The sequence below is a fragment of the Chiloscyllium plagiosum genome, unplaced genomic scaffold (assembly GCF_037043375.1).
Source record: "Chiloscyllium plagiosum isolate Xiang-an unplaced genomic scaffold, Cpla_swu_hap1 HiC_scaffold_7, whole genome shotgun sequence".
In the NCBI taxonomy this organism is placed as follows: Eukaryota; Metazoa; Chordata; class Chondrichthyes; order Orectolobiformes; family Hemiscylliidae; genus Chiloscyllium; species Chiloscyllium plagiosum.
The window spans coordinates 48494795-48638973 of NW_028270145.1; the positions used below are offsets into that span (position 1 = coordinate 48494795).

General features: G+C 41.3%; 2 protein-coding genes across 3 annotated transcripts; one reads left to right on the plus strand and one right to left on the minus strand.

Annotated features, from left to right (window-relative positions):
- Nucleotides 1-1341: 1341 nt before the first annotated feature.
- rbm45 (RNA binding motif protein 45) lies at nt 1342-110942 on the minus strand. 2 transcript variants are annotated; one of them, XR_015757662.1, is made up of 11 exons: nt 110592-110942; nt 95079-95201; nt 88290-88416; nt 85029-85166; nt 84249-84464; nt 79405-79540; nt 79194-79290; nt 67043-67206; nt 65254-65472; nt 8452-8571; nt 1342-7375 (listed from the first exon to the last, which is right to left on the minus strand). XR_015757662.1 is itself a non-coding variant. In XM_043693528.2 (10 exons), exons 1-9 carry the CDS (start codon nt 110865-110867, stop codon nt 65280-65282), a joined length of 1470 nt encoding a protein of 489 aa, XP_043549463.1. In that variant the 5' UTR covers nt 110868-110938; the 3' UTR covers nt 62764-63072; nt 65254-65279. The 2 variants fall into 2 exon arrangements, 1 of the variants encoding a protein (XP_043549463.1); XM_043693528.2 differs by lacking the exons at nt 1342-7375; nt 8452-8571 and adding an exon at nt 62764-63072 and having other exon boundaries at nt 110592-110938.
- Nucleotides 110943-137024: 26082 nt separating this feature from the next.
- On the plus strand, nt 137025-137592 carry LOC122552009 (cytochrome c iso-1/iso-2). The gene is made up of 2 exons (XM_043694568.2): nt 137025-137193; nt 137285-137592. The coding sequence occupies exons 1-2, from the start codon at nt 137025-137027 to the stop codon at nt 137425-137427; spliced, it is 312 nt and encodes a 103-aa protein (XP_043550503.1). The 3' UTR covers nt 137428-137592.
- Nucleotides 137593-144179: the final 6587 nt, after the last annotated feature.

Below are 144179 nucleotides of genomic sequence, written 5' to 3' on the forward strand. Positions count from 1 at the left end.
TTTAAGTACAGTGGCCTTTTTAATATAGTTGCTTCATTAATGTTTACTCTCTCAAGTATCTCAACTACCTCCTCTTTCTCACCATGGATTTGGCAGCATCACTTTCTTGGTGAGAACAGATGCAAAGCATTCATTTTGTAGCTCACCCATGCACCCTGTCTCCATACAAATCCCTTTTTCATTCCCTAATTCCATTTTATTAACCTCTTGCTATTTATATGCTGATGGAAAATTTTGCATTCCCTTTCAAGTTAGCTGCCAGTTCCTTCTTCAACTCTCTTCACTTTAGTTTCCTTTATCACTTCACTTTGAAGTTTCTGTGTTTAGCCTAGTTTTCAGTTATAAGACTGTCATAGATGTCATTTTCTTGTTCCATCATACTCTCAATCCTTCTTGTAATCCAGATGATTTTGGTTTTGACTACCTTCCCCTTCCCCTTGATGGGAATGTACCTCAATGGAACCTGAAGCTCTTTAAAGATAGGTCAGTGCTCCGTTATAATTTTTCCCACCAACTTTTGATTCTAATTCACGTTTTCACTTTAAAATTATTTTTCCTCCAATTAAGTATTGTACATTATACTTTGCCTTTCTCTTTTCTAAAGCTAGTCTAAACTTTATGATAAAATGACCACTGTGTCCTATGCGTAATCCAACAGACATCTGATCAAATTGACTCACCTCCTACTCCAAAACCAGATAAAATATTGTATCCTTCTCTATTAGGGTAGGACCACTGTGATCGAGAAAATTCAGCTGAACAGAAATTCTTCCTCCTCTCCAATCTTTGTACTACTACTATTACCAAAATCTATGTTAATAATTTATGTTCCTTATTATTACTATTACTACTTTTTTATTTTTGCACCTCTCTGTAATGTTTCTGCAAATTTGCTCTTCTATATCTTTCTCAGTATACCAAGTGATAGAGTATAGCCCATAATAGAATATACCCAGTGGGGTGATAGCACCTCTCACAGATTTATCTCTTCATTCCTCCAGAACATCCTCTTCGCTCATTACAACCCTGACCCTTTCTAAAACTTGCTCAGGAGTACTTACTAACAATCCTGCTTTTCGAGTGTGATTTCCATTATCACACATTATACCTCAAGTAGCTGTTTGTGCCTGCAGTTCACCAACTTTATCTACCACATTAATTTACATTTATGCATGACAATCTTAATTTAGATGTTCTTACATTACTTAGTCTGACGTAAGTGTAAGCTTTGCGGGCCTTACAGAATTTGAACTGAAATCCCAATATTAGTTTGATTATTTGAGAATTTAATAAATAAGGCAACAGGAGAGAGTCTACTGCCGTATATCAGGAAACATTACTCAGGTTACAGATAATACCCATTAAAGCAAGGTAGGAATTTTATGGGCATACTATGCATCAACTTTTATTATTGTCACTTCACTAAGGTAACAGGATAGTTTGAAATGCTCTTTATCTCTTTATTAAAGAAAAAGGAAGGCATTTGCAGTCAGCTTGCAAAGACTGATACCTTTGAACTCTTGTCTCAATCTTTGTTTATGTTGGGGAAGTTCCCATTAATTCAGATTTGGAGTTACCTGTCTTCTGACTGGCTTTGCATGGAATGCTTGGAAAGAGTATATGTTACACTTTTATACTTTAAAAGCAAAACTAAAACAGAAGATCAGAAGGTAAATATTAATCACAACAAATTGTTGTACAGAATATGTTAAAATATAAATGATTATACAATTACAAATGTAAACACATTGTTACAAAGATAACTCTAATACAAAAGCAATGTTTAGTAAATTGGTTTACTTCTAACACACCAATACAAGAACAATGCAGTGGTTATGATTTCTTGGTAAGGGCTAACAAGCTGTGAGTATACAATCTCTGTCTTTTTCAAGGTTGATGTGGAGGTACCGGTGTTGGACTGGGGTGGACAAAGTTAAAAATCTCACAATACAGTACCAGGTTATACCAGGTTTATTTGGAAGCACTAGTTTTTGGAGCGCTGCTCCTTCGTCAGGTTGCTAGTGGTGTAGAATCATAAGACACAGAATGTATAGCACAAGACCACAGTGTCATGCAACTGAGACAATATCTTGAACAAATTTAGATTGCTGTTCAGTCTTTCATCTTTTAGAATGGGTTGCAGGTTTCAATTCATTAATATGTAAATCCCAGAAATCTGCAGGCAGTCAATCCTTGTGACATTTTATAAACTCCTACTTTGGAAAGAGAACAAGTCTGACGCAAGGTTAGAATACAGACAAACTCTAATGCATTGTCTGAGCTGAGATATCATTTTTTAAATATAAGTTTTTAACCTTAAGTTATCGAGGGAATGTGACTTATAAGGAATTCTGGAATTTACATATAAATGAACCAAAACCTGCAACTCATTCGAAGGTGAAAGACTTAACAACAATCTAGGTTTGTTCAACATATCATTTCAGTTGCATGACACTAATCTTTTGCTATAAATTCTATGTCTAATTATCTTATAGTCCACAACCAGCTGATGAAGGAGCGTCGCTCTGAAAGCTAGTGCTCCAAACAAACCTGTTGGACTATAACCTGGTGTTGTTGGATTTTTAACTTTATTCAGCCTTGGAATTCTGGATGCACAAGCTAGATATAAACAAAACAGAACACTCTCAGTCTTACAGGTATAAGTTTAAAACATTAGGTCATTGACTTTACTGTGTTCACAATCACATGCTGCATGTTTTTGCCAATTAATGTCACATGATGCTATAGTATCAAGATCTGCATTCTCTATATTTAAGCAGAATAATACATTAATCAACAAATATATTTTTGCTGTATGTTTACAACTAAATTAAGTCAATCATGAAATATTAATTTTCCTCCAATTGCTACACACTTAATACTTTTCTTTTTCTCACGTGTTTTTTCTCTCAATCCATTGAGCACCTCATTCATCCTTCCTATGGTTGTACATTCTTTGGGTGCCTATCCTTCAGCAAAGATAGCTTAAACTCTCTTCCAGTTCCAACAATATTTTATGTTTTATGGTACAACATAGACTGGGACTGCCATAGTATTAAGGGTTTAGGTGGAGAGGAATTTGTTAAGTGCGTACAAGACAATTTTCTGATTCAGTATGTGGATGTACCTATTAGAGAAAGTGCAAACTTCACCTACTCCTGGGAAATAAGGCAGGGCAGGTGACTGAGGTGTCAGTTGGGGGAGCACTTTGGGGCCAGCTACCACAATTCTATTAGTTTTAAATAGTGATGGAAAAGGATAGACCAGATCTAAATTGGAGGAAGGCTAAATTTGACGGTATTAGGCAAGAATTTTCAAAACTAATTAGAGGCAGATGTTCACACTTAAAGGGACAGCTGGAAATGCGAAACCTTCAGAACTGAGATAACGAGAGTGCAGAGACAGTATATTCCGGTAAGGATGAAAGGAAAGGCTGGTAGATGTAAGGAATGCTGGGTGACTAAAGAAATTGAGGGTTTGGTTAAGGAAAAGAAGGAAGCATAAGTCAGGTATAGACAAGATAGATCGAATGAATCTTTAGAATATAAAGGCAGTAGGAGTATACTGAAGAGGGAAATCAGGAGGGTAAAAAGGGGACCTGAGAAAGCTTTGTCAAGTAGAGTTAAGGAGAATCCAAAGGGTTTTTACAAATACATTAAGGACAAAAGGTTAATTAGGGAGAGAATAGGGCCCCTCAAAGATCAGCAAGGTGGCCTTTGTGTGGAGCTGCAGGAAATAGGGGACTAAATGATTATTTTGCATCAGTGTTTACTGTAGAAAAGGACGTGGAAGATATAGAATGTAAGGAAATAGATAGTGACATTTTGAAAAATGTCCATATTACAGAGGAGGAAGTGCTGGATGTCTTGAAACACATAAAAGTGAATAAATCCCCAGGATCTGATCCAGTGGACTCTAGAACTCTGTGGGAAGCGATTGCTGGGCCCCTTGCTGAGATATTTGTATCATCAATACTCACAGGTGAGGTGCCAGAAGACTGGAGGTTGGCTAATGTGGTGCCACTGCTTAAGAAGGGTGCTAAGGACAAGCCAGGGAACTACAGACCAGTGAGCCTAACATCGGTGGTGGGCAAGTTGTTGGTGGGAATGTTGAGGAACAGGATATACATGTATTTGGAAAGGCAAGGACTGATTAGGGATAGTCAACATGGCTTTGTGTGTGGGAAATCATGTCTCACAAATTTGATTGAGTTTTTTGAAGAAGTAACAAAGAGGATTAATGAGGGCAGAGCAGTGGACATTATCTATATGGACTTCAGTAAGGCGTTCGACAAGGTTCTCCATGGGAGACTGGTGAGCAAGGTTAGATCTCATGGAATACAGAGAAAACTAGCCATTTGGATACAGAACTGGCTCAAAAGGTAGAAAACAGAGGGTGGTGGTGGAGGGTTGTTTTTCAGACTGGAGGCCTGTGATCAGTGGAGTACTTCAAGGATTGGTGCTGGGTCCACTCCTTTTCATCACTTATATAAATGATTTGGATGCGAGCACAAGAGGTATAGTTAGTAAGTTTGCAGATGATACCAAAATTGGAGGTGTAGTGGACAGCGAAGAAGGTTACCTCAGATTACAACGGGATCTTGACCAGATGGGCCAATGGGCTGAGAAGTGGCAGATGGAGTTTAAGTTAGATAAATGCGAGGTGCTGCATTTTGGGAAAGCAAATCTTAGCAGAACTTAAACACTTAATGGCAAGGTCCTAGGGAGTGTTGCTGAACAAAGAGACCTTGGAGTGCATGTTCATAGCTCCTTGAAAGTGTAGTCGCAGGTAGATAGGATAGTGAAGGCGGCATTTGGTATGCTTTTCTTTATTGGTCAGAGTATTTAGTACAGGAGTTGGGAGGTCATGTTGCAGCTGTACAGGAAACGATTAGGCCAGTTTTAGAATATTGCATGCAAATCTGGTTTCTTTCCTATTGGAAGGATGTTGTGAAATTTGAAAAGGTTCAGAAAAGATTTAGAAGGATGTTGCCAGGGTTGGAGGATTTGAGCAATTGGGAGAGGTTGAATAGGCTGGGTTGTTTTCCCTGGAACGTTGGAGGCTGAAGGGTGACCTTAGACAAAGTCTCTTGCTTGGGGGGCGGGGAGTCCAGAACTGGAGGGCATAGGTTTAAGATGAGAGGGGAAAGATATAAGAGACCTAAGGGGCAATGTTTTCACGCAGAGGGTGGTACGTGTATGGAATGAGCTGCCAGAGGAAGTGGTGGAGGCTGGTACAATGGCAACATTTAGAAGGCCTTTGGATGGGAATATGAATAGGAAAAGTTTGGAGGGATATGGGCTGGGTGCTGGCAAGTGGGACTAGATTGGGTTAGGATATCTGGTTGGCATGGACGAGTTGGACTGTTTCCGTGCTGTACATCTCTATGAATCTATGACTAATATCTCTCTCTCTCAACCACAAATAATAAAAACATTATACTACCTCGGCTGTTAAAAAGTTGCTGGAAAAGATCAGCAGGTCTGACAATATCTGTCAAGAGAAATCAGAGCTGACGTTTTGGCTCTGGCTCCGCAGTTCTTTTTGCAGCATAATTAAAGTTTGTTAATTAAAAATAAGCTTTGCTTCCAAAGCACCTATCTTCTGAGTATGAACATACCGTCATACGTAACAGTTGAAACGTCAAATCATGGTTTGACAGAGTCGTGCTAAGGTTCAGAAAAGAAATGTTTTACTTCAGGATTTTGGATATCCAGTTGTTGTACTTAATGTTTAATTTCAGAGCAAATTTAGATCATTTTTTTTAATTTTTGTTGTCTCCTCCAGAAATCTCATCTGCTGCAGGTGTCGAACACCTCATAATCCTCATTTTTTTTAAAAAAGGAACAGAATCAGATCTTGATGAAGTTAGATGAAGTAATGGGGGAGGAAGTTCATGTGAAGCATAATCATAAGAATCGAGCATGTGGCCTACCTTTGTGCTGTAAATAGTTTTTAATACAATGCAAGATCTTTCGATTTTGACATTACTGACATATCTGCAAAAGTGTGCTTCATTTCCAAAAATTTGGCTATTCTTTGAAACAGCAATAATGCAGATGTTGACAAAAGGAAAATGGAAGCAATAACTTGATAACTGAGGATAATAAAATGAAACATCTTCCTAAAGGATTTGATATCTTGAAAATCACCACTGTTATTTCCTGGTCTTCAATCACTCCCAATGATCTATGAAGTTGAACAAATTAAGAATCATACTTGCAAACACATTGTGTCAATAAATGAGTGGCAAATGTCAAAGTGGTGGGAAACTCCAAACACTCTAAAATGAGAATTAACAAGCTACTTATGCAAAATATCTATGAGCATGAACACTTAAATAATAGCATAAGCTGGTGTATTTGTATACAACAGGTTAAAAGACAGTTTGATGATAAAATGCTTTAATAAAGTTCACAATTTAAAACTAAACCAAAACAATGTTGTCAATCATCGATACTGAGGAATATTTAAATTTGTTTCAACTCATTTTCATCTCATTATTAATAGGCACTTGTTAGCCTACAAAGGATTTGTATCAATTCAGGGCAATAATCATCCATTTTACCCATGAAAGTTATGATTATCTTTTGCGGTTCTCTCTGATAATACACAAGACAGCAAGGTTCTCCAGTTTACATGGTTCCAGATGGGAATCCTTAAGCTTCTGGCAGAAGAGAGATGAACTGGGTCCCCTTCTGGCTATTCCCTCCATTAGTTGCAACAAGGTTACAATAAAATGATTCCTTCCCTTGTGATTGCCTTTCTCCCATGAACATGAACTTATGTTTTATAAGGAGCTAATCTAATCACGCGTTCTTGAATTTACAAAAAAGAACGATTTTATTAATTACTACATGCATAAAGAACTAGAAATGCAATACATGCATACATACATATTGGAAATAAGAGGAGAGTCTATAAAGATAAGTGTAAAAAAGAAAAATGTGGATTAGTTTCTGAACTGTTTGAGAAGTGCAGATAGTTGAATATTGCAGCAGTAGTAATTGAGATCATCAGTAACATTGACATTAGTCATTGAAAAGTCAGTCTCACAATCCCTAGGTTTGGAGATTTGTTGAGATTCTGTAGTTCTGAGATTCTGTTATTGGTTTTCAGGATGACAGAGAGTCCATCTCTTGTCCTGTTTTCCTTTAGTCTGGCTTCGAGCTAGCTATCTTCCAGAACTCATGAGTGAGAGTTCTTCACTTACTACACATGAATAACGAGCGCACATTTCTTCAACTGTAGCCTTCACAGCACCCTACTCAAATCCAACTGGCACACATGAGAACATTCGGTCGCACCAGTACAGTCTAGCACAGTTGAAACTGGAACAGAAATTGTTGGAAAAACTCAGTAGGTCTGGCAGCATCTGTGGAGAAAAAACAGAGTTAATGTTTTGGGTCCAGTGACCCTTCCTCAGAACTGATGGTAGTTAGGAGAAGGTCCATATGTATGCTGAAAATGGATTGGGGTATGTAGAAGAGGAAACAATACGTGGAGCCCAGAGACAGAAAAACAGTTGAACAGGCAAAGGCACAGCTAAACTGTAACCTGGGGAAATCCATAGCTGTTCATGGGGACCACTAGTGGCTGATAATGGACTGTTTGTGGTAGCAACCCATGTGATGACAGGGTCTGGTGTGCACGTGTTGGGGTAAGATCATGGAAGAAGATGCTCAGGTCCTAAAATTATTGAACTCAATACTGAGTCCTGAAAGCTGCAGGATCCCACAATGGAAAATGAGGTACTGTTCTTCCAGCATGTACTGAGATTCACTGCAGCAAGCATGAGATAAATTGCTGGTCAGGGAACACAGCAGACAACAGGAAATTTCACTGTCATTTGTAGTTGCTCGGCAAAGGGGTCACCCAGTTGTATTTAGTCTCGCAATGTAGAAAAGACCACATTGTGAGCAGTGAATACAGTTGACTAGATTGACTGAAGTGCAGGTAAATCACTGCTGGTCATGGAAGGTATGTCTGGAGCCTTAAATAGTAAAGAGGGAGGAAGTAAATGGGTCAGGTGTTGCACCTTCTGCGATTGAATGGGAAGGTGCCATGGAAGAGAGATATTGGGAGTGGAGGAAGAGTGGACCAGGGTGTCTTGGAGGAACATGACAGGAGGTAGCATCCCTCTGGATGTGACGAAAACGTCGGCTAATGATTCTTTGGATGCGGGTACTGGTGGAATGGTGGGGACAAAAGGGACCTTGTCAGTATTGTGGGTGGGAAGAGAGGCAGTGAGGGCCGAAGTGTGGGAAAGGGGTCAGACACGGTTGAAGGCTCTGTCAACCACAGGTGTGGGGAATTCTCAGGTGGAGGAAGAAGGTTGAGGATACCCCATCACCATGATTGACAGGGCAACCTGCTATTGAGTATTGTGATTTTAGTCCCTCATTATCTTTGTAGTTGCATGAAATCACAGTCCAGTTTGTTTTGACTTGCCTCTTTAAACCTTTGAAGGGCTGTTGTTTGAAGTTTCCTCTGGAGTGGAATTCCATGGATCTCTCTTCCTCTCCAGTCATTTATTTTACATTTGTAGTTATTCTGGCTGTGGTCAGCTACCTTTAAAACATGATATATTTTGGAATTAAAAGTTAAAAATATCCATAGTACTTTAGGGTTCTGACCCATGTTCATGACAGGTTTATACATACATAACATACAGCCTAGACTCAGTAGCACAGCATATTTAGTTAACAAAGTATAGAGAAAGATTATGTACATTATCAATTCTTGCTCATTTACCATCACCCAGTCACTGAGTTGGCTTCCAAAGGTTTGCTACTACCCAGCTCTACCCCACCACCATTGCATTCCTGAACCACTCCACTGCTGATGCTCCAATCCATCCAAATCTGGAAATCAACAGTAAGTGAAAAGGTTTCAGGTTACACAATGAGCAGGGCCAATAGACTGACATTTAACCTTACAAAAATGGAAGACAAGCAGCACCAACTCAATAATTCTATCTTCCAAAACAGATAAACCGTATTGGCAAGTGGAATCAATAATGCCTGTTGTAAAGATCAACATACGAAATAGAAGGCAGGGATTGATTTACCACTCAGTCTAATCACGATCATCAGTAAATGATGGAAGGTGTCATCAACAGGGATATCAAGTAGTACCTGCTCAGTGATCCTCAATTTGGGTTCCACCAGGGTCACTCAGCGCCTGACTTCATTAGAGCTTCGGTTCAAACATGGACAAAACAGCTGAATTCCAGAGAGTGACAACTCTTAACATAAAGGCTGCATTTGGGTGACTGTGGCAGTAAGGAACCATAGCAAAACTGTAATCAATAGGTATCACGGGCAAAACTCTCTGGTCGTTGCAGTCATACCTGACACATCAGAAGATGGACGTGGTTGTTGGAGGTCAGTTTTCTCAGCTCCAGGACATCTCTGCAGGAGTTTTTCAGGGCAACTATCCTCGGCCCAACTATCTTCAGCTACTTCATCAATGGCTTTCTCTCCATCAGAAGGTCAGAAGTGGGGATATTTGCCAACGATTGCACAATGTTTAATGTTCAGTGACTCCTCAGATACTAAAGCAGTCCATGTTCAAATGCAACAAGATCTGGACAATATCCAGGATTGGGCTGACAAGTGACAACTAACATTCATGCCACACAAATGCCAGCCTATGACCAATAAGAGACAATCTCACCACCGTTCCTTCATAATCAAATGGTGATAACATCACCAAATCCCCCACAATGGCCTGGGGTTATCATTGATCAGAAACTCAACTGGACTAATTACATAAACAACCGACCGACTCCCACAGCTACCTAGACTACACCTCTTCCCACCCTGCCCCCTGTAAAAACGCCATCCCATATTCCCAATTCCTTCATCTCCGCCGCATCTGCTCCCAGGAGGACCAGTTCCAAAACCGTACAACCTCCTTCTTCAAGGACCGCAATTTCCCGTCAGACGTAGTCGACAATGCTCTCCACCGCATCTCTTCCACTTCCCGCTCCTCCGCCCTTGAGCCCCGCCCCTCCAACCGCCACCAGGACAGAACCCCACTGGTCCTCACCTACCACCCCACCAACCTCCATGTACAACATATCATCCGCCGCCATTTCCGCCACCTCCAAACGGACCCCACCACCAGTGATATATTTCCCTCCCCTCCCCTATCAGCGTTCCGAAAGGACCACTCCCTCTCGTGACTCCCTCGTCAGGTCCACACCCCCCACCAACCCAACCTCCACTCCCGGCACCTTCCTCTGCAACCGCAAGAAATGCAAAACTTGCGCCCACACTTCCCCCCTTACTTCCCTCCAAGGCTCCAAGGGACACTTCCATATCTGCCACAAATTCACTTGCACCTCCACACACATCATCTATTGCATCCGCTGCACCCGATGTGGCCTCCTCTATATTGGGGAGACAGGCTGCCTACTTGCGGAACGTTTCAGAGAACACCTCTGGGACACCCGGACCAACCAACCCAACCACCCCGTAGCCCAACACTTTAACTCCCCCTCCCAGTCCACCAAGGACATGCAGGTCCTTGGACTCCTCCATCGCCAGACCATGGCAACACGACGGTTGGAGGAAGAGCGCCTCATCTTCTGCCTGGGAACCCTCCAACCACAAGGGATGAACTCGGATTTCTCCAGTTTCCTCATTTCCCCTCCCCCACCTTGTCTCAGTCAAATCCCTCGACCTCAGCACCGCCTTCCTAACCTGCAATCATCTTCCTGACCTCTCCGCCCCCACCCCACTCCGGCCTATCACCCTTACCTTGACCTCCCTCCACCTATCGCATTTCCAAAGCCCCTCCCCCAAGTCCCTCCTCCCTACCTTTTATCTTAGCCTGCTGGACACACTTTCCTCATTCCTGAAGAAGGGCTTATGCCCGAAATGTCGATTCTCCTGTTCCTTGGATGCTGCCTGACCTGATGCGTTTTTCCCGCAACACATTTTCAGCTAATTAATAAACACAGTGGCTACAAGAGCAGGTCAGAGACTAGGAATACTGCAACAAGTAACTTACCTCCTGACACCCCAAAGATTGTCCATCATCTTCAAGGCACAAGTCAGGAGTGTGATGGAATAATTCGCACTAGCCTGATTGAGTGCAACCCCAACAACACTCAAGAAGCTTGACACCATCCAGGACAAAGCCGCCCACTTGATTGGCACTACATCCAGGTGAAAGTGAGGACTACAGATGCTGGAGAGGAGAGTCAAGAGTGTGGTGCTAGAAAAGCACAGCAGGTCAGGCAGCATCCGAGGAACAGGAGAATCAACATTTCAGACAAAAGCCCTTCATCAGGAATGAGGCTGTGAGCCGAGGGGGTGGGATAGGTCATGAGGGCGGTGCCAAGTTGGAAGGTCGGAACTGGGATAAAGTGGGGGGAGGGGAAATGAGGAAACTGGTTAAATCCACATTGATGTTATGTGGTTGGACAGTCCCAAGATGGAAGATGAGGCGTTCTTCCTCCAAGCATCAGTGGTTAGGGCTTGGTGATGGAGGAGGCCCAGGAACTGCATGTCCTTGGCAGAATGGGAGGGGGAGTTAAAGTGTTCAGCCACGGGGGGGGGGGCAGGTTGCTGCAGGTGTCCTTGAGATGCTCTCTGAAGCCCATTGCGATTAGACATTTTGTCTCCCCAATGTAGAGGAAACCGCATTGGTAGCAACGGATACAGTAAATGACATGTGTGGAACTGCAGGTAAAACTTTGAGAGAGGCCCTCCTTTGGGGCCTTGGATGGAGGTGAGGGAAGACATGCTGATGCAGGTTTTGCAATTCCTGCTGTGGCAGGGGAAGGTGAGGGAGGATCGGTTGGTGGGGGGGTGTGGATGTGACAAGGGAGTCGCAGAGAGAATGGTCTTTATGGAAAGCGGATAGGGGTGGGAGGGAAATGTATCTTTGGTGGTGGGGATCATTTGTAGGTGGTGGAAATGGCGGAGGATGATACAATGTATACGGAGGTTGGTGGGTGGAAGATGAGGTCTGGGGGATTCTGACCTTGTGGTTAGAGAGATGAGGTTCGAGGGCAGGGGTGTGGGATCTGGATGAGATACGCTGGAGGGCATCATCAACCACGTGGAGGGGAAATTGTGGTCTTTAAAGAAGGACACTATCTGGTGTGTTCTGTTGTGGAACTGGTCCTCTTGGAAGACATGGCACTACATCCACCATGGACACTCAGTATAGATGTGTAGATGCACTGCAGAAATTCAAAGAGACTCAGAAGGCACCTTCCAAACCCACGACCATTTCCATCTAAAAGGACAAGGGCAGTAGATATATGAGAACACCACCACTTTCAAGTTCCCCTCCAAGCCACTCACCATCCTGATTTGGAAATATATCGCCGTTCTTTCACAGTCGCTGGATCAAATCCTGGAATTCGTTCTCTAATGGCTTGGTGGGTCACCCCACAGCAGGTGGACTGCAGCAGTTCAAGAAGGCAGCTCAACACCAGCTTCTCAATAGTAACCAGAAACGGGCAATAAATGCTAGCCAGCCAGTGACACTCACATCCCACAAATGAATACATTTTTTAAAAATGACAAAACTTCTTGCTCCATTCCATTCACACTACAACAAAGGCAGGAAGAGGAATTACTCAACTAAATTGCAGAGAACTAGCAGAAACTTGAAGGACTGAATTGGTTCTTTCTGTACTGTTGACATCTTATAATTTTATTTGATACAAATGTAGAGTAGTAAGCACAGGCAGTTGGGGAGGGCAGTCCCATTTGACCACTGCATCAATTAAACTGTAGCCATGTGAAAATCCACATGAATTAGAGGATTTTTCCAATTCAGTTCCAGCAAGGTGAGTCAGGATAGATAAGTTTGAAAAAAAAAGTAAACACAGAAGAATATGCATTCTTAAAACAATGGGACCATGGACTTCAGTCAACCTATTGATAATTGGTGATGAATCTTGCTAAGGACAGAGAGTTAGATTTAGTTATTGAGATATAAGAGGCATAGTCTGATTAGCCTGCACCTCTAAAGTTCAAAATCCTTAACTTGTCCAATAAAAGACAATTTCAAAATCATAGGTTAAAACCCTACTTAAGGTCATAACTTTAAATTTGTCATTTTTAATTGCATAACTAACTTAACAGCAAGGGACAGATACATACAAATTAGTATTGACATATAGGTCTCAGAAGAGTGCCCTCACAGTTGGTATCACAGTGAAGCAGTATGGGAAATGTGTCCTCATGGTTTATAGTTTCTAAGAGCTGTACACTGTAGTAACAACAAACAGGAAACAAGTGATCTTATTTGATACCAAGCAACTTCCAAAAGGCTTATTTTGAAGGGGTAATTCAAGCAGGATAGCTGAAAACTGTAGCGTGCTTCTCCTGCTCTATGTGAGAATCCGGGTATATTTCCAGTACTCAGGACCAGCACGTCTGCAGGAAATGTCTCTAGCTGCACCTCCTGGAAGCTCAGTTTTTGGAGCTCAAGTGGCAGCTGGAGACACTGTGGAGCATCTGTGAAGCTGAGGTAATTGTGGACAACACATACAGAGAAGTGGTCAGACCACAGGGTAAGATTCCACAGGCAGAAAGGAAATGGGTGACCACCAGGCATGTTAAGAAATCTAAGCAGACAATGCAGAAATCCCCTGTGGCCATTCTCTTGAAAAACAGATATATTGTTTTGGGTGCCATTGAGGGGAACAGAGTTTCAAGGGAAAACAGCAACAGCCAAATTCATTGCACCACAGTTGGCTCTGTTGCACAGGGGAGAAGCAAAAAAGAAAGACGGTGAAGTTGCATTACTGGTTAAAGAAGATATAAACACAATCTTGACAGAAGATATTTCTATAGCTCAATATAGAATCTGTGTGGGTAGAACTCAGATGATAAATACAGCTGTTGTGGATAAAATGATCAAGGGATATGGGGAAAGGGTAGGATTAGGGTACTGAACTTGATAATCACTCATCACATTGAATAAGGAAGCAAGCTCAAATATAGTCATAGAGCTGTAAAGCATGGAAACACACCCTTTGGTCCAACTCATCCATGCCAACCAGCTAGATATCCTAAATTAATCTAGTCCCATTTACCAGCATTTGGCCCATTCCTGATGAAGGGCTCTGGCCTGAAACGTCGATTCTCCTGCTCCGAGGATGCTGCCTGACCTGCTGTGCTTTTCCAGCAACACACTCTCGACTTTGGCCCATATCTCCCAATCCCTTCCTATTCATGTCCCCATCCAGATGTCTTTTAAGTGTTGTAATTATACCAGCCTCCACCATTTCCTCTTGCATCATATGCCATACACACATCAATCTCTGTGTGAAAAAGTTGCCCCTTAGGTCCCTTTTCAACCTTTCCCCTCTGACCTCTAGTTTTGGACTCCCCTACCCAGGGGAAAAGACCTTGGCAATTTAACCCTATTCATGCCCCTTGTGATTTATAAACTTCTAAGATCACCCCTCAGCTTTGGATGCTGCAGGGAAAATGGCCCCAGCCTATTCAGCCTCCCTATAAGTCAAACCCTCCAATCCTAGCAACATCCTTGTACATCTTTTCTGAACCCTTTCAAGTTTCACAACATCATTCCTATAGCAGGGAGATCAGAACTGAATGCAGTATTCTAAAATACAACATGACCTCCCAACTCCTAAACTCAAATACACTGACCACTAAAGGCAAGCATACCAAGCACCTTCTTCACTACCCTGTCTGAAAAGAACTGCAGAGGCACTGGTCTGTCACTAATTCACCCCTTATTTAGTTGTGCATAGTATACAGGCTGTCGTCAGCCAGCTCAGAGTCAGCCACCTGAACTGAGGAGATGCTAAATCCTCTGTCAATATTGGTCAGTCAGGGCTTCCTGATTGGGCTATTAACCTGGGCCAATCAAAAATCTCATAGTCAATGAGGTCCACCTGGTTTCAAACACGACAGTGCCTACGTCGAGGAACTATGAACTTGCATTCTAAGGTCTCTCCTACTCATATCTTCCATGTTTCTATAGATAATAACTGCTGAAATCCCCAACAGAAATTTGTATTTCTAATAAGAAGGCTCATTGCACCTGATCAAACACATTCTCAACATCCAAGGGATATTGGCACTTAGAAAACTATTGATTTTCTTTAAAGAAAATAATCTCACTAAAATAGTCTTTAGTAAAAACTTTGCATTTTCATACAAAAAAACCCTCTAGTGCCTTCAAATACATAAGATCCATTTCATCTCCGTTTAATGCTGTGTGGACAGAAGTACATAGCTCAAGGTATAAACAATTTATGCATTATTTCAAGTATTCATAAGTGTAGTGTTTAATGATACAGTTTTTGAGCTAATCACCAGTGATTCAATGATATATTTAGTGTGACAAACATTAATAATGCATCATTGGTGCAGAAGGAATACTAAAGTTAGCTTTGAGAACCAAAGTTAGCTATGAATACTATAGAAAGTCAAATCCACTGGATTATCAGTGCTTCACAATCATTTATGTTTTACACTGTGTTGCATTTTCATTTTTTGTAACATTTCAGCCAGGTCTTGATTCTTGCACTTAGTTAAATCATTTACTGAGATATTTCCACACAGATCATTCCCTCCGCAACTCCCTTGTTAGGTCTATGGTCCCCACCAACCCACCCTCCACGTTCCCATGCCACCACAAGAAATGCAAAACCTGCGCACACACCTCTCCCCTCACTTCCATCCAAGACCCCAAAGGATCCATCTACATCCCACAGAGATTTACCTGTACTTCCACACGTCATCTACTGTGTCCACTGCTCTCAATGTGGTCTCCTCTACACTGGGGTGGCAGGTTGCCAACTTACGGAACATTTCAGAGAACATCTCTGGGACACGCACTAAACAACCTCACTGTCCTGTGGCCGAACACTTCAACTCCCCCTCCACCAAGGGCATGCAAGTCCTGGGCTTCCTCCACTGCCAAACTCTAGCCACCTGACGCCTGGAGAAAGAACGCCTCATCTTCCACTTTGGGACCCTCCAACCACACAGGACCAATGTAGATTTCAACAGTCTCTTCATTTCTCCTCCCCTCCACCTTATCCCAGATCCAACTTTCCAACTCGCCAGTTTTCTTGAATTGTCCTACCTGTCCATCTTCCTTCCCACCTAACTGCTCCACCCTCCTATCACCATCACCTATCGCATGTTATGCTACCTTACCCACAGCCTCACCACCTTCCCATTTATCTCTCAGCCTCCTTGGGCCACCCATCATTCCTGATGAAGAGCTTATGCTCGAAATGTCGACTCTCCTGCTCCTTGCTTGCTGCACCACACTTTTCTACTTTGATCTCCAGCATTTGCAATCCTCACTTTCACCTGGATATTTCTCCAGTAACCAATTAGTTCTATGATTTGTTCATTTATTTTCACTACTTATTTCAGTGTTACAGTTTGCCTTCTTCTCTGCTCAAATCTCAGCCCTTTTGAAAGTTTCCCATAGTCATAGCTTAGTTCAGTAGCTACCTGTAATTTCTTCACTCCCACAAATTCCGAAAGCAAGGTACGTGTCTTGGCCAACTTCAGTAAGACATAGCATAACACTTTTAATAATTTAAATGCAATTAGATCAAACAATGAAATGGTATTCAAGTCGATATTTTTTAATTCTAGCATTTTCTTTAAGTGAGGACTTGTAAAGAGTCATGTTCAATGATACAACTACAACTTAAGTGAAACAACTTTAGCACATCACATTTTCCCAATGAAGCCAAAGTAAAGGTTGTAGTTAGGTTCTGTAGGATCCTCCTCATTTGAAAAAAAACCTGTACTATTTACGGTACCAAATTTCTATATTGATCAATGGAATAACTTAAAATATATTTTAAAATATGAAAGAAATAGATAACTTTCCACTTTCCTCCAGCTTTCTGTTAAGGTTAATTCCTGAACCCCATGCTTATACAAGCCCATACCCAAGCCCATTCAATACATTAATGGCTGATCTGACTGTAACCTTAAATCTGCATTCTCAACGACCCCAAAAAGTTTATCCCTTTTCTTAACAAGAATCTCTCAAAAATATTGAAAGACTTGGCTCCTCCTACTTTTTGAGGAAGAGAATTCGTAAGACTCTCAATCCTCAAAGAAAATGTCTGACTCATTTGTTCTAAATGCGTGAAGCCTGATTTTTAAACACTGACCCCTAGTTCTATCTTCTTCCATAAAGTGAAGCATCCTCTCCACATCTAGAGTGTCAAAATCCCTAAGGATCTTAACATGTTTCAACCAAGTCATCTCCTACTCTTCTCAATTCCAGCAGATTCAGCCTAATCTGTTTGATTTGTCTTCCTGACACAGGTCAACCATTCCAGGTATTAATCTAGTAAGGCTTCTCTGGACTGCTTCAAAATTATTAAACATGGCCATCAGTACTGGCACACTACTCCAGATGTGTTCAGTATAGCCTTACTATTCTTGTATTCAATTCCACTCACAAGTTCTTTAACTTTCCTAATTACTTGCTCTACTTGCACACTAGGCTTTTGAGATTCATGCACAAGGACATCAAGATCCCTCTGCATCTTAAAGCTCTACAATCTCTCAACATTTAGATATTACGCTTCCTTTTTATTTTTCTTTCCTAATGAACATTTTCACATTTTCCCACATTAAACTCCATATACCAATATTTTTGTCCATTCACAATCTGTCTATAACTTTAATTCCCTTGTGTCCCCTTCACAACTTGCTCCCCTATTCATTTTTATGTCACCATCAAATGCAACAACTATACCTTCAGACTTTCATCCAAAGTCATTTGTATAAATTGGAAACAATTGAGGATCCAGCACTGAACCCTGTGGCACACCATGTTTACATCTTGCCAACCTGAAAAAGAACCATTTATGCCAGTTCTGATTCCTGTTATCCAGCCAATCTTCTACTCATTTCAATATGCTACCACAACACCACCATCTTGTGCAACAACCTTTGATGTAGCACCTTATTGAATATATTCTGGAAATCGTGTGCAGTACAGAGACATGTGACACCTTCTCAAAGAATTCAACCAGTATGCTTGGTCAAATAGGTCTTCCCTTCCACAAAGCCATGTTGACTCTGCTGGATTACTTCGAACTTATCCAAATTGTCCTACAACGTCTTTAATAATGGCTTCAAACATCCCTAGATGATAAGCTAACTGGCCTACAGCTTCCTGCTTTGTTTCCCTCTCTTTTTGAACATTTGCTATCTTCCAAATATAATGGGACCATTCCCATATCAAAGGGGTTTTGGAAGCTTTAAACCAATGCAACAACTATTTTACTGGCCACTTCTTTTAAGAACCTAGAATGAAGTCCAACAGGACCCAAGCATTTGTCAGCCTTCAGCTCAAATAACTTATTCGTTAGCACTTCTTTGATTGCAATTTTTAGGCGTTCTTCCTCCCTCCTTTCTATTTCCTGATTTATCACTGCTTCTGGGATATTACTTGTATTCACTGTAGTCAAATGAAGTGCAAAATTCCTGTTCCATTTTCATCATTTTCCATTCTCATTTTCTAGAGGACCAATACTCACTTTGTTAACTCTTCTTTAAATATTTATAGAAATCCTTACTATCTGTTCTTAGATTTCTGGCTAGGTTTATCCTGTACTCTAACTTTTCCCTCCTCATTAATTCTTCTGTTTATTCTTTTCCTTTTTTTACATTCTCCAACCATTTAATCAGTCACATCTTTTCATTATTATATTCCTTCTTTTAGTTTGATACAATCTTTAATATTTCTAGTTAACCACAGATGTCACATCCATCCCTTCAAATTCTTCATATTCTTCTGAAGGTATCTATTGTTTGTATTCTGAAACATTCATGGACTTGTCTAGGCTGACTTAGAAGATCTGACTTTTCCAGATGATGTCTGGATTTGCTTTTATTGATTCTTCTCAGGTCTATTAACATTGCCATTTTTGAGAAATTTATGGAGGAGGTAAAGGCCTTGTGGTATTATCACTAGACTATTAATCCAGAGATGCAGGTAGTGTTCTGGGGAACCATATTGAAACTATGGTAGATAGTGGAATTTGAATTCAATATTTTTAAAAATCTATAAGTAATGGGCTAACGATGACCATGATACCATTGTGGATTGTTATAAAAACTCATAAGTTTACTGATGTCTTTAGGGAAGGAAACTGCCATCCTTACCTGGTCTGGTCTACATGTGAATCCAGACCACAGCAACGTGGGTGAATCGTAACTAGCCTCTGGGAAATTAAGGATGGACAGTAAATGGTGTCCTATCCAGGGATGTCCACATTCCATGACTGAATTTTTTAGGAATCTCCTGTTCTTCTCCCAGTAAATCCATTTACTGGAAATGGGTTCAGAGGGATTACCGTGCCCTTTTTCCAACAGGCATTTCATCACAACGGCCATGACCTTCAATGTGCAAAGGTAAATAAGGACTACATGTAGTTGATCTTCCCATTTCAGAAGAGCAGTACAGGTTTGTTTCATTTTCAATGGATTTAAGGAGTAATGCTGCATTTTGAATCCTACTTAATATCTTTCAACAAAAAATCTACACAGAATATCAGAAAACAAACTAATTTACAGAGGCTGTAAACACATTTATTTTTACTGCTGCTTTTATTGACCCTATAAACAAACAAATAATATCAACATTCACTTCTGCTGTTGCTCAGCAACAATCACATGCAAACTGACTCTCATTTACACATTTCATTGTAGTGTCAGAGAGGCTTTAGAATGAACACAATTTCTTTAGGCAAGTAGATTAAGAAAATTAAAATTAAAATGATCAAACATAATCACCTTATTTTAAGTTGGCCTAATTTTCAATTAAGCTGTGTAAATAGTCAAGGAAAGGGAATCAGGAACATCACATCAATATTTAATATGCAGTGACACCAGTGAGTAAAGGCAGAATGCTAGTGTCATTCTACACTATTTTGTTTTGTTAGATATCCCCTTTTCTGAAAATAACCACGACAATCAAACTGTTCAGGAATGCAAGATCATGAATGCATGTACTTCTATGGTAATACAACTATTAACTATTGTGTCCAAGTCACAAATCACATTTGTGTGATCGTGACAAAGTAAACTTTCCTTACTCATCCTCTTTCAACATTTGTCCACTGCCATCCAGCCGATGGGATTGCTTTCAATGTAGTGGCTTTTCTAGCTTCTCCTGCAGCATCATCTCTCTTGAACCCCAAGGATCTATCATTTGCCTCTTCCGCTTTCCATTCCACACATTGGTGACATCATGCAAAGTCACAGAGTTGGTTTCACAAGTATACCTGGTGCTCTACAGCCTCTCTGAATTCCTCCATCGATGCTAAATTATCAGACTGCTTATCCAACAAGTGGTATTAGATAAACAGAAATTTCCTTCAACTCAATGTTCAAAAGACTGAAGCTATTGTTTTCTCCCCACTCCAAATTTCATTCCCTTTGTATCAATTATATTCCACTTCCTGGCAAGTCTGAGATTAACCCAGTTGGTTTGCAACCTTGGTGTCACATTGATCCCAAGATGAGATTCCATCTTCATATTTGTGCCATCATTAAGACCACATATTTTCAGCCCCATTACATTGCTGGACTTCACCCCTGTCTCAACTCAAAGACCAAAACCTCCTGCATGCTTTTGTTATTTTAAGCTCCAATGATTCCAATGTTCTCTTGGCTGGTCTCCCACATTTAATCCATTATAAATTTGAGGTCATTCAAAACTCAGCCACACATCTGTTAACTCTTAGCAAATCTCATTTCTCTATCAACAGACTGATAGAAGTACCCAGTTGAACAGCATCTTGATCTTTTCATTCTTGTTTACAAATCCTTCCGTGGCCTTACCACTTTTTATCTCTATAATCTGATCCAATGTGGATCCATTTCTTATGTGACTTGCTGCCTTACTTTTATAATTTTCCCATTAAGCAGCTTAATATATTTTATTGCATTAAAGATGCACTAAGAAAATTGAATTCACATACTTTTGCAACTTCAGAAATGTACATCTTACTGACTTGAGACTTGGTCCAAAATTTTGACTTTTCACAAAGGATGGATTTTCAGTGCATCTTGCAAGCTGCAATGGAGAATGTTTGTTGTGTGGGCACAGAGCTGGGGCAATTAGAAAAACGCCCTTCGTACCCAACACAACTGGTCAGTTCCAATATTGCTTAAAAGGCCCTAAAAGCAGAACCCTCACCTCATAAGACACTGCTGTATCAATTCATGTTGCCATGCCACCGCCACTCCCTTTATCCCCTAATCACCCTAATCCTTTCAAATTGCTCACACAACCCATTGTCACTTCATACTACATCCACTGTTCAATCCCCATAAAACTCCCATGAACACCTGCCCCCAGTAAACTGTAATGTCCATGGCCACTCGGTATGCATCAGGTGCAGTTTTTTGCTAAATTACAGCAATGGGAATTATTTTAAAATTGTTGGGACAAAAATCAAACTGCAAACAACATGATAAAGGAGATACATTCTGTTTACAAAACCCACACCAGCACACAAAAAGTGTCTGGCAGGAAGTACAATGTTCCTGTTGACCTCAATGGTGTTTCCAACCAGAGAAGTGCATATGCATTTTGTTGTACCCAAGGCTCTCCTGACCCATCAAAAGGCTACATGAAAATGGCCTGGATAAGGAAGGCAGAGGGAAATTGCTTTCCTAGCAAAGAAAAATTTAAGTTTAGAGTTTTGCAACCCAAATCATACCTACATTAGGTGGTGAAAACCTGTCACAGGACTTGGGTGCAATGCAGCAAAAGACATCAATAAGCATCAATTTTAAAAAGTCAAAAATGTTACTGAGTACATCACAAATACATTACCTCCCTTGTGGCTTCTGCTGTCAAAGATCACAGATCCTTCCTTTTCCTCTAAATTAATGATTGTAATGCAATCCCAAAGCTCTAAAGGATCAGGCTGACAAGAGAACAGGGAGGTGCTCATTATTGTTCATTCTTGTCTTTTTGATATTTATCATAGTCAGCAGACTAACTTCTGGAGAATGCCAGGCAGAAACAAGTAGATAGCTAATGAATTTTTAATCACACTTTGCATTTCCTTTCCTATGGCATCACTTTAATCAATGTTTTGCTCCATGTTGATTAACATAAGAATTTTGATATGTAACTTTAACTTTTGTGATCCATACTTCAGAACTTTTTAAAATTTTTACAGCTTCAAAACAGTTAGAATAATATTTTTCTTAATTTAACTCAATTTTACTTTGTCGCACCAATATAATTTGAAATTTAAATACTTTGCAGTAGGTTAGACAGCGACATTTGCAATTTGCATTCCAGTTTTAAACTCTATGCAAATTAATGAACTAATCATCACTTTTCTGGTTTGCCCATGAGGGATCTATGTGGAACTAGTTCTGAGAGTTTCAACTCAGCTTGCAGTATGAGCACAGCATAATATTGCTCCTAATTTGGTAACTAATGATCATCTTCAACAGATCAGTGGACAAAGTATGTAAGAGTGAGCACTTTGTTGGGTGGCAGAGGTGAAGAAGCCTGATTCTGTATCTCATGTCCAGACAATTTCCACAGTTACATTGTTTAAGTAATAAGGATGACAAGTGTACTGCAGTTCTTCATAGGTAGCATTCATGACTGGAACATGTTCCCTTCCTGAACCTTTACGTTCAAATTCAATGTTCAGCTAGTTCATGCAACACATAGATGTGAGGGAGGTAAGATGAGGAAAGAATCCCTGCATAGAATCCCTACAGTGTGGGAACAGGCCGTTTAGCCCAACAAGTCCACAACGACCCTCCAAAGAGTATCCCACCCAGACCATTCCCCTATCCTATTACTCAACATTTCACCTGACTAATGCACTTAATCTACACATCCCTGAATACTATGGACAATTTAGCTTGGCCAATTCACCTAACCTGCACACCTTTATGACTGTGGGAGGAAACTGGAGCACCCGGAGGAAACCTATGCAGACACTGGGAGAATGTACAATCTCCACACAGACAATTTGCCAGAGGCTGGAATCGAACTTGGGTCCCTGGTGCTGTGAGGCAGTGCTAACCACTGAGCTGCACCCAACTACAACAAAAGATGATCACATGTGGAAAAGAATGAGCCAAATTTAACAATGTGAAGAGAATCCCAATGAAAGGTTATCAACTTTACGTGTTAATCCCCATTCGACTCCACACGTTATCTGTCCTGCTTAGTATTTCCAGCATTCTTCTTAATGCAGACATGGGAAATTTAAAATATTTTGCTTTTGTATTATGGTGAGAAGAGTGTTTGCACCTTCCAATTTAGATAATTTAGCACACTTTCTTTAAAATTCCAAATTTCAGAAAGGTGAAAGGTTTGATAAAAAGAAGTGCACAGATAAGCAGATGTTTATAATGTTACACCATTGCATAATGATCTGAATACTTCAAAATTAATTAAGGTCCAACATTCTACTAATGAATCTCCCTTGATTGCACTTAGTCAGAGGAAATAATTGCTGTTACAAATCTAAGCATCAATTCCAATGATTAGAAACGTGATGTCTGGCATCCTTCCATCCTGTGAAAGAGGATGGGAATGCATCCTTAAAGTTCTACCAAATCAAGGGTTTTATATACCAGTACATACTTGTGGTAATGTTTATGATTAGTTCAGTATTTACTAGCTTATATCAATAATTCAAGTTTTGCCACAAGGAATAGTATCAGGGCTGCTAAGCTTATGGTGAATGGACTTGTAATTTCATGTACACAAAATGCCATTTCAGAATCATTTTTTGGTGTTTTAGGAATAGAATTCTATAAAAGTTCTTCCATTATTCTTTACAGGTGACTTCTATTTTTATATGTTTAACCTGCGCATTTACTAAATACTTGCCAGTTTTAAAGCTTACAGACAGTATGTAAAGTCTATGACTTGCTGCTACCCATCTTGTACTTAGCGGCAATGGGAAAGAGAACAGGGATTTCACCACACTTGAAGCATCAACTCAGATGAGCAGCACTTGTCAGAGGACAAGCTATAAATAGCAAAAGTATATAATAACTAAGACACAGCTGGAATTTAAGGCCACAGGTGCTAGGTTTCTGAAGGATGAGTTTGCACATTTGCTGCAGAGGACTTGGATGCTGAACATGAGGAGTGCGACCACTGTGAGAAGCTGGTGGGTAGAAATCAAGAAACGCTAAGGGCATTGAGCTGCCAGTGCTTTTATGTAATTGCATAGTTCGAGGCAAGCCCACTTCGAACTTGTGTCAGGACTTACTGCAGTGGAATACTTTGATTTCTGTTTTTCCTTTCAAAGTGAATAAGCTCACATTTTGCCACATTGTATTCCATGCAACAAATTTTTACCACTGTTTAGAGGCTCCAAAAATGGCAATATATTTTCAAGTCAGGATGGTGTGTGCCTTGGAGGAGAATTTGCAAATGGGGTTCTACCTATTATCCTTTTTTATCTAGGAGTTAGAGGCCTCAGGTTTGAAAGGTGCCCATAGCAACCTGGTGATAAATTCAATGCATCTTTTACTGGTACATACAACTATCATTGTGAATTGGTGGTGACGGGACTGACAAAGCGCTGTACAGGAGGCTGCTAGATAAGAGCTAAATAAAAACCCATGGTATTAGGTGTAAGGTACTTGCATGGATAGAGGGTCAGGTAAATTGGGAAGGGCTGAGAGTAGAAATAAAGGGGTCTTTTTCGGATGGCAGCTGGCAATTAGCGGAGCTCCACAGAGGTCCATATTAGGACCACAACTATTCACATTAAACAGAGTTAGAAAACCTTGCCCACCCCAGACCAACACCGGCTCCTCCACATCACTTTAAATATGGACAATCGAGATGAAGAACTGAGGACATTGTTGCTAGGTTTGCATATGACAAAGATAAATGGAGGGATAGGTGATGTTGAGGAAGGGGGAGGCTGGAGAATGATATGGACAGGTTAGGAAAGTGGGCAAAGATGTGGCAGATGAATTCAATGTGGGAAACTGAGATGACGCACTATGTTGGAAGAGTAGAGGCATAGACTATTTTTCATGTCGGGAAAGGTTGCAGAAATGAAAGCATAAAGAGAATTAGGACTCCGAGTTCAGGATTCTCTTAGGGTTAAGATGCAAGTTCGGGGATCTAAGATGGCGGCGATCTGAGAAGATCACACTGCAGAGCTTCGCATCGCAGCAGGAGCAGGACGGTCCTTTAGCCCACGCAACCCAGGTCATCAGGATTTCTTGGGGTATTGGAAAGATTGTGGAGCCCCAAGAAACATTTAAAAATTGACTTACCTGTATTTTCAGCTGTCCAGAAATGCCTAAAAAGGGAGGAGGAGCATCTGAGGCCAGGCCTGCAGCTCAGCCTGCAGCAGCCTCAGAGCCAATTACTCTCCAGGACCTGGTGAACCAGCTCTCAAAATCTCGCAAGATATTGGGGAAACAGATCGAAGAGAAGCTGGCTCCAGTCTCTCTCATGCTGCAGAAACATGAGCAGCAGCTGGGAGACCTGGAGAAGAGGATGGATGAGGTGGAGCACAGGTCAGTGGTGGAAGCTGATGCCTGTTCATTCAAGGATGAGATCCAAGCCCTGAAGACTCAGGTTCGTAATTTGCGTGACCAAGTGGATGATCTTGAAAACAGGGGCAGGAGAAACAACATTCGGAACATCGGTCTGCCCGAGGGTAAGGAAGGTGAGCGGCCTGCGGAATTTGTTGAAGATTGGCTTCCGAAATTCCTTGACTTGGAGACTGGCATGAGAGGATTGAAGAGAGACGGCTCACCGGGTCGCAACACGGAGGTTGGATCTGGATCAACACCCTCGTCCTTTCCTGGTGTGGTTCCATCATTACCGGGATAAGGAGAGAGTCATGGAGGCTTCCAGACTCCAGGGGAAGGATCCAAAGGCCCTAATTTACGAGGGATCTAAGATCATGTTTTTTCAGGACTTTTCAGTGGCGGTGATCCAGAAACGAAAATCGTATGATGGTGTCAAAAGAAGATTGAAGGAGCTTGGGATTCAGTACTCCCTGAGATATCCAGCAGTGCTTTGGATAACCTTAGATGGATCCATGCATCTCTTTGACTCATCGGAGAAGGCAGAGACTTTATGGACAAACTAACCTAATTTAAACAATTGTAGTATGTATAAATATTGTTGCTTGGGTATGCATTTATCATTCTGTAAAAGAAATGGAGGAAATCCGGTTGGAGCTTTGTTTTTCCCCTTTTTTTTCCTCTATTGATAATAATTTGGTTCAAACTATGTCTGGCGGTGGTTAAGATGTACATTTTAAATTTCTAAGTTAGGACATACCAAAGGACGGGTGGGGTATTTATTCTCCTTTTTTTAATAAAATAATTTTTTTTATTCATATTGATATTCTTTGGGGTGTTTATTCTTTTTAGCTTGTGCTTGCGATGCGGCTCTAACTGGGAGAAGTGAAGGTGGTTGAGATGGTTAGATGCCTATTTATGGGCAGTTCAGGACGGGTAGTTGCCCCCTCCGGGCAGGGGGTGAGTTCCCCTACTCAGCGCCATTGGCGCTTTATATGTTGGTTTGGTTTCTGGTTCTTGTTGTTTTTTATTTTTAATAATTTTGTATGTTTGTTAAATGTAGTGGTTTTAGTTTATGTAGTTAAGAATCACACAACACCAGGTTATAGTCCAACAGGTTTAATTGGAAGCACATTGGAAGCAACGCTCCGAAAGCTAGTGTGCTTCCAATTAAACCTGTTGGACTATAACCTGGTGTTGTGTGATTTTTAACTTTGTACACCTCAGTCCAACACCAGCATCTCCAAATCATTAGTTTATGTAGTTTTTATATTTGGTGGACCATGCGACACTAAGGCTCAGCAATTTGTGGTTCGGGTTCCTCCTCTCTGGAATTTAAATGTAATTGCAAAAGATTATGGCTAATGATTTGATTAAATGGTGTACCTGGAATATCAAGGGAAGTCACTCACCAACTAAGTGGAAGAAGGTACTCTTGAGTCTTAGAAAGGAGAAGGTGGATATTGCTTTGTTACAGGAGACACATTTGGATGACAAGGAGCATCTGAAATTACTGCAGAATGGCTTTGACCGAGTTTATTTTTCATCATTTAATATCAGAAGTGGGGAGTGGCTATATTGGTTAGGAAAAATCTCTCATTTAAATTGTTGGAATGTGTTAAAGACACATTTGGGAGGTTTGTAATTCTTAAAGCCTTGATAAATGGGGAAGAATATGGCATTTTAAATGTTTATTGTCCCCCAGCTCATCCTCTTAAATTCTTGGTAGATGCTTTTTCTAAACTGATAAGTCTCAAGTCTTGGCACATCATTATAGGGGGAGATTTTAACTGCCTCATGGACCCCACAGTAGACAGGTTGCCTAAAGGTCCCTCGATACCCTCTGCACAAACTAAACAGTTATTGGGTTTGTGTGGAGAATTAGGATTGGTGGACGTCTGGAGGTGTCTCCACTCTCCAGGTAGGGATTTCATAATTTTCTCCAAACCGCACAGATGTCACACAAGGATTGATTTTTTTCTGACCCCTGCAGTAACCCTGGATCTGGTGGCATCCTGTATGATTGGTAATATTGCCAAGTCTGATCATGCTCCAGTGTACCTCATGGTTAAAATTAAGGATGTTACAGTGGAATCAAGGTACTGGCGAATGGACCCCTTTATTCTCATGGACAGCATGTTTGTGGAGTATTTCTCTAGGGAATTTCGGGCATTCCTAGACATCAACATAGGCTCGGTTGATAGCTCATCTGTTCTCTGGGAAACTGCCAAAGCTTATGCCAGGGGGTTAGTTATTTCACATTCCACAAGTAGGTAGCGGCAGAAGGGTGAGCAGCAACGTCTCCTTGAAGCACGGTTGAAGGAAGCCGAGAAGGCCTATTTTGACAGACCCTCGTTGGTCAAACTACAGAGGATTACGGCACTGCGGTCTGCACTAAATTCCGTGCTCACGCAGACGGCAAGGAAGGAGCTGGCTTTTGCAAAGCAAAGGTTATACGAGCATGGTGACAAGCAAGGCAAATATTTAGCATACCTTGCCAGAAAGAGAAGTGCCCCACAAACCATTACAGCGATTAGGGAAGGGTCTGGGAACCTAACATGTGATTCTAAAAATATTAATGTGGCGTTCCAGAGATTCTAATCTAAGTTATATCAGTCTGAGAATTGTGAGGACGGGCAGGCCAAAATGGAATCCTTTTTCGACTCCCGAACAACAGTCCTTTCTCAATGCCCCATTATCAGAGCAAGAAGTGCAGGAAGTTGTGAGACAGCTTCAGAGTGGAAAGGCGCCCGGTCCTGATGGACTTCCCAGTGAATTCTATAAGGAATTTATAAGTATGCTGTCAGGCCCAATGCTGAATATGTTTAATGATTCATACAGTCATGTTTGTCTCCCACCATCTCAGAGAGGCCAATATTTCACTTATCCTTAAAAAAGGGAAGGATCTGGAAGACTGTGCTTCATACAGGCCCATCTCGCTCTTAAATGTGGACTTTAAGATCCTCTCTAAGGCTCTTGCGTTAAGGCTGGAGACTGTATTACCCTCTATTATTAAAGAGGATCAGATGGGCTTCATAAAGGGTCGCAGATCCTCCAATAACGTTTGGAGGCTGCTTAACGTAATTCAAGCATGCCAACAGCAGTCAATACAGGGATTGGGGATTTCTTTAGATGCAGAGAAGCATTTGACTGAGTTGAGTGGCCGTACCTTTTCTATACTCTAGACTGGTTTGGTCTGGGCGAAGTTTTCATAAGATGGGTAAAGGTCCTCTACAGTGTACCTCTCACTGTGGTCATTACCAACGGGGTACGATCAAGCAATTTTTAATATTTCTAGGGGCAGCCGGCAGGGCTGTCCCCTTTCACCTTTACTTTTTACATTAGTGATTGAACCGTTGGCAGAGGCCATTCATGGGGATCTCAATATATCAGCTCCAGAAGTGGGGTCAAAATTACATAAGATCTCACTGTATGCAGATAATGTTCTAATTTTCTTGACAAATCCAGCAGTCTCAGTGCCTCGCCTGATACAATGCATTCACGAGTTTGCCGCTTTTTCAGGGTATATGATTAATTTTGCTAAATCAGAGGCTATGCCTATGGGTAGTCTTACGAAAGAGTTGGCTCTTGAGAGTGATTATAGATTCCCGTTTAGGTGGTCACAGGGGGGTTTTGTGTATTTGGAAATATTCATTACTCCAGTTCTGGATTGGCTGTTCAAAGCCAATTTTACTCAATTATTTGAAAAAATTAAACAAGATCTCCAAAGATGGGAGCCACTTCCAGTCTCATGGTTGGGTTGGATAGCGCTTATTAAGATAAATATTCTCCCTCGTTTGCTATACCCTATACGGATGCTCCCCTGATTTTCAATAAACAAACACTCAGGAGACTGAACAGTTGGTTCAGCTCCTTTATCTGGCACCGTAAACGGCCCCTCATTAAATTAGCCAAACTGCAGTTGCCTCACAGATTGGGGGGAGTAGACCTTCCAAACATTAAAAATTACCAATTAAGCTTGCTTTTGACCTACGTAAGTGATTAGGTTTGTGGGGACCCTCTTTCAATATGGCTAGATATCGAAGTCTCCCAGGCAAGGTGCCCCCTTACCAGTTTGCTGTTTTTGGACAAAGTGAGGATAGTTAGGGAATACTGCCATAACCCAATAGTCATCAATACTGTTAAAGCATGGAAGGCAATTCAGCAGAGGGAAGGTAATATTGGCAAAACATCTTTGTTTATACCTTTAGTGGGTATGCCGAGTTTTCAACCAGGTATGATAGATTCAGGATTTAAACGTTGGGCAGCTAGGGGTATATCTTGCATGGGTGATCTATTTGAGGGAGATGTAATGATGTCCTTCGATCAGTTAGTACGGAAGTATGAGTTACCTGATAGAGACCTCTTTCGTTTTTTTCAAGTTAGGGATTTTATTCAAAAAAGGACCACACTTTTGACTGATCCCTACAAATCTGACAGAAAAAGAGGGGTACTAAGGGCTAAGAGTACATTCTCTGTCAGTACTCTATATAACCAATTGGCGGGTGCCACCTCAGATGAGTCTGATTGACTCTGCAAGATGTGGGAAAGAGAGCTGGGTGTTGAAGTTTCTTCAGAGGCATGGGAGGATATTTGGGAGAATGCAAGGAAGATATCAATTTGCAATAGGACCCATGCTTTACAGTTGAAGATTCTCCACAGGGTCCACTTAGCCCCAGACCGTTTGTCAAACTTTAAACCAGGGGTATCTTCAGCATGCCCCAAGTCTGTATGGGTACTCTTAGCCATTGTCTTTGGTCTTGTGACAGGCTTCAAACATATTGGAGTGCTGTGGTGGGTGCAATGGAGAGGAGTTTAGGTATAGGGGTGGAGAAGGACCTTATTTTGCTCCTTTTGGGCCTACCCATTTTATTTCCTGAAACTTAGGGCTGGATAGAGGGCTGAGGACTGGATAGAGCCCTATACTGAGGGCTGGATAGAGTGGACGTGGAGAAGATGTTTCCAATAGTAGCAGAGGCTAGAACTGGAGGGCACAGCCTCACTGTGAAGGGATGACCCCTTGGAACAGAGATGAGGAGGATTTTTTTCACCCAGACCATGGTGAATCTGTGGAACTCAGGGCTGAAGAAGACTGTGGAGCCAAGTCATTGAATGTATTTAAGACAGTGATAGATAAGTTCTTGATTCGTAAATGGATCAAGAGTTATTGGGAGAAGGCAACAGAAAGGAGTTTCCATCATGATTGAATGGTGGATCAGACTCAATGAGCCAAATGGCCTAATTCTGCTCTTATGTCTTCTGGTCTTAAAGATGTTGAAAGTGATAGATGGGCTGTCAATCAACAGGCAACTTCATCCTGAATGATGTCAGGCTTTGACAGTGTTGTTGGATCTGCATTCATCCAGGCAAGGGAGGAGTATTCTATCACATTCCAGACTTGTGCCTAGGAGAGGGTAAATAAGTGAGGCCCTGGCAGTGATGTAGTTGCAATGTCATTAGATGTCACCATAAGTGGCAAATTATGTTCATGCCAAACATGTCAAGCAATGACCATTTTCAATAAGACAGAATCAAATCATTGCACCTTGACTTTTAATGGCACCATCATCACTGAATCTTGCACTGTGAACACTCTGAGGTTACCACAAACCAGAAGCAGAACTGGACTAACTATATCAATATAGGGGCTGCAAGAGCAGGTCAGGGTAATCCAGAATCCCAGACTAATATTCTGAGGATATGGGTGAAAAATGTTTAAAATGTAAAAAATCTAGTCTAACAATGACAGTGTCAAAACATTTGGTTCATTAATATCCTTCAGGGAAGCAAATCAGCCATCTTACCAGCTATGGCCTACATGCGAGTCCAGACCGATAACAATATAGTTGATTCTTCTGGGCAATAAACACAGCCTAACCAATGATGCCCACAGCCCATTAGTAAATTAATAAAATAATACACAAAGAGACTCACTTCAGGATTTCAAACCTCTGACTTGTTGTTGCAGCTCCTGTATTAATATGACTAGTCCAGTTCAGCATCTGGTCAATGGTAATCACCAGGATGTTCATAGTACGGGATTCAGTGATGGTAATTGTAGTGATTATAATAAGGTCAGTCAGATGCACCTGAGAATATGAGTTCCCTAAATGGAGCTGTTAATCTGATCCAATAAGGGAGCCAGGGCTGACATATAACAACAAGGGTCTCTGAGGAGAAATAAGCACTACAGTTGTGTACCTGTAATGTGGGGATAACAAAAATATATATATATCAACAGGGGATTTAGAATCTCCTCTGTTCGGGGGGGGTGACACTGAGCTGGCCGATTGTGCTGTGTGCACAAGTGAATAAAGGGTGACTTGGTGACAGGATATAGTCTTCTGTGCAGTTAAAAGAAAAAAAAGTGTTAGATATCCTATTCACACAAAGCTGGCTTGAGGGAGCTGGGTCAATGTCAAGGACTGTCCACAAGTAAAAAACGGGTGACTTGGTGACGTGATACCAACCTCTGAGGAATTATTTCAGTGGCGACGAGAGAAAAACATGCTCCTGAAGAAAGTCACTCGCAAACAGATATCTTTTAATTGGGGTCAACATTTCTGGAATCATGCTGCTATTTGGAAAGCTTGACTCATTCAATCCTACCATCGAAGCCCAGCATGTGGAAATAATGCTTTTTTTTTTCCTGGGTAAATGACATTGGGGTAGATGAAAAGTTTAATTTTCCCTGAGGCATCAGATACTAAAACCTTTCAAGAGTTGATGGATTTAGTTAAGGAATATTACGACCCCAAGTCTTCTCTAAATCTGAGATCCTATTGGTTTTACTTAGGAATTTGAGAACAAGGGAGTCCAATTCAGGATTTTTGACTAGGTTAAGACAACTGGCAGAGGCATGTGACTTTAGTTCAACTCTTAATGAGACGTTGAGACACAGTTTGGTATGTGGGATTAGTGATGTAACCATGCAAAAGTGCCTACCAGTTGAAGCCTAACTGGACTTTAAACATGCACTACAATTGGCTTTATCATGGAAAATGCAGCAAATGGAGCATATGATTTGCAAGGTATTCCAATGGAAGTGGACACCTTTGCCAGTCTGATTAAGGTTGGGGAACACCACTTGAACGAAGGCAATTGCATAGTCTCACTCAGGACATATCCGGAACAGAGGGACTCTTGGTCAGCCCACAGCAAAACACCAAAACAAAGCCAAGTCTCTGCCAAACAGTTAACATTTTCTTCAGGATCCAGGCAGGCAAGCCATTGCAGTTGCTGCCAGTATTTGGACTCAAGACAGTGAAGAGTCCCATGAGACATAAATTAAGCAAGAGAATTCATGGCCAGAATCAAGAGAGTGCACACCCTAGAAAACCTATCTATATCTGGTTTGGAAGTTAAATTGCTTAGCAACATCCAAGTCAGAACCAATCAAAATAAATGTCTAGTTAAATGGTCACCCGGTTATTGAGGTCAATACCGGTATGTCTGATTCAGTGATCTCAGAACCAGAGAAATTTGCTTCAACAAAATTTGCTCTGGACTCCAAGCCTTAAATTTGTGTAAGACCTTGGCTAGACTGAGTACTCATACCAGGGAATCTTTACAGACTAAAGGTACAACTTTGGTTCTGGTCTCTTATGAGACGCAGCTGATTCAGTTACCACCAATCACAGTAAAAGGTTCGGGCCCAAACTTGATGGGGTGAAATTGGTCGAGAAAGATTCACCTAGGTTGGCTTGACATTTATTGATTAGAAAATGCCTGCATGAGTGAAGTCATAATTAAATACCCAGGTGTTTTTCAGGTCTAGGGACTATCAAAGATTGCTGCCAGATACTGGCTGAACTCTACCAGTGTCATCCAGGGTTTCCAAAATAAAGATATTGATGAGAAGTTATGTCTGGTGGCCAGGACTGCTCGCAGACATAGCCGCATTGGTGGAGCAGTGCCCAGAGTGTCAACAAAGACAAAAGTTACTGCCAGCAGCTCCCCCACATTCATGGGAACTGTCCTCTCACCATAACCCTTAATTCCTTTACTGGTCAAAAAATAATCTATCTTAGCTTGAAAAACATTTCTTGAGGAAGCCTCAACTGCTTTACTGGGCAGGAAATTCCAAAGATTCACAACCCTCTGGGTGAAGAAGTTCCTTCTCAATTCAGTCCTAAATCTGCTCCTCCTAATTTTGAAGCTATGTTCTTTGTCCTAGTTTCATCCACAAGTACAAACATTCTTTCTACATCTATCTTATCTATTCCCTTCATAATTTATATGTTTCTATAAACTCCCCCCCCCCCATTCTACTAAATTCCAATGAATAGAATCCCAGTCTAATCAGTCTCTCCTCATAAACCAACTCCCTCAACTTCAGAATCAATCTAATCTAGTGACCCTCCTCTGTACCACTTCTAGTGCCAGTTCATCCTTTCTCAAGTATGGAGACCAAAACTGCACACTGTACTCCAAGTGTGGCCTCACCAGACCCTATACAGCTGCAATATAACCTCCCTGCTTTTAAACTCAATCCATTTAGCAATGAAGGGCAAAATCCTATTTGCCTTCTTAATTACCTGTTGCATCCACAGACCAACCATATGTGATTCATGCACAAGGACACCCATGTCTCTCTGCACAGCAGCGTGTTGCAATTTTTTTTAACCATTCAAGTAACAGTCCTTTTTATTGTTATTCCTACCAAAATGGATCACTCCACATTTATTAACATTGTATCCCATCTGCCAGATCTTTTCCCACTCACTTAAACTATCTATGTGTCTTTGCAAAGTTTCACAGTCCTCTGCACACTTTGCTCTACTACTCATCTTAATGTCATCCGCAAATACATAGTCCCCAATTCAAAATCATGTATATAAATTATGCATAATTGCAGTCCCAATAATGATCACTGAGGCACACCACTAGTCACTGATTGCCAACCAGAAAATCACTCATTTATTCCCACTCTTTACTTCCTGTCAGTTAACCAATCCTCTATCTATGCCAGTACATTGCCTTTAACACCTTGCATCTTATGTAGCAGCCTTTTGTGTGGCACATTGTCAAAAACCTTTTGGAAATCTAGATATACCACACCTACTGGGTCCCCGTTGTCCACCATGTTCATAATGTCTTCATAGGATTCCAGTAGATTAGTTAAGCATGACTTGCTCTTCATGAACCCTGTGCTGCGCCTGCCCAACGGGACAATTTCTATCTAAATGCCTTGCTATTTCTTTCTCAATAATAGACTCCAGCATTTTCCCCATTACAGAGGTTAAGCTAACTAGCTTATAATTTGAAATGTTTTGTCTACCCCTTTTTTAAAAACTGTGGTGTCACATATGTTGGTTTCCAATCTGCTGGGATTGCCCCCAGGGTCCAGCAATTTTTGGAAAATTACCACAAATGCATTTGCTATTGCTCCCACCATCTCTTTTGGTACCATGGGATGCATTCCATCAGGGCCAGGAGACTTGTCTGCCCTTAGCTCCATTAGCTTGCCCAACACCAAGTCTTTTGTGATGATAGTTTCCAGGTCCTACATAATCTCTTTGTCAATTACTGGCACGTTATTCACGTCTTCCACTGTGAAGACCAATACAAAATACCTGTTCAATGCCTCAGCCATTTCCTCATATCCCATTATTAAATCCCCCTTCTCATCCTTTAAAGGACCATTGTTTACTTTAGCCACTCTTTCGTTTTATATATTTATTTACACAAATTTTTGCTGTCTTTATATTCTGAGCTAGTTTATTCTCATAATTTATCTTACTTTTCTTTATAGCTTTTAAGCATCCTTTGCTGCCACTCATGATATACAGAATGCATACATCCACAACTTCTTGCACTTTCCACTGTGTCAATTGATTTCAGTTTGAAAGAACATTTTTTGTGGCTCTCACTACACATCGCTATTCTTGTATACGTTCAATGTCAAAATAGTGACATCTGGATAAGAAAGATCAGTAAATTGTGTTTCTTTACCAATACATTGTGTTACAGACATAATCATTGAGCCTTTTTTAAAGTCACTACTTTATCAAAATACTTTAAAGGTTTTCTTTATGCTATTGAGCTACCTAGCTCCACCAACAGAAAATAAAAGTGTTCTAATTGGCTGAAACCAGCAATAACACCGACTAAATGTGTAAATAAGCATAAAATGAGGCTTGAATCATCTAAATTGATTACTGTGATAATTTTGTCACCATAACTGATTAGAAAATGACACATGCTAGAGTTGGATATGGTCAATGAGGGGTGGGGTGAGGGGAAAATCAAAGAAAGTGCTGTCATTTCTGGCATATGGATGAATTCATACAACTGGAGACAAAGAGCTCCTGACAGAAGAGAAGACGGTGAGTAACACCACAGCACTGTAATTCCAGAGGAGGCGTATCAATCTTATGCAATTCCAGCAGAACCCCAAAGTGATATATTGTGTCACAAGTTGCTTCTTTTGAATATCTCCCATGAAAGTTACAGCAGAACATTGGTAGATACCTGTAGAATTTCCAGCTTTATATGTTTAATTGTCCCAGATTACGTTGAATCTTCTACTGAGATGGTTCAAATCAGTTTATGACCAATTAGATAGGATCATCTGCATTCTCGAAACCTTTCATTGTATGCACCCACCAAAATGTGCATTCTTACATGGGCATGATTTTCTTTTCTTTCGCAATGCAATATAGAAAGATAGAAAATCTTCAAAAATGTGCAGACAGCATTAAGGCTAAATAAGTAAACATTAAGATTAAATAAGAAAAGTATAAATGTAACAAGTAGGAAGATGGAAGCATTGCAGTCACTGCTAAACGTTTTCTATCCTTCTGAAAATGAGGTACTCAAAGCTGAAAATAAAAGTTCCAATTAGCTGATCTGTTTCTAGCTACTGAATATCCCAATATTTACCTTATCTCAATTCAAGTGCTTATTTGTTCTCAGGTTCCCAGTTCCAATCTGTTAAATACTCAGATGCCACAGTTTGGGAGTGGGAAATGCCAATCTAATCAACTCTGATACCAAATACATTCTGGCTTCCCAATATTTACAAGAACCAAAGTCTGTTGTACAAATTGTTCCATGTAATAAGATTTCCTAACTTGTCTATGAGCTCACAGCCAGCCCATATACTAATACACCAACCTGGCTATCAAATTTGCTAATCCCCATTAAGTCAGTTGATATCTGACCAAGTGGAAAATGAATACAGTTTTTCAGTGACTAAAATTAATATACTTACAAGAGGTATTTCTGTAATGGCTTCAAAATTTTATAGGTGCTTAACATTTTTTGTTTAGTTTCAATGTAATACAAATGGAATATACAGAAATTGTCCTTCTGATTTCTAGTCTATGCCATTACTTAATGCGCCAAATGCACCTTGATTCATCATTTTCATTTAACTCTATCAGCATATTCCGGTGTGGAATACCTGCAGCCAAAGCTTTGAGTGTTCTGTTGTTCATGACTGTTTTAGCTCAATCCGTTGTGGCTTTATTTCTTCTTTTAAAACGGAAACAGAATGAGAAACATATTGTGACATCCATATTGTTGCACAAGGAAAGGAAACATTAGAAATTGGCAGATATGAAGCCATGCTAAACTGCAATGGGGGAGAAAAAAAAAAATCACACAGGAAATAACTCAGTGCTTTTATCAAGAAGAATGAATACACTCTGTTGAAGGTCCAGCAGGAAATCAGTATCTGAATACCATTCAATATTACAGTAAGGCAGCATCCAAGAAGCAAGAGAATCGACGTTTCGGGTATAAGCCCTTCTTCAGGAATGATTCTTCAGGCTAGATTCCCGAAGAAGGGCTTATACCCGAAACGTCGATTCTCCTGCTGCTTGGATGCTGCCTGACCTGCTGCGCTTTTCCAGCAACACATTTTTCAGCTCTGATCTCCAGCATCTGCAGTCCTCACTTTCTCCTAATATTACAGTAAGGGATGATTTCATCTCAACTTCTCATTTTTATCCCTCAAATACTGCTGTCAAATTTGTGTGAGGTTAATCATGCTCAGTTTCTCATATGCAAACGCCACAGCAATTTGTACAAGAGCAGAGTTGCAATCTCATGTGGAAATCCAAAAAGCTATTATCCAAGATTTCCAATTTTACCACAAAATAACATTTCACTATACAGCTCTCTTTAAAATGATTTGGGGATGCCGGTGTAGGACTGGGGTGTACAAAGCTACAAATCTCACAACACCAGGTTATAGTCCAACAGGTTTAATTGGAAACACTAGCTTTCGGAGCGCCGCTCCTTCATCAGGTGGTTGTGGAGTGCACAATTGTAAGACACAGAATTTATAGCAAAAGTTTACAGTGTAATGTAACTGAAATTATACTTTGAAAAATACCTTGATTATTTGTTAAGTCTCTCATCTGTTAGAATGACAATGATAGTTTCACTTCTTTCATATGTAAATCAAAAACTTTTTTTAAAAGTTACATTCTCAGGTTAACTGTAACAATTAGTGTCAGCACAGATAAGATGTTAAGGTGTTGAAGGTGTTAGCCCCCTCTGTTTCCTTTCTGTGCCATAATGTTTAGACTGATTCTAATTTAAAAAGTGAGTTAACAGATTCATGCAGTTTTTGAGAAAAGTACAATGTAACTCTGCAAGTACAAATTCACCCCACAAACGTATGTGTGCACGTGGGGTTTTTTTTTGTGTGTGTGTGTCTGAGGTGGAGGTTTGTGGGTGTCTGTGAGAGAGAGTGTATGTGTGTGTGTGAGTGTAAAGTGTCTAAGTCAGAGCAGAAGGGAATATCTTTGGATGTAATTTTTAAGATGACTAAATAATTGGAACATGACATATTCTACAGAAAGATCCAATTAAAAACAATAGATTATCACTGCGTTACATGCATGAGCGTCAGGAATCATGTTCAAATTGGTGATATTTTTTCTGATCTTTCTATTGGAAAGTCAATGTGAAAAGAGGAAAAGTTGTTTAACCTTACTGTAAGTCACTAGGAAGTAAACAAAAGACTATTTCTGACATTACTAATAGGTCTGAGCACTACTGGGTGTTCATCGAGTCATACAGTCCTACAGCACAGAGACAGGCCCTTTGACCCAAACTGGTCCATGCCAACCAAAATGTCCAACAATGTTAACCCCAGTATCCTGCACTGGAACCACATCCTTCTAAGTAAAAACAATGACTGCAGATGCTGGAAACCAGATTCTGGATTAGTGGTGCTGGAAGAGCACAGCAGTTCAGGCAGCATCCGAGGAGCAGTAAAATCGATGTTTCGGGCAAAAGCCCGAATAAAGGCAGAGAGCCTGAAGCGTGGAGAGGTAAGCTAGAGGAGGGTGGGGGTGGGGAGAAAGTAGCATAGAGTACAATAGGTGAGTGGGGGAGGGGATGAAGGTGATAGGTCAGGGAGGAGAGGGTGGAGTGGATAGGTGGAAAAGAAGATAGGCAGGTAGGACAAGTCATGGGGACAGTGCTGAGCTGGAAGTTTGGAACTAAGGTGAGGTGGGGGAAGGGGAAATGAGGAAACTGTTGAAGTCCACATTGATGCCCTGGGGTTGAAGTGTTCCGAGGCGGAAGATGAGGCGTTCTTCCTCCAGGCGTCTGGTGGTGAGGGAGCGGCGGTGAAGGAGGCCCAGGACCTCCATGTCTTCAGCAGAGTGGGAGGGGGAGTTGAAATGTTGGGCCACAGGGCGGTGTGGTTGATTGGTGTGGGTGTCCCAGAGATGTTCTCTAAAATGCTCTGCTAGGAGGCGTCCAGACCAAAGGGGTAGCCATGGGCACACGTATGGGGCCCAGCTATGCCTGTCTCTTTGTTGGCTACGTAGAACAGTCGATCTTCCGTAATTACACCGGCATCACTCCCCACCTCTTCCTCCGCTACATTGATGACTGCATTGGCGCCACCTTGTGCTCCTGCGAGGAGGTTGAGCAATTCATCAACTTCACCAACACATTCCACCCTGACCTTAAATTTACCTGGACCATCTCCAACACCTCCCTCCCCTTCCTGGACCTCTCCATCTCCATTAATGATGACCGACTTGACAGTGACATTTTTTACAAACCTGACTCCCACAGCTACCTGGATTACACCTCTTCCCACCCTACCTCTTGCAAAAATGCCATCCCATATTCCCAATTCCTCCGCCTCCGCCGTATCTGCTCCCAGGAGGACCAGTTCCACCACAGAACACACCAGATGGCCTCCTTCTTTAGAGACCGCAATTTCCCTTCCCACGTGGTTAAAGATACCGTCCAACACATCTCGCCCACATCCCGCACCTCCACCCTCAGACCCCACTACTCCAACCGTAACAAGAACAGAACGCCCCTGGTGCTCACCTTCCACCCTACCAACCTTCGCATAAACCAAATCATCCGCCGACATTTCCGCCACCTCCAAACAGACCCCACCACCAGGGATATATTTCCCTCCCCACCCCTTTCCGCCTTCCGCAAAGACCATTCCCTCCGTGACTACCTGGTCAGGTCCACGCCACACTACAACCCACCCTCCCATCCTGGCACCTTCCCCTGCCACCGCAGGAACTGCAAAACCTGCACCCACACCTCCTCCCTCACCTCTATCCAAGGCCCTAAAGGAGCCTTCCACATCCATCAAAGTTTTACTTGCACATCCACTAATATCATTTACCGTATCCGTTGCTCCCGATGCAGTCTTCTGTACATTGGGGAGACTGGACGCCTCCTAGCAGAGCGCTTTAGGGAACATCTCCGGGACACCCGCACCAATCAACCACACCGCCCTGTGGCCCAACATTTCAACTCCCCCTCCCACTCTGCAGAGGACATGGAGGTCCTGGGCCTCCTTAACCGCCACTCCCTCACCACCAGACGCCTGGAGGAAGAACACCTCACCTTCCGCCTCAGAACACTTTAACCGCAGGGCATCAATGTGGACTTCAACAGTTTCCTCATTTCCCCTTCCCCCACCTCACCCTAGTTCCAAAACTTCCAACTCAGCACTGTCCCCATGACTTGTCCTACCTGCCTATCTTCTTTTCCACCTATCCACTCCACCCTCCTCCCTGACCTATCACCTTCATCCCCTCCCCCACTCACCTATTGTACTCTATGCTACTTTCTCCCCACCCCCACCCTCCTCTAGCTTACCTCTCCACCCTTCAGGCTCTCTGCCTTTATTCCTGATGAAGGGCTTTTGCCCGAAACGTCGATTTTACTGCTCGGATGCTGCCTGAACTGCTGTGTCTTCCAGCACCACTAATCCACATCCTTCTAATCATTTCCTCTCCATGTATTTGTCCAAATGTCTTTTAAATGTTGTTAATGTATCCACTTCAGTCACTTCCACTGGCAGCTCATTCCATATGCGTACCACCATCAGTGTGAAACAAGTTGTCCCTCAGGTTCCATACAACAGTAGAGCACATTACAGGCCCTTGTGTGGATGCAAAGATCATCACCAAAGGCACAGCAATTTCTTCCCTCACTTCCTGTTATCATATTCAATTCTTGCTAAATAGCCACATAATTATGTCAGAACAGAAAGAGCTGATTAGAATAGGTGGGGAGAAAAAAAACTCATCAACCAAACAAACCTGATTCATACAAAGTTTACTTAAATGTTTTTCAGCATAATTCTACCGATTTAATCTTTGGATGTCTAATTTTCTTCAGATCCACGTGTCTGCGTTATACAACACGCAACTTCAAATCTCAGTCCCGATTATTCTTTTCGAAACACTTTTAACCATTCTTATGCTGAGCAAAGATTAGAAAGTTCTGAAACGTGCTTCTGAAGAAAGGCGTGAGTCAGTCTGAGAGAACACAAGAACAATGAAGTTCTCAGGCCGGTGAAAGAGCAAAGATCATTTTGGCATATCATCAGGAAAAAAAAAGGTTGCCTTAGCCATACTCCAAGACATAAGAACAAGAAATATTAGAAGGATATAAAGCAAAAGTGTAGAAGCAAATAAATGTTAGATAAATTGAAATTGAAAACTGGAGAATATTAACATATCCTTCTACAACATAGAACACTGATCTAGTACAGCACAGTCCCGGGCTTTTGGCTCTCGATGTGCTGATCTTTTATCCTATTCGAACATCAAATTAGCCTACATACTCTACATTTTACTATCATCCATGTGCCTATCCAAGAGTCGTTTAAACATCCCTAATGTATCTCACTCTACTATCACTGCTGGCAGCAAATTCCACACTGTGTAAAGAACGGACCTCTGACGTCTCCCCTAAAACATCCTCCAATCACCTTAAAATTATGCCCCCTCGTGATAGACATTTTCAACCTGGGGAAAGGTCTCTGGCTATCCATACTGTCTCTCATCATCTTGTACACTCTATCAAGTCACCTCTCATCCTTTTTCTCTCCAATGAGAAAAGCCCTAGCTCCCTCAAACTTTCGTAAGACATGCCATCCAGCCCAGGCAGCATCCTAGTAAACATCGTCTGCATCCACTCTAAAGCTTCCACATCCTTCCTATAATGAGGTGACCAGATCTGAACACAATATTCCAAGTGTAGTCTAACCAGGGCTTCTTACATCTGCAGCATAACCTTGCGGCTCTTAAACTCATTCCCCCTGCTAATGAAAGCCAACACACCATATACCTTCTTAACAACCCTATCAACTTGGGTGGCAATTTTCAGGGATCTATGAACGCAGACCCCAAGATCCATCTGTTCCTCCACACTGCCAAGAACCCTACCTTCAACCCTATATTCTGCATTCAAATTTGACATTCCAAAGTGAATCACTTCACACTTTCCCAGGTCAAACACCATCTGTCACTTCTCAGCCCAGCTCTGCATCCTGTCCATGTTCTGTTGCAACCTACAAGAGCCCTCCACACTATCCACAACGCCACCAATCTCTGTGTCATTAGCAAACCTACTAACCCACCCTTCTACTTTCTCATCCAAGTCATTTATAAAAATCACAAACAGCAGAAGTCCCAGAACAGATGCCCATGGAATACCACTGGTCAACAAGCTCCAGGCTAATACTTTCCATCTACAACCACCTTCTGTCTCCTACAGGCCAGTCAATTCTGTATCCAGACAGCCAAATTTCCCTGTATCACATGCCTCCTCACTTTCTGATTGAGCCTACCATGGGGAATCTTATCAAACGGCTTGCTAAAATTCATATACACCACATCCATTACTTTCAATGGGTTTTGTCACAATCTCAGAATTCAACAAGGCTTGAGAGGCATGACCCATCTCTAATCAAACATTGCTTTTCCAAATAATCATAAATCTTGTCTCTTAGAATCTTAGTCTCCAATAATATGCCCACCACCAACATAGGTCTGACGGGTCTGTAATTCCCAGGGTTATCCCTATTCCTTCTCTTGAACAAGGGAATAACGTTTGCCACCCTTCAATCATCTGGTTCTACTCCAGTGGACAATGAGGACATAAAGATCATTGCCAAAGGCACAGCAATCTTTTCCCTCTCTTCTTGGGTATATCCCTTCTGACCCAGGGAACCTATCTACACTAATGTTTTTCAAACTTTCCAGCACATCCTCCTTCTGAACATCAACCTGTTGGAGCATATCAGCCTGATTCACGCGGTCCTCACAAACGACAAGTCCTCCTCACTAGTGAATATTGACTCACCCTCTAACAGGTCCATCTTTGTGAATACCGATGTAAAGCATATGTTAAGGAGTTCAGCCACTTCCTGCACACAAATTTCCTCCTTTGTCCTTGAGTGGGCTCACTCCTTCCTTAGCTACCCTCTTGTTTCTTATATGCATATAAAATGCCTTGGGATTCTCCGTAATCTTATTTGTGAAGGTCATTTCATGGCCCATTTTAGTTCTCCTAACTCATTAATCAAGTTCTTTCCTGCTTTCTTTATATTCTTCTGACTGTCTTCAGTTTCTTAAGCCTTACATATGCCACCTTCTTCTTTCTGACTAAGCTCACAATTTCTCTTGTCATACAGGATTCTCAATTCTTGCCATTCCTTCATTTAAACAGGAAAGTTTTGGTCCTGAACTCTTGTCGACTGGCCTTTGAAAGATTCCCATAGCCAGATGTGGATTTACCCTCAAAGACCACCCCTTAATCCACATTTCTCAGTTTCTGTCTATAATAGTTAGCCTTCCAATTTATATTGGCTTAAGTTATCCTTATCTGTAACTAACTTATGGAATTATAGTCACTGTTTCCAAAATCACTGAAATATCGATCACCTGGATAGCCTCATTCTCCTGTACTAGGTCTAAAATGGCCCCTTCCCTCATTGGACTATTTACATATAGCTTCACGAAACCCCTCTGGACGTACATCAGAAATCCCCCCAGGTCCCTGGTACCAAGGAAGCCCCGGTCAACATAAGGGAAGTTAAAACTTCCCACAACAACCCTGTCGTTGCTACATTTTTCCATAATTTGTCCCTCTATTTCCTCTTAGCTGTTGGGAGGCCTGTAAACAACTCTAAAGTGATTGTCTTTCCTGTTGCTGAGCTCTACCCATAATGCCCTGTTGTATGAGTCTTCCCAGGTGTCCTACCTCAGTACAGCTGTGATGTTCTCCCTAATCAATAATACAAACTACCCAACATCTTTTACATTCCTCTCTAACTCTAAACATCTAAAATATGTTTAAAAACACATAAATCCTGGAACATTAAGTTGCCAGTCTTGCCCCTGCCTCAACTAAGTCTCTGTAATAACTACATTGTAGTTATGTACACTAATCCAAGTTCTAAATTCATCTGCCTTACTTGTATTACTCCTCGCATTAAAATAAATACACTTCAGACCACCAGTCCTGCTATGTTGAATAACTTCTCTGTTCTTCCTCTTAGCCTTACTGGCTTTAATTTTTAACTCCTCCTCAGGAATTTCACTTGCTGACCTACTGCTCTGGTTACAACCCCCGCCACACTAATTTAAACCCTCCCTGCAAAGATATTGGTGTCCCTCAGTTTAGGTGCAACCCGTCCTTCTGAGCAGGTTCCACCTGCTCTGGAAGACATCCCAATAATCCACAAATCTAAGCCTTCCCTCCTACACCAGCTCTTTAGCCACATTTTCAACTGTACTATCTTCTTGCTAGTCTCAGTGGCAAGTGAGAAAGGGAGTAATGCTGAGATAGCAAACCTAGAGGTCCTGCTTTTCAACATACTATTTCACTACCTAAACTCCCTTTACAGGACCTCGCCACGTAATGAATGGTGGTGCTGGCTCAAAGAGCCGAATGGCCTATTCCTGCACCTATTGTTTATTGTCTCTCTTCCTGCCTAGATCATATGTACCAACACATACCATGACTTCCGGCATTCGCCCTCCCTTTTGAGAATCTCCTATACTCACTTAGAGATATCCTTGAGGCAACACACCATCCCTTTTGCTGCCATGGAAATGCCTCTGTGCCCCTGACTATAGAATCCCCTGTGACTACTACTATTCTGCAACTTGGCTCTCCCTGCTGTACACCAGAGCCAGCAGTCATGTCACTGCTCTGGCTGCAACTGTCACCATCTTCTGACAGGCAATCTTCCCAACAACATCCAAAATGGTATACTTGTCAGAGAGGAGGATAGCCACTGGGGATTCGAGCACTGTCTGCCTGCCTGTCCCTTCTAGTGGTCACCCACTTATCTGCCTGAACCTTGAGCATGGCCACATCTCTAAAACTCCTCACTACGACACTTTTCTCCTTCTGCATGCTCCGAAGTGTGTCCAACTACCACTCCAACCAATCCATGAGGTCTAACAGGAAATGTACTTGGACGCTTCCTGCAGCTGTAAATCGTTCGGGATACTTGAACTGTCCGATTTTCAACTTATCACGTGAGAAGCCTACTATCCCACTGACTGTAATTTTTACCCTCTAGCAGGTACTTAATTAAAAATAAATTTCTATTAAATTAATTTACTAGCTAACTAGAATGCCTCTAATGTTAGGTTCTCACTAAAAAATACTAAATACACTATTCAGTAAACAAGAGTCTAGGTACTACTCTAATTCCCAGTTCTGTACTACTCTACCATTAGCCTAAATCCCACTACACTAAAACCTTATGAGTATGAAAATGTTAATGGAAATTGAAGGCAAAAAAATAAAGGGATCACCTGACCAGTACTTACCAATCAGGACCCCTTTTGTCCAAAATGTCACTTTTGAAGTTGTGGTGTTCCAAAGTGCAGCTCCCATAATATTCCTGTCATTAAGGTAAATGTTGCTACCCAATGTCTGATAAGTCCTGATTTTAAGATTTTAACCTGCTCTCGTTGCTATCTCCTCCCTCTGGCATATCTGGTCTGGTGCTCAGCTGCTGATCAAGGTCCGGCTGCTACTTGAAACAAGTAGACTGCATGGACTCCTCCTTGGTTTTTTCTCACTAATGCCCTCTGCAGGATGCTCTTCCTTCTGTTCAGCACCTGTAGGGAATCTAACCTTAAAAAAACTTCCACAATCCCCTTCTCAGTTGTGGTGACTAGGTTGACTTCTTGTAGCATCCTCATCAGTCACTTCTCACTGGCATCTCTGTGGAGTGGTCAGATCAGCCATAATTTTATTAAATGGTGGAACAGGCTTGATGAAGCATAGCTTCCTACTCCTGTTCCTAATTCAAACATTCATATGTATCCACATTAGTGGGATTGTCCTTTCCTGGTTTCATCCTTATCTATTCAGTCATATAACAAAAAAAATCACCTGCAATGACTCTTCATAGTTAACTCTGGAAGTCCACTCGGATCTCTCCTTTATGCCTTCCCATTTTTCCAACTACATGTAAATATATACAAAGACAAGTTAAATCCCATAGGTACCCTGGTGAAAGCTAGTTTGCCTCACCATCATTTCTCATGACTTCTCCCCAAACTCTTTTCGTGAGAATGTATGCAGGAGCAGTGGGAAACTGAATCTTGGCAGCCATCTTCCCTTGCAACACAACATCCCAAACTCTGTTCCCTAAACCAATAGGTGCATCCAGCACAATGGTATCTGAGGCAAAATCAAATGTTCATAAGCTCACTGTCCTGTTTAGCTCAGAGACAGGGATTCTAATCCCACACTTTCTGCATGACAAACATCTACTTTGATTTTCATAGTGTAACTTATCACCATTCCTCCCCATCTGCTGACAAAACTCTCATCCATGTTCATCAACCCTATGTTCTAATATACTAAAGCTATTCCTCATTAGCCTTCCATCTTTAAAACTGTATAAATTTTAACCCATCCAAAATTGTCCCTCATCCTACGTCACAAAATTCTATTTATCCATTATCCTTAAGCTCAATGATTTATATTGGCTCCAAGTCCAACGCCTCAATGTTAAGATTACTACCCTTGTATTCTTGATCTCAAATTTCCCCATCTCTGAAAACTTACTTGACACTGCACATCTGTGGAATTTACATTTCTTCTATTCTGGTTTGGAAGCTTTGCTCCACCACAGGCTTCTCTGCCTACCTACCTGGGATCCACTGGAAGTTAACCACTTTGACAATAAGAATAGAGAAGTAGAATATTAATTAAATTGAGAGAGACTGCGGCGTGCTGCAGTAGAGGAGTCTGGGTGTTCTTGAACATGAATTATAAGTCTGCATGTAAGTATAGTAAGTACCAGGTGAATAGGGTACTCAGTATAGTGCATGTTACCACCACACTGTTAACTCAATGCTTGCACAATTATACATTTCTTCACTGAGGCTTTTACCTGCCTTCCTGCTGTTCTGTAAAAAAAAAGGTCATTTTCAGTTTGTTTTAAAAAAAAAAGAATCCACTTCATTGAGGAGACTTCAGGCTGATCAACAGCAATCTGCTCTGAACGTTTTGCTCAATTTTGGCAACTGTGATAAATTCCAAGAGTAGCTAAGATGTTTACTGCATTCTAAAACAATTAACAGTTTTCCAGATACATTCCACAACATTCTATGAAGAACAGAAACATGTTCAAGACAGCAAAGCTATCTATCAAGCAAATATACCCTTTCTGAGCAGAAGGTTAATATGTTTCATTAAATAATTCTGTTATATAATAAATAACCACTCATTAGCTTTCACAGCAACATAATCACATCCCACTTCAAGTGCTATTTCACATGCTCAAGCATAAACAAATTGCTTTTCCCTTCATTAAAATAGTTTCTCAGTTTTTTAAAATGAGATATACACCAACTTCCATTGATATGTCAAAATGCCATCAAAAATCATAACCAGGGACTATAATTTATAAGGTTTGAGCTTTGGCGCAGCATTCTCTATTTAGCAGAAAGAGTCATTGAGTCATTGAGATGTACAACATGGAAACAGACACTTCGGTCCAACCCGTCCACGCCGACCAGATATCCCAACCCGATCTAGTCCCACCTGCCAGCACCCGGCCCATATCCCTCTAAACCCTTCCTATTCATATACCCATCCTCTTAAATGTTGCAATTGTACCAGACTCCAACACTCCCTCTGACAGCTCATTCCATACGCGTACCACCCTCTGTGTGGAAACATTGCCCCTTAGGTCTCTTCTTTGACTTTCCCCTCTCACTTTAAACCTATGCCCTCTCGTTCTGGACTCCCCAACCTCAGGGAAAATACTGTGTCTACTTATCCTATCCATGCCCCTCAATTTTGTAAACCTCTACAAGGTCACCCCTCAGCCTCCGACGCTCCAGGGAAAACAGCCCCAGCCTGCTCAGCCTCTCCCTATAGCTCAAATCCTCCAACCCTGGCAACATCCTTGTAAATCTTTTCTGAACCCTTTCAAGTTTCACATCTTTCAGATAGGAAGGAGACCACAATTGCACACAATATTCCAACAGTGGCCTAACCAAGGTCCTGTACAGCCGCAACATGACCTCCCAACTCCTGTACTCAATACTCTGACCAATAAATGAAAGCATACCAAATGCCGCCTTCACTATCCTATCGACCTGCTACTTCACTTTCAAGTAGCTATGAACTTGCACTCCAAGGATTCCCTCCAACAACTTGCCCACCACCAACTTCAGGCTCACTGGTCTATAGTTCCCTGGCTTGTCCTTACTACCCTTCTTAAACAGTGGCACCATATTAGCTAACCTCCAGTCTTCTGGCACCTCACCTGTGACAATCGATGATACAAATATCTCAGCAAAGGGCCCAGCAATTACTTCTCTAGTTTTCCACAGAGTTCTAGGGTACACCTGATCAGGTCCTGGGGATTTATCCACCTTTATGCGTTTCAAGACATCCAGCACTTCCTCCTCTGAAATATGAACATTTTGCAAGATGTCACCATCTATTTCCCTACAGTCTATATCTTCCATATCCTTTTCCACAGTAAATACTGATGCAAAATACTCATTTAGTATCTCCCCCATTTTCTGCGGCTCCACACAAAGGCCGCCTTGCTGATCTTTGAGGGGCCCTATTCTCTCCCTAGTTACTCTTTTGTCCTTAATGTATTTGTAAAAACCCTTTGGATTCTCCTTAATTCTATTTGCCAAAGCTATCTCATGTCCCCTTTTTGCCCTCCTGATTTCCCTCTTAAGTATACCCCTACTTCTTTTATACTCTAAGGATTCACTCCATCTATCCTGTCTATACCTTACATATGCTTCCTTCTTTTTCTCATCCAGCATTCCTGATATCTTCCAGCCTTTCCTTTCATCCTAACAGGAATATACTTTCTCTGGATTCTCGTTATCTCATTTCTGAAGGCTTCCCATTTTCCAGTCGTCCCTTTACCTGCGAACATCTGCCTCCAATCAGCTTTCAAAAGTTCTTGCCTAATACCGTCAAAATTGCCTTTCTCCAATATAGATCTGGTCTATCCTTTTCCATCACTATTTTAAATCTAATGGAATTATAGTCGTTGGCCCCAAAGTGCTCCCCCACTGACACCTTAGTCACCTGCCCTGCCTTATTTCCCAAGAGTAGGTCAAGTTTTGCACCTCCTCGAGTAGAGACATCCACATACTGAATCAGAAAACTGCCTTGTACTCACTTAACAAATTCCTCTCCATCCAAACCCTGAACACTATGACAGACCCAGTCTATGTTTGGAAAGTTAAAATCCCCTACCATAACCACCTTATTATTCTTATAGATAGCTGAGATCTCCTTACAAGTTTGTTTCTCAATTTCCCTCGGACTGTTAGGGGGTCTATAATACAATCCCAATAAGGTGATCATCCCTTTCTTATTTCTCAGTTCCACCCAATTAACTTCCCCTGGATATATTTCCAGGAATATCCTCCCTCAGCACAGCTGTAATGCTATCCCTTACCAAAGAGGTCACTCTCCCTCCTCTCTTACCCCCCTTTCTGTCCTTCCTGTAGCATTTGTATCCTGGAACATTAAGCTGCCAGTCCTGCCCATCCCTGAGCCATGTTTCTGCAATTGCTATGAAATCCCAGTCCCATGTTCCTAACCATGCCCTGAGTTCATCCTACCTTGTCCCTGCCTGCCCTGACTGTTTGACTCGCTTCTGTTCTCAACTGTACCAGTCTCAGATTGAGCTCACTATCTCCCTAGGTCTCACCCCCCCCCCAACCTTTAGTTTAAAACCTCCTGAGGAGCTCTAGCAAATTTCCCTGCCAGTATATTAGTCCCCTTCCAATTTAGGTGCAATCCATCTTCTTGTACAGGTCACTTCTACCCCAGAAAAGATTCCAATGATCTAAAAATATGAATCCTTCTCTCACACACCAGCTCCTCAGCCATGCATTCATCTTCTCGATCCTCCTATTCTGGCCCTCATTAGCTTGTAGCACTGGGAGTAATCCAGATATCACTACTCTCGAGGACCTCCTTTTTAAATTACTGCCTAACTCTTGGTGATCTCTCTTCAGAATCTCAAACTTTTCCCTTCCTATGTCGTTGGTTCCAATGTGGACAATGACCGCTTGCTGGCCCCTATCCCCCGTGAGAACACTCTGCCCCCTCTCTGAGATATCCTTGATCCTGGCACCAGGGAAGCAACACACCATTCTGCTTTTTCTCTGCTGGCCACAGAAACGTCTGTCTGTACCTTGGACTAGAGAATCCCCTAACACAATTGATCTCTTGGAACCCGACGTACCCCTTGTTGCATTAGAGCCAGTCTCAGTACCAGAAACGTAGCTGTTCATGCTACGTTCCCCTGAGAATCCATCAACCCCTACATTTTCCAAAAGAACATACCTGTTTGAAATGGGTATATCCATAAAAGACTCCTGCACGAGCTACCTACCTTTCTTGAAGTTAACCCATCTATGTGGCTGTATCTGAGACTTCCCCCACCCCTTCCTATACTGTTGCTGTTGCAAATTCCTCATTGCTTCTGTCTCTCCAACTGATCCATTCGATCTGATAAGATTCGAAACCAACAGCATTTATGGCAGATATAATCGGCAATAACCCTTAAACTCTCTTTAAACTCCCCCATCTGACAAGAAGTACATATCACTCTACTAAAGGCCATTTTTGCTCCTTCACAATCTACAGACCCAGAAAAATAACACCATCTTATTCCTCTACAAATACTGCCCCAGGTTAAATTAATAGTTCAAAGTTTGTGAGAAGATTTGTAGCTCGGGTGCTCGTTGCTGTGGTTCTGTTCGCCGAGCTGGAAGTTTTTGTTGCAAACGTTTCGTCCCCTGTCTAAGTGACATCCTCAGTGCTTGGGAGCCTCCTGTGAAGCGCTTCTGTGGTATTTCCTCCGGCATTTATAGTGGCCTGTCCCTGCCGCTTCCGGTTGATAGTTATAGCTTATATTTTTAGCTTAATCAAGAGACATATCTCCAAAAACATATAATCAAGGAAAAACCCACTCTACTCACTACTGCAGACTTTCTGTATGCCAAACTTAAAACAACAATTAACTTATCTGATTCTGTGCAGCGAACTGCGCCCAACAGTTCCTCCAAGATCACTTGTGAATTTCACTGTTTGTTAATTTTCCCAGATACACTCCGATGTCCAGCGATACATGAATTCAAACAGCAAAGGTAGTGTCTGTTTCTTTCTCTCTCTCTCCTGCACTGGCCTCACCATGTGCTTTTTTTGTCTGTTCTTCTCCCTTTAAAACTGCTGTTGTTTTGTCTTTTTTTCCAAAGTTCCAAAACAATGCAACAGCATATAAAACAGTAATTGCTGCTCCTGGAATTCGAGGAAATCACCTCCAGCACCTAAAATACCTCAAAAAAAGGAGCAGCTGTTACAGCTAGGTAGTTTTCCCATCCTCCATCTTGGATTACCCAGAATCCTCTTCCATATTTTCTCAGTTCCAGCTTCTACCCAACATATGTATTAGTTGGAGCCAATAATTCATTTGAAGTGTAATTTGATACATACAAGGTTTCCAATCTGAAATTTATGCTTTGTTACTTTTTTCCACAGGATGTGGATGTTGCAGGCTAGGCCAGTGTTTATTGTCCATCATTAATTGCCCTGGAGGTGGTGGCTGAAGCTGCTTTAACTGCTGCAGTCCATGGAGTTTAGGGACATTCACAATACCATTAAGGAGTTCCAGGATTATGACCCAGTGATAGTGAAGGCATAGCCATGTAATTCCAAGTCAGCATGGTGCAACACTTGGAAGGAAATTTGCAGATGGTGTACCCATGCATCTGCTGCCCTTGTCCTTCTAGGTGGTTGATATCACAGCTTTAGAAGATGGAATTAAAGGAGTCTTGGTGAGTTGCTACAAATGCATATTGTAGACAGTACACACTGCTGCTACTGCACATCAGTAGAAAAAGGAGTGAATGTGAAAGTGGTGGGTGGGCTGCCAATTAAGCATGATTCTTCGTCCTGTCTGGTGTGTATTTTGAATGTTGTTGGAGATATACTCTCTATTTGGGTAGATGAGTGAGTCATAGTATTCCTAATTTGTGCCTTCTTGTTACTGGACAGACACTTGGGAGACAGAAGGAGAGACAGTTGCCAAAAAACCCATAGCCTTCAATCTGCTCTTGTAATCACAGTATTTATAGAACTAGTCCAGTTCAGCCTCTGGTCAATGATAACCCACAAGATGTTGTTAGTAAAGGTTTCAGCAATGGTAAGGCCATTAAATACCAAAGGGTAATAGGTATGTTCTCTCGGTGAAAATAACCATTGCTTGTCACTTTTGCCTCGTCAGGTCAATCTTGACTGTTGTCCAGTTCTTGCTGCATATGGACATGGACTGCTTTAGTACCTGTGGGAGCCACAAAGGGTGTCGAGCACTGTGCAGTCATCAGTGAACATCTCCAAACTGTCCTTATGGATGTAGGAAGATAACTGAGGAAGTGGTTGAAGATGATTGTGCCGAGAACACTATCTTAAGAATTCTTGAACTGATGTCCTTGGACTGAGATGATCTCCAATGATCACAGCCGTCTTTCCCTTAGATATACAGTAACTGGTGGAAATATTATCCTCGGTCTCATTGACTCCAGTCTTGCTAGGGCTCCTTGATGCCATACTTGGTCAAATGTCATCTTGGTATCATGAATCTCTCTCTCACCTCACCTCCAGAGCTCAGGTCTTTTTTCCAATTTTGGAACAAGGCAGTCACGAGGTCAGCAGCTGAGTGCCCATGGCAGAACCCAAGCAGAGTGTCAGTGTGCAGGTTATTATTTCATGCTGCTTTGTCAGCAATCCCTACCATCACACTGCTGATAATCAAGAGTAGTCTGATAGGATGGTAATTGGCAGAGTTGGATTTGTCCTACATTTTGTGGATATTTTCCACCGTGTTGCAGCTGTCTCAGAACAGCTTGGCAAAGGACAGGTAGTTTTAAAGCATAAATTTACAGTACTATTTCTGAAATTTTGTCAGGGCCTTCGCAGTATTTCGTGTCTTCAGTCTTTTCTTATTATCGTGTGAAGTAAACCGAATTGTCTTAACATTGGCATCTGAAACTGAGGGCCTCAGGAGTAAGTGGTGATTCGTCACTCACTTGGCACTTCAGGCTAAAGACGAATGCAAATACTTTAGCCTTGTCTTTTGATGGGAATTGACACTGCCATTGTGGAGGATGGGGATATTAATGGAGCTGCTCCGTCCTGACATGCACCAAGCTTTAAAGGGATGTACCACTGCTATAATTGCTATTTAACAGATAAAAAAAAACTTTCATGACATGAGTACAGGAGAAAAGAGTAAAAGCTGCAATTACTTTGATGGACAGATGACCATCTAAGTTATGAGGAAACTTGCAAAATTCTATTTAAAAATTAGCTCAAGTAAATTCACTTGTTTGTCATGATTTTTAAGTGATTCTGTTCACCTAGAACAATGTAATATTAAATTTTGTCAAAAGTGAAAACATCACTTTTCTGTTGGTGACAACATTATAACTCTTCTACATGTTTATTTAATGCTTTTTAAAATTCATTCATAAAGTTCAGCATCATTTATTGCCTTTGCCTCTTCATTAGGCATCAATCCACTCAAACATTCTTTGAACGCACTTCATATGGAAAATAGGCACTGCAAAATAAATAAGGCTTTAAAAATATTAGAATCCTTCTTGAGGCACAATGGTATCGTACCTACTCCTGGAACATGAGGCCTGGGTTCAAGTCCCACCTGCTCCAGAGATGTGCAGATTGATTACAAAAAAAAAGTAGTGAGCAGTTTACAACATTCTTAATAACTAATTCCAATTTTGCCCGACAGTGAACAAAAGACATAGCTGACCAGTCAACTTTAGGGGAGATCTATTACCCATTAGATTATCCTACCAATCATTGGGTTGAGTCAAAAGTTCACTTGCATTCACAGCAAGTTATAAATTTTCTGGTCCCAACATTTACCATAATCTAAGCTATTGTAGAAACCTTCTGCAAATGTTCATGTATCAACATACTGTTCAAAAATGAATAGAAAATATGAACTCGGGAACAGAATCTATTTCAGAAATTTGGTCTACTAACTTCTGCGCTAAATTCATTGCTGGCTTAACCTCTTGACTTTAAAAAAACTGTTTCACATTCTAATAATTTAAAAGTTGTTTTATGGGTCAAATAAATTGTAATAAACTTCAAAGGTTATGTACTGCCTCGCTAATAGTGAGTACATGCTACAATAAAATTCATGTACAGATGAATAAGTTAATGTTTTCACCAATTGGCAGCAGTCGCAAATGAGAAAGAAACTTGAACGGCACCTATCTTTCAGACAAGTAACCTTATATCATGGTTAAAACCATTTAAGTAGAAGAAAATAAGCTACAAAACTGGAGGGAAGAAAACAGAAGAAATGTGAAAATAACAAATCCATCAATTATTCTCTACTTCATCAAAAGCTTCAATACTTTAGCTTATATTTTTCTCCATTGCACATCCGCTAGCTCAATGAACAATCTACTTAGTCCTTCATTATTGTTTACATATTTATTTTCCGTTCACATCACATTAAAAATATACAATAATTAATAATCAGGTGTTTCTAGTAGGGCTAGTAACTGCTGTCCAACCATTACTTTCCTAACAGTAGATGGACACAATGTAAATTGTGCAATAGGGATCACTCTACTTCTGTCCTGCTATCACCGCAAAATCCACCTGATGAAATACTTATTCAGGCCTACAAATTAAGGATCAACATCCCAATCTGCTTCATTGGAGAAACCTTTTACATATTTGAACTGAAGTCCCAAGGCGGCTGTAGTATATAATAGGTATGGTAATTTTCAGGTGTACTACAATACACAGAAATTACTGTGTAATCCAATGACGAAATGAGGTGTATTCCTACCAGTCAATGGAAAGCTTTACTACTACATTATGTTTAATTACCTACAATATAGCCTTTCTTGCCCCACCATTCAACGTAGTGTGGGAACCAGACAATCCTCTAACCAGTGATAGTTCATTAGATACCATTAAGCAAGTACCTGTGGTTGCATTCTAAATATGCCATAAATCTTTCTAAAGATTTAGCTGAAGAGCATGACTTCATTTTAGTTATTTTTTTTGCAAAATACATTTTGACTAAAATCCCTTCAAAATTGCTCAATGTTGTTCTGCTTCTTTTTCGGTCACATGGCTGTGATCATTACACTTTCTCATGCATAGCAATCACTGAACCAAAGCAGCACCATTTCTTGGTTAATCTATCCACTTAAAAGGAAGAGCTAGAGGATGCGGCCAGTGATCATAGCCTGTCAGGGCAAGTGTTTAAAATATTGTAGCTGGTGACTTATACTGTGCTTGAGGATAATGACATGCCTCTGGAGTCATTCATGAGATAGCAGATATTGGAAGTTCAATGTAATACATGTGAAGATCTGGTGAAGCTTCCAGACACCATTACATTCCATGGGCACTGTGGTCTTCCTCTTGTCTATTCCCTTGGTCTCCTCTAGCAAGAGACTGCCCTTTGATGACCAGGGCTGCATTGCATGCTATACTGAATGGACAAACAGGTGTCTTACCTTTGCAACCTGGTGTGGGCATACCTCTGAATTCAATTCATGATGGGAATTAGGATCAAGTCATATGTAGCAGACTGCATGGGGAGTGCTGGAAATGTTTGAAAACCTACAAAGGACTGTATTCTCCTTGACCTTAACACAGCATTGGTCACATTAATGCAGCCATATCAGTTGATTGGGAAATTGCTGCACACATCTCCAGAAGAAGCCCAGCAGACATAGGAGCAAAAATAGACCAATTAGCCCTTGGAGTCTGCTCCTTCAATGAGATCATGGCTAGTCAGATAATCCTCAACTCCACTTTCCTACTTTTCCCCATAATGCTCAATTCTCTTACTGATTAATTATATTCAAGGCTGACATCAGTTAATGACCCCAGGCCTCTGCAGTGAAGAATTCCACTGATTCATTACCCTCAGAATAGATTCCTCATCTATGTCTTCAATATGTGATCCCCCTTAATTTGAAATTATGCCCTCTGGTTCCGGACTCTGCCACAAGAGGAAACATCTACCCTGTAAAAGCCTCAAAAGATCTTTTTGAATCAATATGATCACATTTCATTCTTTTAAAACTTGAGTACAGGTCCAATCAACTCTACCTTTCCTCATACGATAGTCCATCCATACCTGGTATCAACCCAGTGCATGGTCTTAACAGCCTCCAATATCCACATATCTTTCCTTAGATAAACGAGACCAAAACAGTTCACAATTTTTCAGCTCTGGCTTGACTAATGATATGGATAGTTTTAACAAAACCTCCCTACTTTTATACTCCCATTCCCTTCTATTTGCCTCTCCTATTGCCTGCTAAACATTGATACCTACTCTGAGATTCATGGACAAGGACTTCCAAATCCCTCTATTCTGTAGTTTTCTGCAGCATTTTACCATTTAAAGAATAGTTAGCTGCTCCATTTTTTCTGCTATAATCCATGACCTCACATTCTCCAACATTTTATTCCATCTATCAACTTCTTGCCCATGCACTTAACCTATCTATATTCCCCTGCAGGTTCTGTGTGTCAACCTCACTACTGCATTATCATCTATTTTTGTATGTCATTCACAAATTTAGCTACAGTACATTCGCTCTCTTCTGTTGAAATTCAGGGCCACAGTGAACTTGAGCGCTACTGCCGTAGGATATCCAATTGAGCCCATTTCCAATGCTTTTTGGGGGATTACATTAGGCATGATGTCTCAAGACAGTTACAATCTGCAGTAAAATATTGTTCTGACATCTGAAGGGATCCTGATCCATTATCTATAAAAACTAGTCAACCTCATCTCAGTTCCCAGTTACATAATCTTCCTTTGTGAATTCCCCAACACATGATCACTCCTGCAAATAGCCAGGTCGGCCATGTTCATTTTTGTTTGGTCATTTTCTCATGTCTCAAGTTCTCCTCTCACTGAAAGCACATTCCCATCCATTCCTACCCTTTCTTAGGTCCTTCTCCAACCAGACACCTGGCACGAGAGCTTACATCAATAGGGGCCTCATGTCAAAATGAGAGTCCCTTTCTCCTTAAGTCAAAAGCATCAGCCAATGACAGCAGAATTAGCAACCACTACCCTTTAACTTGGAGGTTGCCATTGATGATGTTACCTAGCCAGGTAATGAAACGTCTGGATATCAAACCTACAGCTCAGCGAGCAAACCTACACCCTAACCTTTTAAATGCGGAGAAGGCTCCAAACTACCATTCTTCTGAGTGATGCTCATGAAATGGACATTTTAAAAAAACACTACTTCAATTATGTTAGTCTAAAATTTCTCATTTCTAAATGGCAAATAATATCATCACTTGTCACTCATCCTGGTAAAACAGTGTTCAAGCATTATGACAGCATCAGATTTGGCTGGTGGAATCTCCTGCAATTATATGTCCACTCCAGCTATTACCATTTGTTGTAAAGAGGTAGAATCCTGGTTTATCACTGCAAGCTGATGCTGTTGCAGAATAGTACAAATAGCTAAGTTGCAGAATAGTAGTAGATAGGTGTAAGTGATGAAACACACGAGTCATGTTTGTTCTATCCCCATTTCCTTATCTTCTCCCACATCATTTAAAAAAATACTTTTCCAGTTTCCTACAACGAATCGCAAAAGATTCCACAGACTAATAACCCTCTGAAAAAGTGTCTTAATTTCCTCCTTCATTCTTCTCATAATCTGGAGTCAATGTGCATGTGGTGATTGTCATGAAGTCAGCCATGTGGACCTCACGGAAGGAGTTCCCTAATTGGAACTTCCCAATGGGGGAGCCCTGGCTGACAGACACCAACACTCCTGTTTAAGGCTCTGTTCACTCAGAGCTGGCTCTGGAAGAAGCTGGACCAGTGTCAAGCAATATGCATAAGTAAATACAGGGTGACTTAGTGACAGGATACCAGCTTCTGGATTTATTTCAGTGCTGACAAGAGGGAAAAAAATGCACTCCTGAAGAAATTCACTTGCAACAGTGGTCTTTGAATTGGGTAAGCATTTCTGGCATCATGCCATTATCTGGTATGCTTGACTTGTATAAATCTGCCACTGAAGAGTTGATGCAGAGCACTTGACATTATGGAATATTACAACCCAAAGCCTCTTCTAATTTTGAGACGTTAATCAGTTTTACTTGGCAATTCAAGAAGCAGGAGAATCCTTACCAGGATTGTTGACTAGGTTATATCTACTGGCAGAGACCTGTGATTTTGGGTTAACCCCGAATGAGATGCTGAGATCATTTGGTACGTGGGATTAATGGTTTAGTCATGCAAACATGCCTACTAGCTTTGTCATTAGGAAATGTGGCAAAAGGAACACAAGTTTCAGGGTGTGGTGAAACAGGACACCCCTGCCAGGCTGCCTGAGCTTCAGCATAACCACTTGAGTAAAGGTAATTGCATATCCTCACTCAGGACATATCCTGAGCAGAGGGACTGTTGGTCAGTTCACAGCCAAACCCCCCCCCCCAAAAAAAAAGCCTTGGCCAAACCGTTAACATTTCTTTAGGATCTGGGCTGGCAAGCCATTGCAGTTGCTACCATTATGTGGTCTCAAGACAGCAAGAGCCCAACTAGACCAGAATTGAACAAGAGAATTCATAGGCTGGTATCCCAGAGTAAGCATACCCTGGAAAGCCCAGTAGATCTGGCCTGGGACAGTTAAATTGCTTAGCAACATCCAAATCAGAACAATCAAATGTTTGACTAAACTGTCAACTGGTTTTAATGGAGGTTGATATCAGCACAGCTGTATCGATGATTGCAGAACCAGTCTTTAATAAAAATTACCACCAGCAGTTCCCCATGGGAATGGCTGGATAAACCCTGGTCTCAGTTACACTGAATCTATGCAGGTCCTTCATACGCTCAATGTTCAATGTGGACGCCTGTGCAAAATGGGTGCATAGAGTTCATTTGCCAAACATGGGAATGATAGAAAAGCTGTAAGCATCTCACGCAAAACAAGAGCTCCTGGAAGTATTGGTCACAGACAACAGCCATCATTTACCAGCAGAGATTAGAGTATTTCCCAAAGTCAAACAGCATTTGACATAAGGACAACTTCAAATCATCCATTGTCCAATGGTCTGGCAAAACGAGCAGTGCAAACTTTGAAGGCAGGCTTAAAGTAACAAGTTGACAGCTTTACTTGGTACAAAACTGTCTGGTTCCAATTTGATTATCAAACCACCCCTCATTGCAACTACAGGGATAATGGAAAGTAGCCACAGGGGTGAAGGTTCTGCACCCGGTTAAATCTGATCTTCCCAGACTTGGTGGGCTTGAGGGGGGATCTTTTAAGTAACATCAGGAATGCCAGTGATAGACATAAGCCCCCTCTAAGCAAGAGACAGTTTACTTCAGTGGACAAAGTTTGATGCTAAAACCATGGAAATGGTCCTGCATGGTTAGGAGGTATGGTCAATGCAACATACAAAGCTCATCTAGTTGAGGTGCTCCATAACAATCATGAGACAACAGGAAAGCAGTAAACTTACAAATGGGGCAGGAGCAAAACATACCCGGTCCCTCAGAACTGGCTGAAAGGCTATAAGAACTAGAGGGTTCTCCCCCTACATCTAGCATTAAAGAATTCTTGGAGTCTGAAATGGACACAACAGATGTCATAGGCTCAACATCTTTACTGCTTAAAAAGAGGATGAATTTGTTGAGATGCTCTTCTGAGGCATGAGAGGCAGTCTATGGTCTGTATCCAAGACAGAGTCGGAGGAACCAGACCCAGTGCGAAAATGCCCCAGGAGAGGCTACAAGAAAAAGAATAGGTCTACTTCCCCAGAGCTACAGGAGTAGGGATGTAGTTATTATACTGAAGTCAATCATGCACTTCTCATAATATGAGTTCTGAGCTTTTGATGGCTGTTAAGTTGGTCCAATCAGGAAAATAAAGAAGTGTCAGAGATTCTGTTCATGCCAAGAGCTGGCTCGGAGGAAGCTGGATCAGTGTCAAACTATGCATGAGTAAATAAAGGGTGACATGGTGACAGGATACCAGCTTCTGCCGAGATATTTCAATCCACCTTTAGACAAGACTAAAAGAAACTATGTGCTAGGAATGTAAATAAAAGAACAGAAAAAAAAGCTCATTTGGTTTAGGCTGGGCAAAAAGAGAACGAAGACAAACGAATTGCTGGAAAAGCTCAGCAGATCTGGCAGCATCTATGGAGAGAAATCAGAGTTAACGCTTCAAGTTGAGTGACCCTTGCTCAGGACTTGTATAGTGAGTCAAAATAATGGCCAATTTAATCTAACAAATATGAAAGGAAAATCTCTCTGCATAATTACTCCAAAGACTGCCTCTTCAATGGTGAAATGATATGTCAATTGCACTACATAATGTTGTAGTTATTTGGACAGTGTTTAATTGTCTTTTAATTGTACTTACTGCTGTACTGCCAGATGTATTTGAAGCTTGGAAACAGTCATTTTATTTTAAAATACTTCACCATTTAAAAGAATGAAACTTCCTTTGCTATATAGTTAAAGTACACCAAATTTGCTCAGAGAACTATTCAGCAATTTTAAAAGATTAAGTACATTCAAATACTGCAAGTGCATTGGTAATTTAAAGTATTTATTTGCCAAGTCAAACCATAACTTGGGTCCAGTACTTGCCAACTTTAAATAAAAGCTTTCTTAATATGAAAGTTATAATGTAAAAATCTGAGACTTTCGTGTTGAGTTTTATTATGGTAAAACTTGGGATAGAAATAGCTTTTATTCTCCCTACTAGAGTACAAAATTGGCACAATGGCCAATTCTAGGAATCACCAGCCTGCCCCTCGAACATTTAAAAAAACATCGATTTCAATATAGGATTACGTAATTTATATTGGGACAAAGTACAATTGAGGAGTCCATAGTCTGATTTACACCACCTTAGAAAAATTGGATCACAATTAGTGGAGTAGAACAGGATTTGTTTTGTTCAGGATCCTTTCAAAATCTATTGCTGTTGTTCCAGGAGAAGGAATGCTGCCTTGATCTCTCTCTAGTCCAAATAATGTTAGTGAAATCAAAGTCCAATTTTGAAATAACCTTGATCCTCCTGGTTCATTCTATGCACACATCTGAAAATGGGCCATAACCAATAATATCCTGTTTGTTAAGAAATAAACCAAATTGAAACATTACATCAGTAACTTATAAAACCTAGTTGGTCAGACAGCTATCAAAAACAATAAGTAATGGAAGTGTTGAATTTGATTTAAAATTAAGGGTGCTCTGCAAATTTAATTCTACTCAATCTACATGACACAAATTATTTCAGTACATGATCAATGCAAATAATTCAACTTCTTGAGCAAATAGTTTTAATCTGGGCACTAATGGTTGACATCAAGATTTTGTCAACATTTCCACACATTCAAGATATATAGAGGAACACACCCATAGTTATCAAAAGCTTCACCAATAGACAGCAAAAAGTGATAATGTTAAGTATCTTCAAAATTGTATGCATTTCTCATTAATCTGAGATGTACCGTAATAGATGAGAAGATGAGAATCCCTACAGTATGGAAACAGGCCCTTTGGCCCAAATCCATGCCGACCCTCCAAAGAGTAACTCACCCAGACCCATTCCCCTACCCTAGGTTAACCCCTGACTAATGAACCTGACATTATGGGCAATTTAGCATGGCCCATTCACCTGACCTGCTCATCTTTGGGAGGAAACCCACACAGACACAGGGAGAATGTGCAAACTTCATATATCCCAGGTGCTGTGAGGCAGCAATGCCAACCACTGAACCACTGTGCCGCCCAAGTGAACCAATTTCAACATGAGTTTTAAAATACATTAACCTAACTCATTCTGCACTGCCCTGTACTTAAGCAAAACCAAAATTTGCATGATGAATGTGATGCTGTATGACCAAAATTGAATTTACTTCCATGTGAACTTTACATTAGTAAAACATTTAAAGAATGTACTGGATTACTATAAATTTAATAATGGAAAATCTACATCTGCATTACAAAACTATTTCATTGTTTCATTTTTATTTGAATGCTGCAGTTCATAAACATTCACTGGTGTGAATATAACATTTCGCAATCTAAACAGTTTCCATCTACAATGCTAATTTGGTATATTCAAGAATTTGAAGGTGCTCTTGCCAAGGACAGAAGCCAAATAAAAATGATGTTTACTAAAATTAATTTTATTGATTCTCTACAAAAGAATGTGTTCCCACAATGTGTATATATATCTTAATGTGGATACTGACAACTGTTTGTTTCATCCAGTGCGCTAACAGGTACTACTCAATCACAATTTACATATATATAGTGGGTTTTACTTACTGTGTAATTCAATCTTGATACTGTGAAATTGAGCCATTCAAAAAGTAATCAAACCAAAAGGTTTCATAATTAAGCTTTATTATGTTTGGTACAAGTTATTGACGATAACAAAGCTAACAGATACAATTCAAACTCTAAAGGCCGGGAAAGCAGAGGTTACATGGATTAAAGTAAGTTTCTTCAATCTATTACTAAAATTCCCATCTTAAACACTTCAATCAATATCTGTCAAAGTCTTCTCTTGCTGCCTATTCCCAGAAAATAAAAAAAACTGTTCAGTTACTAGCAAAGGTCACGAGTGGAAGTCACTGTGTACTGTCAAGTAGCCAGTCAGTCAGCTGATGTGTCAGGTCAATTGTCCCCACTCTGCAGAAACAAAAACATTTTATAAAAAGTGCTGTGAAAATGTTAAAGCATCTGTTAACAAGGAATAAAAGTCTGCAGGTATAGTATAAACTATATTCCACAAAATTCCCTGATAAGAACTGCAACTAGAGAACTTATTGTTTAATCTATAGATCTGAAACATTTTAAATGTGATTGATACTATATTGGGGTTCCGGATAAGGCTTTGGGCTGTTCATTTCACCAGTCCTTTGCCCCAGGAAACAACTGTTGAAAGCAAATAATATTTTCCCTAATTTAACTTTGGGTATATTCATGTACAGAAAAAGTTGGATTGCCATTTTTATATTTGTATTCAAAATAAGAGTTAAAAAGACACTAAAGAAAAGGACAGTGTTCTTAAATGTGGTAAAACTTTATTGTAGGTTATACCATGTGTTTTCAAATAAAAATTTTATAAAGCAATTAAAAATATAAAATTAATCCTACAAACATAGATGTTGGAAGAAAACCTAAGCATTCTTTCAACCCATAAACTTTAAATAGAAAGTTGAGATATAATTCAGCTTTCAAATTAACCTACTAGGCAATAAGGATACTTATTGTGCTTATACAAAATACCATGAGATTACAGATGGAAAATAAAGGATAAATCTCCCCCTTGCCTTGGAGTAACTGGGAAATGAATTAGTATAAACTCAATTGATGCTTTTTGGAAGAACTCTGGTACAGAGACTGAGCTAATTGACTAGAGTACAACCTTAAATACTGAAGAATTCATTATTATTTTTAATACAGTATTTAAGACTTTAGTAGAATCACCATAATGCCAAAATTATGGTAAACTTTGCAGCAGTGTGAATTTAAAAAAGATCCAGTTTAAAATGCTACCCAAAAGACAAAAACATCACTAAGTTGTTACCAGGTTGCCAAAAATAACTACCACTGAATGACGAACAAATACTGTTACAGAAAATTTTCTATAAACTAAACATTCATATTTCCACGTAATCTGAAGTTTATCCTTAATTGCAAATTAATAATTTTGCTGACAGGACATTAATTTGATTTTCACTCTGCCAAAATTAATGAAATAGTTTGAATAAGATACACATTTAATAATTTCTTTAAAATTCAAATTGACCTCAGTGATATAATGGTAGATACTGGAAAAAAAAACCACGAACTATTTTCGGATTCAACTGCAGCAAATAAGAACTTCCAAAGGATCAAATGTGCAAAGCAGAAATTTTGTTGCATTACTCCAAAAAATGCCAAAACCAGTACACCTCTACAATAAACCAGCATTAAGTCCTTCTGTCATACACTCAATCTTAATCATAAAGCAAATCTAGTGCCTTTCACCACCAAACTGGAGAGTTGCTTTAAGCTGTTTACAAAAGTCTGTCAGACATATTGGCTCAATGCTATTTTCTTTAATCCAGTTTGTCTGGGCTAAATGTCAACTAGATTAACAGGCATGAACAAAATAAGTATTATTTGGTTAAATAATGGAGAAGCAGATAACGCCAACTATTAATGCCCAAAGCTACAACTTGCAACATGAGAGCAGACATGTGGTTAAATACAAAAATCCAAATGTTGCTGGCCAAGCTGCACACTTCACCCTTAGCTTTGTGGAAATGGCATCTCACTGACTGACTAATCATTGTGTGACGCAGATTGTGGTATTTGAGATTCAAACAAAACTTGCCACAAAAGTCCATTTCAATCTAAGAATTTTTAAAACATCATTCATTATTTACCTGTCTCCCTCTCTAGCACTGAAAATTAATTACAAAAATGGAATCTCAGACCTTCAGGTTTTAATTATTTAAGATTTTGCAAATTTAATTCTCAAATTTTGCTTTTCCATTTTTTTGTTTTCTCTTAATCAATCTTTGTTTCCCTTGCTTAACTTAACAGATAATCAAAGCATCCAGTCTAACTTGCACTTCCTTCTCACTCCTTGTGATGTTCTGTTCACAATCCTTCAGACTCATTAGTTGAGATAGCTTCTGACTCAGTCCGTTTGTGTGCCCAATGCCCAATTTTGATCAACAGTGTTATTAGCTAATTTGTTCAGTAAATTGCTATATAAAGCTGATTTAACTGAACACACACAGGCAAATCTGACCAACAGCAGCAAGTTATGGTCCACTGTATCATGCAGTCCCATAATCAAGGTGAAAAGAAGCTTACCTTAGCACAATCTTTTGTGCAACATCTTAGTGTGTTCGTTGCCGCTTATGTGACTCTTCTCTTGGAGGATCAGCTAGCATTACCTTGAGCTTGATACCATTAACAACCTTTCCATGTAAAGTATCCAAGGCGTTAGTAGCACTGTGTCTTTCAGCATATTTAACATAGCCAATGTTACGTCCTGGTACCAAATATACTTCAATCAGGTTTCCAAAACGACTAGGAGAAAACATTGATATGTTAAAGAAAACAAACCTAAAAATTTGAGAACATCAAATCATGACTAAATATGCAGATGACTTTCTTTTGCACACACAAATCAGTTTATTACTAGACTAAGATTGTTCATTTATTATTTAACAAAGTTTGCAACATTCAAATGAAATGTCTGCAGCAAAAGGAACTTCACCATAAATGAAAACTAGAAAATCCCAGAATGCAAACAGAATGAACAGGCTAAGAAATTAATTCATGCATCATAGATATGACAAGTAACAAAGAAAACACTCACATCATTCATTTGGTGAAATGATTAATTAATGTTTAAAATCATTACTGGCAATTTTAACCATATATAGTTTTCTCAGAAGGTTGCAGGAGAAGAAAGATGTAATTTTCCTCATCAAACCTCCACAACTCGATCCCAATTTTTGCTCCCTAAATTTTATTATTGTTGCTAGTTCGTCTTAAAATACTTTACACATTTGACCTTCTCGAGCACTGTTCCACAATTTCAACTTTTCGTGAACAAATTCACCCTGAATTCATTTTCAAACTGATGAGTCCTCTTGTTCTCAATTTCTCCTGAGGGAAAGAACCATGCCTTGCTTACCCCTTCATCATAGTAACTCAATACCATTCAGAACATCACCCGGACAACTTTTTCCAAGTCCAGAATAATATTCCAGAAATTAAGTGTTTGATACAATATTCTGAATTATGTTTATCAATAAACAAACTGAGGTACTTTTAAATATGTATCTAAAATCTCAATTTTGTTCATCTGCTCCAAAGTATTTCCCAACTACACTATATTTGATCATTTTACCCTCTCATTGTTTTATTAAGCCACACCTCCCATCGTTCCATCCGTCAACTAGTATAGCTTTTCTTCAATGTTCTGCTCTTCTTCACAATTCACTACACTTTCTAATTTAATACCATTTGATGGCACAGTGGCACTGCTGCCTTACAGCGCCAGAGCACCTCGAGCAACTGTCTGTGTGGACTTTGCATATTCTCCCAGTATCTGCGTGGGTTTCATCCGGGTGCTCCGGTTTCCTCCCACAGTCCAAAGGTATGCAGGTTAGGTGAACTGGCCATGCTAAATTGCCCGCAGTGTTAGGTGAAGGGGTAAATGTAGGGGTCTGGGTGGGTTGCTCTTCGGAGGGTCGGTGTGGACTTGTTGGGCCGAAGGACCTGTTACCACACTGTAAGAAATCTAATCTAATCTTAAAAAAAAACACTTGTAAAGGGAAAGGAATAAGAAATCTGAACATTGATTCTTTTAGGCTAACAGAGCCAGAATAGCAAAAACAAGAGCAGAAATGAGACAATACACAGAAAATGCTGAAAAACTTCAGCAAGTCAGGCAGCGTCTTCTTCAGAAGGGTAATACGCAACTCAAAATATTAATTCTTTCTCTATCCATATTCACTGCCAGACCAGCTGAGTTTCTTGAACTTTGCTGTGCTCCTTTCAGATTTCCAGAACCTGCAGTATTTCGCTTTTATTCAAGCACGCTCAAACAATGTTAATGCATTTCAAAAGTCAAACAATAGTTCCTTACCAAAACAGATCCTCCAGTATATCAAGGGGTAGGACAGTTGGGTTGAAGACCACAAATAATCTCTCTCTGACAGTACTATCAGAAGGAGCAAAGTTTTGAGGTGCAGGTAAAGAAAAGCCAACCTGCAACCGCGACATCTGTGAACTACTGCTACCTCCATGTCCCTGCAACAAATGTAAGTCACGTTATAGTTTTGTCTTTTAAAATTCTATTAATGAGTATGGTAAATCATATTAATTGTGCAATTAAGTAAATATATAATTAACCTGCAGTATATACACTACTTGCAACATTGAAAGGTTTGGATGCAGAAATTTCTGCATCACAAAAATTTTAAGGGAATAAATTCCTCCTGTCAATCTAGGCCCCACTACTTAAATGATCCATATTTTAAAACATTAGTTGTTTACATCAGACAAAAAAATGACACCTATTGTCCATCCATATTAATTGCAAATCATAAAGCAGTCAATTACAATGTCTTAAGTGCTCAGTTTGTCAGGAAGAAACAGCTGTTCAGATTCTATTCAGACACGCAAAATTAATATAATGCTAAAATCACCCAAGAATGTGCTTGTCAATTAGTTATGTTGTTTATGTTAAGGGTTTAACAGTAACTCTGAAGTCAAAGTCAAAAGCGCAGCCAACATCTAGTTAGGATACTTCAGATGTATGGGAAAGCTAAAAGTTATGCTTGTATCCGTTTGTACTTTATGTACAAAAATCAGACGTAGTTCGTGCCAATAAATAATGGGATTGCTAATTTACCATTTTGATCTGGAGTTTTATATAAATCACATTAAAAAGGAGAGTTGTGTTCAACCAACTTTACTAAGTTGATGGAGTCCTCTGATCAGGTAGTTCTGTTGATGTAGATCGAACTTTCAAAAGTTGTTAGATAAAGTACCACATGTTACTAAACTTGTTACTAAACATGAAACTCATGGAACTTATAGGACAAGATCGAAGGAATATAAAATTGACTCAGGATCCAAATGGTGAAGAGTGTTGTCCATCAAACTGGAGGCAATTGTGAAGAAGTGGCCCCCTAGAGGGAACAGTGGAACCACAGCTCTTTCTGATGTACCATAACAATCGGGATTTGGTGCACAATTTTAAAACTACAGTCACATGAAACATGGCGAAGAGTCAAGGGAATATAACAGATTTTAGAAGATAGTAGACAGAATGGTTAAATAGGAAGCCAACTGGCAAATGGAAGTTGCAGAGAAGTGTGAAGTAATCCATTAAGAATGAGAATAAACAATTTGACTAAATTGTACAATCGAGGTATTCACACATCTATGAAGGTGGTAGGACAAGTTGAGAAGATGCCAAATAGGTTATATGGAAATCTTAGCTTTATAAATAAAGAAGCAGAGTAGAAAACCAAGCCTCGGCCATCTGTCTGTGTGGAGTTTGCACATTCTCCCAGTGTCTGCGTGGGTTTCCTCCGGGTGCTTCAGTTTCCTCCCACAGTCCAAAGATGTGCAGGTCAGGTGAATTGGCTATGCTAAATTGCCCACAGTGTTAGGTGCATTAGTCAGATGGAAATGAGACTGGGTGGGTTACTCTTCGGAGGGTCAGCATGGACTTGTTGGACCGAAAGGCCTGTTTCAACACTGTAGGGAATCTAATCTAATTGCTCTCAAGCCTTTTAAATTGATGAGGGGGGAGGGGTCAGGGTACACAGGCATGCGTGGCAAAATAATACAGTAGCGTTGTAGAGCATCTAAATTGATACTGGATAGAATTAGGCATGGTATATAAGCCTATAAAAACAGCAAGTGGGGTCAAAAGAAGAATAAAAAAAAAAGGAGCCAACATTAATGGTACAAATAGTTTTAGTGGGAATGATTGTATAGCCAATAGGGATACACGATTACAAGGAGATCAATGGGAACTAGATATTCAGAGGTATGTGACATTTCAAAAGGGCAGACATGAGGGTAAGGCTGGTAGGATCACTTTGTTAGTAGGAGATGAAACAAGTACAATAGTAAAAAATGAACTAGAATCGGATGCATATAGTCCATATGGTTGGGAATACGAAATAACAAGGGAAAGACAACATGGGTAGAAGTAGCCTGTTGACCCCCTAACAGTAGCTGTTCTGTAGGACAGACAATAAATCAGGACATAATTAGGGCATGTAAAGAAGCAGACTAATCATGGGTGATTTTGATCATGTACATTAAAGAAAATCAAACTTGCACAGGTATACATGAAGAATTCAGAGTGCATTCAAGACAGTTTCCTGGAACAATAGGTTATGGATCCAACCAGGGGTGAGGCTATTTGGATCTAATATGTAACAAGGCAGGTTTATTCAATGCTTTCAGTAAAAGATCCCGTCACGACTGTACATGGCAGAATTTAGCATTCAGATTGAGAATGAGAAACTTGGATCAGAACTGTGCTAAAACTTAAATCATGGTCATTATACAGAGAGGAGGACAGAATTAGCGAAATTGAACGGAGATAAGTCTATCAGAACAGACAATTGAGGAACATTAGTGCACACCTTTAAAAAAAAAGTCCTGACTCACAACAAAGATACATTCCACTGAGGAATAAGACTAAGGGAAGAAACAGATTATGGTTAACCAATTTGATACCAAATCCAAAGAAACACACATCTTCTGTCAAAAGATAGTGGTAAACTAGTGCTTTGGTGGGCGGTGGGGGGGGGGGGGGGGGGGGAAGCAAAAAGAAAACACTTAGTATTTTTCCTCAATTCATTAAACTATGAAAAGTAATAGGCCTAAAAGCTTATGGCCCCAGGATCTGGTGCATTTTATTCTATGATTTTAAAATAAGTGGCAACAGAGGTTGTGCACTGGCAGTAAACTTCCAAGAATCCTTAGACTCTGGAAAAGACCCAGACAATTAGAAAACTGCCAATATAACATCCTTATTCAAAAGAGGTAGACAAAAAACAAAAGCTAACTATAGGCCAGTTAGCTTAATGTTGGTCATTGAGAAAATGTTACAAAGGATGTACTAGCAGAACATTTAGAAATGCATAATCAAAATCAAGGTGTGTTAATATGGCTTCATGAAGGGGAAATCATGCCTGATAAATTAGTGTTCTTTGAGGTAACAAGCAGGCTAGATGAAGGGAACCAGTAGTTTTAATATATTTGGATTTCCAAAGGCCATAACATATAGCATTACTATTCAAGATAAGAACCCATGGCATTGTTGGTAGTACAGGTACGTATCCCTTTATTTGAAATGCTCGGGACCAGCTGCTTTGAGGAAATCAGAATTTTGCAGTTTTCAGAATTAATGTAGCGGCCCCTGTAGGGTGCAGGGTAGCAACCCGTAAATCAGACATAAATAATGTACTGCAGCAAAAACGTATGAATACGCACACTAACTGGAATAAATAAAGACTAGAAATACTACCACACTTTATTTATAAAGTAGTGGACTGATAAATGAAATACATCGACCATAAATATTCAACATTTTATTTTCATAAAAATATTACAAGAAAAACATTTGGGAAAACTTAAACGCACAAAGCTTATAGAGTTATATATACAAATTCATGAAATACATCAACTATAAATATTCAACATTTTATTTCCATAAATAACATTCCAATAAAAAACATTCAGTAAAACTTAAGCGTACACAGCTTCAGCACTATAGCAGGTGGCGGTTTTAAAGATTTCTTCAAGTGTCATCTGTCTCATTAACATAGGTTTCTGTCTTAGCAATCTCTCGTTAATTGAGTAAATTGCCATAATCTCTTGCTCACTGATAAATGAACATTGTTCAAGGCCAGCAATTAACTGATCACACATTTTCACCATATCGTCAATGGGGACTTTTTTAACTGTGTTCACTAACTCATCATCGTCATCATCACTACTATCCTCACACTTATCTGTATAGAAACGTGTATTTAAAACAATTTCTGCAATATTCCCATCACTCAAGGAATGCACGACAGGCCCATCATTGTCAACGTTCAGCATTTCTTCAATGTCAGCTTCATGTAATTTATTTACACTTTCTTCCAAAAGATTTTGTGCACAAATAACAAGGCTTACTATCATCTTTTTCTCTTCAGTGAGATGAAATCCTTCAAACCCTTCATCTACAGGTTCACTTACAAGAAACATTGTTGTAGACCAGAATCTGTGCCAAGCATTTGTTAATGTTGCTTTATCAACATCATTCCAAGCATTAGCAACTGCGCAAATGGCATCCTTAGGACTAAACTCTTTCAGGAAGTCTTGAATTACTACCTCTCTAACTGCAGCAAGCATACTGTTTAAAAAGTAGGTCTTTATACTTGCTCTTCATGGAGTGTAAAATTCCTTGGTCACAAGGCTGTAATACCGATGTCACATTAGGGGGCAAGTAAATGCCAAAAACATCACTTTTCACAAGCTGTTCGGAAAAGGGGATGTGCGGAGCAGTTGTCAAGGAACAATAAAATTTTACACTTTCTTCTAGTCCAGCTTGACTGCAATGAGCTCGTGCCGCTGGTACAAAGTATTTACTGAGCCAATCAGAAAAAATTTATCTGGTTACCCATGCTTTCTTGTTTGCATAATAATGCACAAGCAAATTGTGCATAACTTTAAGACATCTCGGATGCTTGCTTTTCCCAATCACTGCCAATTTCACCTTGTGTGCCTGCAGCATTGACACACCCAAGAATAGTTAATCTGTCTTTAGTTTCCTTAAAACCTGTTGAGGCTCTCTCATTAGCCGTTGCTAATGTTTTTCTCAGGACATAGTGCCAGTAGAGAGTTGTTTCATCAGCATTGTAAATTTGTTTCAGGTATTTCACACAATTACACTTCTTGAACTTCTGCAGCCAACCTTCTGAATATTGACATGTGCCTTTAATGTTCAGTTCTTTATGATACTTTCTAACTTGTTTCATGACCATCAAACCAGTCAGTGGCATACGTTCACTTCTTCATTATCTAATCCACTCCATCAACATACGATTAAGATCTTCATTTTTTGCCCTATGCAGTGTTTTTCTATTTTCCATTAATTCATGGTCTTCACTGTCACCGTAAAACTTCAGTAACTGGTCTTTCGGTTTCTTCAAATCATAGACAGTGGTAGTTCTGACACCATATTCTTCAGTGAGACGCCGCACAGCCACACCATGATCAAGCTTCTGCATTATTGATAATGACAGATGCTTCCTTTTCTTTATATCATTGTAAGCCATAGATGTACCTGCACCTCTTTTTGACATTTTCACTCTAAAATTAAACAATTTAGCACAGTAAAAACAACGCATCACTGACGCCTCAGAGTGCTGGGCCATGCCGCCATGTGGGTCGTTATGGTGTGGCCTTTGCCCGCCAAGAAAACCCCGTGATGTTACGCAGACCTGATTGACACAGACACTCCATGAAAACCTTCAGTTTTCTGAGCTTTTCGGTTTTTGGATGCTCAGATAAAGGGATATGTACCTGTATATCAATATGGATAAAGGTTTGGCCAACTAAAAGAAGACAATTTGGATAAAGGAGGTAGACTGATTTTTTAAATTGGTATGGGAATTAAACGTTCTGGGAATAAAAGCAGGGAAGCGGTGCGTAACCTCAACTACGACACGCAGCTCCTGTTCGTCGACCGTGACGGTTTGGAGGTCGCCCTCAAGACGCTGCCTGTCTTTTACCAGGACCTGATCACTGTCTGGAACATGGTCGAATCGCGTCGCGCCTACCCTCCGGCTGGAGTAGCGGCTGTCGTCAGGGAGCCGTTGCTCAGGAATCCGCACCTCCGTACTCGCGGGTTCGAGTGGCTGTCGGAGGGGAGGGCCGCGGCGGCGAGGGTGACCAGGGTCGGGGACGTGCTGGGTGCCGGGGGCCTGGGCTGGACGCTGCCGCAGGACATAGCAGGCAGGGCAGCGGTAGACGTCCAGTACGTGGCCACCGCCATCCGACGCCTCAAAACGGCGGTGCTCGGACCCGACGTAGTGCACCAGTTGGAGGACGCTCAGGTGTGCGGTGGGATCCCGTCCGCGCTCACCCCAGCCCGGACGGAATTTCACATTGGCCCCAAGGTCCCGTACTTCCCGCGGGAGCCTGTGCCCCACAACCTGAGCCGCCTCAGAGACTTTAATTTTGTCTCCTTCAAAGATATAAAAAGGAGGGCCCTGTATAGACTGCTGCTGCACACCGTCCACCTCTTCTCCCTCATCCACCGTCCGGACACGCCTTGGCGTGCCCATTTGCCACCGGGCGGTGGGGATCCCCAGTGGAGGGCTCTCTACGCGGGAGTCCTCCCCCTTTCTCTCGGGGATCTGGGGTGGAGGGTACTGCACGCAGCAGTCCCCTGCAACCGCAGGTTGCGGTGGTTCACGGACTCCCAGCCCAACTGCTTGTTCTGTGGTGCTGTGGAGTCCGTGGACCACGTGTATATTGGGTGTGGGCGTTTGCACTCCCTTTTTGATTTCCTTAAAAACCTTCTCCTCTGTTTTTGGCTGCACTTCAGTCCCACGCTCCTGATCTTTGGGCACCCGGTACGGAGGAAGGAGGGCAGGTCTGAAGACCTCCTCGTGGGTCTGCTCCTGGGCCTGGCCAAACTGGCCATCAACAGGTCCAGGCAGCGGGCCGTGGAGGGGGTCGTTAGGGCCGACTGCCTGCCCCTCTTCCGCGGTTACGTTAGAGCCCAGGTGTCCTTGGAGAAGGAGCACGGGGTGTCGACCAACACCCTGGAGTTGTTCAGGGAGAGGTGGGCGCCGCAGGGAGTGGAGTGCATCATTTCTCCCTCCAACTCTATTTTGATTTAGTCCCTACCCTCCCCTTCACTGTTTTGATCACACAGCACTGCCCTTTGATGTGAAGGGCAGTGTTTGTCACTGGCCACCCGGGTGTTTTCCTATCTTCCTGGTGGTGGAAATTGAATAAAGATTGGTGCACTTTGTATCTTTCACTGTGTCTCACACCTGCACACACACAGCATGGGTGCTGGGGAAAAAAAAATAAGCACTACTGCACTTAGGTGGTAGTGTGGGGGTTAAATTTAAAAAAAAACAGAAGTTTGCCACCGGGCGGTGGGGATCCCCAGTGGAGGGCTCTCTATGCGGGAGTCCTCCCCCTTTCTCTCGGGGATCTGGGGTGGAGGGTACTGCACGCAGCAGTCCCCTGCAACCGCAGGTTGCGGTGGTTCACGGACTCCCAGCCCAACTGCTTGTTCTGTGGTGCTGTGGAGTCCGTGGACCACGTGTATATTGGGTGTGGGCGTTTGCACTCCCTTTTTGATTTAAATAAATAAATAAATAAATAAAAGCAGGCAAGCGGTGCGTAACCTCAACTACGACACGCAGCTCCTGTTCGTCGACCGTGACGGTTTGGAGGTCGCCCTCAAGACGCTGCCTGTCTTTTACCAGGACCTGATCACTGTCTGGAACATGGTCGAATCGCGTCGCGCCTACCCTCCGGCTGGAGTAGCGGCTGTCGTCAGCGAGCCGTTGCTCAGGAATCCGCACCTCCGTACTCACGGGTTCGAGTGGCTGTCGGAGGGGAGGGCCGCGGCGGCGAGGGTGACCAGGGTCGGGGACGTGCTGGGTGCCGGGGGCCTGGGCTGGACGCTGCCGCAGGACATAGCAGGCAGGGCAGCGGTAGACGTCCGGTACGTGGCCACCGCCATCCGACGCCTTAAAACGGCGGTGCTCGGACCCGACGTAGTGCACCAGTTGGAGGACGCTCAGGTGTGCGGTGGGATCCCGTCCGCACTCACCCCAGCCCGGCCGGAATTTCACATTGGCCCCAAGGTCCCGTACTTCCCGCGGGAGCCTGTGCCCCACAACCTGAGCCGCCTCCGGAATTTTAATTTTGTTTCATTTAGGGATGTGAAAAGGAGGGCCCTGTATAGACTGCTGCTGCACACCGTCCACCTCTTCTCCCTCATCCACCGTCCGGACACGCCTTGGCGTGCCCATTTGCCACCGGGCGGTGGGGATCCCCAGTGGAGGGCTCTCTACGCGGGAGTCCTCCCCCTTTCTCTCGGGGATCTGGGGTGGAGGGTACTGCACGCAGCAGTCCCCTGCAACCGCAGACTGCGGTGGTTCACGGACTCCCAGCCCAACTGCTTGTTCTGTGGCGCTGTGGAGTCCGTGGACCACGTATATATTGGGTGTGGGCGTTTGCACTCCCTTTTTGATTTCCTTAAAAACCTTCTCCTCTGTTTCTGGCTGCACTTCAGTCCCACGCTCCTGATCTTTGGGCACCTGGTACGGAGGAAGGAGGGCAGGTCTGAAGACCTCCTCGTGGGTCTGCTCCTGGGACTGGCCAAACTGGCCATCAACAGGTCCAGGCAGCGGGCCGTGGAGGGGGTCGTTAGGGCCGACTGCCTGCCCCTCTTCCGTGGTTACGTTAGAGCCCGGGTGTCCTTGGAGAAGGAGCACGCGGTGTCGACCAACACCCTGGAGTTGTCCAGGGAGAGGTGGGCGCCGCAGGGAGTGGAGTGCATCATTTCTCCCTCCAACTCTATTTTGATTTAGTCCCTCCCCTCCCCTTCACTGTTTTGATCACACAGCACTAAAAAAAATAAAAAAAAATAAATAAAAGCAGGGAAGCGAAACAAGCATCAGACTAGCCATGATCTCACTGAATGGGTGGAACAGATGTAATGAGCCGAATGGCTTACATTTATATAACACATTTAATGTACCTTATTTAATGCTGGCCCTCTGATTGGGCTGACAGTTTTAGGGGAAGGGCAGTTCCAAATTCCTCATGAACCATCACCCAAAATCTTAAGGGACAGAATCATCAACTGTGTGTTGCTTACAGATTTATTGCCATGTGATAACTCCAACTTTGAGAAAATTCTGCTCATTCACTTTGTTCATCAATACCAGGAGGAAGCCATTCATGCTTTCCGGATCTTAACCACTTGTGCCACGGTAAACCTTTCCCTCATACTGCTGACTGCCTTTTGCCAGTCAATAAAAATGTGCCCCTGGTTCTAAACTCATGCCCAACAGAGGTTTCTCACTACCAGTTCTGTGTAGACCCTCATGACTTTTAAGACCCCTATTTAATTCCCCTTTCAACCTTCTAGGACTCCCTAAGTGCTCCAACCTATCCACACAAGTTTCTCATCTATGGTACCATTCTTGTTAATTTTTCCTGCACACACCATAAAGCCGTTACATCACTTCTAATACAAAGTTCAGAAGCATAGACAATACTCCAGTTGAGATTCAGACATCTTATAAAGGCTTACCATAAGTTGCTTTTATACTCCATTAGTCTTTATAAAGCCCAATATCCTATGTGCCTTTTTGAAGAATTCTGCAATCTGCTCAGCCACTTTCAATAATATGTACTTGTGTTAACAGTTTTCTTTAATGCTAAAATGTCTTTTTTGAGCACAATGCCTCTATGAACATACAAATTAGGAGCAGAAGTAAGCCACGGTAGATCCTGAAACCTGCTCTGTGATTTAAGACAACCATGGCTAAATGGTTAGTGTTTTGAATTTTATATTCCCATCTTCCCTCTTACAAAAGATTCATATTAGGCAAGGGACTAAATTTGCCTCTGGCTTAAAACTATTCAGTGACCATATTCCCACTGTCTTCTGAGGCAGAAGATTTCAAAGTTTCGCAACCCTCAGGAAAAATATTAATTTCTGCTCTGCAAGTTTTTAAAACAATGCCTCTTAATCTGGATTCACCCATAAGAGAAAACATCCATTTTACATTTTTTTTTGTTTGCAGTCAAACACTCCTGTTTATTTTTTTTCTCTATTTCCCACATCACCCTGTTGTGTGTGTGTATATGCAGTGACTCAGTTAAAAAAAAGACACCATGTGCAAAAGACTTGAATATTCAATATTTCCACCACCAGGAAAACACTATATGGCCAGTGAGAGTCCAATAAGGGCAATGTTTATGTGGATCTCCTGTATTTTTTTATGTTTTTTTATTCTGGTCCACCTTCCTCAGAGCCAACTCTCAGAGTGAGCAGAACCCATGACACCCCTGTTTTCTTTTTCTTTTTTTTTCTCCAACACCCATGTTGTGTGTGTGCAGGTGTGAGACACAGTGAAAGACACAAGGTGCACAAATTCTTTATTCAGTTTCCACCACCAGGAAGAGAGGAAACACCCGAGTGGCCAGTGACAAGCAGTGCCCTTCACATCAAAGGGCAATGCTACGTGATCAGTGAAGGGGAGGGCAGGGATTAAATCAAAATAGAGTTGGAGGGGAAAATAATGCACTCCACTCTCTGCGGCGCCCACCTCTCCCTGAACAACTCCAGGGTGTTGGTGGACACCCCGTACTCCTTCTCCATGGACATCCGGGCTCTAACGTAACCGTGGAAGAGGGGCAGGCAGTCGGCCCTAACGACCCCCTCTACGGCCCGCAGCCTGGACCTGTTTATGGCTAGTTTGGCCAGGCCCAGGAGCAGACCCATAAGGAGGTCTTCAGACTTGTCCATTTTACATTCACCTTGTCAAGACCGTTCCAGATCCAATATACTTCAATCAAGTCACCCTTCACTCTAATTCCAATGAAAACAAGTCCAGTCTGTTCAACCTTTCCTCACAAACCAACCTTCTCATTCTAGGTAACAATCCTGTAACACACCTCTGAACCACATGCAGCACATTTACATCCTTCCTTAAAGAAGGAGACCAAAACTACACACAGCATTTGACATCTGGACTCATTAATGTCTCAGAGGTGATGCATCATGTTGTTAGTGTTATGTTCAATTCAATTAGTCTTCTTAATTACTTGGAGTTGCATATTAACTTATTGTAATTAGAACACTAGAAACACCTGGATCCCTCCGCATAACAGCATTCAGTATTTAATTGCCCAATTAAGTAATATGCTTTACATTATTCCTGCCAAAAAGTGAGCAAAGTCACATTTTCCTACATTATATTTAAGGGGTTAGATTTTCTCCTTTCAAACAAATTTATTCCTTTAAGCTTCTCCACATTAAATTTCAATTGCCAAAATCAAGTATGTGCCCTCCTGAAGTCAATCATTACCATTTCCACAATATTTTCACAGTTAATCATTATTTCCCCATTCTGCATCATCTACAAATTTTGAAACTACGCCCTGCACACCTAAATCTGAATTATTAACATAGTTCAAGTAAAGCAATAACGACCCCTGGCATCCTGTCTCATTGCATCCTAAGGTTTAGGTGAGCAATAATCATGGTTTTTTTAACTGGCAAGCCACTTGACATACTTTAAAGTTTTCTCAAAGGTAGGAAAAATGGAGCTCATCTGTGGTTTCATCTGTCAAAATGTTATTCTGGCTATTACATCTACCAAATGCTGTCTGTCTAAATGTGCCTCCTGTAAGCAATGAGGATTGCAGTGAACTTAAGAATGCAAATCTATCATGTGCTTGTTGCAGAACAAAAAGGTTTTTAAAATAACTAATTTCAATGTAACAAAATGTATGGCACCAATAAAATCTGCTGCATTATACATTATTTCACGACAGAGGTTATATGTACAAGTTGAAATCGAAATGACTGACTATTCATTGTAGAATCAGGGTGATGCGATTTTAACTACATGCAATTTTAGCACAAAAAATCTTGCGGAAACTGAAACAATACAAGTAACATATACTTCTATGTAGATTTCCTTAGCAACAACCAGCCTGCAATCTAAATATTGATTCATCACTTGTCACTCTGGCTTTGCGTTAACAAACAATTACACAGATCATCTTTCTTGTAATAGAACCTTTTACACATTTTTGTTTTATCAATAGAATGCCATTTGTCATTTATGAATTCTCAATTAGCCACAAGTCCATAGAGCCTAACATTACATAATATGGCATGAACAGAAAAACATCGCAAAGTGTAGTTACAAAATAAAACAAAGTCTTCAAATACAGAGAATAGATCATACTTTTATAGAAGCTCAAATATCCAACATTAAACTCCTCCTCTCCAATAAAATCTTGTGCAAGATTAATAGGAATTAATAGATTTCAATAATTTTTTTTGCAGGTATAGTATTACACAGAACATCGACTACAGGGAATTTGACCTGCAATTTTCCAAACTAAATACTGAACAGTGATTTTTTTAAAAAAAAAAGAAGTATCTTCCAATCCAAAAATAAACTACATTTAAAAACAAAGGAAATCTCATGGTTTGTACTCACAGGTGATGTTGGCATCATCTGTTGGCCAACAGGACTATTACAGGCCAGTGTCATCATCTGAGCCGCCACAAGTTGTAAAGCCATCATTCCAACTGGGCTAAAACAGAATAAGGAAACAATGATTGGAACAATTATTTAAATAAGCAATAGTTGATGATGAAAAACAAAAACGTAGAGGTCAGCTTTCAACATTATTCTGAAACATACTCACTTTGATCGTCTATCACCAGAGTCACCTTCAATGTAACTGACTCCCAGCCTATTACCAGGTGGATACTCAAATCCATGAAGCTTTTCTTTTGCGTATACTGCTGATGCCACATTGCTGTACCGAACAATAGCATATCCTAAAACAAAATTCTGTAAACATCAGTACTCAGTACTTCCCAAGTAAAGCTTATCCCACATTTAGCATATAGCAGTTCTCTTATATATGCAATAGTTCAATTTCATTTTCTGCACAAAAAAAAACTTATGGAGATGATGCATTTAAACAACAAATGCATTATTCTGTAATTTTCAAAGATTACGCAAGATATTAGAGTAACATATTATCAGGATTTTACTATCAAGGAAATTAATGCAGAATTGCCAATCCCAACCTCACCATTAAGCCAGCGGATAAAGGGGGCGCAGTGGTAGTCTGGCGCACTGACCTCTACACCGCTGAAGCCAAACGCCAACTCGAGGACACCTCTTCCTACTGCCCCCTCGACCATGACCCCACCCCCCATCACCAAACTATCATCTCCCAGACCATACAGAACCTCACCACCTCAGGAGATCTCCCACCCACAGCTTCCAACCTCATAGTCCGGGAACCCCGGACTGCCCGGTTCTACCTCCTTCCCAAGATCCACAAGCCTGACCACCCTGGCCGACCCATTGTCTCAGCATGCTCCTGCCCCACTGAACTCATCTCTACCTACCTCGACACTGTCCTATCCCCCCAGTCCAGAAACTCCCCACATACGTTCGGGACACCACCCACGCCCTCCACCTCCTCCAAGAACTTCCGTTTCCCCGGACCCCAACGCCTCATCTTCACCATGGATATCCAATCCCTCTACACATCCATCCGCCATGACCAGGGCCTCCAAGCCCTCAGTTTGTTCCTCTCCAGACGTCCCCATCAGTACCCTTCCACCGACACTCTCATTCGTTTGGCCGAACTGGTCCTCACCCTTAACAATTTCTCCTTTGAATCCTCCCACTTCCACCAGACCAAAGGGGTAGCCATGGGCACACGTATGGGCCCCAGCTATGCCTGTCTCTTTGTTGGCTACGTAGAACAGTTGATCTTCCGTAATTACACCGGCACCACTCCCCACCTCTTCCTCAGCTACATTGATGACTGCATTGGCGCCACCTCGTGCTCCCGCAAGGAGGTTGAGCAATTCATCAACTTCACCAACACATTCCACCCTGACCTTAAATTTACCTGGACCATCTCTGACACATCCCTCCCCTTCCTGGGCCTCTCCATCTCCATTAGTGACGACCGACTTGACACTGACATTTTTTTACAAACCCACCGACTCCCACAGCTACCTAGATTTCACCTCTTCCCACCCTATCTCTTGCAAAAATGCCATCCCGTATTCCCAATTCCTCCGCCGTATCTGCTCCCAGGAGGACCAGAACGCACCAGATGGCCTCCTTCTTTAGAGACCGCAATTTCCCTTCCCACGTGGTTAAAGATGCCCTCCAACGCATCTCGTCCACATCCCGCACCTCCGCCCTCAGACCCCACCCCTCCAACCGTAACAAGGACAGAACGCCCCTGGTGCTCACCTTCCACCCTACCAACCTTCGCATAAACCAAATCATCCGCCGACATTTCTGCCACCTCCAAAAAGACCCCACCACCAGGGATATATTTCCCTCCCCACCCCTTTCCGCTTTCCGCAAAGACCGTTCCCTCCGTGACTACCTGGTCAGGTCCACGCCCCCCTACGACCCACCCTCCCATCCTGGCACTTTCCCCTGCCACCGCAGGAACTGTAAAACCTGCGCCCACACCTCCTCCCTCACCTCTATCCAAGGCCCTAAAGGAGCCTTCCACATCCAAAGTTTTACCTGCACATCCACTAATATCATTTATTGTATCCGGTGCTCCCGATGCGGTCTCCTCTACATTGGGGAGACTGGGCGCCTCCTAGCAGAGCGCTTTAGGGAACATCTCCGAGACGCCCGCGCCAATCAACCAAACCGCCCCATGGCCCAACATTTCAACTCCCCCTCCCACTCTGCCGAGGACATGGAGGTCCTGGGCCTCCTTCACCGCCGCTCCCTCACCACCAGACGCCTGAAGGAAGAACGCCTCATCTTCCGCCTCAGAACACTTCAACCCCAGGGCATCAATGTGGACTTCAACAGCTTCCTCATTTCCCCTTCACCCACCTCATCCTAGTTTCAAACTTCCAGCTCAGCATTGTCCCCTTGACCTCTCCGACCTGCCTAGCTTCTTTTCCACCTATCCACTCCACTCTCTCCTCCCTGACCTATCACCTTCATCTCCTCCCCCACTATGTACTCTCTGCTACTCTCTCCCCACCCCCACCCTCCCCTAGCTTATCTCTCCACGCTTCGGGCTCTCTGCCTTTATTCCTGATGGAGGGCTTTTGCCCGAAACGCCGATTTCGCTGCTCGTTGGATGCTGCCTGAATTGCTGTGCTCTTCTAGCACCACTGATCCAGAATCTGTTTTCCAGCAACTGCAGTTATTGTTTTTACCTAATCCAATGGTAAATCCTAGTTTTAAATACAAATAGAAACCCTGATATTTCAAAATACATCTTGTTACACTGATATCTTTCACGTTTTGGTATAAGCAGTCAAAATATGTACACTGTCATCTATTGGTAAGAGAGGCCTTCAACTCTATGCTTACAAATGAGATGAGACAACAGAAGTTATGCACTGTATATCATCTAACAAAATTATGATGTGGTGATGCCAGTGTTGGACTGGGGTGGACAAGGTCAGGAGTCACATGATACCAGGTTTAATCCAATGGGTTTATTTGAAATTACAAGTTTTCGGAGTGCTGAAATAATGAACAGCAAACAACAACATTCTTACTAGCATGAGCTTTCAGAATGCAGATATAAATATGTCAAAGTGAAATGTTTTACCAGTATTTGTTTTATATCATACATTGGCTTAATTGCTTTTGGGTTACTACAAATGATATTTGAACTGACGCATATTTAAAGTTGGAGCTTTACAGTGAAACTTCCATATTTCAATAAGAATTGCTCTGAAGTTCACTGGTTTCTTCAGTTTTCAAACTTTTTTCTTGAATTCAAATGAGGGGATGTGTAGATGGTGTTGCATGATTTCATAACCAAATCCTGATGACACTTATTTAATCCTTTGTCAGATTCAGACCAAAATGTTGTGCACTCTTATTTATGGCAGATCAGAGTTCCAGTATGGGAACATATTATTTTTGTGCCTGAGGCAACTATTAGGGTAATAAAAAAAACATACATTCAGAGCCTCATCAATTGCCAAATTCCTTAAATACACATTTGTCAACTCAACAAATGCACAGAAAGAACAATGCTAATGGTCATGAGCATGGCACACAAAGGTTCTGACTATTTTTTTTGAAACAAACAAAAACCAATTGAACTAAAATTTTATTGTGGTGTGATAAGAACTGTCCAAATACCTAAATCAGCATCAGATTGTAAACTAAAGAATTTGGATAAGATGATTTAAAAGGCAAATGGAAGGGTTTGGAGTGATGTGGGCTGGGTGCTGGAAAGTGAGACTAGATTAGGTTGGGATATCTGGTCGGCATGAACAAGTTGGACCAAAGGGTCTGTTTCCGTGCTGTACATCTCTTTGACTCTGTGACTCTATGACATACTGGCATTAGTAAAAAGCAGGTGTGCTTTCTCCGATCAAAACATTTTCCATGAAAATATCTCAAAATACTCTATCCCTGTAATGTTTATGCATAAGTTATTAGAAAGTTATCATTAAGTGCTATAATATAAATAATTACTTTAAATTGACATGAACAAAAGAATACATCTTCTACATTTCAAAACGGTTGATTACAATCCAATATAATTTAAGCAAAAACCAAATTGTTACTGTCTTGTAAATATGGAACAGACCATGTGGATTTTAAAACATGAAATCATCCTAATTAATGATCTTGCTCAAGTCACCAGGAAAATATGGAATAAATACTAGTTCTCTCTCCACAAAAGAGAGTCATAGTCATAGAGATGTACAACATGGAAACAGACCCTTCAGTCCAACCCGTCCATGCCGACCAGATATCCCAACCCAATCTAGTCCCACCTGCCAGCACCCGGCCCATATCCCTCCAAACTCTTCCTATTCATATGCCCATCCAAATGCCACTTTAAATGTTGCAATTGTACCAGCCTCCACCACTTCCTCTGGCAGCTCATTCCATACACGTCCCACCCCCTGTAGAAAACTTGCCCCTTAAGGTCTCTTTTATATCTTTCCCCTCTCACCCTAAACCTATGCCCTCTAGTTCTGAATTCCCCGACCCCAGGGAAAAAACTTTGTCTATTTACCCTATCCATGCCCCTCGTGATTTTGTTAACCTCTAAGGTTACCCCTCAGTCTCCGAAGCTCCAGGGAAAACAACCCCAGCTGTTCAGCCTCCCCCTATAGCTCAAATCCTCCAACCCTGGCAACATTGTTGTAAATCCTTTCTGAAACATTTCAAGTTTTACAACATCTTTCTGATAGGAAGGAGTTCAGAATTGCACACAACAGGAATGCAATATCAGTAGTAGATGACTCAGGCAATTAAGCAGCTCAAAATGTAATGGGGTAACTCCAAAGAATATGTACATGCATTATATGAAATAGCGAATAAGTTTAACTGGTAATAAATAATCCCAAGAATGTACTTGCATGGGGAGGCTGGTGGTGGAATCAGTTCAGAGTATAATAAATAATCCCAAGAATGTATGCATGCACTGGGAGGAATGAATAGAATGTGGAAATTAGTTTAAAGGATAGTGATCAATTATTTGTTTTATCGATTAGTACTTGCCTTTGCCATAACCCATGTAGGGATCTCTCTGAATTTCACAATATTCCAGTCCTGGGATAATATCAAAGAGACTATAAACTTGTTCATGTGAGAGCAGTCCTCTAGTAGACACTGAAAGACATGTGGATATATTTTCTCCACCTCTCATTTCACTTCTAATCTCAGCTCTCATTTCACCACCTCTCATTTCACTTGTTCCAAAGTTAGTGAATTCACCTGCATCAGCACATAATCAGACATAAAAAAACAAAACACTTATGAATAAATAATGTGGCACCCACCAGTAATAGAACAAAGCACCATATGTGGCTTATTACATCTTATGGTTACCTTAAAAAAAACTATAAATTTAGTGAATAGGTTTAATTATGCAAATTTTTGAAATACTTTTTTCAACATGATTATCACAGAAGAGAATTAAAGCTCTAACTGGACAGGGATAAATCAGCTCGGAGAATGATTTTAAAAAAAGGGACAATCGTTAAGAAACGATCACCATTTAAGCTCATATTCTTCATTATTTTCTTTATCCCAAAGCAGCATAGGTGTTTTTTTTTAAAAAAGAAAATCACATCTGCTTTATTTAACGCCAAAGCCTGCTTTGAAGTAATTCTGCAATGCTGAATTTCAGCTCTTCTTCAATTGCTTGGCAAGTTTTAAAGTAGTCACGCCAACAATTTATTAATTCAATTTTATGCATACACTATATCCACAACAGGTGCACTTTAACTACTTCATATTTCTTACCATCTAATTTTCTGCTTAACTATGTACACCTACCAAAAGGAAACATAGTTTGACCGCGAGGAGGATCATATCCTGACCCATAAGACAAGGCATCTTGTCTAGTTCCACTCATGTAGTCATTCTCAGAATATGTAGGTTTGTTCCTTGGTTCAGCAAGTATTGCCTTAAAAGCTACGCAAAAATGTAGAAATGCATTATTATTTTAAGCAGGAGACAGGCATAAACTAAATTTTCATTTACTGTAAACAGAGACAACTTCCCATTTGGTTTTATCTGCCATTATTTATGTGTTTGATTTTCTTTGGCTACAGTATTTTACAATTAACGCAAGAAAATCTGTTGCAATACAAGAGAAAGATGGTAGCTAAACTGCAACATTACAGTTTAAATAACTTAACCACTACACCCATAATTTGCAGAAAATGTGTTTTAGCACTGAAACTAAGTCTCATAGCCTAACTATATTTTAAAGGATTATTACTATTTGGTGGTTGCCTATCATGGTTCTAATATTTGCTGAGCTGACATGTACCCATCTGCAATGGATGTACAGGAATAGAACACAAGAAATTTGTTAAGTAATTTTCTAATACATTTACACAATCACCAATTAGATACTAAGAATTTGGGTGAAGATTTGTAGCTCGGGTGCTCGTTGTTGTGGTTCTGTTCGCCGAGCTGGAAATGTTTGTTGCAAACGTTTCGTCCCCTGTCTAGGTGACATCCTCAGTGCTTGGGAGCCTCCTGTGAAGCGCTTCTGTGCTGTTTCCTCCGGCATTTATAGTGGCCTGTCCCTGCCGCTTCCAGTTGTCAGTTTCAGCTGTCTGCTGTAGTGGCCGGTATATTGGGTCCAGGTCGATGTGTTTGTTGATGGAGTTTGTGGAGGAGTGCCATGCTTCTAGGAATTCCCTGGCTGTTCTTTGTTTGGCTTGCCCTATAATGGTAGTGTTGTCCCAGTCAAATTCATGTTGCTTGTCGTCTTGCGTGTGTGGCTACTAAGGATAGCTGGTCGTGGCGTTTTGTGGCGAGTTGATGTTCATGGATGCGGATCGTTAGCTGTCTTCCTGTTTGTCCTATATAGTGTTTTGTGTAGTCCTTGCATGGGATTTTGTACACTACATTAGTTTTGCTCATGCTGGGTATCGGGTCCTTCGTTCTGGTGAGTTGTTGTCTGAGGTTGGCTGTTGGTTTGTGTGCTGTTATAAGTCCTAGTGGTCGCAATAGTCTGGCTGTCCGTTCTGAAATGCTCCTGATATATGGTAGTGTAGCTAGTCCTTTGGGTTGTGGTATGTCCTCGTTCCGTTGTCTTTCTCTAAGGCAACTGTTGATGAAATTGCGCGGGTATCCGTTTTTGGCGAATACCTTGTATAGGTGTTCCTCTTCCTCTTTTTGCAGTTCTGGTGTGCTGCAGTGTGTTGTGGCCCTTTTGAATAGTGTCTTGATGCAACTTCGTTTGTGTGTGTTGGGGTGGTTGCTTTCATAGTTCAGGACTTGGTCTGTGTGTGTGGCTTTCCTGTATACCTTTGTGGTGAATTCTCTGTTCGGCGTTCTCTGTACAATCACGTCTAGGAATGGGAGTTGGTTATCCTTTTCTTCTTCTCTCGTGAATCGGATTCCTGTGAGTGTGGAGTTGATGATCCCGTGTGTTTTCTCTATTTCTGTGTTTTTAATGATTACAAAGGTGTCATCAACGTATCTGACCCAGAGTTTGGGTTGAATTTGTGGTAAGACTGTTGTTCTAAACTTTGCATTAATGCTTCTGCCATGAGTCCAGAGATCGGTGAGCCCATGGGTGTTCCGTTGATTTGTTCGTATATCTGGTTGTTGAATGTGAAGTGTGTTGTGAGGCACAAGTCCAGTAGTTTAAGTATGCCGTCTTTGTTGATAGGTTCAACGTCCTGTTGTCTGTTCTGTATGTCCAGCAGGTTAGCTATTGTTTCTCTGGCTAGGGTTTTGTCAATAGGTGTGAACAGTGCCATTACGTCGAATGAGACCATAGCCACAAAACGCCACGACCAGCTATCCTTAGTAGCCACACACGCAGACGACAAGCAACATGAATTCGACTGGGACAACACTACCATTATAGGGCAAGCCAAACAAAGAACAGCCAGGGAATTCCTAGAAGCATGGCACTCATCCACAAACTCCATCAACAAACACATCGACCTGGACCCAATATACCGGCCACTACAGCAGACAGCTGAAACTGACAACCGGAAGCGGCAGAGACAGACCACTATAAATGCCGGAGGAAACACCACAGAAGCGCTTCACAGGAGGCTCCCAAGCACTGAGGATGTCACCTAGACAGGGGACAAAACGTTTGCAACAAAAATTTCCAGCTCGGCGAACAGAACCACAACAGATACTAAGAATCATTAAAAATGTAGGAGAATTTTAATTTTAGATGTTTATAGTTGTGTGAGAGATACATCTGCCACAAGTTGCCAAGTGGTGACAATAATTCGCTCTTTTTCTAAACTGAAATACTGTGGATTCTTGACAAAACTTATGGATAAATACCTTCTCAACTCATTCATGGATTTGCATTAGAATCTCTCTCAATAACAGACATCATTATGATGCACAATTCCTTCCCAAAACTTTATAATTCACTTTCAAAAAAAAACTTTTGTCTAGGGATTAATAGTATAGGATTTCAATCTAATGCAAAGATCTAATGTTGATTAGTGCTATTCAAAATATAAATGTCCAACTGCTGATTTTATAATAGTTTTAACAGTTACATTTTTTCTCATCACCAATTTTTATAATTACCTCTATATTAGACACTTACTGAATTGGGACTAAACTTAATTGATTACTTGATTAAAAAAAATCTTTTGCTCTTCTCCCCAAAATATGGGGATGCCAATCTGAGCAGCTGATCCCAGTCAGGCTTATATTTTGCGCTGCGTGCACAAGCTACCTAAAATCTGTACAATGAGAACAAATCAGATTTAACAGATGAATTTTATACTAAGTCTTCATTAAGATATTGTGGTCTGTGGCAGAAATGTCACAGCTATCACACTACTAAATACTACTCCACCAGTATAGTCAATGGTCAACTTTTGGAAATGATTTAACATCTACTTTTAATTCAAGCTCAAAAATAGTCAATGAAAAAATATTTAATTAAATTGATGGACAAATTGATGGACAAATACAAGTATTCTGTTCAGTTTTACAGTTAACATCTTCAGGAATACCCCAAATGATTCTAGCATTCCTCACTCCTGGTGCTGAGTTCTATTTTCAAACGTCTACAGTTTTGCAAACAAGTCTTACATCTTTCGCAGTTTTCAATGGCCTGAGCAGCCTGAGATGGTTTCAGAAACCTCACATAGCCAAAGCCTTTGCTCTCTCCTGTGCCCTTGTTCCTGATAACACTACAATATTCAATATCTCCAAATTCCTAAGTAGAAGCAGAAACTTGGGTTAGAATTCAACATTTCATTATAGAAGTTACTTGTCAGCCATTATTTGTATCGTAGAGAGCTTCAAAATATAAAAGATAAATAAGCTTGATTGCTATAGGATAACATCCTAAAAAGTCAAATATTATTAACCAGCACTGTTTTTAAAACAAACTATTGCTGATCAGAGTTAACATAGTTTTGTGAAAAGAAATCATGTTTTAAAAATTTGCTACGGTTCAAGGATATAACAACGAGGCATTTGGATTTCCAGAAGGCATTCAATAAAGTTACACTTAAAAAGTGTATTGCCCAAGACAGGAGATCAAAATATTGAGAGTAATGTATTACCATGGATTGAAGACTGGTTAATACACAGAAGACAGAGAGAATTAATGAGTCTTTTTCAAGTTGGAAAGATATAATTACTCGAGTAACAGAAGGATCAGCCCTAGGGTCTCAAATATTTATTGCCTATACTAATATAATTAGAGGAGGGAATAGAGTCATAGAAAATGTATAGCATGGAAACAGGCCCTTCAATCCAACTCGTCCATGCTGACCAGGCATCCCCTAAACTAATCTAGTCCCATTTCCCAATACTTGGCCCAGGTCTCTTCAAACCCCTCCTATTCGTATACCCATCCAGATACCTTTTAAATGTTCTAAGTGTACCAGCCTCTACCACTTCTTCTGGCAGCTCATTCCATACACACACCACCCTCTGCGCAAAAAAGTTGTCCCTTAGGTCCCTTTTATATCTTTCCCCTCTCAACCTATGCAGTTTAATTCTGGACTCCCCACCCCCAGGGAAAAGAACTTGTCTATTTACTCTATCCATGCCCCTCATGATTTTATAAACCTCGATAAAGGTCACCCCTCAGTTTCTGATGCTTCAATGCCCCAGCTTATTTAGCTTCTTCCTATAGGTCAGGCCCTCGCCCTGGCAACATCCTTGTAAATCTTTTCTGAACCGTTTCAAGTTTCATAACATCTTTCCAATAAGAGGGAGACCAGAATTGCACACAATATTCCAAAAGTGGCCTAACCAATGTCCTACACAGTTGCAACATGACCTCCCAACTCTTATATTCGCTGATCAATAAAGGAAAGTATACCAAATGGACGGAGTGTAATGTATCCAAATTGAGGAGAAACTTGACAGATGAAGTTTACTGGAGTAAAATGTGAGTTTACGCATTGTTACTAACTATTAAAATGCAGACTATTATTTAGAGAAACAGAAGCATTCTAGGAGTTCTTAATCCAGGAAACAAAAAAAGTTAGCATGCAAGTGTCTCAAGTAATTTAGGCAGGAAATGGATTTTGGTCATTATTGATAGGGGCTAGAATTAAAGAGAAGGAAGTCGAGTTACAACTATAAAGGGTGTTACTGAAACTGCAACTGGGATATTGTGCACAATTTTGGTACCAATGTTTTAAACATTGGCATTGAATGCAGCTCAAAAGCAATTTATTATGCTGAATCCTGGGATGAAGGAATGGCTAACCCAGTTGGGCTTTTATTCAGTGTTTAGAAGAACAAGGGAATGATCTAACTGAAACAAGCAAGGTTCTGACAGGGCTTGACAAGGTATATTTGAGAAGATGGTTTTTGTAGTGGGGAATCTCAAGTTAGGGAGCACTCATTTAAAACTGAGAGGTAAATAAATTTGGGTTATGAACATCTGGAATTCTCGATCCACACTGTTATGAAGGCTAGATCACAAAGTAAGGAAACAGGAGGCAAATACATTTTTGAAATGTCAGGGAGTTGAGTGTGGAGAAATTAACACCATAAAGGGGGAGTGGAGGCCTAGGGTAGATCAGCCACGATCTTACTGATTTGGAGATGGATCTTACTGAATGGCAGTGCAGGCTCGAGGGCTAAATGGCCTACTCCTGCTCCTATTTCTTATGTTTTTAACCTTTTATTATATTCAAGTTTATAATTGGAGGTTTATATCTTTAGACCCTACCTATTTCTTGCTAACACTTTTGATTCTTAAATGGTGAAATGGTGCTGAGATTCTTAAGCATGGGTTAAGTTCTGACATGGGACCATGTGGAGATGCCAAACCTGTCCGGTATTCAGCAGAACCATAGCAACAGCCTTCCTGGTGATGAGTATTTAAGGAGCTGCTGTCCAAATAAGATAAGCCAGCTGACTCTCCACACTGCAGATGCAATGAGAAGGCCAGCAGCTTGGCAGCACTAATAAAAGGGATGGTCAATGTTTACATTGCAAGATGAGCATCAAGGTGCCCACCATTTTGAGGTAAAGGAAAGATGAAAAGTTTGTCAGGGTAAAGCAGAAGGCCTCAATATTCGTAAGTCTAAGATATTCAACTTTGACCTCAGTGTTGTCGCTGTTGGACAGCACTACTTTGACTATGAGGCCTCTGGAAACAAAAAGCACTTTCTCAATTCTGGGAAGCACTTTGGAGGTGACCCCTCCAAAGGAGATGGCAGTTTATCCACATCACAGGAGCCTACTCAGTAAATTCCGGTAGCCTGGGTAAATGGGCATCAATTGGCTCTTTCATTATTTGTATTGGTCACTCGCCTCCAGTCAGTGAGCAGCCAAGCCGAAGCCATTTGTGCCACTGTGTAACGGACACAGCAACAGGATTACACCCACCAGGGGGCCAGTAAAATCCCAGCAAGTGTATCTGCATCAACATCATGTTATAATAGTCAGTTGACAAAGATAAATTTTTCAAGGTCACTAGAAGCACAAGAATAATTAGATTCCTTGAGCCTCCTTCACTATTCAACAAGGTCTTGGTTATCTCTGACTTTCACTCCATCTTCCTGCATTATTCTACATCTCATTACCCAAAAATCTATCAAATTCTCTCTTGAATATACTCTGACTATAATGCAATCTCCTTGTCTAAACAATGCTTGCAATGAATTAATGACTCAGTGTTCAGTAGCAGAATCAAGCCAATACTAGGCAGATATTGAAAGTGAGCTAAATTATTCGACTTATATAAAACAACTGGATAAGAAAAATCAAGTGACCACCAAAAACCATAAAAAGTACAAATTATTGTCCCATAAAAATTGACCCTCACAAGAAGTGAAATGCGTCATGCCCAAAATATTCAAGTTTACAAAACAGCATACAGCACAACATTAATTACAAATTACGCAATTACATAGAACATAGAACAGTACAGCGCAGAACAGGCCCTTTGGCCCCCTTTGCCGACCTGATATCCTACTTTAAGATCAAACTAATCTACATACCCAAGATTAGAGTGGTGCTGGAAAAGCACAACAGGTAAGGCAGCATCCGAGGAGCAGGAAAATTGATGTTTCAGGCAAAGCACATCATCAGGAGTGGGACCCTCTTCTGCCTAACCTACATACCTTTCATTTTATTATCATTCATGTGTCTATTTGTCACTTATATGTCCCTAATGTATTCAACTCTACTACCACCACAGACAGTGCATTCCATGCACCTACCACTCTGTGTGAAGAACTGACCACTGACATTTCCCCTAAATCGTCCTCCAATCACTTTAAAATTATGCCCCCTCGTGATAACCATTTCTGCCTGGGAAAATGTCTCTTGACTATTTACTCTATCTATGCCTCTCATCATCTTGTGCACCTCTATCAAGTCACCTCTCACCCTTTGCTCAGATGAGAAAAGCCCTGCCTCCCTCAATCTTTCTTCATAAGATATGCCCTCCAGTCCATGCAGCATCCTGGTAAATCTCCTCTGCACCCTCTAAACTTCTACATCCTTCTTATAATGAGGCGACCAGAACTGAACACAATATTCCAAGTGTGATCTAACTAGGGCTCTATAGAGCTGTAGCATAACTTCGTGGTTCTTAAAACTCAATCCCCTGCAAATGAAAGCCAACACATCATACGCCTTCTTGACAACCCTATCAACTTGGGTGGCAACTTTGAGAGATCTATGGACATGGACCCCAAGATCCCTCGATTTCTCCAGTCTGCTTTTAACCCTGTATTCTGTATTCAAATTCAACCTTCCAAAGTGAATAACTTCATACTTTTCTAGTTTGAACTCCACCCGCCACTTCTCAGCCCAGTTCGGCATCCTATCAATGTCTCATTGCAACCTACAAAAGCGCTCCACACTATCCACCACTCCACCAACCTTTGTGTCATTAGCAAACTTACTAACCCACCCTTCCACTACTCACAAAGAGGTCCCAGAACAGATCTCTACAGAACACCACTGGTCACCAAGCTCCAGGCTGAATACTTTCCATCTACTATCTCCCTCTGTTTTCCATGGGCCAGCCAATTCTGTATCTAGACAACCAATTCTCCCTGTATCCCATGACTCCTTACTTTCTGAATGAGCCTACCATGGGGAACCTTACCAAATATCTTGCTAAAATCCATGTACATCACAGACATTGCTCGATCTTCAATGTGTTTTGTCACATCCTCAAAGAATTCAATAAGGCTCGAGAGGCATGACCAGCCCCTCACAAAACCAAGCTGACTAATCAAACCAAGATTTTCCAAGTAGTCATAAATCCTCTCAGAATCTTCTCCAATAATTTTCCCACCACTGACACAAGACTGACTGGTCTGTAATTCCCATGATTATCTCTATTCCCTTTCTCGAACAAGGGAATAACATTTGTCACCCTCCAGTCATCTGGCACTACTGTAGTAGACAGCAAGGATGCAAAGTTCATCATCAAAGGCACAGCAATCTCTTCCTTCGCCTCATGTAGTAAACTTGGGTATATCCTGTCTAGCCCAGGGGACTTACCTATCCTTATGTTTTTCAAAATTTTCAGCACCTCCTCCTTCTTAACATCAACCTGTTTGAGCATATCAGCCTGTTTCATGCTCAAATGTCAAGGTCTCTATCTCGAGTGAATACTGAAGCAAAGTCTTCATTAACGACCTCCTCTGACTCCAGGCGCAATTTCCCTCCACTATCCCTGATCGATCCTACCCTCACTCTGGCCATCTTCTTGTTTCTCACATAAGTGTAGAATGCCTTAGGGTTTCCCTTAATCCTGTCTGAAAAAGCTTTTTCATGCCCCCTTCTAGCTCTCTTAAGTCTATTCTTCAGTTCTTTCTTGGTTACCTTGTAACCCTCTGAAGCCTTGTCTGATCCTTGCCTCTTCGACCTTAAGTTTCCTTTTTTCTGTTGACTAAATGTTCTACATCCCATGTCACACACGGTTCCTTCACCCTACCATCCCTTCCTTGCCTCAGTGGGACAAACCTGTACAGCACTATCAGCATATGCTCCCTAAACAACCTCCACATTTCTGTTGTGCATTTCCCTGAGAACATCTGTTCCCAATTTAGGTGCCCTAGTCACTGCCTAATAGCATTGTAATCCCCTTGCCCATCGCCCGTCTGCCCCCCCACCCCACCCCACCGATTCAATACTTTCCCATACTTGTCTGCTCCAATCCCTCTTCATGAGAATAGTAAAGGTCAGGGAGTTGTGATCACTATCACTGAAATGCTCTCCCGTTAAGAGATCAGATACCAGGCCTGATTCGTTGTCAAACACCAAATCAAATATGTCTTCCCCTCTAGACAGCTTATCTACATATTGACTCAGGAAATCCTTTCCGGGCACACCTGACAAAAATTAAGATGCTTCCAATTAATATTGGGGAAGTTAAAGTCACCCATGACAGCAACCCTGTTACTTCTGCGCCTTTCCAAAATCTGTCTATGAATGTGTTCCTTGGTGTCTCAGTTTCTTTTCAATGCGGGGAGAAGAATCTGTAGAAAACCCCCAATGAAGTGACTGCTCGTTTCCTGTTTCAGACTTCCACCTACACGGAATCTGTGGACAAACCCTCCTCTACAACCTCCCTTTCTACAGCTGTTATATTATCCTTGATTGGCAATGCCAGTCCCCACCTCTTACCTCTCCCTCTATTCCTTTTTAAAACATTCAAACCCTGGAATATCCAACAACCATTCCTGCCCCTGCAATATCCAAGTCTCCGTAATGGCTACAACATCATTGTTCCAAGTACTGATCCATTCTCGAAGTTCATCACCCTTATTCCTGATACTTCTTGCGTTAAAATAGACACACTCCAACCCATCACACTGACTACAACTTTGGCCTATCAACTGTCTATCCCTCCTCAGACTCCATGCTGCATCTGGCTGTTCATTAGGTATTCCATCCTTAGATCCATAGCTCTGGTTCCCACTTGCACACATCTGAGTCTTTTATTGTCTAGCTTTAACTTTCAGCTTAACAAGGTGTTGTTTAGGTTATGCTCAGATATGGGTATAATGTTTTGCTAATGTAATGTAAACCCACAGTGGGAACTTACTTAGGGACCTGGTTAAACCTACCCTTCCTCATCTTTTCCCTTGCTTTCATCCCTTCAAATATGCCATTTCTGCTTTTTCCCTTGCTCTGCTGCAATTTATTTATCCCAGTACCTCCCCTTTTCTACTCTCTCTAATCCCTCCCATAACCCGTCACCAAATGTACAATCTATACAAACATTCCAAATGTTATTTCTTAATGACACCTTTCACAAAAAAAAGTTACCTGTGACAAGTGCTGTTAAAATTTGTCTGCAAGAGACAAATTTAAATACATTTTGAAACTAAAAATTCATTAGGAAGTACTGGAGTTAAGAAGATCATGTGTGGACAAGTGTACCTTAAAGTTTTCCCTTAGATCATCTTCTGTATAGGATTTTGGAATCATGACAAAAATTCTAGTCAACTCTTCATCTTCAACATCACGGTGGCTGCCAGATCCTCTAGACTGTGCAATGAAGACCTATTGTTTTAAAAACAGAAAATTTAGACAACTCCCAAAATACTATACCTCAAATTGCTGAGCCTGCATATCTCATTACAAACACTAACTATTGTTTTATATTGTATTGGAAAGACAAATTGATATTGGTGCAACAACATCAATGGATTATCTGGGACCTCAAATTATTGGTTCAATTAAATTTGCAATACAGAAAGACATAAATAAAAATTAAAATATTACAGAAATGTCTGGGAAAATTAACAGCTATATTCTACATATTATTTTCCTTTGGACACAGTGTGTTGGCTTCCAAAATCCATTAATACATTTCATTAAAAGCATCTCCACAATCTGAACTAAAACCTAAATGGCTGTGTTCTCATAATGTAAACTTAGCAAATTGAGATATGCAATGGGGAGGCTAATGGTTAAACGGGTTATTTCTTCAAATTAAAAAGGTGAATAATGCAAAGTGAGCAATTTGTGGCAAATTGAAACTCACGGCATATACCTTTGTTATAGATTGATTTCCTTTAAAAGCATTGGCCTAGATGTTCTACTAATCACAGTCATTATTTCAATGCAGAAATGAATTTTGCAAAGGAACCCTGCAGAATCCCCATTATAGCACATTCTGAAAGAATTACCCAGGAAACTGAATTTTCTGTCAGGCAATTCCTTTGTGCCTAGAATCTTCCAAAGTCACCATTTAAAAATCAGAGACCTTGAGGGTTCCTACAAAAATAAAATAGTTCCTGAGTAATACTTAAGAGGATGGAATACAGTCTTAACTCCTGAGTATTATTAAACTGACCTGATGCTTGTCACCATACCTCACATTGATCCTGACTTGGCGATGCTTCCAACACACATGCAGACTCCCTAATGACCTGGCTCAACACCCCTAGGGAGACAGTCATTCGGAGGGCCCATGCATCCCAATCAGAAAATGGATGCGTGGACATCAGGTTGCAGGAACTGCAGCCACGCATGGAACTCAGAGGTCCATACAACAGCAGGAAAAAAATAGGGGGACATAATCTCCCCTGGATCATTGTACTCCCACAGGAACCAATTTCTTCCATCCTTCCTGACCTACGTGAAGCACTGTATCACTTATCTTGCTAAGTTGCACCCTACCCACATAGCATCAGGCCCACCTGGCATCCTACTTACCTTCGATCCTAGCAACCTATCCCCTATTCAACTGGCATCCTACTCTAGTACACAAATCCCTCACCAACTGGCACTCTATTCCCTTACCCATCTGGAACCCTACCACACCACTTCCATACCAGCACCTTGACATCACACTTTATTAGTTAGCAATGTGGGTCTCACAACGTTTAAATTTTAAGCAGTTGATTGCAGTGAAAATGGAGCATCTTGCAACTTCTATGCTACAAAAAAACCTATTTAAAATAAAACTGGAGTGCCAATCTGTGTGAAATGTCACTCCTCAGCAAATCAAGCCCATTACTTCATTAATCACTAGTTCATCAGCAATTATTACATGATGCAGAGCATAGTGGTTAGTACTGCTGCCTCAACACCAGGGGCCAGAGTTTGATTCCACCCTTGGACTACAGTCTGTGTGCAGTTTGCACATTCTCCCCATGTCTGCATGGGTTTCCTCCAGGTACTCAGTTTCCTCTCAGTACAAAGATGTGCAGGTTAGGTGGATTATCCATGCTAAATTATCTACAGTGTCCTGGGATGTGCAGACTAGGTGGATCAGCCATGGAAAATGTAGTGGTGGGTCTGAATGGGACACTCTTCGGGGGGTCAGTGCAGACTCTGGCAGAATAGCCTGCTTCCACACCATAGGGATTCTATTATTCTATGAACATTGTTTTATCTGAAAGACTTTCGCATAACAGTACTGTATATCATAAGTAACCACCCTGTACTTATATGCTAAACATGAAAGAGCTCGCTCATCAATTAGCCAAGTGTATCACTAAATTATTTTAGAATCAAGAAAACATGCAAATATGTAACAGTGTAGGTCCTGAGCAAACCATTTAAAATGCTGACACCAAAAAGCTTCCTAACCTTTCACCATCACAACTTCAAACAGGCATTTGTAATTTTGATTATAGAAGCTAAGGAACTGCATTTAGGAATGTTGGGAATGCTAACAAGAACTTTGATTAAAAATATTGATAGGGATCCAAGATGGCGGCGACCCAGCGAGTCTATAGTGCTCTTCACAAGACTTGGGTAAAGTGGGTCACCCACCCCCATCACACTCACCAAATCATTCATAATAGCTGTTTAATTTAATTAGTTGCTTAGTATTACATTTAAACAATCTAATATTTAGCAAAAATGACCAAAGGGAAGGGAGTCCGCAGCTCTCAGCAAGCAGGAACCCCTCCCCCACCCTCTCCAGCTGCAGCAGAGGCGTCCACAGCCGCCCCGGGGGACTTACCTACAGTGACAAGCCTTGTGGAGATGATCTCCAAGCTGGATACGAAGATCGATGCTTTTATCGAGGATTCCCAAAATCGATGGGACGCACTCTTGGCCGCGCTGCAGAAGCACGACCGAGACATTAAAGAAATCGAGCGCCGAGTCGGAGGGGCGGAGCTAAAGGCCGCGACCTCCGAAACTACAGAGCAATCGGCCGTGGATCGGGTCCGGACTCTCGAACAGTGAGTCCGGACCTTAGAGAATTACATTGATTATCGAGGTCGCCGAAAAAATATTCGTTTACTGGGCCTTCCCGAACGGGAAGAGGAAGGCCAGCTTACAGCATTCCTCCAGCAGTGGCTGCCACAGCTTTTAAATCTGGAGGCTGGATCAGGCCAGGTAAGGGTAGAACGGGCCTACCGGGTCGCAATACGCTGGCCCGGCTCGAACCAGCGCCCACGCCCGGTCCTGTTCCGGCTGCAGAGCTACAAGGAGAGGCAGATACTCCTAGAAGCCTCTAGAAATCTTGGAAAAGACCCCCAAGCTATGATTTATAAAGGATCCAAGATCATGTTATTCCAGGACTTTTCCCCAGCTCTGGTCCGAAAGAGGAAGGCATTCGATGAGGCGAAGGCGCGTTTAAGGGACTTAAATATTCAGTACTCTTTACGCTACCCAGCGACGCTACGCTTTAACCATGAAGGATCCGTGTATAACTTCGGATCGCCAGAAAAGGCTACGGAATTCTTGGACTCTCTTAGATAAACTGTAAGACATAATGGATGTTGGTTTGCCTTTCCCCCCACTTTGGTTTATATACCCCCCTTTTTTTTCTTACTTTACTGATATTATCATCATGGGGGGGGTGGGGAGAGGGATTTGATTTTCTCCCCCCCCCCCCGAGGTTGTTTTCTTTTATTATTTTATGTATATATGTGGGATGTATGTATATGTATGTATGTATGCTAGGGGATTTGGTTAATGTTGGTGGGGGGAGGTGGTTACCTTATTCAATTTTACCTCTGTCTCTAGGAGCAGGGTTGTTTCTCCCTTGTTATTTTGTATTAGTATATTTAATTATTATTTGTTGAGGTTGTAATTTTATAGTTAAAATGTTTATATATGGTATTAACATTACCAAATATATCCAGGTGTTGGTATGGGTGGGGGTAGGGTGCTCACTGTTAACTCTAGCTTTGTATTATATCTGAATTCTGCTCATTTTATTGAGGAGTGCCTGGGTCAAGGGTGGGCATTGGTTGGGAGAGGATATGATGGACTTTTGGAGAGGAAGTGACACCCCCTGGGAACAAGGGGGAAAATCTCCACTTAGATACGTTTTATATTTTTTTTTATTTAGACATAGTTTTTTATTGTATTGGTGTGAGTGTATTAGAGAGGCTTTATTTTTGTAAATTTTATATGCTCTATGCTCGGGATGTTCTGGATGGGGTTTCCCCTCCCGAGGGGTCTCGGATTTGCCCAGATGATTATGGTTGATCAGTCGGTTAAGTGGTGCACCTGGAATGTCAAGGGGAGTAATTCGTCAGTCAAAAGGAAGAAAATATTATCAAATCTTAAGGAGGAAGGAGTTGATATAGCTCTCTTACAGGAGACACACCCGTCGGATAAAGAACACTTGAAATTACGACAGGGTGGATTTGATCAGGCCTTTTTTTCTTCTTTTAGCTCAAAAAGCAGGGGAGTTGTTATTCTTGTTCGGAAGAATTTCCCTTTCAAAATCCTAAAGCAGATAAAAGACGAATCTGGACGATATATTTTGATTAAAGCCCTCATAAATGGAGAGGAATATGGGATTTTAAATTTGTACTGCCCCCCGGCACACCCCTTTAAATTTATAACGGAAGCCTTTTCAAAATTGATGGCTTTTGGTGCCCGTCATACAATTATAGGGGGAGACTTTAATTGTATTATGGATCCGGAAATAGATAGGATTCCCAAGAGTACTGCAGGAGTATCTCTCAGATCTAGACAATTGATGGATCTGAACAAAGAATTAGGATTAGAAGATGTATGGAGATGTCTTCATCCCACAGGGCAGAGATTTTTCTTTCTACTCCAATCCACATAAATGTCATACTAGAATTGATATGTTTTTTGCCCCCTCGATTTTTTAAAATTCTATATCATCCTGTAAAATAGGTAGTATAGCAAGTTCCGATCACGCTGCTGTATATATGGAAACTAAGGCGAGGAACAATGGGACATCCCCTCGGCATTGGCGTATGGACCCCTTCCTAATGAAAGATAGTAAATTTGTAAAGTACTTCTCTCAAGAATTTAAAACTTTTTTAGAAATTAATTCAGGTACAGCTAGCAACCCATCAATGATGTGGGAGACCATCAAAGCTTACACGCAAGGTTTGATCATCTCCTACTCAGCGACCCAGAAGAAATTGAAGGGAGAACAACAGCGTCTGCTTGAAGCTCGCTTAAAAGCAGCTGAAACAGCATACACTGATAGACCTTCTATTATTAAATTGCAAAGGATTACGGCTCTTAGGACAACTCTAAACACTACGCTTACTCAAACGGCTAAGAGGGAAATATTATTTGCAAAACAAAGGTTATATCAATATGGCGACAAACCGGGTAGATACTTAGCATTTCTTGCAAAGAAAAAAAAGGCCCCTCAGATTATTACATCGATCAAGGAAAGTACGGGCATTCTGACTCATGATCATAAAAAGATTAATGCGATCTTTAGAGAATTTTATTCTCAGTTATATAAATCGCAGGATTGCGAAGATAGGACCCTTCCAGGCCTAACTCCGGAACAGGTATCGGTCCTAAGTGCTCCTCTAACAGTCCAAGAAATACCTGATGAAATTAGGCAACTTCAGAGTGGTAAGGCACCGGGCCCAGATGGTTTTCAATTCTATAAAGAATTTACAGAAATATTGGCTGGTCCACTTATGGACATGTATAACTATGCATATAGTCAGGGCTGTCTCCCGCCTTCGCTGAAAGAGGCAAATATCTCTCTTATCCTTAAAAAAGAGAAGGATCCAGAAGATTATACATCATATAAACCAGTATCCTTGCTAAATGTAGATTTTAAAATCCTTTCTAAAAAGTTAGCACTGAGACTAGAAAGGGTACTGCCACATATTATAAAGGAGGATCAGACGGGGTTTATTAAGGGCCATAGATCAACCAATAATATTAGAAGGGTTTTGAATATGATTCAAGCCTGTCATCAGGGAAAGATACCAGGAGTAGTATTTTCATTAGACGCGGAAAAGGCATTTGATAGGGTTGAATGGTCATATTTGTTTTACACATTGGAAAGGTTTGGCGTTGGACAGGTGTTTACCAAATGGGTCTCAACATTGTATAGTGATCCCAAAGCAGTTGTGGTTACCAATGGGTTAGGTTCGGATAGCTTCAGTGTGGGTAGAGGCTGCCGTCAGGGATGCCCCCTCTCGCCATTGTTATTTACGCTAATAATTGAACCACTAGCAGAAGCTATACGAGCTGATCCTAATATAACGGCCCCGAGGATTGGTACAGGTAAACATAAAATTACCCTTTATGCAGATGATGTTCTTCTATTCCTCAGTAATCCTCTGATGTCCGTACCTCGCCTAATCCAAGTTATTAATACATTTAGCGCATTCTCAGGCTATAAAATTAATTTTTCAAAATCGGAGGCTATGCCAATGGGTGGCCTTGCTATGACACCCCACTTAGTGGACGGATCCCTTTTTCCCTTTCGTTAGTCCCTGGAGGGTTTCTTATATTTAGGCATTTTTATTACCCCAGTATTTGGTCAGTTGTATAAGGCTAATTTTGTGCATTTACTGGAAACGATAAGACAGGACCTCCAGCGATGGGGAGACCTTCCAATTTCCTGGTTGGATAGAATAGCACTAATCAAAATGAATGAGCTGCCCCGTCTTCTATATCCTATGAGAATGCTTCCGGTGATGCTGCCGAGGACGGCTCTACGTAAATTATATGGCTGGCTGGATTCCTTTATCTGGAATCATAGACGGCCCCTCATTAAGCTGAAGAAGCTACAGCTTCCACAGACAAGGGGAGGATTGGACTTCCCAGATTTTAGGAAATATCAATTAAGTTCCCTATTAAGTTACATAGCTGATTGGGTCTTGTCTGATCCACAATCAATCTGGTTGGACATCGAGGCCTCTCAAGTAAAATACCCACTTATTAACCGTTTATTTTCAGACAAGAGGAAAATCATTACAGATCACTGTAAAAACCCTATAATACTAAACACAATTAAGGCTTGGAATATAATGCGGCAAAATGAGGGCAATTCACATAAAACAACCCCCTATGCACCGATAGTGGGAGCATGGGGATTCCAACCGGGGTTTACAGATGCCACTTTTAAACTCTGGAGATCCAGGGGTATCTCATGTTTAGGGGACCTATTTAAGGATGGGGTCCTGATGTCTTTTGAACAGCTGCGTCAGAAATGCGGATTAGCTAATGGAGACCTCTTTCGATACTTCCAAATTCGAGATTATATACAGAAGAAGACTACGTTATTAGATAGTTTTTATAAATCAGATAGAGAATGTAGTGTCCTACGACCAGTGGGGGTATCTTCCATCAGTACTATTTATAATTTACTACATGATGAAATATCAGGAGATATGGATAATCTGCTTAAAACATGGGATCAGGATTTGGGACTAGAAATCTCTATAGAAACGTGGAATGATATTTGGGAAAACGCTAGAAGAATTACTATCTGTAACAGAACCCAGGCTATCCAGCTGAAGATACTTCATACGGCTCATATAGCACTGGTTTGACTGGCAAAATTTAAGGCAGGAGCATCTCCAATGTATCCCAAATGCAAAATGGGAGGTGGGCACTCTTGTACATTGCCTATGGACCTGTCATAAGATCCGTAGATATTGGACTAAAGTAGCAAGTACCCTGACAGAAATTTTAGGAACGGAAATTAAAGTGGACCCTGTATCTCTCCTTTTGGGCTTTTCGAACTTTCCCTCCTTGAACATGTACGGGAAGAAACTATTTTCTATTCTTTCTTTCTGTGCAAGGAAAAATATTTTGGTGAACTGGGTGGCTGAGGGCCCCCCTGGACTTTCAAATAGGCACAGATTAATTATGGAATGTATTCCCCTTGACTTCCTTACAAATATGATGCACCGAAAGACCGAATTATTTTATAAAATATGGCAGCCCTTTTTGAATTATATAAATACAGATATCTCGGCTATCCTAACAAGGGCTTTTATTTAATTGAGATTACAAACCTGGCTGGTCCGGGGCCCCTTAGGAGAGGAATCCCGCACGAATACGGGTTTTATTACATCTGATGTTAACACATTCCGAGCATGTAAGAGACTTAAATATACACTCTGGTTAGTTGTAGGTTAGATTAGTAGATAGTTGCGTTTTGTTTTTTTTTCGGTTTTTTTTATTCTTTTGTTAAATTTTGGTTATTGTATATTTGATTTAATTGCATATCAATGTTTATATTTGAGAGTTTTGTTTATTTTTGTAAACTTGTAAAAATGTTAAATTTCTAATAAAAATATCTATAAAAATATTGATAAAATGGATTATATACACTATTATTTGGATCAGAAATCTATCCGCCCTCATTATTCTGCAGCTACTCTTCCCCTCTGAAAATAGCAATTTAATTAAGATCCCTCAAGAATACTTAGTGTTTTTAGTTCTAGTAGGGCATGAAATTAAAATTAAACAATTACAATGTTTGATTTGGCTTTGTTTAGACATGCAGAGCCAAAGTCAGAATACACAGAATGTACAATGCCTTCAACTATTTAAGACCAGAAAAGTACATTATTTCATTGAACAAAGTGAAACAATGTCTGAAATTTATCAAGGAAGACAACGAACTGGCCAAACAAAAGAATCTATGAGTGTCAGATACTGGAAGTTCATGTACTTTGTTGCATTAAATTTGCTGCTAAATTAAGGCTTTACGTCACTAAGATTAGAATAGAAAGTTATGTAATTGCAGTGATGTAGTGCTGTTAATTTCAAGAACAATGGCAACAGTAATTTGTTGGCTGTTACTGAAGAATGGCCTTAGTTTTTTCCTACGTCCAGCAATCTAGCGAACAGATAGTTTATATTAAATTTTTTGAACTTATTCAAATCTTTGTTTAATGAAAGCTCCATGCCTGAACATGGGAGTTTAATTTAGATAAATGTGAGGTACTGCATTTTGGAAAGGCAAATCAGGGTTACTGAACAAAGAGGCCTTGGAGCGCAAGTTCATAGATCCTTGAAAGTGGAACCTCAGGTAGGCAGAATAGTGAAGATGGTGTTTGGTGTGCTTACCCAAGTTGGGGAGGTCATGTTGCAGCTGTACAGGACACTGGTTAGGTACAATTCTGGTCTCCCTGCTATAGGAAAGATGTTGTGAAACTTGAAAAGGTTCCAAAAAGATTTACAAGGATATTGCCAGGGTGGGAGGGTTTGAGCTATAAGGAGAGGCTGAAGAGGCTGGGATTATTTTCCCTGGAGCATCAGAGGCTGAGGAGTAGCCTTATAGAGATTTATAAAATCATGGGGGGTTTGGATAGAGTAAATAGATAAGTTCTTTTCCCGGAGGTGGGGGAAGTCCAAAAGTAGCCTGCATAGGTTTAAGGCAAGAGGGAAAAGATTTAAAACGGACCTAAGGGGCAATGTTTCCATGCAGATGATGGTGTGTGTATGGAATGAGCTGCCAGAGAAAGTGGAGGAGGCTGGTACAATAACAACATTTTAAAAAAGTATCTGGATGGTTATGTAGATAGGTAAGGTTGAGAGGGATATGTACCAAATGCTAGCAAATGGGACTAGATTAATTTAGGATATCTGGTCAGCATGGACAAATTGGACTGAAGGGTCTGTTCCTAGGCTACATCTCTATGACTATCTAAAACTCCATATGCTTTGTTGTAACATGTTCCCGTGCCTTTAGTTCTCAGTTTCCCGAAGGTTCCTTTGTGTGCCCAGAGGTTTGCTCCTTGTGCTTTACATTGTGTCATTTGCTATTGTAGGACTTTTGGCTGGTGTTAGTGTTGTATTATCGTTCTACTAAGCTTGTAATGACCCTGAAAAAAACCTTAATTTTTCTGTACAAGCATATATCTATTTAATTTCTAGTTTCTTAACTCAGATCTGAGTGCGTATATTGTGTGGGCAGTCTTCAGAATGCACAGACACTGACCAATGTATATTTATTTGTTGTGGACATGCACTTCTGGAGCAGGTGAAACTTGAACCAGAGCTGTCTAGCCCAGATGTAGGGATACTATCCTGCACCACAAGCCCCTTGTCACTAATTATTTTTAATCAACCTCTTCTTTCATATTACAACAGAGGTAGAAGGATTGATGCCAGTAATCATTAATTCAGCGTTAAACTGTATTCATAGGATGTGCATTAACTGGGGTTTCACTTATGCTCCTATATTTTGGAGCAGACTGAACCAGTTTTAAGTTTGGAAGTGCATTTATGTAAAATAACTCGAAATAAAAACTTAACAAGATTAAGCTCAAGTTACAGCAATTCTTTACTTCTCAGTATTAAAGCACACAAGAAGCAATATTTCCTGGCTGGAAAAAAAAGCCTCACTAGAATCTAGAGCCTGGCAAGTACATACACTCCAAGCATCTGCCAACCATCTGCAGCTGCTCAATGACCAATGCTCCACAAGATCAAAGGACTGGGATGGTTTGTTGATGATTGCACAATATTCGGCACCATTCAATACTCCTCAGATATTGAAGCAGTCCATGTCCAACATTCAAGCTTGACCTCACAGATGTTTACAGCACAGGAGGTCAATCAGCTCATCGTATCCACACTGATTAACAAAGATCTGACTACACTAATCCAGTTTCCAGTCTATGGCCCATAGCCTCGGAAATTATAACAATGTGTGAATATCTAAACACAGTTTAGACGTTACAACCACAAAATTACATGGAAACAAGTTCCTTACTCCCATAATCCCTCGGGTGAAAATATTTCTCCTCAACTCTTCTCTTGGTCTTTTACCTTAAATCTATGGTCTTTGGGTACTGACCCGCCTACTAACAAGAAAATGCACCTTCTCATCCATCCTCACCATGCCACATGTAATACACAATATCTTCACTGTTCCAAGAAAACAATATCTGTCTATCCAATATTTCCTTGTAGCTCAGATGCTCTCACCCACACAATCTCCTGGTAAATTTCCTCTGCACCCTCTCTAGTTCAATCACATCTTCCCATAATGTGATAACAAGAACTGCATGCAGTGCAACAGTTGTGACCCAACCAGAATTTTATACCATTCCAGCATAAGCTCTTTATTCCTGCATTCTGCTTCAGCTAATAAAGACAGGTGTCCCACAGATCTTTTTAACCAACTTATCTACCTGTCCTGTTACAATCAAGGATCTGTGAACACGAAGGTCCCTTTGATCATCAGTACTTTCCAGGGTACTAACATTGTGTAATCCCTTGCCCTCTCAGCATTCCCCATGTGCCTTCCTCAATTTTCTAGGTTGAAATCCATTTGCCACCGATCTGTCCACCATATAGTACATTACCCTGGTTGCCAAAGACTCATTTTCCTGAGCACGTCATGCACATCATTCATTCACAACCTTATCAAAAGCCTTACTAACATACATGTAGACTAGGTCAAATGCATTAACCTATCAATTCTCCTGGTTGCTGGCTCCTCAAAATTTGTTAAACACGACTGTCCCTTAACAAACCCATGCTGACTATCTCCGATTAATTGGTCTCACTCCACGTGCAAATATATTGTGTCCCTCAGAATTCTAATAACTTTCTGACCCCCAAGGTTACCCTGAATGGTCTCACTGATCCCTTCTTCCTTTTTTTGAAAAGGTAATGGGACAACATTACCAGCCATCCTGTCTGCTGGCACCTCATCTAGGAGTACAGAGGACTTAAATTTTTGCCAAGACTCCCAACATCTGCTCCCTTGTCTTCCATCATATCATTTTCTCAAGGGAAATTGAAGATGGGCAATAAATATTGATCTAGTCAGCAATACTCACATCCCTGAATTATTTTTAAATTAGCAAATGTGAGAGACGTGTGAAAAAAAAACTCTATGAGCTGTTATTTTTATTATTTTTTCCTGTCCTTAGAGCACTTATTTCAACATATCACATGGAAAATGCAGAAATGGCAAGATTTTAAGCATAAATCTTGAAAATATTCTTGGATAAACCAAAATTGAGATTCCAATGGAAGAACGCTGTCCAAAATCTTGTTTTATTTATTCACTTGTGGAACGTGGGTGTCACCATTTGGTTGCCCATCCCTTTAGGGATGGCACAGTGGTTAGCACTGCTGCCTCTCAGCACCAGAGTCCTAGGTTCAATTCCAGCCTCAGGTGACTGTGTGGAGTTTGCACATTCTCCCCGTGTCTACGTGGGTTTCCTCCGGGTGCTCCGGTTTCCTCCCACTGTCCAAAGATATGCGGGTCAGGTGAATTGGCCATGCAAAATTGCCCATAGTGTTAGGTGCATTAGTCAGAGGGAGATGGGTCTAGGTGGGTTACTCTTCGGAGGGTTGGTGTGGACTTGTTGGGCCTAATGGCCTGTAGGGAATCTAATCTAATCTAAACTGCCCTTGAGAAAATGGTGGTGAAATGTCTTCATGAAGCACTCATCAGAATTTCTGTCACTGGGCTTGAACCATTAACTCTGCTTTCTTCCCACAGATTCTGCCAGACCTGCTGTGTTTCTCCACTAATTTGTTTTTGTTTCAGAACTCCAGCGTCTGCAGTTTTTTTTTTAAACAAACTGCTCGGAAGACAAACTGTAAAGTACAGGTCGTGCCTTTAAAATCCAGAACTCTAAAAGAGTAAGCATATTGGTAAGAGAAATGCAATGTGTTTTCTATAAATAAGGAGTTGAATAGTACTACTGTAATAGCAAAAGTGATAAAATAATTTCCTTAACTGAGTAGAGACTCCCGTAAATTTTGAAATCTTCTATGGAAAAAAAAGCTAGAAGACTCATTATGAAATCTTCATTTGTACAAAATTAGTTTATTTTTTGAACAGCTCATGTGGTCATGGGATGATGTTCACACATCTATTTCAACTTCTCTGTTGAATTAGAGAATATTTTGAATTATGATTTGTTTCTCCTTTTTAAGTCTTTTCCAAGAAAAATTACATTTTAAAGCAGAAAAAACCCCAAGAAACACTTGATACACTGCAGTCAGAGAGTCTGAAGGAGACTTTTAATCAAAGTATTTAAAAAGGAATTAGATGGCTATTTGAAAATGAACAATGTGCACAATAGTGGGGAAATGATAGGAGAATGCAACCAAATAAGTGACTGATTTCAAGCACTGGCACACATTTGATGGGCTGAATAGCTTCCTTCTGTGCACTAAAACAATTCTGTGATACTCCAATTTCTGACCTTTTCTTAAACCACTAAGAGCCTATTGTGGAAAAGTGGGATTAGTGCAGGTATTATTTTTGGCAATATAGGCATTATGGACAGAACGGCCTCTTCTGTATTGTGAGATTCTATATAGAAAGCTGCAACTGAGCACCTGTTTTGATATTGCAATACATTACTTACTTTTTTATGACAGCTGAGACATATTCAGTAGCTAACTGCTAAAACAACAAAGTTGTACCTATCAACGTGTGGGTAAAGTGACAAAGCCGTGCAGGCACATCCGGAATTAAATTTGTGACACTTCCAGTGCCTTTTCTTAACAGTCCAGTTAAAAATTTCGACTTTCTATATCTTCATATGCATAGGTGTACAGAGAATTTAAGTAGGTAGGAGTAATCCAGCATTCTCCTTGAAATATGTAATTGCAACTCATTGTAACAACCAGGATGGAGGCAATCAGTGAGAGCTGGTTTCAGTTCTCAGGTCCTTATTCTGAGAAAGACTGACACAGAGAAGCTAGAGCCTGGTGAGACCAGATCATTGTGTTTCAGGAAGAGGCCACCCCAACAGGCTGGGAGGGAAGATGGATGGTCATGCACAGTTCAAGATGATAGACAGGAATTATGAAAGCATACGTCAAACTACTAAACAGCATGGGATTTTGAGGAGACTCAACATCAAGAAAAAATGCAGACTGGATCAATGAAAAAGGCAGTGGACCGCATAAGGGGAGCAAAGGACAGAAAAAAACCCCACCATTACAAGAAATTCCACAGCTGGAGCACAGATACAACATTTCTACAACAGTTTGCCATGGTATGGTGCCAGATTGGAGCAAAGGTAAAATGCATTACCAACACAATCAGATTTTCTGGAGCTAGCAAGTTAGAAAAGTAGCATCTTGAAATGGCTTCTTCGCAGGAATATGGCTTAATGTATGAAGGAGGGATGGCCTCAGACTATGAGTCTGAAGATTCCAGCTCAACACAAGTGGTCTTCATCTCTGCAGACTCAGGTAAATTGGCATTATGAGGCAAAAAAAGCAAACATTAATAGAAATAAACTTATAGGCCCCCTAAATGTAGTAATATTTGGACAGAGAATGAACAATAATTTTATTATTTTATGTATTAACTGGTAAGTAGACTTTCAGCTTCCAATGGCTTGGCAAATATAACTAGCATAGGTAATGGAAGAGGAGTGTGTATCATGATTTCCTGCAATTTTCCTAGAACAACAACACTGTGGAAACAACTAGGGATTAAGCTATTTCATATTAGAGTTAGTGATCACAGTTCATACAAACACATGGAAAAGGAGCAGAAAAAGGGCATGCCCTGCCACTGTTGATCTGTATGTGTTTTGAACTCCATATTTCTATCTACCCCCAAACATCTGATTTTTAGTGCGTAATGTTCAGTGACTCCACCCCCAGCACTGTGATGCAGAGTTCCAAATCTCTCAACCCTCAAAAATAAAATCTCATCTCTGACTCAGTATGGAGTTCAGAAAGGTGTATAGTAAAGCAAAGCTTCTCTAACCCTCTCCCAATCATTGACCATGTTAAGGCTGGAAAACTGATCAGGTCTCATCATAATGAGTTATGGCTTAGGTGCTACTTCTGTTATGAAAAGTCATACTCAACTCAAGATTCTCCCCCTCCACAGATTTCATTGGGCCGGCTGATTATTTCCATCAGGTAAAAACAATGACTGCAGATGCTGGAAACCAGATTCTGGATTAGTGGTGCTGGAAGAGCACAGCAGTTCAGGCAGCATCCAAGGAGCTTCGAAATCGACGTTTCGGGAATATTCCTGATGAAGGGCTTTTGCCCAAAACGTCGATTTCGAAGCTCCTTGGATGCTGCCTAAACTGCTGTGCTCTTCCAGCACCACTAATCCAGAATATGATTATTTCCATCACTTAGTACAATGAAATTAGAATTAGAATCCTACAGTACAGAGACAGGCCCTTCGGCCCAACCAGTCCACAGCGACCCTCTGAAGAGTAACCCACCCAGACCCATTCCCCTACCCTACATTTACCCCTGACTAAGCTACACGTTCGTGAACACTATGTGCAATTTAGCATGGCCAATTCACCTCACCTGCACAACTTTGGATTGTGGGAGAAAACCGGAGCACCCAGAGCAAACCCACGCAACTGTTTAAAATATTGTCCCTCGTTTATCTAAGTTAGGTTCTCAGTTTCTCATGACGATCGGCTTCGTTCTCATCTAAGTTCCTTTGATAAACCCCTCGCCTTTATTTTCTCTCCATTGGAAATATAATTTCGTTCTCATTAAAATAACGGAATCAATACTGTGGAATAATGCATTCCAACTCGACAGCAAATTGAGTCTAACCGGCTTTGGCTGCAACATAAAATCTCGAGGTTTTACAAACAAGCCTCAGAAGGCCGTTATCAACGTGCTATATCCGATCGCAGAGAGATGCAAACAGCGTCCTTCCCGTCTCATTCACTTGGGCCCATGACCAGGTGCTGTCAGGGTCGAAAGACAGCTCCATACTGAGCAGAAATGAAGGTGGCAGCTGGAACATACCTTGATGGGTTTGGTGTCCTCCGTTAAGGCCTTGCCGTGCATCTCCTCCATTGCCCTACAGGCCTGCGAGGATTTGGCGAACTTCACGTACGCAATGCCCTTGTGATCTTTGCTCTGTTTGTCCCGAACAACCCAAATGTCCTGGATCTCACCGAAGAAAGAAAAGTTCTCTCGGATCACCTCCTCCGATGTCGATTTGCTGATGACCAGAAAAAGCCGACTGTTGGGGGGGTGATCGAGGTTTGCCATAGGACGCGAGCCTCCAAGATCCTCCATGATCGCGAGTCTGGCGCATGCACTCAGACCACCAACCGCCAGCACGGTCACGTGACACAAAAGAACAAGCCCCACCTAACTTTGTGAAACTGACAACCGGCGCGCCTAACACTGACACACTTTTAAAAAAACTGGCCCCGCCCCGCTTTGTGATACCCGAAACGAGTCCTATTCCATGACACATGGGGATTTGGCCCCGCCTCGCTTCGTCTCAGAGAGGAAATGGACCATCCCGCGGTGTGACGATAATGCATTGGCCCCGCCCTACCGCGTGACACTGCTGAACTAGCCCCGCCCTGCTCAGGGAAACAATACAATTGGTCCCGCCCCACTTTGTGACACACAGGAACTGGACTCTCCCCATTTCTAATTGGCCGTGATGTCTTGTACTGAGCTGTGGTATTCCTGCATAGCGAAAGTTTGTTGAATGATCCGTTGCATTGAATGGTGAAACAAGGAGACCTTTTCATTGTTACCTGTTCGATTATAAATCAAGGTTCCGTGATTGTAAGCATATGATGGAAAGACATTGCAGCTGTTAGCATCACTTATTATAGAGTCATAGAGATGTGCAGCACAGAAACAGAACCTTCAGTCCAACTCGTCCATGCCGACCAGATATCCCAACCTAATCTAGTCACATTTACCAGCAGTTGGCCCATATCCCTCTATCATTCCTAATGAAGGACTTTTGCCTGAAACGTCGATTTTCCTGCTCCTTGGATGCTGCTTGATCTGCGGTGCTCTTCCAGCACCACACTCTTGACTCCCTCTAAATTTTTCCCATTCATATACCCATCCAGATGCCTTTTAAATGTTGCAATTGTACCAGCCTCCACCACTTCCTCTGGCAGCTCATTCCATACACCACCACCCTCTGTGAAAACATAGCCCCATAGTTCCCTTTTAGATCTTTCCCCTCTCACTCTAAGCCTAGGCCCTCTAGTTTTGGACTCCCCACTCCAGGGAAAAGACTTTGTCTATTTATCCTATCATGTCCCTCATGATTTTATAAACCCCCATAAGGTCACCCCTCAGCCTTCGACGCTCCAGGGAAAATAGCCCTAGCCTGTTCAGCCTCTCTAAACCTTAAATCTTTTCTGAACCCTTTCAAGTTTCACAACATCCTTCCAGTAGAAAGCAGTCCAGAATTGCATGCAAATATTCCAAAAGTGGCCTAACCAATCTCCTGTACAGCTGCAACATGACCTCCCAACTACTATACTCAGTGCTGTGACCAATAAAGGAAAGCATATCAAACGCCTTCTTCACTATCTTATCTACCTGTAACTACTTTAAAGGAGCTGCGAACCTGCACCTCCAAGGTCTCTTTGTTCAGCAACACTCCCGAGGACCTTACTATTAAGCGTATAAGTCCTGCTAAGATTTGCTTTCCCAAAATGCAGCATCTCACATTTATCTAAATTAAACCCCATCTGCCAATCCTCAGCCCATTGGCCCATCTGATCAAGATCCTGTTGTAATCAGAGGTAACCTTCTTCTCTGTCCACTACACCTCAAATATTAGCATCATCTGCAAACTTACTATACCTCTTATGCTCACATCCAAATCATTTATATAAATGATGAAAATTAGTGGACCCAGCATCGATCCTTGTGGCACTCCACTGGTCACAGGCCTCCAGTATGAAAAACAAGCTTCCACCACCACCCACTGTCTTCTACCTCCAAGCCAGTTCTGTATCCAAATGGCATGTTCTACTTGTATTCCCTGAGATCTAACCTTGCTAACCAGTCTCCCATGGGGAACCATGTCGAACGTCTTACTGAAGTCCATATAGATCACATCTACTGCTCTGCCCTCATCAATTTTCTTTGTTACTTTTTCAAAAAACTCAATCAAGTTCATGAGATATGATTTCCCATGCACAAAGCCTATCCCTAATCAGTCCTTGCCTTTCCAAATACGTGTAAGTCCTGTCCCTCAGGACTCCCTCCAACAACTTCCCCACCACCGATGTCAGACTCACTGGTCTATAATTCCCTGGCTTGTCCTTACCAGCTTTCTTAAATAATGATATCACGTTAGCCAACCTCCAGTCTTTGCCACCTCACATGTGACAATTGATGATACAAATATCTCAGCAAGGGACCCAGCAATCACCTCCCTAGATTCCCACAGAGCTCCAGGGTACACCTGATCAGGTCCTGGGGATTTATTGACTTTTATGCATTTCAAGACATCCAGCACTTTCTCCTCTATAATATGGACATTTGAGATGTCACCATCTATTTGCCCACATTCTATATCTTCCATGTCCTTCTCCACAGTAAACACTGATGCAAAATACTCATTTAATATCTTCCCCACCTACTGCGGCTCCACACAAAGGCTGCCTTGCTGATCTTTGAGGGTTCCTATTTGCTCCCTAGTTACCCTTTTGTCCTTAATGTATTTGTAAAAACCCTTTGGATTCCCCTTAACTCTATTTGCCAAAGCTATCTCATGTCTCCTTTTTGCTCTCCTGATTTCCCTCTTAAGTATATTCCTGCTGCCTTTAAACTCTTCCAAGGATTCACTCGATCTCTCCTGACTATACCTGGTATATGGTTCCTTCTTTTTCTTAACCAAACCCTCAATTTCTACACCTACACCTACCAGCTTTTCCTTTCACCCTAACTGGAATATACTGTCTTTGGACTCTCGTTATTTATTTCTGAAGGCATCCCATTTTCCAGCCGTCCCTTTACCTGCAAACATCTGCACCCAATCAGCTTTTGAAAGCTCTTGCCAAATATTATCAAAATTAGCCTTCCTCCAATTTAGAACTTAGATCTGGCCTATCATTTTCCATCACTATTTTAAAATTAATAGAATTATGGTTGCTGGCCCCAGGGTTCTCCCCCACTGACACATCAGTTACTTGCATTGCCTTACTTCCTAAGAGGAGGTGAAGTTTTGCACCTTCTCTAACAGGTACATCACATACTGACTCAAAATTTTCTTGTACACACTTAAATTCCTCTCAATCTAAACCCTTAACATTCTAGCAATCCCAGTCTATGTTTGGAAAGTTAAGATTCCCTACCATAACCACACTATGATTCTTACAGATAACTGAAATCTCCTTACAAATTTGTTTCTCAATTTCCCATTGACTATTAGGGGGTCTTATAATACAATCCCAATAAGGTGATCATCCCTTTCTTATTTCTCAGTTCCACCCAAATAACTTCTTTGGATGTGTTTTCTGGAATATCCTCCCTAAGTACAGCTGTAATGCTATCCCTTATCCCTAATGCCACTCCCCTCCACTCTTGCCTCCCTTTCTATCCTTCCTGTAGCATTTGTATCCTAGAACATTAAGTTGCCAGTCCTGTCCATCCCTGAGCCATGTTTCTGTAATTGCTATGATGTCCCAGTCCGATGTTCCTAATCATGCCCCGAGTTCATCTGCCTTCCCTGTTAGGCCTCTTGCATTGAAATAAATGCAGTTTAATTTATCAGTCCCACCTTGTTCTCTGCTTTGTTCCTGCCTGCTCTGACTGTTTGACTCACTTCTTTTCTCAACTGTACCAGTCTCAGATTGATATATTTTCTCAGTATTTCCTTGGGTCCCACTCCCACCCCGACCTCCTTATTAGTTTAAATCCTCCCAAGCAGCTCTAAGCAAATCTCACTACCATTATATTAGTCCCCTTCCAATTTAGGTGCAATCCATCCTTCTTGTACACGTTACGTCTACCTCAGAAGAGATTCCAATGATCCAAAAATATGAATCCTTCTCCCATACACCAGCTCTTCAACCATGCACACACTTGCTGTATCCTCCTATTCCTGCCCTCACTAGCTCATAGCACTGGGGGTAATCCAGACATTACTACCTTTGAGGACCTCCTTTTTAAATTCATGCCTAACTTTCCATATTCTCCCTTCAGAATCTCATCCTTTCCCTTCCCACATCGTTGATAGGAATGTGTACCATGACCTCCTCTTGGTCCCTCTCGGCTTTGAAAACATTCTGCACCATCTGAGACATCCTTGATCCTGGCACACACCATTCTGATTTTTCGCTGGTTCCCGCAGAAAGTCTGTCTGTGCCCCTGACTAGAGAGTCACCTAACACAATCGATCACTTGGAACTTGATGTAAGCCTCATTATTGTGGTTCTGTTCACCGAGCTGGGAATTTGTGTTGCAGACGTTTTGTCCCTGTCTAGGTGACATTCTCAGTGCTTGGGAGCCTCCTGTGAAGCGCTTCTGTGATCTTTCCTCCGGCATTTGTAGTGGTTTGAATCTGCCGCTTCCGGTTGTCAGTTCCAGCTGTCCGTTGCAGTGGTTGGTACATTGGGTCCAGGTCGATGTGCTTAGTGATTGAATCTGTGGATGAGTGCCATGCCTCTAGGAATTCCCTGGCTGTTCTCTGTTTGGCTTGTCCTATAATAATAGTGTTGTCCCAGTCGAAGTCATGCTGTTTGTCATCTGCGTGTGTGGCTACTAAGGATAGCGAGTCGTGTCGTTCCGTGGCTAGTTGGTGTAGCCACGAAATGACATGACCAGCTATCCTTAGTAGCCACTCACGCAGATGACAAGCAACATGAATTTGACTGGGACAACACTACTATTATAGGACAAGCCAAACAGAGAACAGCCAGGGAATTCCTAGTGGCATGGCACTCATCCACAGATTCAATCAATAAGCACATCGACCTGGACCCAATATACCGGCCACTGCAACGGACAGCTGGAACTGACAACCGGAAGCGGCAGATTCAAACCACTACAAATGGCGGAGGAAAGATCACAGAAGCGCTTCACAGGAGGCTCCCAAGCACTGAGGATGTCACCTAGACAAGGGACGAAACATCTGCAATACAAATTCCCAGCTCGGCAAACAGAACCACAACAACGAGCACCCGAGTTACAAATCTTCTCACAAACTTTGAAGCCTCATTATATTAAAGCAGGTCTTGATACCAGAAACTTGGCTGTTCATGCTACATTCCCCTGAAAATCCATCACCCCCTCCATTTTCCAAAACAGCATACTTGTTTGGAATAGGGATAGCCACGGAAGACACCTATACTACCCACCTACCTCTCCTACCTTTCTTGGAGTTAACCCATCTACCTGACTGCACCTGCGGATTTTCTCCCTTCCTATAACTACCATCCATCACACCCCATAGCTCTTGTCAATTCCTCATTGCCTCTAACTGTCACTCCAACCAATCCATTTGATCTGACAGAATTTGCAACCAACGATATTTATTGCAGGTATGATCTTTAGTAACCCTTAAACTCTCCTGAAACTCCCACATCAGACAAGAAAAGCATATAACTCTACTAAAGGCCATTTTGCTCCTTCCAATCTACAGACCTAGAAAATTGCATCATCTTATTGCTGTACAAAACACTGCTCCAGGGGAACTTAATACCTACGGCTTATATTTTTAAAATTGAATCAAGAGACAGATCCCAAATAAAACATATAATCAAGAAAGAACCACTCTACTCACTATTAAACTCCAGACTACAAAATGCACCTAATAGTGTATGTTGCAATAGCAGCTGCAATTCCTTGGTGGGGCTGGTTGGTTGGATAGCAGATATTGATCTAATTGATGTCAACAGCACAGGATTCAGTCCCTGTTCCAGCTGAATTTAAACCAGTACTATGAGTTGGACCAATTGAGAACTCAGGAAAAATAATCTATGCACTTATGATACAATCTTGTCACACATGGAAACAATACTTTGCAATCAAGAACCTATTACTTATCACATTATCACAGCTCTAACTTGCCTCCTTTAATAATTATAGGTTTCCTCCTCCCCTTTTTACTGCTTATTTACAACTGCAAACTCTGTATACTTGCACAACAACTTTGGAACCATGGAAAGGACATCTAAAAGATTCAAATGGGATATGAAAAATGAAATGTTTATTATGACAAAGAAGTGTCTCCATTACTGTCAAAGAAATCATTAAGGGAGGATTCTTAGAGTAGTAAGAAGCCATTCAGTTATTCTAGTCTGTGATTGAATGAAATCATAATTGATCTGTATTCACTCAACATAACTTCACTTCTCTTAATACCTTTCACTCTTGACCTCAAATTTAAAATTATTAATTTAAATAAGATTGACTGCTTTCTCTTTTAGATAAAGAAGTATTTTCTGTTTTCTTTCTTGAAAGGCTTTGCTTTGATGATAAGGATAAATGATAAGAGATTTGCTCAGCAGCAATCTTATCCCTTTTAAAAGTCCTAAAAGATTCAATATATAGTGTTCTTATATCAATGTCATCTCTCAGGCCAGTATTCACATTATTAAGCCACTGGTTACAAGTACAGGACATTGGTTAGGCCACTGTTGGAATATTGCGTGCAATTCTGGTCTCCTTCCTATCGGAAAGATGTTGTGAAACTTGAAAGGGTTCAGAAAAGATTTACAAGGATGTTGCCAGGGTTGGAGGATCTGAGCGACAGGGAGAGGCTGAACAGGCTGGGGCTGTTTTCCCTGGAGCGTCGGAGGCTGAGGGGTGACCTTATAGAGGTTTATAAAATTATGAAAGGCATGGATAGGATAAATAGGCAAAGTCTTTTCCTTGGGGTCGAGGAGTCCAGAAAAGAGGGCATAGGTTTAGGATGAGAGGGGAAAGATATAAAAGAGACCTAAGGGGCAACTTTTTCACGCAGAGGGTGGTACATGTATGGAATGAGATGCCAGAGGATGTGGTGGAGGCTGGTACAATTGCAACATTTAAGAGGCATTTGGATGGGTATATGAATAGGAAGGGTTTGGAGGGATATGGGTTGGGTGCTGGCAGGTGGGACTATATTGGGTTGGGATATCTGGTCGGCATGGACAAATTGGACCGAAGGGTCTGTTTCCATGCTGTACATCTCTATGACTCTATAGGGCAGGCCACATTGTAAGAATGCCTGACACATAACAACCTCTGAGCATCAATGTACAAACAGGTTACCAAGAGGTCAGAGGAAATTCTTCAAAAGTGTCCTCAAAGCCTTCCTGAAAGAAAGAAATATTATAGAATTCCTACAATGAGATAGAGACCATTCAGCCCATTGAGTCTGCACTAACCCTGCAAAGAGCATTCCATCCCCGTAACCCTACTTTTACCATGGCTGGCTGATCTAGCCTGTACACCTCTGGGCACACTATTGGGCAATTTAGTATGGCAAACCTGCACATGTTTGTTCTTTGGAAAACCGGAGCACCCAGTGGAAATTCATGCAGAAACAGGGAGAATGTGCAAACTCCACATGAACAGTCATCCAAGACTGGAATCAAACTCAGGTCCCTGGTGCTGTGAGGCAGCAGTGCTAATCACCATGCTACTCTGCCACCCCAATATTCCCAATAGACTCATGGGAAACTCTAGTCAAGACAGCCCATACTAGAGGAGAAGCATCTGTGAGGGTGCCAATCATTTCACACATTTCTGACAGGCCCAGACGGAGGTCAAATGCAAAAGCATGTAAAAACCTGCAAATCACACCCATCCGCTTCAGCAAACTGTGTCGATGCTGCTCCTTTAACAAGGTAATGCTATCTTTGGCTTTTCTTTCAGTGAGGTCAGAAAAGCAGCATTTCTAAAAAGTCTAGGTTTGAAGGGTTTTAAGGTCAGCTTAATTATAACTAATGGATACTGCCTCAGGCAAAAGGTTTTCAAGTTAAAAAAAACATTTATACAATGAAAGACGGGTATAGCTCAGTTTTTCTCGTTTGGTTTGGTTTTTAGCAGTCTGGCTGTTCACTGAAAGCAGTCAGTCAATTTTGAGGCTGCTGGTCCAACAAACAGCTACATGGAAGAAGGTGTTCCATACTGAATCTCTCTATCATCTCCTTCCCCCCGTAAGAACTTGTGTTTGACTTTTCCTGTTTTGCCAAGAGTGTTTATGGGGATTTTTGCAGGAATTTGGAACAGCATCATTAAGTTGGGATAATCTGTTGGGTTTTCGGGAAGGTTGTTATTCTATATTCTGTTCTCTTTAGTTTGTGTTTCATTTGGTAATCTTGTAAATAAATTCTGTTTTGTTTAAAAGTAAGTGGTTTGATCAGCTGCATCAGTCCTGGAATATGCATTTTCACCTGCTTAAAACAACTAGCAAAGTTAGTCAGGGCTACTTTCTTGAAATGTTTTGAGGGGGTCGGGCCTGGTCCATTACAAAACACCATGTACCCATCTGTTCTAGGATTTGTACATTCAGCACTAGAGGACTGAAACTTAGGACTGAAAGCACTGAAGTTCAAGAAAGTCTTTCTGATCCTGAGAGACTGCCAAAGAAGAACAAAAGAAGAATACAATCTTAGTTTGTGCAGTCCCTTGTCATAACTCAGGCGACTGACTGTGTGGAGTTTGCACATTCTCCCCATGTCTGCGTGGGTTTCCTCCGGGTGCTCTGGTTTCCTCCCACAGTCCAAAGATGTGCAGGTCAGGTGAATTGGCCATGCTAAATTGCCTGTAGTGTTAGGTAAAGGGGTAAATGTAGGGGTATGGGTGGGTTACGCTTCGGCGGGTCGGTGTGGACTTGTTGGGCCGAAGGGCCTGTTTCCACACTGTAAGTAATCTAATCTAATCTAAACCTAGGAATATCCTGGTGATCTGTACTACAGTCTTTCCAAGGCTAATATATCCTTTTTCAGGTACATGGCACAGAGCTATACACTCAGTATGATCTAGAAACAGCTTTGTACAGATATAGCAAATCTCAGTAACTTCTGGTCCCCTCAATTTAATTCATTTTTAGAAGTTATTGTTGAAATATAGAATACTTAAACATACGCCTTTTCATTGAAAAAATATCACTTCCGTCTTATCTATGTTTAAATCTATCTGCCACAGTTTTACCATTTTCTTATCATTGCTTTGTAATGCTATGTTCTAAATTATGAACTATGTCACCTTCTGTGTTGTTGGTAAACTTGTATGTTGGCCCTGTGTGTAATCTAAGCCATTAATAGTGAATATTTGATCATTGAGCAAAAAACCTTGCAAAACAACTTTCGAAGTGCTTTCTTGAATCTTGTAGGAAATATAGCTCAATTGAACTAGGCTGCTCTGGAAGGTTAGATCGCATGTAATCCAGGGTGAGCTGGCAAATTGGTTACAAAACAGGTTGATGATAGGAAGCAAAGGGTGTTAGTAGAAGGATGCTTGTTGGATGGAGGTCTGTGACTAGTGGTGTGCCTCAGGGTTCAGTGCTGGGCCCATACTATATTGATGATTTGGATGAGAGTGTACAGGCGTGTTAGTAAGTTTGCAGATGATACTAAAATAGGCGGTATCGTGGACAGTGAAGAAGGTTATCAGAAATTGCAGCAGGACGTCGATCAGCTGAGAAGTGGACCAAGAAATGGCAAATGGAGTTTAATATAAGTAAGTGTGAAGTTTTGCATTTTGGAAAGTCAAATCAAGGTCGGAGTTTCATGGTGAATAGTATTACCTTAAGGAGTGTAGTGGAACAGAAGGATCTTGGAGTTCAGGATCACAATTCCCTGAAAGTGGAGGCACAGGTAGACAAGGCAATCCAGAAGGCTTTTGGCACACTGGCTTTCATCAATTAGGGCACTGAGTATCGAAGTTGGGAGGTTATGTTACGGTTGTACAGGATGGTGGTGAGACTGCACATGGAATATTGTATTCAGTTTTGGTCACCTTGCTATAGGAAAGATGTTATTAAACTGGAAAGAGTGCATAAGAAATTTACAAGTCTGTTGCCTGCACTCAATGATCTGAGCTATAGGGAGGGGTTGGACAAGCAAGAACTTTTTTCTTTAGAGCATTAGAGACTGAGAGAGGTGACCTTATAGAGGTTTACAAGATCATGAGAGTCATGGATAGTGTGAATGCACTCTCCCCTTTAAGCTTAAACTGATGCCCTCTCGTCCTCGATTCCCCAACCCTGGGAAAAAAGACTGAGTGCATTGGGGTTGGAGTTATGAGAGCTAGAAGGGGGCACAAAAAAGCTTTAACAGATAGGAAAGGGGAAAGAATAAAAGGAAACTCGTGTAGTGTCTCCTACTCATCCTTCTTCTCTAACCAAAACAAAAGACTGTGTGTGGTGGTTGGTAACGTAAGGATTTTTTTTCATTTATCCATTCTCTCTTGGAAATTTAGAGCAGAGGGAATGGAGGTTAGGGCAGTTGCACGCTCCTCTTGCAGGATGTGGGAGGTAAGGGTCAACATTGGTGTCTATGCTGACTTTGCCTGTGAGAAGTGCACCCAACTCCAGCTCCTCACAGACAGTATTTGGGAAGTGGAGCTGCAGCTGGATTAACTTCAGATCATTTGGGAGGCTGAGAGGGTGATAGGGAGGTAGTCACACCTAAGTTACAGGATAAATGTAGCTAGGTGACCATCAGGAGAGTGGAAGGGAATTCGCAGACATTACAGGGACCCCCTGTAGTTGTTCCCCTCATTAATAAGCATACCAGTTTGGATACTGTTGCTGAGGGGTGTGGGGGGACCTACTGGGGAAAACCTCAGCAGCCAGGATTCTGACATTGAGCATGGCTCTGTGGCTCAGAAGAGAAGGGGGGAGAATAGGAGGGTGATAGTGATAGGAAGTTCAATTGTGAGAGAAACAGACAGGAGATTCTGTGCACGCAAACGAGACTCCCGGATGTTATGTTGTCTCCCGGGTGTCAAGGTCTGGGATGTCTTGATCGAATCTACAGGATTTTTAAGAGGGAGGGAGAGCAGCCAGACGTTGTGGTACATATTGGTACCAATGACATAGGTAAAGGGAGGGAGGGAACCAGAGCTACGGATCAAATGATGGAGTAGGTATTGAACAGCCAAATACAGCATACAGAGAGTCTGTGAGGAGGGATACATACTTGATAGGGTAAAGATGCAGTCAGTGTGATGGGTGGGAGTGTGTCTATTTTAATGCAAGAAGTATCAGGATAAGGGTGACAACTTAGACCATGAATCAATACTTGGAACTATGATGTTGTGGCCATTACGTAGATTTGGATATCATGGGGCAGAAATGGTTGTTAGATGTTCCAGGGTTTGGAAGTTTCAAAAGGAATAGAGGGGGAGTTAAAGACGTGGAGGAATGGCATTGTTAATCAGGGCTAGTATCACAGCTGCAGAAAGGGGATCATTGAGGAGGGTTTGTCTACAGAGTCAGTTTGGGTGGAAGTCAGAAACAGGAAAGGAGCAGTCACTTTATTGGGAGCTTTCTACATTGCCCAATGGCAAAAAAGACACAGAGGAGCAGATTGGAGTGCAGATTATGGAAAGGTGCAGAAGTAACAGGGTTATTGTCATGGGTGACGTTAACTTCTCTAATATTGATTGGAATCTTTGTGGTTCAAATAGTTTGGCTGGAGCAGTTTTTGTCAAGTGTGTCCAGGAAAGGTTCTTGATTCAATATGTAGATAGGCCAACTAGAGGGGAGGCCATATTGGATTTGGTGCTTGGCAACAAACTATACCAGGTGTCAGATCTCTCGGTGGGAGAGCATTTCGGTGATAGTGATCACAACTCCCTGACCTTTGATATATTCATGGAGGATAGGAGCAGACGGTATGGGAAAGTATTTAATTGGGGGGTGTGGCGGAATTACAATGCTATTAAGCAGGACCTGGGTGCCTAAATTGGGAATAGATGTTCTCAGGGAAATGCATGACAGAAATATGGAGGTTTAGGGTGCACTTGCTGATAGCACTAGACAGGTTTGTCCCATTGAGGGAAGGAAGGGATGGTAGGTCGAAAGAACCTTTGGTGACAAGGGATGTGGAATATCTCGTCAAGAGGAAGAAGAAAGCTTAATTAAGGTTGAGGAGGCAAGGATCAGACAGGGCTCTAGAGGGTTGCAAGATAGCCAGGAAGGAACTGAAGAATGGACTTATGAGAGCAAGAAGGGGACATGAAAAAGCTTTAGCAGATAGGATTAAGGAAAACTGTAAGGCATTCTACACCTACGTGAGGAACAAGAGGATGTCCAAAATGAGGGTTGGGCTGATCAGGGATAGTGGAGAGAACTTGCACCTGGAGTAAAAGAAGATTGGTGAGGTTCTTAATGAATACTTTGCTTCAGTATTCACGAGTGAGAGGGAACTTGACATTTGTGAGGACAGTGTGAAACAGACTGATATGCTCGGACAGGCTGATGTTCAGAAGGAGGATGTGCTGAAAATTTTGAAAATCATGAGGATAGGTAAATCCCCTGGGCCAGAGAGGATATACCCTAGGTTACCACAGGAAGCAAGGGAAGAAATTGCTGTGCCTTTGGTGATGATCTTTGCATTCTCACAAGGGCCTGTAATGTGCTCTACTGTTCGGTGGAAACTGAGGGGCAACTTTTTCACATTGATGGTGGTAAGCATGTGGAATGAGCTGCCATTGGAAGTGACTGAAGTGGATACATTATCAACATTTAAAAGACATTTGGATAAACACATGGTTAGGAAAGGATTAGAAGCATGTGGTTCCAGTGCAGGAAACTGGGGTTAACATCGATGGACATTTTGGTTGGCATAGACTAGTTTGGGTCAAACGGCCTGTCTCTGTGCTGTAGGACTCTATGACTTGATAAACACCCAGTAGTGCTCAGACCTATTAGTAATGTCAGAAATAGTCATTTGTTTACTTCCTAGTGTAATTTTGTTTACTTCCTAGTGACTTACAGTAATGTTAAACAAATTTTCCTCTGTTCACATTGATTTTTCAATAGAAAGTTCAGAAACAAAATCACCAATTTGAACATGATTCCTGACTGAGAGCTCATGCGTGTAACTCAGTGATAATCTATTATTTTTAATTGGATCTTTCTGTAGAATATATCATGTTCCAATTACATCCAAAGATATTCCCCTCCTAAATACATTACTTACTTCCCAAAAGACTATTTTGGGTTCCTTAGACATACGTTTACGAATTCATTTGTTAAACTAGATTTTTTAGAAATATTGACTTTCAAAAAACTCGACTTTTCAGCTTTTACTATCACTCTGTTTGTCCCCGATCTTAAAACATGCTTCGATTATCAATGCTCTTCATATCCTCGCCAGCTGTGAGGATTATTTAGTACGAATGGCTGATCGTACAGCTTATGATACAACTGCAACTTGCTGCATGGAAGCCCTGCTAAATCATGCCAAAACCAGCTGATCATTGGGAGAGCTAAAAATCTGGGGAATTTTTTTTCACCCAAACTGGGCAAGTTCACACATATTCAAATCAGATCGCTTGGATGCACTTGAATCTGTGGCTCTCAGACCCAAGCGTCGGTGACTCTTCCTTTGAGTTAAAAATCACCCAACAGCAGGATATAGTCCGACAGGTTTATTTGGATGTACAAGCTTTCGGAGCGCTGCTCCTTTGTCAGGTAGCTAGCTTGACGAAGGAACAGCGCTCCGAAAGCTTGTACTTCCAAAGGAATCTGTTGGACTATAGCCTGGTACTGTGCAATTTTTAATTTTGTTTACCCCTGTCCAGCAGCGGCACCTCCACATCATGGCTACCATCTGCCTTTGAGGCCATTAGATGAGCACGTTTGCTTCGCTGCTGATCACAAGATCTGTGCCTATTTAGTTGTGCACAATTTGCATCGCCAGGTCCCTCTATTCCCCCCTTTTCGTAGCTACAATTAACTCTAAAATTAATTAACTGGATGCGAAATTCCCTCACTAAGCCTATCAGCCACCCATCTCAATTCAGATACTCCCCCAAGTTATACCTGTCTGCTCCATACCCTTGCTTTGTTAAAAGCCCTCTCTGATTACAGTGTAGGCTTCCGATTCTTGCAGCCTGTTTGATGAATGAACGAATGAATGGATGGATGGATGGCAGGAGCCGTAACGTGCAATTGGCCGCTGCTGTTATGACGTTACTGAGCAGCACGTGCGCGTGTTTGTGCACAGCCTCCCGCCAGTCGAACGCGAGGACGTTTGACGGTTGCAAGCGGCCGGGCGGAGTGCGAGGCCAAGGCATCCCGGGGGTAAGTAGCTGCCAAATGCCTTCCTCCCTGTAACCCCCCCCCCCCATTAGCTCATCCACCGCGCACTGTCCTCCATCCTGGGCCCAGTGCGTACCCCACAGGGGACGGTAGTTGTCGTGACCGCGATCAAGTGAGGGATGGCTGGAGGGACAATGAACATCTCTTATCCGGGCCTGTGGATAAGAGTTTTGGAGACAGTGTGGGTAACTTATGGCGCGCAGGGAGCAACTTTTTTTTCGAGGCGGACGACTTAAGAAATAGGCTGTGAAAACCGGAAAGTCTCCACCTTGTGAAAGCGATCAGCCTGATGCAAGTGAAGGAAGCTGTCAGGAGGGTAGAATGGGGTTTCGGGCTGGTCATGGATGCAAAAAGGTGCAGAGTTTCTGATGTAGTCAAAAGTAAAAGCCAGCATCCGAGTGTAGGTAATTTTCTAAAACGTAGTTGATTTTCCTTGCCCTCCAGAAAAGATAGTCCATTTGACGATGAAAAAGGATTTGTCCATGGAGAAGGAAGTCTGGAAATGCTCATTGTGGTCTGTTTTTCATAGTGGAGCAACTGATGCACTTGAGCCTGTGGCTGGCAGACCCAAATGTGCAAAGGTGGACCTGAGAATGTAATGGTTGATAAGTGGTGAATAACTTAATGGTGTTGAAGTTATCCAAAACACAAATGGTATAACGAGACAACAGTGAAATGGTGACTAGAAAGCTGGAGGAAGAGGTGTTGAGTGGAACAATGAAGTGAAGAGAAAGCATAGAGTCATAGAGATGTACAGCACAGAAACAGACCCTTCGGTCTAACTCGTCCATGCTGACCAGATATCCTAACCTAATCTAGTCCCATTTGCCAGCAATTGGCCCATATCCCTCTAAACCCTTCCTATTCAATATACCCATCCAGATGCCTTTTAAATGCTGTAAATGTACCAGTCTCCACTACTTCCTCTGGCAGCTCATTCCATACATGCACCACCCTCTGTGTGAAAAAATTGCCCCTTAGGTGCCTTTTGTATCTTTCACCTCTCACTATGCCTATGCCCCTCCCATAAAGCTATGCCCTCTCGTTCTGGACTCTTCCACGCCAGGGAAAAAAACCTTGTCTATTTATCCTATCCCCTCATGATTTTATAACCTCTATAAGGTTTATAAAACCTCAGCCTCTGACTCTCGAGGGAAAATAGGCTCTTAAGCCTCTTCAGCCTCCCAAGAGCTCAAAGTCCTCCAATCCTGGCAGCGGAGAAAGGTTGCCTCCAGAATGAAAAGTAAGAATTGAAGGATTCAAAATTAGTGGGAAGATGTGGACAAGAGGGAGATCAAAAATGTCACTGATGCAAAATTTGCAATTAGGAGTAAACAGGTCATTGGGATGGAAGGCTATTTGCATTAGTTCCTTCACAGTAAGTGGCTGTTGCTAGCTAAGCCAGTATTTATTGGTCATTGCTATTGCCCTCAGGAAGTGGTGAACTGCCTTCTTGAACCGATGGAGTCCACATGCTCTCAGACACCAACTGATTAGGAAGGAAATCCAGGATTTTTACCTAGCAACAATGAAGGATCAACAATGTATTTCAAGTCAGGATTATGTGTGGTTTGGAGCAAACGTGAAGTTTCCTGTAGTGTTACTTGCATGCATCTGTTACCCTTTTCCTTCTAGGTGGTAGAACCATGCGTTTAAAAGGTGCTTTTGAAGGAGCCTTTGTGCGATGATATATTGCAATTTGTAGATGGTATACAGTGCTATTACTATGCTTTAGTGGTGGAGGGAATGAAGAAGAGGGTGTGCTGGATGTCAATCAAACCGGCTACTTTGTCTGGGATGGTGATGAGGTTCTTAAGTGTTGTTGGAACTGAACTCTTCAAATATGTGGTATGTATTCCATCACACTTCTGACTTCCATCTTGTTAATTGTGGACATTGGGGAGGCGCAAGTTGGGTTACTTGCCTCAGAATGCCTAGCTCCTGACCTGTCCTCATAGTCACAATGTTTTTAAGACTGATTGAGCACAGTTTCTGATCAGTTGTATCCTGTAGTGTACTGCAAGAATCCGTGCTGAGGCTATAGCTGTTCATAATTTAGATCAATAATTTAGATGTGAGAACCAAATATAATATTTCAGATTTGCTGATAACACAAATTACTCTGTTTAAAAAAAGGTTTCTCCTCTCCCCTTAAAGATATGCTCCTTGGTTTTGAACTCCCCACCCTAGGGAAAAGACCCTTGCTATTCATCTTCTCTACGCCTGTCATGATTTAATAAACTTCTAAGTTCACTCCTCAATCTCCTAGGCTGTAATGAAAAGGTTCCAGTCAATTCTTGGAACTCAAACTCTCAATTCCTGGAACATACTGGTAACTCTTTTTCTGAGCCCTCTCCAATTTAATACCTTTCTTACAGCAGACCAACCAAAACTGCACACAGTGTTCCCGAAGAGGCCTCAGCAACGTCCTGTACAACCTCAACATGACATCCTAACACCTATACTTAAAGATCTGATCAATGAAGGCAAGCATGCTAAATGTTTTCTTAGACCCTGTCTATCTGTGACACAATTTTCAAAGAATTATGTAACTGAACCCCCAGGTTTCTCTTTTCTTTGGTATGCTTTCCTTTATTGGTCAGCGTATTAAATACAGGAGTTGGGAGGTCATGTTGCGGCTGTACAAAACATTAGTTAGGCCACTGTTGGAATATTGCATGCAATTCTGGAAAGATGTTGTGAAACTTTAAAGGGTTCAGAAAAGATTTACAGGATGTTGCCAGGGTTGGAGCATCTGAGCTACAGGGAAAGGCTGAACAGGCTGGGGCTGTTTTCCTTGGAGCATCAGAGGCTGAGGGGTGACCTTATAGAGGTTTACAAAATTATGAGGGGCATGGATAGGATAAATAGACAAAGTCTTTTCCCTGGGGTCGGGGAGTCCAGAACTAGAGGGCATAGGTTTAGGGTGAGAGGGGAAAGATATAAAAGAGACCTAAGGGGCACCTTTTTCACACAGAGGGTGGTACGGGTATGGAATGAGCTGCCAGAGGAAGTGGTGGAGGCTGGTACAATTGCAACATTTAAGAGGCATTTGGATGGGTATATGAATAGGAAAGGTTTGGAGGGATATGGGCCAGGTGCTGGTAGGTGGGACTAGATTAGGTTGGGATATCTAGTCGGCATGGACGGGTTGGACCGAAGGGTCTGTTTCTGTGCTGTACATCTCTATAACTCTATGACTAGCAAGGGCCCTACCATTAATTGTATAAGTCTTACCCTTGTTTATTTTACCAAAATGCAATACCTTGCATTTGTGTAAATTAAACTCCATCTGCCTAACCTTAGTGCATTGATGCAATTGATCAAGCTCATATAAATACAGTGGCTACAAGAGCAGGTCAGAGGCTTGGAATGCTGCAGCAAGTAATTCCTCTCCAACTTGCCAAAGTTGTCCACCATCTACAAGGCACAAGTCAGGAGTACAATGGAATAGAATAGTCTCCATTTGTCTGGATGAGTGCTATTCCAATAACACTCAAGAAAGGTCAAAGCAGCCCACTTGATTGGCATCACATTCACACACATTGACTCACTCTACCATCAATGCTCAGTACACACTGCTGCTACAAGATGGACTGGATAAATTCAACAAACATCCTTAGCATCTTCCAAAGCTGTGACCAATTCTATCTTGGAGAAGGGCAGCAGATACATGGAATGTAACTCACCATCCAGTCTTGGAAATACATCACCATTCCTTCACTGTCGCTGGGTCAAAATCCTGGAATTCTCTCTCTAACGGCATTGTCAGTCGACCTATAGCACATGGACTGCAGCGATTCATGAAGATAGCTCACCACCACTTTTCCAAGGGCAAGCTAGGGATGGATAATAAATGCTGGCTCAGCCAGCAAAACTCAAGTCACACGAGTGAATAAAAAAGAAATTAAACACTGCATTGGGTTTTATGGCATGGTAGTGGTGTCCCTTCCTCAGCCTCAGAAGGTTTGTGTCCACGTAACTCCTAGAGGTAAGTTATTTCATGTCCACATAGGAGAATTAAAATAACTGGGACACCAGAGTATCTGGTATTGCTCCTCTTAGACCAGGAAAAAATATGATGAGAATTGCGAGAGACTGTCAGTATTGTGAAGAATTGTGATAGAATAAATAAGAAGCTGTTTTCACTCACAAGAACAATGGCAGAAGGACCTATATATAATGTATGTGATTTGTATTTTTTTGTTTTCTATATTATATACCCACACAACAGTAATTGGGAAAGGAAATTGGATATAATTGTTGTAAGTAAAATTGTGCCACTTTACAAATTTAGAAGTCAGGGCCCACCCAAACTGTGTCTAATTCCGACCAGAATTTGGCATTCATACTGTGGGTATTTAGGTGGCCCAGGGACGATAATATTAGTTGCAGTTCACCTGGAGTGAATGGTTTGCGATGGAACTGAGCATTATCTCCTTCCCTCTGTACTTGAATTGGAACCAACTTTATCTCTTTAGGAGGGTCATTTGATACTGGAGGGGTTGCAGATAGACTCTCTTCAAAATTATAAGGTAGCAATGATCCCCATTGATTATCGTCCAAAAATTGATTACTTTTTCCCAAATCCCTTATTCGGCATTGAAGGATCCGTTTTCTTCAATCTATTTCTTTGTGGATTCCGAAGTCTGACCTATGACGCTAGCCAATTGATGAACTAAAAACTCCAATTTTCTTGGTCCTATCTTTCTTTTCACTCGAGCCAATTTCACTGTTGATCTCGGTCTTGGAAGGGGTCCCATCCCCCCTTCCTCACCTGTTTAATGAGTGAATGACTGTCCATCATATACTGATTAATGAGAGACCCTCGAGGTCCCCATTGATGTTTCTGTCCTGCCATAACAATGATAGATTTATACTCAAAGATCCTCTGACAGTCCATTATTTTTATCCACTAGCACGACTTCTGCATGTTTTGCCACTAGCTGCGTCTCACAAAGGATCGTTCGTATCGGAGTCCGGTGATACTTATTTTGGAAGTGATCAGTTTCCTGTATCCGTCTTATTTTACTCCAGACCTTTATCTCAGGCAGAAACAATCACACTGGCATCTGAATATCATATCCCAGGATCCTTTTCCAGTCTCCACTCCTACTTTAGAGTCCTGGCTTTCACGTGGGAGATTTCCCCTCTTAACTTCAACTCATGCTGGGTGCTAGCGACTGATACCTTCCTTGTCTGTTTGCGATCAACTCTGACGCCACAGGACAGTCACTCACACATTCACTCACAACAGATCAACAATTACTGACATCTGACTCACTTCAAAATTGTTTGGTAACCTTCTCCAATTATTGGACAGTGGCCACTTGTCCGGACTGGTAAACAGGATCCTGCTGACTATGCCAATTTGTTGTAGGTAAAATTATGCCACATTACAAATTCAGCAGTCATTTATTGAAGACAGATGCCTTTGTGAGAAGCATAGGAATGTTACCACATGGCAGTCAAATCTAGTTTCTCTCAGATTAAAGGCAACTGCCAGAGGTTTATACAGAACGACAAGATAATCACATGACCCAGCCTACATGAAACAGATCATGCAGTTTGAGCACAGACAGCCTTGCGGTTTTGCTTAGAAGTGCTGAGGTTTTGTTTAGAATCACTGAGGTAGGAGGCCCTGATTCAAGACTCATCTGGAGTAAATCTGATGACAGCCAAAGCACAGATGAGCAAGACCAACCACTGCTAATCGAAGAAGAACAACAAACACATTCACCTCCTGGTGAAAATGCCCATCTGAATTGCAAAATGATCTTGCCATTTCACATAAACCAGTTGAAGAGCGTGGTGCTGGAAAAACACAGCCGTTCAGGCAGCATCCGAGGAGCAGGAGAGTCGACATTTCAAGCATAAGCTCTTCAGGAATTCCCGATGAAGAACTTAAGCTTGAAATGTCGATTCTCCTGCTCCTTGGATGCTGCCTGACCGGCTGTGCTTTTCCAGCACCACACTCTTCAACTCTGATCTCCAGTGTCTGCAGTCCTCACTTTCTCCTAGTTGATTTCACATAGTTCAGCCACACAGGAAGCAAACAGACAAACACAAGAATAGGTGCCTTTATCTTGTGCATGGTCATCAAAAAGAAAAACAATAAAAGGAAGAAGTAGGCACTTGTACACAGTGAATAGTTTTAAGTTATGATGGTACAAAGGTAGTGTGCAATATTTTTGCAAAGCTCCTGTAAAAGCAAGAGATTGGAATGGGGTATTTCTGAATTGACTGGAATTTATGAATACATTTTTAATAATGGACAAAATGCAAACATGTTTGTAGAGAATTTTTTAATGGTTTCCGCAAATTGTCTCACAAGCTGTGTAGGCTTTTCCCTCTTGTTTTGGTGATACAGTTGTTGGGACAGACAGCAACCTTTTCCAGAAACTGCTTTGAGTTAAAGGTTATGATCATTAAAATCCAGCAAAGCCAAACAGGTTATTTTCAGATCCATACATGAAACTGATGCATCGCTTCATTTAAAATGTGTTTGATAGTTGTTCAACTGGATACATGCATCTCACTATGCTTCTTTCTAACTGGAATCTTGCTTTCACGGTGTTTTCTTGAGCTTTGGCTCAGATCATGATACTTCTTCAGAACATATCAGATATATATCTTGGCTGGCAGCCCTTGACAAGGTGCATGGCTAGGAGTTGCTGAGTCATAGTATATATGGTAATGAAGTGAACCGCAGAGAATTACCTGTGGTAATCTATTAGAATAAATCTCCTGAAATTGACACTCAGCCGATTTCTTGTTAAATGCAACTTCCTGTAATTTTATCTGCCATATTCTTGTCCAATTACAACCTGTCCAGGTTCTATTGAACTCTAGTTGCACTGTCCTCCTGTCTTCTATTCCCAACTAGTATTGTGTCATCAGCAAATCTGAAATACAGTTGGTTCTGCTATAATGCGTGTTTCTTCAACGCAAATTAGCTTTAAAGTGATTGAAGAGTTTAGACCATTATTTACAGAACAGGAACTTCATTAACTGTATTGGCTACAATGCAATTCTGGCCCCATTAGTTTAAATGGCATGGGCTATTGCACGATTTTCTTTTAACGCGAAATCACACAAGAACCGAGTTATTGCATTATATCAGAAGTGACTGTACTGTATTTGGTTCTCACCTTGAGGTTATTTTCTAAATTATGAATAGCTGTGGCCTCAGCACCAATTCTTGTACACTATGGGCTACCACTGATCAGAAATTGAACTGGACCAGTCGTAAATACAGTGTATTCTGAGGTGAGTAACTCACCTCCTGCCTTGCCAAAGCATGTCCACCATTAACAAGGCATAAGTCAGGAGTATGATGGAATGCAAAATCAGGACACAGTTTAAAAATAAGGGGTAAGCCAGTTAGAACAGAGTTGAGGAGAAACTTCTTTACCCAGAGTAATGGATATATGGAATGCTTTGCCCCAGAAGGCTGTGAAGGCCAAGTCCCTGGATACTTCCAAGAAAGAGATGGATAGAGCTCTTAAAGATAGTGGAATCAAAGGTAATGGGGATAAGGCAGGAGCAGGATACTAATTGTGGATGATCAGCCATAATCATAATGAATGGTGGTGCTGGCTTGAAGGGTCGAATGACCTATTCCTGCACCTATTGTCTAAATCTGCTCCAATACTCTTGCTGGGGACTAATCAGTGATTTATAAATCACTGCTTGCTTTGATATTGTCTTTGAGTATAAAGACATGGAGCTGTTATGCCTTTTTAACAACATTCTCAATTTGTCATGCCATCTTCAAAGATTTGTGTGTGTGAATGACCAAGTTTTATTTTGCTCCTGCACCTGCTTTAAAATCATATTAGCTTAGTACACATTGCTTCTTATTCCTCCTTTCAAAATGCATTACTTCATATTTTGTATTATTTCATCTTCAATGTTTCTGCCTATATTACTAGTCTGTCATGGTCGTCCTGAGTTTGATTTACAGCATTCTGTTTACAACATTTCCAAATTTTGCCATTTACCGACTTTTCAATGAACCGCCTTCCAAAAAAAAACTTGTCCTTTGAATCTTTTGAAAGGCTTTACCTTGCAGCAGAATGCCATTTCTTCTCCAGTAATGGAAGGTTCTAAGTAAGAGGTATTACTATTTTATTTTCCTAAAGCCATATTGAGGGCAGCTTAAGGAGAAAATATAGGTAAGGTAAAGGTATGAGAAGTGCGCTTCTTTCACATGCCTCCCTTTTGATTGGGCATTGTAATTAAGCAAGAAATCTAAGCCATTGTGCTTGAATATTGTGTTTTCAGACTTGGAAATCCAAGAAGCAGTGCATTTCTCTGGTCACCGGCTTAATTCTTGAATTCATAGATATTGGGAAATTCTGGTGCCTGATGACAACAGGAAATGAGTGTATGCTGAATGAATATACTGTAATCTGTACTTTGCTAGTAGTACCTCATGCAGATGGTCCTACAGCTCCCACTGATTGAATAACATTTTTTTATAGTTTGCCTACGGTACACTTCTGTGAAATCAATTGACATTTCAAAAAAACCTTAAGGGTTCTGTTGTTCATTTATCTTCATGCTCTATCCAAATAATAACTCAACATCTATTTGCAGAAGACACAGTAAAGACTGAGTGAAATAACTGACAACTCCATTGGCTCCCTGGACAGAGCTGGAGATAGAAATGTATCCAGCAGGGGGATGGGAACCAAAATTGTAGTTCGAGTATAGAAAAGGTTGAGAGTTGGGAGGCCCAAAATCAGGTTTCAGGGATGCAAGATGGCACCGGCAAGCAAGAAGTTGGTTTGAAGTGTGTCTACTTGAACGCCAGGAGCATCTGGAATAAGGTAGATGAACTTGCAGCATGGCTTGGTACCTTGGACTTCGATGTTGTGGCCATTTCGGAGACATGGATAGAGCAGGGACAGGAATGGTTGTTGCAGGTTGCAGGATTTAGATGTTTCAGTAAGAACAGAGAAGATGGTAAAAGAGGGGGAGGTGTGGCAATTATGGTCAAGGACAGTATTGTAGTTGCAGAAAGGATGATTGGGGACATGTCAACTGAGGTAGTATGGGCTGAGGTTAGAAACCGGAAAGGAGAGGTCACCCTGTTGGAAGTTTTCTATAGGCCTCCGAATAGTTCCAGAGCTGTAGAGGAAAGGATAGCAAAGATGATTCTCGATAGGAGTGAGAGAGACAGGGTAGTTGTCATGGGGGACTTCAACTTTCCAAATATTGACTGGGAACACTATAGTACGAGTTTTTGTCCAGTGTGTGCAGGAAGGCTTCCTAACACGGTATGTAGACAGGCCAACAAGGGGCGAAGCCAGATTAGATTTGGTACTGGGTAATGAGCCCGGCCAAGTGTTAGACTTGGAAATAGGTGAGCACTTTGGTGATAGCGATCACAATTCTGTTATGTTTACTTTAGTGATAGAAAGGCATAGGTGTATACCACTGGGCAAGAGTTATAGCTGGGGGAAAGGCAGTTACAATGCGATTAGGCAAGATTTAGGAAGCATAGGATGGGGAAGGAAACTGCAGGGGATGGGCTCATTAGAAATGTGGAGCTTATTCAAGGAAAAGCTCCTGACTGTCCTAGATAAGTATGTACCTGTCAGGCAGGGAGGAAGCTGTAGACCGCGGGAGCCGTGGTTTAAGAAGGAAGTGGAATGTCTGGTCAAGAGGAAGAAGAAGGCTTATGTTAGGATGAGATGTGAAGGCTCAGTTCGGGCGCTTGAGGGTTACAAGGTAGCCAGGAAAGACCTAAAGAGAGAGCTCAGAAGAGCCAGGAGGAGACATGAGAAGTTGTTGGCGGATAGGATCAGGGTAAACCCTAAGGCTTTCTGTAGGTATTTAAGGAATAAAATAATGACTAGAGTAAGATTAGGGCCAATCAAGGATAGTTGTGGGAAGTTGTGTGTGGAGTCAGAGGAGATAGGGGAAGCACTAAATGAATATTTTTCGACAGTATTCACTCTAGAAAACGACAATGTTGTCGAGGAGAATACTGAGATACCAGCTACTAGACTAGGTAGGATTGAGGTTCACAAGGAAGAGGTATTAGAAATCCTGCACAGTGTGAAAATAGGTAAGTCCCCTGGGCCAGATGGGATTTATCCTAGGATCCTCTGGGAAGCCAGGGAGGAGATTGCCGAGCCTTTGACATTGATCTTTAAGTCATCATTGTCTACAGGAATAGTGCCAGAAGACTGGAGAATAGCAAATGTGGTTCCCCTGTTCAGGAAGGGGAGTAGAGAAAACCCTGGTAATTATAGACCATTGAGCCTTACTTCAGTTGTTGGTAAAGTGTCGGAAAATGTTATAAGAGATGATAAGATTTATAATCATCTGGAAAAGAATAATTTGATTAGGGATAGTCAGCACGGTTTTGTGAAGGGTAGGTCGTGCCTCACAAAGCTTACTGAGTTCTTTGGGAAGGTGACTAAACAGGTAGATGAGAGTAAACTGGTTGATGTGGTGTATATGGATTTCAGCAAGGCGTTCGATAAGGTTCCCCACAGTAGGCTATTGTACAAAATATGGAGGAATGGGATTGTGGGAGACATAGCAGTTTAGATCAGTAATTGGCTTGCTGAAAGAAGACAGAGGGTGGTGGTTGATGGGAAATGTTAATCCTGGAGTCCAGTTACCAGTGGTGTACCGCAAGGGTTGGTGTTGGGTCCATTGCTGTTCATCATTTTTATAAACGACCTGGATGAGGGCATAGGGTGGGTTAGTAAATTTGCATACTACACTAAGGCCGGTGGAGTTGTGGATAGTTACGAAGGATTTTGTAGGTTACAGAGAGACATAGATAAGCTGCGGAGCTGGGCTGAAAGGTGGCAAATGGAGTTTAAAGCAGACAAGTGTGAGGTGATTCACTTTGGTCGGAGTAACCGGAATGCAAAGTACTGGGCTAATGGTAAGATTCTTGGTAGTGTAGATGAGCAGAGAGATCTCGGTGTCCAGGTACACAGATTGTTGAAAGTTGCCACCCAGGTTGACAGGGTTGTTAAGAAGGCATACAGTGTTTTAGCTTTTATTAATAGAGGGATCGAGTTCTGGAACCATGAGGTTATGCTACAGCTGTACAAAAGTCTGGTGCGACGGCACTTGAGTATTGTGTACAGTTCTGGTCACCACATTATAAGAAGGATGTGGAAGCTTTGGAAAGGGTGCAAAGGAGATTTAGTAGGATGTTGCCTGGTATGGAGGGAGGGTCTTATGAGGAAAGGTTGAGGGACTTGAGGCTGTTTTCATTGGAGAGAAGAAGGTTGAGAGGTGACTTAATAGAGACATAGAAGATAATCAGAGGGTTAGATAGGGTGGACAGGGAGAGCCTTTTTCCAAGTATGGTGACAGCAAGCATGAGGGGCATAGCTTTAAATTGAGGGGTGATAGATATAGGACAGATGTCAGAGGTAGTTTCTTTACTCAGCGTAGTAAGGGTATGGAATGCTTTGCCTGCAACGGTAGTAGATTCGCCAACTTTAAGTGCATTTAAGTCATCATTGGACAAGCATATGGACGTACATGGAATAGTGTAGGTTAGATAGGCTTCAGATTGGTATGACAGGTCGGTGCAACATCGAGGACCGAAGGGCCTGTACTGTGCTGTAATGTTCTATGTATCTCCTTCCCAAAAGTTGGTTTTCTAATCTACATGAAAGATACACTCTGTCCTTTTATAGTTGACTTTAAGCAGAGTTCAGCAGCTGAGAACACAATTATGTGCCACATTATCACATGAGTTACAACCAGAGTTAGGAAAATTATTTGAATCTGAATATCAAGTTATTGAAGTTACTTCTACTTCTTTTAAATAAGACCAAAATCTAATGTTTCTTTCCCATTTATTTTCCCTAGCTAAGTATAACCCGCAATTGGGAATTCTTGTAAAACATAAGTGACGTGTGGGCTGAATGTGATGTCTTGTAATCCTTTTTCTTCTTCATGGCAAATAAGTGTGTGTGAAACATTGTGCAGGGAAAAATTAGCTCCACTGAATTAGATTATAGTATATCAAGCAAACCTAAATATTTTCAGAGGTAGTGGATGAACAGTAAAATCTCAGATTAATATATATAATTTTTTTCATGATTGGTGGAAGTGTATTTTGAATCTATTCATTTTTCAAATTTGACAGCAAGTTTCTATAGCTCATTTACAATCCCTAATGTTTTCTTTATTTTTATGTTAGACTCTAAATGGGTGATCCAGAGAAAGGAAAGAAAATTTTTGTTCAAAAGTGTGTTGTATGCCACACAATTGAAAAAGGTGGAAAGCATATGGTTGGCCCAAACCTCTGGGGTCTTTTTGGGCGTAAGACTGGTACTGCTCCAGGATATTCATATACTGATGCAAACAAAAATAAAGGTATTGCAATTTAAACTGCAACTTTAAATATTCACATTTCAGAATTAATTATTTAAATAATTATTGAAGTAAAATTTGGATTTATATGCAGGCATCACATGGGGAGAAAGCACTCTGATGGAATATTTGGAGAACCCCAAAAAATACATTCCTGGAACAAAAATGCTGTTTGCTGGTATCAAGAAGAAAAGTGAACGTGCTGACCTCATTGCATATTTAAAGACAGCTTCATAGTAAAAGCTTTACAGAAATGCTTAATTTAACTTCTAAAATGTGCTTTTTTTTGTTAGCCATTCAAAAATTTGGTAACGAGTAAATTGCTTAAGTAATTCATCAACTTCTCTGTTTAGTGCTAACTTGTTAGCTGTTTCTTACGAACTGTAATAGAAATGATTTGAATATCTAACAATTTCAATTCTAAAATAAAATTAGACATTTTTCAAACTGCCTTGGTAACGTGGAAATAATTTGTTTCATGCATAAGTAAGCTTGATTCTAAGCCAAATGTTACCTTGCCTTTGCAAAAAAGTAATCCAGTTCTGAGACTTGCTCCTTGGTGCAGTGATAGCAAAATACATCTCCGCGGACATGCCCACATAACTCTCTCGGGGTCTACTGATTTGACTTCTTGATTAAATGCAATCTGCCTTTGCAGAAATGCCTGCATCAGGACATTTATATGAAATTTCTGATGTTCTAATTCTCTGACAGAAAGGGAAAATTTCAGAAAACTGTCTTTCTAAATGACATTTATTGCTGAACTTAAAAACAAAATTTTCTTAAATGGTGAAAGATTTTATAACCCTTCCAACCCAGTAAAACACACATTCAAGAAATTCCAATTCAAAGAACAGGAAATGTGTTTGTAAAAGTGTTACTAATGTGGTTGTGTTTATGGCAAACAATAAACCTTGGTCTTATAAAACTTCGTTCAAAGCTGGTGTCCGGCACTCCAATAGAGTATTAGGATGAAATGCAGTAGGAACATGAGAGGCAACTCTCGTCTCCTGCATCACCTAATGCTGACCCATCCAGACATATCCAACAGGTTACCTCTGCTGCCAATGGCTGAGTCTGCCTCTGTACAGATGCAAGTTAAGTAGTCTTTGTCAGGTCCTCACTGCTTCTGATAGAGGTTATCAGCAAGAGCTTTTCAGAAATCTGAGCAGCCTGTCTCTACTTTTATTGAAGCCACTGGATTACACCCTATAAAAGTGGTAAGAAAAGGACCAGTAAAGTCTTGTAGTTCATTTATGGGTATCATAAGCATGTTTGAGAAATTATTATGTCACCATCTTATTGGAATCCTATAAGATGTGTTAGCTTTGCACCTCTTTTCTATATTTTCAATTCTTCGATACTAAGTGCCGATTCACCTTTGCTGGCTTATTAATGAATGGTAAGGCATAACAGTAAACAAAGGGGAATGGTTGAGTACAGGACCGCTTTTGTCTGCGGTAATGGAATATGAGTGAGTAGCCTTTGGATGTGACTGTTACACTCGGTGGAAGTGACACGAACTGAAACATATAAACATAATGGAATCTTGTGTTACTATGCTACATAAGGTTTGCTATCTTCCTGCTTTTCATTGGATTCATCCACAGATGATACATGCTCAGCATCTTGTTGCTCCTATGACTTCAGTTTACGCTATGATGCAAAGTTGGGCAGCATGGTACATTATTATTCTGAACCAACCTCACTGGCAAGTCCTGAAGAATGCCTGCAGTTCTGCGAAAACATGAATTGAATCTTGGGCATGCTGGTTTGCTTGCTTAATGATATCCGGTCATCTCCAGCTTTTGTTGTGCCTCTTGGACTTCCTTGTTTGAGTTTCTCACATCTGCAATCAAAACGAATTTGAAGGTGGCATGCTGTGTCTCATAATAGACCTTTAAGTCTGCTTTACTAGTCCAATGAGGTTGGAAAGCTTTGACTGCCACAGGATAAAAGTATCAAAGCAATTCCCTGAACGTAACTACTCTGCATAAATCTTTTCTTGTGGTTGTACACTAGCTAAATATATTCAAATATATACAAGTACTCCTGGTTGGTCAAAAGTATGTGGACCACTGTGTGTGTGTGTGCAGTCAGTAATGCTCTGCACTTGTAGGAAGCAAGCCAGATACTCAGCAGCAACCATGTGTTCATTCTGACTAGTGTTATTAACAGGCAATATTAATTTGATTTCTGGCCTAGTAAACAATGCAGGCTGTCTTACGTAATTGCATGCAATCAACTGGTATGTCCTAGGCATGTTGCTGGAAAGATCTGAAGGCAAACACACCGAGTGTGGTGGTCACTTTCACAGCCATTGGTGAAGCGTGGCACCAGGTCCCGGAGGAAGTATGTCTTCCGCTATGATGCTGCAGAAGTTTGCAATCGTCTGTTGCAATATGCTTAGCCTTTTGAAACATTGCTCCTCTGATAGGGAAAAAGAAAACTTTATTTAGCTATGCTATCTGTTATTATGGTTAGTTCTTTCTGTGAGCCAGACCCCTTTGCTACTCCCTTTTTCAGCTGGCACTCTATACATCTCTGTATGGTAAACTGTTGCTGCTGCTGGAAAAATTAATTTCTTGCCAGGAATACTCTCTCCAAAACTTTCCCAAAGTGATACAAGAAGGCAGCTGAAAGTAGTGACTGTTTATTGTTGATATGTGCCTGAATTCTAATGAGCCCGAATGTTGTTCTTTCCTCTTCTTGGCTTCAATACTGGGATTTTCAGATGCATGCATGCACTTTTAGTGGCTTCTCTTTATCTAATACAATCAATTTTATTGCAGATAAGTACATAATTTTACTGTCCAGGAAATTGAATTATCTGATAAAAGCAGGATGTTTTTTGTTAGTCCACTTACCAAAGTCTCTTCAAACTGATTTCAAAATCAGAATGTAGATGTTACTATCATAATTAGGTTTTAACAAGTTAATTATAAATAATCATTATGTAACTCTACAATTTCCCTCTCAATTACCACACCACGTTTTTCTTTTTAAAGTTCTAACTTCTTTTCTAACCATTCTTTTATTGTTTAGAACGGTTGTTTTGTTTTGTATTTCACCTTCTTTGTTATGCTTATCTTTGGTAATTTTTTACCTCCTGACTATGTTCTGTAGTTTTTTCTTTTCTCTGTAGACTGTCTTTTCTCAAGTGAATTTCCACTTACTGTAATTTCATCTAATTCAAATCTCATTCCACCCACTCTGCCTTGGTGAAATGACCCATCTTTGCCAGAAAATCTCATTTTTGGGTCATTTGTCCTTCAGTATTTCATATGTTCATTGATGCCCTATTGTACCTTGCAAGATTAAAATCTCAGTACAACTTCCTCCTCAGTAAAATTACACAAACATATGTAATTGTGAACAACATTTCAGTTCTGTCGTGTACTTCTGTTAAGATGTGTCCCACAATTGATTATTGTGTTCATCTATCTGTTTAGATTTCCTCATACGTGCTATCTTTTAGCTGCAATAGGATGGGACAGAACATAATTACTAACTTTACCTAATACCTACTAGTTAATTCTAGCCTGTTTTGTTTTTGCTTTTCCACAAGTCTTTGGGCCTGATTTACATTTGATTTAACTCCATTTGAAATAGCTAAAAATCGGTGCTAATCTTGTGAGTGGTAAAGAGCTAACAACATTCAAATTTCTTGGGTTGTTCAGTTTGTATTATTACCCTCTTATTGAAAACAGATTTAGAGGCAGGGACCAGTCAATTGTGGAAGTAGAAAATTGGATGCCTTCCACCTCATGAGACAATGGCTTGTACTTGTGGTCATATCTGAATTAAACTGATGAAGGCAGTGGGCTGAGAAGGTGCAAGTTTTCTATACTCTGTTTTGTCTGAGCCTTCTTCTAGACGAGCAGAGCTTTCTATTTATTCTTGCCTTGAATGATGCTCTTCTGAATGGTCAGCCTCCTGAGGATCAACAACTGTCTCCCTCTGTTGTTCATGTTTAGTATCTTCACTTTTCACATAGAGATGTCCTAATTTCAGAGATGGGTATCCAGTGGGTCATGATGTATTGATCATTTCACTATATGAAATCTTTTTAAGTATATGACTGTCATCATCTGATGTACGTGCCTGAGCCAGTGCAGATATCCTGGAATTAGTAATGAGTGTATGTTGATAGAGTTAGCATGCTCTAGAAGCTCCTGAGCTGGTCCCTTTGTTCTGCCAAGACATACTGAGAATATTTCTGAGACAATAAAGATGGAAAGTATCGAGCCTGTTCTTCTGCCTAACATCTGTTCAGAACTTCTGTTGTTTCAGGTCTTACTACTATAGAGAAGTGTACACAGTCTTGGTAGACTTTCAGCTCAGGTGGGACAAAGCTCGTAAATAGTCATTCATTTGCTGGGTTAGGAGCCGAATTTGTGGTAGGTCAGGGATATTGACCGTGGACCCTCCTGTCCACGACTTTATTTTGTGGTGGTAGTGTAGTGATTGTAACGAGGTCAATGACCTCAAAACATGCCAAGCTCTTTGACTGCCTTTCCAACTGTTCCAGAACCCGTGGCATCCCCCTCTCCATCAAGCATTTAAGATACTTTGGAATCTGAGATGGAATGCCAGATGTCGCCATCTCGATGCCTAAAGAGAAGAATGAATTTCTTCCAAGATTCTCCAGGCGCAAGAGGTGAGTTACTGTGCATTACACACTGCCAGTATCAGAGACAGAGTTGGAGGAACCTGAGCCAGTGCTAAAACACCCCAGGAGGTGCTACATTAAAAAAAGAATCGGCCTGTGCTCGGACTTAGAGGGAGGCAGATGTAGTTGAGTTCCATGATTGAGGCTGTTAATCTGGTCCAGTCAGGGAGCCCTAGCTGACAGATATAAACAAGAGTGTCCTCCGTTCAGCTCTATTTTGATTTAATCCCTGCCCTCTCCTTCACTGTCTGATCACGCAGTATTGCCCTTTGATGTGAAGGGCACTGCTTGTTACTGGCCACTTGGGTGTTTCTTTTCTTCTAGGTGGTGGAAATTGAATAAAGATTCGTACACCTTGTGTCTTTCACTGTCTCACACCTGCACACACATGATATGGGTGCTGGGGAAAAATGAGCACTACCGCAGTTAAGCGGTAGTGTGGGGGATATATAAAAAAAAAACAGGAGTGTCAGAGGTTCTGCTCACTAAAAAAGAAAGAAAAACAAGAGTGTCGGAGGGTCTGCTCACTCTGAGCACCAGCCTCATTCCTGAAGAAGGACTTATGCCCGAAACATCGATTCTCCTGCTCCTCGGATGCTGCCTGGCCTGCTGTATTTTTCCAGCACCACATTTTTCAATTCGAAACTGGATCAGTGTCAAGAACTTTCCATATGTAAATAAAGGGTGACTTGATGTGGGATAAGGGGCATCAGTGATGACGAGAGAAAAACATGGTCCCAACAAAATTTATTCACAACAGTTGCCTTTGAGTTAGAGTAAGCATTTCTGGCATAATGCCATTATTTGGGAAGCTTGACTTGTTTGATCTTGCTGTCAAAGACGGGGTTCAGTGTGTGAAAAGAATGCATTACTTTCTCGAGGCAAATGACATAGGGGCAGGTGAAAAGCAATGAGTAATTCTCTTGACAGCTTGTGGACTGTAGCTTTTTCGGTGATTAGAAGCCAAACTTTTCCTGAGGCACCAGATACTAAAACTTTTCAAGAGTTGACAGATTTAGTTAAGGGATACTACAACTCCAAGCCTCCTGTAATTCTGAGTTGCTAACGGTTTTACTCAATAATTAGAGAACCAGGAGAATCTATATTGGGATTTTTGAGAAGGTTAAGATGATTGGCAGAGTCATGTGAAAAAAAACTTTGGTTTAACCCTTAATGAGATACTGGGAGATGGTTTGGTATATTGGACTAATGGGTAACCATGTAAAAGTGACTACTAACTGAAGCCCAACTAGACTTCAAACAGGCACACCAACTCGCTTCATCATTGGAAAATGCAGCAAGTGGAGCATATGATGGAAGGGCATCCTGATGGATGTGAACACCCTCACCAGTCAAACTGAGCTTGGGGAGCACTACTTGACTGAAGGCAATTACGAGGCCTCACTTAGGACATATCTTTGAACAGGGAAACTTTAGGTCAGCCCACTGCAAAACCCCAAAACCAACCCAAGCCTTGGCCAAACAGTTAAATTTGCTTCAAGATTTGAGCTGGTAAAACATTGTAGTTGCTGCCCATTAGCAGACTTGAGAAGAAGAACAGTCCCAGTAGGCCTGAATTGAATAAGAGAGCCCAAAGGCAAGTATCCAGAAGATTGCTGAAAAGTCCACCTACAACTGGTTTGGAACAGTTAAATTGCTTAGCAACATCCAAATCAGAACCAACCAAAATAAATGTCTGGATATCGGATTGGCATGGATGAGTTGGACTGAAGGTTCTCTTTCTATGCTGAACATCTCTATGACTTGATGACCTGGTTCTAACGGAGGCCGATACAAATGTGGCCATTTCAGTGATTGCAGAACCAGTCTTTAATGAAATTTACTCTGGACTCCAACCCTTAAGTTTGCAGAAGACATCATCTAGACTGAGAACTTTTACTGGGGTACCTTTACAAACTCAGGGTATAACTTTGGTTCCGGTCTCTTAGGAGAAGCAGCTGGTTCAGTTACTAATGATTAGTAAAAGGCTCAGCCCAAGCTTGATGAGTCAAGATTGGTTGAGAAACATTCACCTAGATTGGCTCAACATTTTTCAATTAGAAAATGGCTGCCTGAGTGAAGTCCTAATTCAATACTCAGATGATTTTCAGAAAGGTCTAGGGACTATCAAAGGAGTCAAGGCCACCTTGTATGTTGACCAGGGTGTAATTCCTCGATTTTGTAAGGCAAAAGTAGAGGCAGAAATCAGAAGGCTGGAAAGCGAAGGAATCATCAAACCTGTCCAGTTCGCGGAATGAGCAGAACTAGTTGCACTCATTGTGAAGCCTGACAGTGCAGTTCACCTTTGTGTGGATTT

Excerpts from the sequence above, each read along its gene's own strand:
- LOC122552009 (XM_043694568.2), top strand. The coding sequence starts at position 137,025 with ATGGGTGATCCAGAGAAAGGAAAGAAAATTTTTGTTCAAAAGTGTGTT. Across the intron at positions 137,194-137,284 it reads TGATGCAAACAAAAATAAAG|GCATCACATGGGGAGAAAGC; the intron begins GTATTGCAATTT and ends ATTTATATGCAG.
- rbm45 (XM_043693528.2), bottom strand. The coding sequence starts at position 110,867 with ATGGAGGATCTTGGAGGCTCGCGTCCTATGGCAAACCTCGATCACCCC. Across the intron at positions 88,417-95,078 it reads ATCTAAGGGAAAACTTTAAG|GAATTTGGAGATATTGAATA; the intron begins GTACACTTGTCC and ends GCTTCTACTTAG. Across the intron at positions 65,473-67,042 it reads ATACTGGAGGATCTGTTTTG|TCGTTTTGGAAACCTGATTG; the intron begins GTAAGGAACTAT and ends GTTTTCTCCTAG.